At 36.3% G+C, this 138,110-nt stretch overlaps 20 protein-coding genes across 32 annotated transcripts in view; 16 read left to right on the forward strand and 4 right to left on the reverse strand.

The window, feature by feature from the left end:
- Nucleotides 1-4,071, forward strand: part of LOC111794690 (translocon-associated protein subunit alpha-like) — a 4,437-nt gene extending 366 nt beyond the window's left edge. Inside the window, exons 2-8 of the mRNA XM_023676799.1 lie at nt 421-585; nt 675-725; nt 1,189-1,277; nt 2,216-2,293; nt 2,437-2,640; nt 3,534-3,605; nt 3,704-4,071. Coding sequence (XP_023532567.1) covers nt 421-585; nt 675-725; nt 1,189-1,277; nt 2,216-2,293; nt 2,437-2,640; nt 3,534-3,605; nt 3,704-3,754 — 710 coding nt within the window. The 3' untranslated portion in view covers nt 3,755-4,071. The remainder of the gene's footprint in view (nt 1-420; nt 586-674; nt 726-1,188; nt 1,278-2,215; nt 2,294-2,436; nt 2,641-3,533; nt 3,606-3,703) is intronic.
- A 3,015-nt stretch (nt 4,072-7,086) lies between these two features.
- Nucleotides 7,087-9,216, forward strand: LOC111794812 (proline-rich protein 4-like). Its single transcript, XM_023676963.1, has 2 exons — nt 7,087-7,358; nt 8,037-9,216. Exons 1-2 carry the CDS (start codon nt 7,187-7,189, stop codon nt 8,903-8,905), a joined length of 1,041 nt encoding a protein of 346 aa, XP_023532731.1. The 5' UTR covers nt 7,087-7,186; the 3' UTR covers nt 8,906-9,216.
- Nucleotides 9,217-10,045: 829 nt separating this feature from the next.
- On the forward strand, nt 10,046-32,173 carry LOC111795266. Its single transcript, XM_023677575.1, has 32 exons — nt 10,046-10,281; nt 10,357-10,530; nt 10,970-11,065; nt 12,958-13,027; nt 13,186-13,316; nt 14,389-14,529; nt 14,697-14,854; nt 16,907-17,075; nt 17,164-17,262; nt 17,506-17,583; nt 18,493-18,552; nt 18,668-18,825; nt 19,900-20,101; nt 21,357-21,473; nt 21,773-21,858; nt 21,951-22,055; nt 22,150-22,221; nt 22,862-22,950; nt 23,226-23,374; nt 23,901-24,044; nt 24,125-24,232; nt 24,493-24,603; nt 25,505-25,609; nt 25,709-25,819; nt 26,501-26,679; nt 26,841-27,315; nt 27,566-27,673; nt 27,794-27,852; nt 28,002-28,386; nt 29,720-31,258; nt 31,350-31,554; nt 31,633-32,173. The coding sequence occupies exons 1-32, from the start codon at nt 10,171-10,173 to the stop codon at nt 31,728-31,730; spliced, it is 5,892 nt and encodes a 1,963-aa protein (XP_023533343.1). The 5' UTR covers nt 10,046-10,170; the 3' UTR covers nt 31,731-32,173.
- A 944-nt stretch (nt 32,174-33,117) lies between these two features.
- Nucleotides 33,118-35,420, forward strand: LOC111795891 (eukaryotic translation initiation factor 4B3-like). Its single transcript, XM_023678518.1, has 2 exons — nt 33,118-34,400; nt 34,979-35,420. Exons 1-2 carry the CDS (start codon nt 33,208-33,210, stop codon nt 35,016-35,018), a joined length of 1,233 nt encoding a protein of 410 aa, XP_023534286.1. The 5' UTR covers nt 33,118-33,207; the 3' UTR covers nt 35,019-35,420.
- A 1,298-nt stretch (nt 35,421-36,718) lies between these two features.
- LOC111795840 (dirigent protein 15) lies at nt 36,719-37,418 on the forward strand. The gene has a single exon (XM_023678445.1). The coding sequence runs from the start codon at nt 36,749-36,751 to the stop codon at nt 37,307-37,309; it is 561 nt and encodes a 186-aa protein (XP_023534213.1). The 5' UTR covers nt 36,719-36,748; the 3' UTR covers nt 37,310-37,418.
- A 1,833-nt stretch (nt 37,419-39,251) lies between these two features.
- Nucleotides 39,252-40,092, forward strand: LOC111795800 (dirigent protein 23-like). The gene has a single exon (XM_023678389.1). It carries the CDS (start codon nt 39,289-39,291, stop codon nt 39,841-39,843), a length of 555 nt encoding a protein of 184 aa, XP_023534157.1. The 5' UTR covers nt 39,252-39,288; the 3' UTR covers nt 39,844-40,092.
- Nucleotides 40,093-42,737: 2,645 nt separating this feature from the next.
- On the forward strand, nt 42,738-43,485 carry LOC111795890 (dirigent protein 23-like). The gene has a single exon (XM_023678517.1). It carries the CDS (start codon nt 42,788-42,790, stop codon nt 43,340-43,342), a length of 555 nt encoding a protein of 184 aa, XP_023534285.1. The 5' UTR covers nt 42,738-42,787; the 3' UTR covers nt 43,343-43,485.
- A 3,972-nt stretch (nt 43,486-47,457) lies between these two features.
- Nucleotides 47,458-48,147, forward strand: LOC111794696 (dirigent protein 23-like). Its single transcript, XM_023676805.1, has one exon. It carries the CDS (start codon nt 47,480-47,482, stop codon nt 47,993-47,995), a length of 516 nt encoding a protein of 171 aa, XP_023532573.1. The 5' UTR covers nt 47,458-47,479; the 3' UTR covers nt 47,996-48,147.
- A 2,136-nt stretch (nt 48,148-50,283) lies between these two features.
- Nucleotides 50,284-51,630, forward strand: LOC111795894 (PI-PLC X-box domain-containing protein DDB_G0293730-like). Its single transcript, XM_023678522.1, has one exon. The coding sequence runs from the start codon at nt 50,370-50,372 to the stop codon at nt 51,324-51,326; it is 957 nt and encodes a 318-aa protein (XP_023534290.1). The 5' UTR covers nt 50,284-50,369; the 3' UTR covers nt 51,327-51,630.
- Nucleotides 51,631-53,623: 1,993 nt separating this feature from the next.
- Nucleotides 53,624-55,674, forward strand: LOC111795882. Its single transcript, XM_023678508.1, has one exon. It carries the CDS (start codon nt 53,624-53,626, stop codon nt 55,574-55,576), a length of 1,953 nt encoding a protein of 650 aa, XP_023534276.1. The 3' UTR covers nt 55,577-55,674.
- Nucleotides 55,675-58,164: 2,490 nt separating this feature from the next.
- On the reverse strand, nt 58,165-62,770 carry LOC111795712 (auxin transporter-like protein 5). 2 transcript variants are annotated; one of them, XM_023678275.1, is made up of 8 exons: nt 62,632-62,770; nt 62,365-62,508; nt 61,889-62,001; nt 61,623-61,806; nt 61,399-61,496; nt 59,827-60,034; nt 58,715-58,972; nt 58,165-58,621 (listed from the first exon to the last, which is right to left on the reverse strand). In XM_023678275.1, the coding sequence occupies exons 1-8, from the start codon at nt 62,737-62,739 to the stop codon at nt 58,364-58,366; spliced, it is 1,371 nt and encodes a 456-aa protein (XP_023534043.1). In that variant the 5' UTR covers nt 62,740-62,770; the 3' UTR covers nt 58,165-58,363. The 2 variants fall into 2 exon arrangements, with proteins under 2 accessions (XP_023534043.1, XP_023534042.1); XM_023678274.1 differs by having other exon boundaries at nt 62,365-62,550.
- A 10,309-nt stretch (nt 62,771-73,079) lies between these two features.
- Nucleotides 73,080-80,367, forward strand: LOC111795782 (vacuolar cation/proton exchanger 3-like). Its single transcript, XM_023678365.1, has 13 exons — nt 73,080-73,756; nt 73,927-74,072; nt 74,161-74,424; nt 74,504-74,571; nt 75,054-75,082; nt 75,962-76,158; nt 76,261-76,473; nt 77,839-77,976; nt 78,121-78,237; nt 78,312-78,365; nt 79,415-79,531; nt 79,823-79,919; nt 80,009-80,367. The coding sequence occupies exons 3-13, from the start codon at nt 74,185-74,187 to the stop codon at nt 80,035-80,037; spliced, it is 1,299 nt and encodes a 432-aa protein (XP_023534133.1). The 5' UTR covers nt 73,080-73,756; nt 73,927-74,072; nt 74,161-74,184; the 3' UTR covers nt 80,038-80,367.
- A 1,637-nt stretch (nt 80,368-82,004) lies between these two features.
- On the forward strand, nt 82,005-92,149 carry LOC111795434 (flowering time control protein FPA-like). Of its 2 annotated transcripts, XM_023677866.1 has the most exons (5): nt 82,005-82,284; nt 82,425-82,748; nt 88,201-89,336; nt 90,440-90,904; nt 90,989-92,149. In XM_023677866.1, the coding sequence occupies exons 1-5, from the start codon at nt 82,282-82,284 to the stop codon at nt 91,680-91,682; spliced, it is 2,622 nt and encodes an 873-aa protein (XP_023533634.1). In that variant the 5' UTR covers nt 82,005-82,281; the 3' UTR covers nt 91,683-92,149. The 2 variants fall into 2 exon arrangements, with proteins under 2 accessions (XP_023533634.1, XP_023533633.1); XM_023677865.1 differs by having other exon boundaries at nt 90,440-92,149.
- A 1,211-nt stretch (nt 92,150-93,360) lies between these two features.
- On the reverse strand, nt 93,361-101,484 carry LOC111795139. The gene is made up of 21 exons (XM_023677397.1): nt 101,278-101,484; nt 100,624-101,190; nt 100,286-100,533; nt 100,114-100,194; nt 99,864-99,998; nt 99,625-99,749; nt 99,175-99,339; nt 98,802-98,907; nt 98,496-98,601; nt 98,290-98,400; nt 97,999-98,162; nt 97,765-97,882; nt 96,784-97,011; nt 96,462-96,652; nt 96,111-96,278; nt 95,920-96,025; nt 95,669-95,806; nt 94,755-94,988; nt 94,420-94,614; nt 94,254-94,325; nt 93,361-93,767 (listed from the first exon to the last, which is right to left on the reverse strand). Exons 1-21 carry the CDS (start codon nt 101,323-101,325, stop codon nt 93,609-93,611), a joined length of 3,465 nt encoding a protein of 1,154 aa, XP_023533165.1. The 5' UTR covers nt 101,326-101,484; the 3' UTR covers nt 93,361-93,608.
- Nucleotides 101,485-103,562: 2,078 nt separating this feature from the next.
- LOC111795390 (transmembrane 9 superfamily member 12-like) lies at nt 103,563-106,580 on the reverse strand. Its single transcript, XM_023677789.1, has 2 exons — nt 106,479-106,580; nt 103,563-106,036 (listed from the first exon to the last, which is right to left on the reverse strand). The coding sequence occupies exon 2, from the start codon at nt 106,028-106,030 to the stop codon at nt 104,051-104,053; it is 1,980 nt and encodes a 659-aa protein (XP_023533557.1). The 5' UTR covers nt 106,031-106,036; nt 106,479-106,580; the 3' UTR covers nt 103,563-104,050.
- A 1,871-nt stretch (nt 106,581-108,451) lies between these two features.
- On the forward strand, nt 108,452-113,828 carry LOC111794332 (ankyrin repeat domain-containing protein 2B-like). Of its 2 annotated transcripts, none has more exons than XM_023676284.1 (9): nt 108,452-108,602; nt 108,778-108,819; nt 109,603-109,781; nt 110,884-111,096; nt 111,204-111,352; nt 111,467-111,635; nt 112,652-112,744; nt 113,310-113,449; nt 113,536-113,828. In XM_023676284.1, the coding sequence occupies exons 2-9, from the start codon at nt 108,786-108,788 to the stop codon at nt 113,633-113,635; spliced, it is 1,077 nt and encodes a 358-aa protein (XP_023532052.1). In that variant the 5' UTR covers nt 108,452-108,602; nt 108,778-108,785; the 3' UTR covers nt 113,636-113,828. The 2 variants fall into 2 exon arrangements, with proteins under 2 accessions (XP_023532052.1, XP_023532053.1); XM_023676285.1 differs by having other exon boundaries at nt 108,505-108,629.
- A 91-nt stretch (nt 113,829-113,919) lies between these two features.
- Nucleotides 113,920-117,466, forward strand: LOC111794331 (UDP-rhamnose/UDP-galactose transporter 2-like). Of its 2 annotated transcripts, none has more exons than XM_023676282.1 (6): nt 113,920-114,677; nt 114,765-114,979; nt 115,812-115,996; nt 116,090-116,290; nt 116,703-116,864; nt 116,962-117,466. In XM_023676282.1, the coding sequence occupies exons 2-6, from the start codon at nt 114,778-114,780 to the stop codon at nt 117,322-117,324; spliced, it is 1,113 nt and encodes a 370-aa protein (XP_023532050.1). In that variant the 5' UTR covers nt 113,920-114,677; nt 114,765-114,777; the 3' UTR covers nt 117,325-117,466. The 2 variants fall into 2 exon arrangements, with proteins under 2 accessions (XP_023532050.1, XP_023532051.1); XM_023676283.1 differs by having other exon boundaries at nt 114,768-114,979.
- Nucleotides 117,467-117,559: 93 nt separating this feature from the next.
- Nucleotides 117,560-121,456, forward strand: LOC111794329 (chloride channel protein CLC-e). The gene is made up of 7 exons (XM_023676279.1): nt 117,560-118,400; nt 118,573-118,981; nt 119,075-119,275; nt 119,397-119,863; nt 119,961-120,521; nt 120,731-120,927; nt 121,014-121,456. Exons 1-7 carry the CDS (start codon nt 117,966-117,968, stop codon nt 121,042-121,044), a joined length of 2,301 nt encoding a protein of 766 aa, XP_023532047.1. The 5' UTR covers nt 117,560-117,965; the 3' UTR covers nt 121,045-121,456.
- Nucleotides 121,457-121,680: 224 nt separating this feature from the next.
- Nucleotides 121,681-125,843, reverse strand: LOC111794330 (histone deacetylase 19-like). Of its 2 annotated transcripts, XM_023676280.1 has the most exons (8): nt 125,744-125,843; nt 124,814-125,364; nt 124,016-124,456; nt 123,061-123,291; nt 122,657-122,727; nt 122,504-122,561; nt 122,300-122,365; nt 121,681-122,095 (listed from the first exon to the last, which is right to left on the reverse strand). In XM_023676280.1, the coding sequence occupies exons 2-8, from the start codon at nt 125,339-125,341 to the stop codon at nt 122,009-122,011; spliced, it is 1,482 nt and encodes a 493-aa protein (XP_023532048.1). In that variant the 5' UTR covers nt 125,342-125,364; nt 125,744-125,843; the 3' UTR covers nt 121,681-122,008. The 2 variants fall into 2 exon arrangements, with proteins under 2 accessions (XP_023532048.1, XP_023532049.1); XM_023676281.1 differs by lacking the exon at nt 122,300-122,365.
- Nucleotides 125,844-129,024: 3,181 nt separating this feature from the next.
- The window catches only part of LOC111796128 (phototropin-2-like), a 12,235-nt gene continuing 3,149 nt past the window's right edge, over nt 129,025-138,110 (forward strand). For 2 of the 8 annotated variants that reach the window (XM_023678830.1, XM_023678838.1), the window contains exons 1-17: nt 129,025-129,461; nt 130,127-130,641; nt 131,150-131,332; nt 132,014-132,105; nt 132,177-132,435; nt 132,636-132,849; nt 133,323-133,393; nt 133,706-133,812; nt 134,024-134,073; nt 134,161-134,265; nt 134,347-134,406; nt 134,868-134,957; nt 135,782-135,858; nt 135,940-136,024; nt 136,348-136,428; nt 137,205-137,308; nt 137,750-137,799. In XM_023678830.1, the coding sequence (XP_023534598.1) occupies nt 130,157-130,641; nt 131,150-131,332; nt 132,014-132,105; nt 132,177-132,435; nt 132,636-132,849; nt 133,323-133,393; nt 133,706-133,812; nt 134,024-134,073; nt 134,161-134,265; nt 134,347-134,406; nt 134,868-134,957; nt 135,782-135,858; nt 135,940-136,024; nt 136,348-136,428; nt 137,205-137,308; nt 137,750-137,799 (2,113 nt within the window). In that variant the 5' untranslated portion in view covers nt 129,025-129,461; nt 130,127-130,156. Of the gene's footprint in view, nt 129,528-129,553; nt 129,575-129,618; nt 129,760-129,783; nt 129,816-129,847; nt 129,862-130,126; nt 130,642-131,149; nt 131,333-132,013; nt 132,106-132,176; nt 132,436-132,635; nt 132,850-133,322; nt 133,394-133,705; nt 133,813-134,023; nt 134,074-134,160; nt 134,266-134,346; nt 134,407-134,867; nt 134,958-135,781; nt 135,859-135,939; nt 136,025-136,347; nt 136,429-137,204; nt 137,309-137,749; nt 137,800-138,110 lie in introns of those variants that run through there. The other 6 variants (XM_023678832.1, XM_023678836.1, XM_023678831.1 and 3 more) reach the window with 6 other exon arrangements.

The raw sequence follows: 138,110 nt of genomic DNA on the forward strand, positions 1-138,110 counted from the left end.
CATGTATATCAAGAGCCGATTTTCTGTTGGATTTGTGCGCGTTAGATTTTCTGAATTCCAGCTATAATTTTCGCGGTAATTTCTTTTTTTTCAACATTTATATGCTGTTCGATTGTCAATCTAGTGCTTTTCGACTCTCATTCTAGCTGATTTCAGTTTGATAACTTCCCCTTTGAACGGATGCACAAAATGGATTGGGTAGCGTTTTTAGCGTATCCATATTAACCGTATAAATTAAGCTCGATCTTTGGGTTCGTTTAGGGACTTTGACACGCGAGATTCAAACGTTTTCGTTCTGATTAAAAGCTGTTTTAGTTCTTTCGTTGAAAGTTGTTATCCATCTTCCACAATGTGATGAACTTTTATGTATAATTTTATTCTACTTAGGTTGTATATATTTCGTTTTTTCATTTCCTATAGTTGTTAGATGTCAATCGGGTGCGAGTGTGGAATCTGAAGAGGCCGTTAAAGATATCACTGACTTGGGGACTGTTGGGGAGGATGAGCAAGATTTTGGTGACGGGAGCTTTAGCCCGGCTCCAGGGGTTGATACCGTGTGTGTTTTCCCCAAAAATAGCGCACGTAGTGAGTATTCCATTTAAGTTGAACAGAAAAATATTATTCTGGATACGATGTAAAATAGTGTAAGCAATCTATAAGTTCCCCAATTGCAGTTGTGGTGGCAGGAGAAGAGGCCGAGCTATTAGCAGGAGTGAAAAATGATGGTAATTGACCCTTAATTATCAACTAATTATGCTATATTGTTAATATTTCTGTTTCTAATCAGCAATAGGTGGCATTTTTATAGTTCATTTGGTGCCTTATGTGGTTTTAATGATAGTTAATCCATGCTGTCTTGTCTCCTCAGCAATGCAAGGTTTCCAGTTTGAGTGTCTTTCTGTTTTTCCAATTTCTGCAGTGTTTAATCTTTTTATTTGTAATTGTGAGGCTTACTAGGGCTTGGGTGCACAAAAAACATTGAGGTTGCCGTTTTACCGCAAGCTGCAATTTAAGAACTTTTTCTTGAAAGGATTGTTTAAAATTTCCTTCACATATTCTCAATGGAGTTACTGCTGTTCTCCCATATATATATATATATATATATATATATATATATATTTTCCTTTTCCAATTGCTGCTAGTTGTTTGATATGTTTCTTACTTCATTTATTTTTTATGAAAAAACAGGGGACTCTAGCTTGAATGTCATTTCAATTAAAGCCAGTGTTCATTACACTTTTGATCACCGAGTACTAATTCAAAATCTTACCGCACAGGTAATGTGAAAGCATGGTTAATGTATATGTGCGCTTTTCATCAACTCACTGAATATTTATCTGGTCTGCTATCTGCAAGCATGATTTTGTGCCAATAAAATTCCAGAACTTTTACTCACTGGGCTTAAGTATTCGTGATATAGCAGTCATTTCACTTATGTTGTATATTAGGGGGGTGAATTCTTGATTGAGTTAAAGCTGTGAGATATGAACCAAATCTCTGGAAGCATGGCCTTTCTCATCTCTTGGAGCTTTGTGCCTGCTTTAGCTTATTAGAATCCATAATATAAATCACCTTTCTTGAGCCACAAGCTTAGGAGGAGATACTATTGCTGTTCGACCTTATTAACATACATTAACAGTAATTACCTGCCACATATACTCGATACAAGAAATGGCCACTAGATAAACTAAAAGAAGTGCATAGGTTAAGGCCAAGAAAAGAGGAGGCACTACAATCAGGTTAAGATACTGCATTGTAGTTGAACTTGTGTTGCATTCTTTTATGTAATCCTTTCTACGTAGATAATCACAGAAATAGTAGAAAATTTGTAATAGAGTTGTAGAGAACGTGTGGAATTTGAAGATATAATTTTCTGTTTCCTCTTGGATTTCTGTTAATTTCTTATTTTGTGATTATGAGCTCTTCATGATTTTTGCAAATTCTATTGTAGGTGTGTTTGGTCTCCTTAACATAGTTGTTAATTGTTTACAAAGGGATGCTTAATCTCACACTATATTTTTGGCTTTTTCGTGAAGTCCTTTTTCGCACATAACTTGAGTTCTTTATTCTAAAAAAAGTAAAAACGAAAGGTCTTATTTATTTTTTGTAAGCTTTCTTATGTGCCTGTATGTACATATTGCTTGCTACAGCGTTTTGATTTTAGTTGATTACCTTCTATTATTTTCTTACATTTATGTTCTTGTTTTGGTTGCAGCCTTTTAATAATGCATCAGTACCAGCATCCTCACAAGCAACTTTCCCATACTTTTTTGCTGTCAGCAAATATCTTCAGGTCTTTGTGTTGCTGTGATGGTCTTCTACATTGAAATTTGATGTGTTGTTTTCAAAATTATTTTTCTTTGGTCTGTGTGTTTTTGAACTTCAAGCACGCATACCATAAAAATAGCTAAAAGGGCATTTCTTCTCTTTGTGCAGCCTGGGAATTTTGATCTTGTTGGAACCATCATTTATGAGATGGATCAGCATCCATATCAGAGTACATTCTTCAATGGTACCATTGAAGTTGCTGAAGCCAGTGGTTTTCTCAGCATTGAATCTGTATTTCTCGTTACCCTTGGAATTGCACTAATCGTGTTGCTTGGCTTATGGATTCATGGTCAAATACAGAATCTTTCCAAGGTACACATCTGCTGAATCTAAATTTTAGGTTTTTTTTTTCTACTTTTGAGCAGCAAACTCTGAATATCAGTGTTGAAGATTCATATGCAGCGTTCCTGTGGATGAATTATGTTTAACCGTAAAAAAGGATTCATCTAGCTGAGTGTTTAATAAATCTGCTTAAAAATTTATAGATTGATTGGGTAATTCCCCTCGCTCAAGGGTCTATTTCTTATCATCTTTTTTCTGTATTGTTTTGATCAATCAAATCTTCTCAATTTCCTATCAAGGTTGATTTTTAACAGGTATATTTTCACTAAAATTATTGCATTTATTTTCCTCGGGAAAAATTTGCATCTATTTAGCAATAAGTTTATATAATAGATTTTGAGAAGAATCATTGGCTAACAAAAGACCATTGTCTCACACCATTGATTTCTTTCCTCTACAGCAAAAACTGGACGTGATTTTTGTACTTATGGGTTTTTTTTGTTTTAGCTCCTTGACTAATTGTAATTTCTGTCCTTTTTTTTAAAAGAAAACAGTTGTTGCAGATTGGAATGGATTTTTGTGATTTCGTTGGTTTAGGTTGCGAGGACTTCTCATCTCTTCACTTTGTAATTATTCCCTTTCATTGGTGAAAACGATCTTGTTAAAATCAAATAAATAGGAAAACTCTTGTATTTCTTTTTCTTTTCTTTTCTATTTTTTTAGTAAAACTGTTATATATATATATATATATATATNATTGGAAATTAGATTGGAATTCTGAATTTCTTACCCTCATGATCATGAGTTGATGGATATTGACTGTTCTATTGCTCCAACATTTAACATTCTCTATTTAGCTTCTTGACTTTACCCCGCGCGCCCATATTAAGAAGCTATCTTACAATGCTCTTTTATTTGGTTAGAAAACCAAGAGGGCTCCTAAGGTTGAAGTTGGAACCAAGGCTTCAGATGCATCATTAGACGAATGGCTTGAGGTAAATTCATCGGCTTGTAATTAAATTTGATTAGAATTTTAAAGTCGTTTCATCTCACTGCTGACTGAGACTGATATATTCCTCTCTTTGATATGCAGGGCACTGCATATTCTCAGTCATCGTCAAACAAATTAAAGAAAAAGAAGTAAATCACTCATCTTGTCTGCCTCTCCTTTTCTTCGCTAGACACGTACCACATAATACGCACTCTTGTCACTCACTTAGGCATCTGAATTGTATAAGAGGCGCATCGTGATACCAGTTTTTGGAAAATAGGCCAGTGTAGACTTTGGAGAAGAGTTATTCAAATTTGAACTGACGCAGATATGATATGAATAGCCACGATAGAGATTTTTTAATTTAATCCAATTTTTTTACCATATTCTTTTGTTTGACGGCATTATGGTGTGTGGAATTCGAATTTATGTACATATCTACTGAGCTATCCTCACCTTGACTTTCTTGACGTTACTTGTTGATATCTAATTTTCCTTTTGATAGGATTGCAAGGTCTGAGTACCTTCTAAAAATGCATTTTAGTGCTCCAATCATCACTAGTTTTATTTGTTCTTTTTATCCCTTTTTAGAAGAATTTACTTGTTATATTTTGTTGATATCCATTGTACCCAGCCAGCTTCCGAGAACCATTGGTTGTCAAGATAACTCATATTAGATTGATGACCACCCTAACTTGAATTCACTTATTTTATGTCTTTTATTAATTACAGAGTTATTTCTGACCATTATTATGCTTAATATAGGGCTTGATTATTCATTATAGGCTTTGAATTTTCAAGAAATAAACACCAAAAAGATGCACAGGTAAAGTGGTTGATTTCTAGCAATATTCATCCAATTGAACTCCCACTATACCTATTGAAGAATCATTGATAAACTTTTAGTTCCTAAAAGGTAGCATGTGGGATTTGACCTTTGTTGTATCTGTTATTAGCTTCTGGTGTTCCTTTTTAATTCTTTGAGCTGTCAAATCACATGAAACCAAACCAATTATGCAGTTGTAGGTAGGTCGGTTGTGCTGTTATTACCATAATTGTATTATTTTCTTCCCTTTTTCATGTGGGGTGGTGGTGGTTTCCTTTGGTTCACGTTTCTTGGTTTCCAAAATTTACTACACCAATCTGTCAAACATAGCAGTTGATGTGCAATTCATTAAAGTTCCTTTTTGCCTTCTGCCTTGCTTCAAACTTTGTTCTTATTCCAACCTCCTCGTTTGAATGCCAAAACTTTTTGCCTCTATTAGTAGTTAAAATCTAGGTGCTCTTTCCATTAAAGTTCTTGATTCCATGTGTTGTGGAGATGCAGTTGGATGATGCCAAATAATAATCAGTGATTGAGATTTTCTTTTTAATTATGTTCTACCCTCCCTGATATATTGTTTCTAATAATATATTTGCTATTATTGTTAATATTTATTTAAATGTTCATTGTCTACTTTCGACTTTATGGTCGAAAGCATATCTAGATAGATACTTGAAATTCTTTTACTGTTCGTGAATTTAATTGTATTTTTCTATTAAATGATGCATTATTTTTAAATGTTACTAATGTGGCAAGTAGCAAGTGAAGGAAGTACAATTATTTTCATATTACGGTAATATTAGAATTTTACTCGATGGGGACATTGAGTGCATGATTGTATGTTACGTACAACAATATCCACATGTCATGTCTGCGTACTTTTTATCATGCTTGAATGTCCTAGTGCATTGTTTGTATGCATGCTATACTGGAAATAGCAGGCTCATGATTGTAATATATCATAAATCGGCTTATGGTTTAACTACAAGTTCATAACGTAAATGAAGATCAAAGTTAGACCCAGTCAATAACCATATTTCCATTATAATCCAGAGGCCTTCTCCTTGTTGAACACAATCACACCAAAGCTGTAAACATCTTTCTCAATAGGAATACCCGAATAAAGATATTCAGGTGCAAGATATCTCATTATTCCTGTCGGTATAGTAGCTTCTCTTGTATTCAAACAGTGTTTATAAACTTCTGCCATATCCAAATCCCCAAGCTTAGCATTGAACTCCGCAGCTCAAACTCCGATAGCTAGCAATTCTACGTAAAATATCATATGTTTCAAATATTTTTTCTTCAAATTGATCATATGAAACTCATTAAATGTTCAGATCTCCACCCTCGCACTTGTATACTTGTAATACAATAAGAAGTTAACAGCTGGACTCCCACAAGTGTTGATAAGGTGTCACGTTGAAATTAAAATCCATTAGGAAAAGTGGCTTGAGATCCATCAAACCTCCAACTTTGGAGGCGTTTCATTAATAGAATAGCCTTTCATTTAAGCCTTGGTAGTAAATAGGGCTGAAAGTTAGCTAAGTCTGCACAAGCTTTGAACGTGCTTGAGGACTGCTATGCACCACAATTGGTTGATCTGAATGATTTTGTTCATTGATGAATGATGCTGTTAATGAAATGCCTCAAGTATTTGTTTGGGGTCGATCATGCCACGCAAAAAATGAATTACATAGAGTAATGTCAACGTTTGTAAATGTGAGATCCCACATTGATTGGAGAGGGGAACGAAACATCCTTATAAGGGTGTGGAAACATCTCCCTAGTAGATGCATTTTTAAATCGTGAGGCCAACGATGATACGTAATGAGCCAAAACAGACAATATCTACTAGTAGTGAGCTTGAGCTATTACAAATGATATCAGAACCAGACACTGAGTAGTGTGTCAACAAAGACACTGCCCCCAAGAGAAATAGTAAGATCCCACATTGATTGGAGCGATGAAAAAACATTTCTTATAAGGGTATGGAAACTTTTCCCTAATAGATGCGTTTTAAAGTCGTGAAGCCGACGATACATAATGAACCAAAGTGGACAATATGTGCTAGCAATGGGCTTGAACGGTTACAGTAAAGTTGTATGAAGTAGTTTGAGTACACAGTTAAGAGCAGTACCGGATTGATTGTCATAATCACGGAGATACAGTTCATCATTTCTATGCGATGTTATTAATTTAAGCTCAAATTAGAAGGATCGTAAGGTTGAAATTAATGAACCTTTCATTTTTCCAAGATGTGAGGTTAATAAACATGTCAACTTCCAACCATATTTTGAATATGTTTCCACTATCACTGTTCAATATGTTACCATCCTTTAGATTTCTTTTGTTTTTGACTTTGTTTTCCATTGGCTGTTCAAACAGTTACCATTTCCCTTTACTCTGAAAGGAAGCTTAATTATGTGATATTGGTTAGCAGTAGGTTCAGAAAGGTGTGGAAGCTGAGACCATTTTGATTGCTCAATAAATGAAAGAAAATGGCAGTTGAGTTGGTTTCTGGCTGGTGTGGCCAAGACTTCCTCATGCATTGCAAAGCCAGTCCTTATCATTTAAGGGCTCCCCCTCCTACCACATGTGACATGCCCTTAAGTCTCAAAACTCTGCTTTTTACTCACTTATCTGCAGCTATATAATGAGCTTCATCTGTTTCATTTCTTGTACACTGCCCCGAAGCTCATAGCTGCTGCTCGATCTCGGGAGAGTTGGTTTCGGGTCAGATTTGGCATTGTGGTTTCACCATGAGGAATCCTTCTCTGTTTGGAAGGACACCCTTGTTGTGCTTCTTCTTGGTGTCATTTGTATTTGCTGCAACCTTGTGCTATGCTGATGTGAAGACGGTCGAGGTCGTTGGCGTTGGCGAATGTGCTGGCTGCAAGGAGAGTAACATCAAAACTAGTCATGCCTTGTCAGGTATGTATGCCTGTTTTTGTGAGATCCCACATTGGTTAGAGAGGAGAACGAACATTCCTTATAAGAGTGTGGAGACCTCTTCTTAGTAGACACGTTTTAAAACGCGAGGTTGACGGCAATACGTAATGGGCCAAAGCGGACAATATGTACTAGCTATGGGTTTGAGCTATTACAAATGGTATCAAAGCTAGGCACCGAATGGTGTGCTAGTGAGGATGCTGGGCCTCCAAGACGGGTGGATTGCGAGATCCCACATTAGTTGGAGAAGGGAACGAAACATTCCTTATAAGGGTGTGGAAACCTCTCCTTAGCAAACACGTTTTAAAACTGTGAGTCTGACGGCAATACGTAACGGGCCAAAACAGACAATATCTACTGGCGGTGGATTTGAGCTATTACCAATGTCATCAGAGCTAGGCACCAAATGGTGTGCAAGCGAGGACGCTAGCCCCTTAAGGGGGGTGGATTGTGAGATCCCACATTGGCTGGAGAGGGGAACGAAACATTCCTTATAAGAGTGTGGAGACCTCTCCCTGTCATACGTGTCTTAGAACTGTGAGGTTCACGACGATACGTAACGGACCAAAACAGACAATATCTACTACCAGTGGACTTGGGCTGTTACAATTCTTAGACGTTTTTTTCGCAATAAAGTAACCAAAACATGTTTGGTTGCAGGACTAAAAGTAGCCATAGATTGCAAATCAACCGATGGCCACTTCAAAACAAGAGGAATTGGAGAGCTAAACGAAGAAGGAAAGTTCAAAGTATTGCTTCCAAATACCATTGTGAAAGATGAAAAATTAAAGGAAGAATGCTATGCACAGCTTTACAGTGCATCAGCCACCCCTTGCCCTGCCCATCATGACCTTCCCTCCTCTAAGCTCATTTTGGTGTCCAAATCAGACCAAACACACACCTTTGGGCTCTCAGGTAACCTCAAGTTTTCACCTCAAACTTGCACATCAGCCTTCTTGTGGCCATCTTTCAAGTACCCTCCCCTCCCAAACTTCCCTCACTTCCCTTTGCCTCTCCCTCTAATCCCCAAGTTTCACCATCCATACTTCAAACACTTTCTCCACCCATTCTACAAAAAACCAACTCCACCACCGGTTCCCATTTACAAGAAGCCTAGTCCTCCTCCTGTCTACAAAAAACCCCTCCCACCGTCGGTTCCTGTTTACAAAAAGCCTCTTCCACCACCGGTTCATGTGTATAAGAAACCACTTCCACCGCCGGTCCCTGCTTACAAAAAGCCTCTTCCTCCGGTTCCTGTGTATAAGAAACCACTTCCACCACCGGTTCCTATTTACAAGCCTCCCATCCCAAAGATCCTACCACCACCTAGTCCCATTCCATTTTTGAAGCCAAAACATCCCTTCTTCAAGCATCTACCTCCCATTCCAAAGATACCCCATCATCCTTTCCTTAAGAAGCCATGGCCTCCCATTCCTCACTTCCCTCCTCTTCCCAATTTCCCACCAAAGTACTTCTCCCACCACAAGTTTGGAGGTTTCCCTAAACACCCACCTCCTGCTCATCATTAGCCTATTATTGTCTTCAACATGGTATTGTGCAGTGGAGGTTTAGTCACTTTCAGCTGCTGCAAATAAAGCTCCAGTTTCTGGCATAGAAATGGATTCAAATCAGTGAGTGTTAATAGGAGCAGGACTGAACTGTTGTTTGTTTTGTTTTTACATTTAAACTTAGATTTGTGTGGATTGTTATGATTGTTGTGATTCTGTAAATTTATTGAACAATTTTTCGTTTAGAAAATTGTACTCTCAGATTCTTCTTGCATGTTATTGTTCTTTGTTTCAGAAATGGGAATGAATAGGCACAAATGCTTCAATACTTACATGTTTATAATATATTGTTTAATTCCTTTTTAACTTCAAATTTAGTTTTTTTTTTTACAAGTTTTAGGACAATTTTTATTTTTGGTCGAACGGGAAATGGGTCGAGCAGAAATTGAAATTCTAGAAATCCCACGTGCCGACTTAACCTCATTGTAGTGCTTAAAACCCGAGGCTGACCCAAGTCCAACTTAAGTTTGACGGTTGGCTAGGTCGATTCAATTCAACTGTTCCATGAGTATATAAATAAGGGAAATATCGTGAGTATATAAATAAGAAACAGTATTTCTATTGGTTTGAAGGCATAACATGGACAATATAAATCAATACATGGGTATTTCGAGGATCACTGTCTTGAACAAGTGGTATTAAATTCATGTCCTAACTTAACCATGATGGCAGAGTCCATTCCTCGAGTGTGTTGAACAAAGTTACAATTCTCGAAAACATAGTCATACATAGGTATCTCGAGGATCACCGTCTCAAACAAGTGGTATTAAATTCATGTCCTAACTTAACCATGATGGTAGAGTCCATTCCTCGAGTGTTGAACAAAGTTACAACTCCCGAAAGCATAGTGATGGAAATGACTCCAATAAAAGCTACGATTAGGGCGTACTTGAAAGTAATATTTATAAACTTAAAAACTAATTTTTTTTAATGTAAATTCGTCCCATAAAAAAAAAAAAAAAAAAAANAAAACATTTGAATTTATTTTAAAAATATTTATACTTAATTAAGTGGAATTACAATATTACCCTTCGACCTTTTCATCGTCGCTTAAAAACATAAAATAACCAAACGAGGAACTAATATTTACTTCGTCCCTGCCTGAGGCGCGCTCCGCCAATTGCTGGGGCCTCTGAAACGCAGAGGCGCGAAAAAGAGTGGAATCAAACGGGCATTTCTGTGTTCATTCTTGCTAGCTAGGGTTCAGCTTCCAAGCTCTCACTCCCATGGCCGCCTCCACTTCCGTCGACTCTTCTCTCTGGTGGGATCCTTTCTGTCTACTTCTTACTGAGCTCGAAAATGTCCCCCTCTCTTCTGCAGAACTTCCTCCAAAACTGGTGACAATTCCTCCCCTTTATATTTCAGGCGGGAGTGATTGAGTGGACATTAACCGTGGCAGTGTCTTTTTTCAGGTGAAAAAGTTGGACGACAACCGTGCTTGGTTCTTGGATACTGTTTCACTCTTCAAGAAACCGAATGAGAAATCGAGGGCGGCTTTAGATTCTCAGGGAATCAAAATAGGAGCACACACATTGTCTATACAATCTGAGCTTAAAGACAAGGCTCTCAAGCTCAGCTCCTATCTGGTATGCCTGTTTGCTTTGTATTCTGCAGTTGTTGTATTCGGATTTTGAATGTTTTCCACTGCATTTCAAATGTCACTTAGCTAATAATTCACTTCTTTCGTTAGTCTTGTTGTATGCACGAAAACATGAGAATTCTGTTCTTCTTACTATTTTATTTTAAAAAAATACGAACTTATCGTTGATTAATGAAAATGAACAAAATTGTTCGAAGGATATGAATTTCTATGATAAGTGAGAATGAACAAAGTAAAGGGTAAGAAAGAAAACCACAGAGGGATTATCATCCCAACTAAAACAAGAGAATAAAAGACTTGAAAGAATAGAGAGCATGAGAATTCTCATATTATATTTACTGGACATGTTACTTTTTTTTCCCCTCGATAAAATAATATATTATCGTTTTATTTATTGATGATATCCTTGTATCTGTCGGTTTCAGTGTCTGGACGAGGTGCAATCATACATTCTGGCTGAACGAACCACTGAACACGAAAATTTAGCTAGCAATTCCCCATTTCAGGAACTTCTTCACTTGGTTAGTAGCTTGTTCCATTTCTTCTCATATGTACCTTTAATAGACACCTTTCGAGCTAGGTGTTACATTTTTTTTTCCTCAATGGTGGAGATTCAATATTTAATCATATATTAAGTCAAGTCTATGATGATAACGAGTAGCAGTAACACTAGGTGGACTTTAATGAGTCAGTAGAGATGAGATATCCACTCTTAGTCAAATGAGATACAAATAATGGCAAGGCACTAGTTGAGTCTAAGATAAGAGCAAGAAGCATCAACTTGATAGACAACTCATCAATAGAAGGAAAAACAGTATGAGAAAGAGGAACTTAAAAGAGCTGAAAGGTATGGAAACCACAAACATATTACGAAAACAAGAAAACGCAGGTGAACACTTTTTGTACATTGGGTTTGCAAGATCTAGCTCACCCTTAAAAATGGAGAGTACCTTCCAACATTAGGCAAAGGAGGAAAAACACTTCAAATCACCTTTTAGGAGGACGACTTTTTCTTAACTTTTGTGACCACCTAAAAATGATAGGATTATGACACAGTGGGAGCATTATGAACAAGAATGATGATTGGGAAGGAAGCAACCTTGCAACTCGCTTGAAGATGCATTTCTGTCTATCAACCTTAAGCCCAAACAACAACTAGAACACATGGAAAATTTGTTGATGTTATTGAAAGAGCCCTTCCATACTATCATTTATAAACTGGAGTTGGAGTAGATGCATTCTTTCCTTCCCACCCAGAAACCTTTTATACGATCTCCCTCTAAATCCTTAAATTGCTGTTTGCCAAAATATCAATCACCATAACCATCATGGGTTGGAAGTGGTCATAGGGACCAATGGAAAAAGTAAAAGGTTTTTCCTTCTATTGATGAGTGATTCCCGTTTCTATTGATGAGTGATCACCATAACCATCACCATAACAATTTAAGGGACCAATGGAAGTGGTCATAGGGACCAATGCCAAAATATCAAACCATGGTAAAAATCTACCTCGAAAATTAATATTCTATGTGTTTTCTTCGCAACTAAATGTAGTAGTGTGTTAAGTATGTCTCGAGAGATTAGTAAAGCTGTGCCTAAGTTGGCCTTGATACTCAAATATATTTTAAAATTGTCAACTGCCACCATGAAGAGGAGAGGAAAGGGTTCTTTTCTTTATTTATTTTTGTTTTCAAGTTGGTGGGGCTGCTTGAAAGGTTGGGGCATGTGATATTTTGATCTTGTAAATCATCTAAAAAACTTATGAATGCTAGAAATTTTATGTAGGTTGTAGGACCAAAGTAGTGGCAATCATTTGAGCTGTGTTGTCAAGCAACACTTAGATTAAAACTCAAACAGTATTGTTCATTTGATTTTTTGTTAAATTTCCTGGTTAAGTTTAATAAGTTTTCTAGTTTAGTTAAGCTAGTGTTTTCCAAGATAGTGAAATCACTCTCAAGAAAAGGATGGCTAGACAACCACGAGTGGTGGGCATTGACCTAGTGGCCATAAGAGCCTCCTCCAAAGGCACCAAATGCAACTCACCAACCAAAACCTCATCCTTACCGATGGTAACTCAAACAAATTTCCGTTGGTGGAGTTTGAGAATTTTATCGTCTTTAATTAGGACTTGGCAAATTGAGTCCATAATGACTGTAAGATCTTGTAGTGAATTTGGGTTCTTCAATTGTGTTTTGATTTCTCTTTATGTTTCCCCATTGCAAGCAGTATCTAATAATCTGATTTTGGTTCAAATAGCTATGAAAACTGCAGGAGAATCCTAAATATAGAAATTTTAAAATTAATCCACTAGCATTCTACGTCATATTTAAGAACTCAAATGAATATGTTCTACATGTTTCATAATACTTTCTAAGTTATTGTTGTCTTATTTGGTTTTATTATTTTAATGAAGGTTCTACTTGAATATTACATTGAACGGCAGTGCTTGCTGAAATGTACAAGGCGCATACTCTTGCATGCTTGTAAGTTCATTTTGATGAGTGATTCCCGTTTCTGATTTGTTTTCTTCTTTTTCCTCTCTTTCTGTATATATGAACTTCTCTAATTTAGGACTGCTTATTTCCAATAGATATTAATGTTTGCTTATGCCTAATTGATTTTATTGATGTTCTCAATGTAGTATATGTTGGAAATGGTTCCAAAAATGGTGATATTTGTGACAAGGCACTAAGTCTGGTTACTGATGGATTGGAAAGCAAACTTATACTTGTCTTGGAGAGCCTTATGTCCTCCGCTCACCCTGAGCAGATGGTATGGTTAGAATGGATGATGCTTTCTCCTTTTCTCCTTTACTGTTGCATTATTGTAAAAGCATATGTCTTATTGCTACCTTTCTCAATCATGTTGTATTATATGTTCTTCTAATTTGAATATCCTGGACACCTTTTTGCTCTTTCCTCTTTTGATTCTAAATACTAGGCGATGATACTTGTTGCTTTTAGTTAGTCCTAGAGTTTACCCAACAATGCATATGATTTTCTTGCATCCATTTTTGTGGGACATTCATTCCATGGAGTGAAGAAGACTTTGTGGCTTGCTTTCAACAAAGTTTATTTATTTATTTATTTTATTTTTTATAATTTATTAGAAACGAGAGGAATAAAAATCTTTTGAGGGATTCTTTCTCTACGTTTGTTAGTTTTTTGGATTTAATAATTTTTCCTGCTATGTACTGGCTATGATTTATTCTTTTGGATTGGAGTATGTCTATCAGTAGTTGTGGAGGCCCTCTTTTTGGGCTGTCATTTTATTCCCTTGTAGTTGCTCATAAGAAAAACTAACATGGTATATTAAATAGATTGAGCTTCCACTAGTAACCAAATGTGTAAAACTAGTGGTTGTCTCTTGAGATTATAGGTTTTTTTTTTTTTTTTTTTTTTTCATCTGTGAATTTAGNAATGAACATAAAAGGGGCTTACAAAAACTACATCCCAGAAAAAGGTGCCCGAGCAACAATTAAAGTTCTAGCAGGATAAGAAAGGGCTCCAAAATAGGATCGAGAGGATAATTACAAACATCCTTCGAGGTAGATTCTCAAAGGGTAAAATTAAACTTAGCAAGAGCTCACGTCTCTGTCCGTGACCATGCCTTCTCTATTATCCCGTGTGATTAGTTGAGGTGATTGTTGCCTGGACACTCTCAAAATGCTAAAAGAAGAAGACAATTACCTTGAAATCAGAGCGTATAACCTATTTCTTGTTTATTCTGAAATTGTTGCTTTGAATATCACTTGGATGTTTACTTCTGTCCCTATAATACACCCACCCACCACCACATTTGTTGATGATTTTAACTGGATATTAACCGTTGGAATGCTATGTAGGACATTGACCTTTTCACATTTTGGGCTGAAGAGACTTTGACAGAAGATAATCTAATTTTGGACATTCTGTTTATTGCATACTATGAGTCATTTGTTAGATGTAATGGTGAGCGATGGAGGGCATTGTGCCTGCTTTATAAGGTACATCTGTTTCTTCTATTGCTATCTCTCTCTCTCTCTCTCTCTCTCTCTCTCTCTCTCTCTCTCTCTTTTGGATAACGTGTGTCCAGGCCAGTGTATCTCTTCCTTTGTTATACTTCTATAAGTATTCTACTATCCTATATATGCTAACGATGCAAGTGGTCCAGGGAATCATATCTGGATCTTATAACATTGAAATGCTTTCAATATCAAGTGCAGCAATACATTCTTCTTGTCAAGTTAAAGTTCGACTATTATTTATCCTTATGGAAACGTTGGACCTAGAAAGTCTTCTCCAGATGGTTCATGATCAAACAACTTTCAGGTTTTCATCTTGTTTGGTAACGTTTTTATATTTTAGGATTGCTAGGTGGCCAATTAATAAGGATGTTTTACCTTTTCTTTATGAACATATAGTTTCAATCACTGTTGAAATGTGAAAAGTGTAGAAGCGTGTAAAAGCGATTGTGAAAGTGTAAAACTGATTGAATGTTTCCGTTGATAGTCCTCATTCACTGGTTCAAGCGGAATCAAAGAATTCTTAAAGAAAAGAGTATGGTTTGGTTTGAATGTTTTGATCTATCTAGGCTAATGGCTTCTCATTAGTGTTCACTTTCAAACTTCTTTGATCACTATTCAAGTGTTGTTTCTTCAAATTGGGATCCTTTTATTCATTCTTCCTAATTGTTTTTTTTAATTTATTTTCCTATTTTCTGTCTTCATCCATTTATTTGTAACTTCTGATTTATGTTAGTTTTCCTAAGTAGGAGTCACAATGCCAGTAGAGATCATATACTATTTTTATATATGTGGATGTATGAATTTAAAGCTTGCTAGTAGGATACTTCTTGAGGCGTGTTTTTAAATACTTAACACCTTTAGTTCTAGGTAGTTGCTAGAAATTAGTCGGCTATCAATCGGTTGTGATTGTGTTTGTAAATCGTGCTGTTGTCTTTTAGAGATTGGGGAGCTTTTTGTTTAAGGAGGTTCCATCTATTGGCGTTAGCAAATTTCTCCCTGTTGATGAATATTCAATTATGTTTAACATCGGATAATAATATATGAAATCCATAATATGTAAAATAAAGATAAAATATTTATTAAATTTAAGTTCAGTCTAAAAAATTTTAAGCTTATTTTGAATGGGCTTTTGAAGTTTTAAAAGTGACGAACATTTTCTTGAACTTTCCCCAGATCTTTCTTCTTCGATCTTTTTAGGTTTCCAACTATTTTGGTTTGATAGAAAGACTTTGGACATGACAAGCCTTTTTTTTCTCTTCTTTGAGATCAACATGTGATCCCAGGGAGAAGGGATGTTAGAATTTGGTCCCCCAATCCTTCTAGGGGTTTCTCTTGCCATTCATTTTTTTTTTTAGTTTCGTCTTTCCTTTCTCTCTCCATTGTGTCCATTGTCTTTTCCTCTATCTGGGAGGTTTAAATTCAAACAAGATCCTAGTAGAGTATTAATGGGTTATGCTAGAAATGTTAATAGTGACATTATTATAATTACTTTGTATTTTTTAGGTTGAATCGATTTTAAATAGTGGGAGTAAGGGAGTTTAGATATTAGGGAAAGTATGGAGAATCTATCCATTGTGGATTGTGGGAGAATGATAATCCACTTAAAAAACTATTACCAATGTGATTTCTCTTTATATTGCAATACGTTTTCTTAATATCGGAATCTTGCCAGCTAGCCCTCTATGAATAGCAAATCATGGGTGCCTCTTTGCCTCCAAGTTTTGATGGAATTTGTTAAATATGTTTTTTTGCCCGTTTCCTCTTTTCCAGGAGTTCTCTTATGTGTTATTTTTGGTGGGCATTCAAAAAAAAAAAAAAATATATATATATATATATTTCCATGGTTAGACTTTGTGGCTTGATGCTATTAGGGGTATTATGTAGGACGTGTGGTGAGAGAGAAATTGAATACTGAGGCTTCTTTTGTTAATAGCATACAACATTTAGTCTCTTGGTGGAGTTCAAATCACAAAGATTTCTTTTGTAATTGTAGTCTTTCCATGATGGTTAGAAATTGGAAAGCCTTTTTGTGATAGTTTGTCTTTGGGAGAATTGGAACTATTTTTGAGGACAGGAGCATTTCGTTGGGACCATCTGAGAGATCAGTGTTTTCATCTCTTCCTTGTTGAGTTCCCTTGTGAAGGACTTGTGTAACTATGGCCTTAATTTTCTCATCGACTTTAGATGGCTTTGCCTTGTTTATTTCATTTTTTCGATGAAATGTTCCCCATAAGAGTAGGATTAGGGGCAACTACTTGTGTCTATTACTTATTAATTTGGTTTTTTAGCATTTTTTCCTAATAGGTCATGTCTCTCCTTCTTATCTCTCATTTTGAAGTACTTTTCCATTCCACAGGCAGGGTGCTTCAGTTTTTACCTCGTCTGATTTTCAAGAGATGGATGCAATAGTCTCTAGTTTGAATGCTTTCGAAATAAAAGAAGCAGGCCCTCTGTTACTAACATGGGCAGTTTTCTTGTGTCTAATATCATCACTTCCCGGAAAAGAGGAACACAATGGGCTGCTGGTATGTGGGTCTGCGAAAAGTGCTTGTTTGTTCGAGAATTTATGAATACTACATATTATTTCAATTTCAACTTTTTGTTCGTGACCAGGAGATTGATCATGTTGGCTATGTTCGTCAAGCTTTTGATTCGGCAGCATTCAATTATTTTCTTGATATACTTCACAGTGATTTACTGAAGGAATCGGAAGTATGCTGCCTTTACTTGGTTTTCTTATTCTTATCCAATCAATAAATGAATTTGACAGCTCTGATATCCCGTTCGTGCTTTGTGCATGATTCTGACTCATTTTAGTTTCTACTTTTTTTTTGTAAGGTTTGTTAATCTTTGCGTACTAAAATACATTGTATTTAGTATTTTTCACTTTATTTTTTTCTTATTAATTTTTCTTTATTCATGACATGTTAAGTAGTGATCATGAGCGGAGGNTAGGGACTCGTTGTTGGCTATCGAAGTGTCTTGAGAACCTTTATTTCTGCGTTTATTGCATCGTATGAAATTAATCTTCAGGTACACATTTCAATTTGATGCTTGCTTGGAATAGTTGATGCTTGGTGCAGTTGGATTAGAGGTTTTTTTTTTTTTTTTTTTTTTTTTTTTTTTTTTTTTTTTTTTTTTTTNTTTAAATTATTTTCTAATTTTTATAAGTAAAATTAAAATTTAATTTTTTAAAATGAAAATAAAAAACAGAATTTTTCATTGATGTACTGACGTATACAAATACAAAGGACATAAAAAACTTGTACTCAAAACTAAAATACAAAATTCTAAGCTTAACATGCTTGAGAAGGAACTAACCGCTTCTATAACTTCAAAAGCTACCCGTGCTTTACAGATAGCAAATGCCTAATTTTACGGATTTTCTAAAGCTTTGCGTCATGTACTTCTCCAAGAGAAACTATTACTTTCATCTTCAAATACACTCCAAAAAGACTAGAAAAACTTGAAGCACAAAAGAACCAATATCTTCATAGAGAGAAGCAGCAACACTAAGAGGACGAATGAAGACCATCCACCTCAAACCAGATCTTTCGAAATCCCAAGACCTTTGAAGTCCTAATCAGCAACCAGGAAAAGATCCCAAATCTTCACAACTAAAGAATAGCTGCAACAAACTGAGAAACTTCGGAAAGGCAAAAAAATATAAGATTCCCAAGTCTTCAAATTAGAGTTAACCTTGTACTTCTTGTTTGACCTCATTAGTTGTTTGGGTTTACTTGGGCCAAGTTGTTAATTGGCTTCTTTAGTTTGTTTGTTAGTAATTAGTTTAATTATTAGGTGAACCATCCTCCAATCTTTTGTACATGCCGAACTTTTTGATAATAGTTATGACTTTTGTTGAGTAGTGGTCGAGTCCAATCTCTTAGATGCTAGGATTCATTAATACCCTTCTCTTATTCAACTTTGTCTGTGTTGCAGGTGGAGGATGCTACCTTCCGGTCAATTTTGGATATTCTTTGCAATATATACCGTGGGGAGGTTTGGATGTATAATGATCATCAATTGTGATCATTCTGTACTTGTTGCTTCTTGTTCCTGCTACATCATTTGCTGATAATTTTCTGTCTTTATTTTGTTGCGCATGAAATTGCAGGAGTCACTTTGCATTCAGTTCTGGGACAAAGAGAGTTTCACTGATGGTCCTATTCGGTGTTTCCTTTGTGACCTAGAAGGTGAATTTCCTTTTAGGGTCGTAGAATTTGTTCGTTTTTTGTCATCTCTCTGTGAAGGAGCTTGGCCAGCAGAATGCGTGTAAGTAGTGTCTCTACTCTCTAGTTTTTGTTGGCCTTGAAATCGCAAGCAAAGCGCTCTTACCTTTGAAATCTGAAATTCTTAATCCTTGGGTGGAATATCATGTTGAATTACTACATTTTCAGCTGACTTGAAAAAATTGAAGTCAGGAAGCTTATGTTGAATAAGAAATTCTTAATTCTTTTTGTACGAAGAAAATACATATTTTTTTTAGTTGGATCTCCGTGATTAGAACATTTTTTATTGAGAAATTTCCTTTAAGTTTTCTTATCAAGTAACTTCATTGGTTTGTAAGTTCTGAAGCAGGCTGTCCTAAGTCTCTCTTGAAGCCTCTTGTTGGATCCTCCCTTCAAGATATATACCTAATTTGGATACTTTTTTTTATATCATTCACAGTTTCTTTTATGGCTTTCAGTTTTGTACTGTGGTTCTTAGCTTGGTTTGATCTGTTTTTTTAGTTCTTTTTTGTTGCTTCTTTTCACTCCCTTGTTGGAGTTTGTTTCTTTGTGCATTCGTCTTTTTTCATCTCTTAATGAAAAGTCTTGTTTAGTATTAAAAAAATGAAAAAGAGAGGAAAAAAAAAAAAAAAAAAAAAAAAACTATTGCAAACCAGTTAGTACAAGGCATCAAATATCTAATTGTCCAACATATCGTGAATTTGTGTGCATTTAGGTCCAGCTCACCGTTAGGGGTGTAAAATTATGTGATCATTTTATGTGGTTCTTTCAGTAGAAGCAGATACCTCTTTTTCTTATATTGTTGGTACCTTCTGCGACATTTGAAATCAAGAGAAACAGGAGTTTTAGAGGGGTGGTCGTCTTAGGGAGGTTTGAAGTACGGTTAGGTTCAGGTGTTTGGGGTCAAGTCCATAGGCTTTTTTTTGGGCTAATTTTTTTTATTGCAAGCTAGGACACCCCTTTCATTTCCTCTCCGAGTGTATAATTTATTTCTATTTGCTAGTGTTATCTTTACCTATGTTCCCACATTTGTCACCTCACCTTTATTTATTTATTTTTTCTATTTGTTCTTACTCACTTCTTTTCTTCCATCTGATATATTGATTAATATCAATAGGTTTAACTTCCTAGATAAGTCTGTGGGAATATCATCCTTGTTTGAGATTAATAGCAGTACCTCGGTGGATCGCATCCCTGAGTTTGTTGAGACCCAAGAGCCATTACTTGTGCCTGGAATGGAGGGACTTTTGATTCCCTGTAAGACACGTGGACAAGTTTTGAAAGTGGTTGGTGGAAATACTGTTCTTGTACGTTGGGAGGTAAGCAAATGAATTAATATTATTCTTCTACTTGTACCAGTTTTATCTTCTTTGGTGTTTGTGGTCTTTATCGCTTGCAAGACATCATTTTCAACATTTTTTTTTTGGACATGTAATTTTACGTCTTTTGCATTGCTACACAATACCTTGTCCATACAGTAACTATGGTCTTTGCTTTATTTCATTGTCACTACCCACAATTCCATCCGTATTTAGTTCTTCATTGTGCATGTACCATTGATTATATGCTTTGAATGCGGATAGAATTGGTGAAAGCTGGACTCTTTAGTTTGGAATATCTATGTACGACATAACTTTGACAATTCAACACACAAGACACATGTCTAACACTTATTGAACATATTAAATATATCTTGGGCACTTGTGAGCATTATTTTGAAATTTTTTTGTACACTTGAGGTAGTGTTAAAGTATTTTATTTATTTATTTATTTATATTTTTTAAAAGCATATTAGTCTAGGAACATGGTTAATTTTAAGTTACTCACCGGGTATTAACCCATTTAGAAAAATGTTTATTTGTTTTTTTTTAAACAGAGCTTAAGAGGTTGAAAAGTACAAGTAGAATCTAGGACTTTTATGATGCCGTCCAGTTGGTATGAAAATCAAAACAAGAGCAATCACAAAATTTATAGACTTTTTGGCACATAGATATGGATATTTATTTGGTCTTTACCTTTTTTAAATACTTTGTTATGAGAAATTGAATAGGTAGAGAATTAATCTCTTTTTGTTTCTTCAAAAGTTTCATTTCTCGTTTAAAAGAGGAATTCAATTGTTAATAGTCTGTAATTAATTTCTCCAACTTGAAGCATTTCATCACTTCTTTTCACATTGATTTTTTTAATGTGAATTTTTTTGAAGGTTAGTATATAATTTATTATAATTAAAAATGTAGTTTAGTTAGTGTGCCTTTACCATGTTTGTATTTTAGTTAAAAAAAAGATGATGCATCAAGTGGTGTGTTGTATCGGTGTCCTATTTTTCTGTTAGTGGTTCATTACGATTTGGTTTTTTGACTTTAACCATTTAATCTAACGTAATAGAAGTTTAGGAGGAGATGATTTATTTATCTTGAGTATATCTATTCAAGCATTAACTTAATATTGAAATCTTTCCGTTTACATTAGTCAAATTCTTTTATCAATTTATGTTGACCTTTTTTTTTTTTTTTTTTTTTTTTTTTTTTTTTTTTTTTTTTTTTTTTTTTTTTTTTTTTTTTTTTTTTTTTTTTTTTTTTNCTATCAGGGATACTCATATTGCTCATGCGTTTGGCCCAAGGAATGTATTTGAACAACAATGAACAAGTTGTTATACTTGACTTGTTCAGTCGGATGGTTTCCTTTAACACGGTATTTTGTGCTTCTCTTTTTATGTTGTTTTGTTATTTTAGTCTGCCTTTTGAACTCTCTATTACTATCCATGTGGTTTTAAAGTTTCATTATTTTAAAACTTCTCTATGAACTGTTGGCACCCGTGCTACATTTTGGATTTGTAGATCAAGGATCATAAGGGCATGTCGGGAAAAGAATTTTAACATGAGAGAAGCAAGTCACCCATCATTTTGGCCTTACTTTGGTTTATAAAGCATTCATACTGTCACAATTATGACTTTTCTTCTTACTTACCATTGGAATTTTTTTTTGTATAGGCTGTCTGTTCTGCTTTAATGGGTGCTACACAGTTTTTCAATCCTCAAGTAGCAGACACAGCTCATCCGATGGAAAAGAATATGTGGTGAATTAAAATCCCTTTCATTCGATTTAAAAGTTCCATTACTTGGAATGCTTATTTTTCATTCATCCATATAAATTAGTATTTTTCACCAGGGTGGTTGAGGTTATTTGCGTCTTGGTCAGAAATTTATCTCCTAATCCAAGTAATGCTGCAGCAATGTCCATGGGCCTGAATATTTTGTCAAAGATTTTGAAATGGTAATCTTATAATTCTTAAAATTCTTTTACACTTCGCAATGTTCTTTTTATGAATTCCTTTTATTTATTAAATTTTTTTTCATCTTGGTCCTAGTTTTCCTGCTACAGTCACTCCAGTGGCACTCAAGGCAAATATTTTCAATGTTTCTGGTCGTGATGCACTGAGGTGGAGCATTCCTTCATCTTCATTTTCTATTTTGTTTATTTTTGCTTGAAAATATTTATTATTCTGTTGCTAACTTGCACGTTTTCATCAACTTAATACTGCATTAATTCATATGGTTAGTTCTGTAAATCCTAATAATTGGATTCCAACAGCAGCACAAAATTTTCTTAGTCGATTACTATAGGTAAAATTATGAAACAGTTGGTTTCAATTTTGCCTCACAAACTTCAAATAATTTTACCTTAAAACATTTTAAATTGTTTCATGGAAATCCTTTGTTAGTAAGCTCCATTAAAAATTTCGAACAGAATAAAAGACTGAGGATAAAATTAAAATTTTCAAAACATTATATGAAAAATTGAAATCAACTACTAGGTTATGAGCAATATTGTTCCTGGGACATCCAAGACTGCCATTACTTTTGTATGGGTTGAAATTTTGGTATTTTAAGGTTTGATGTCCCATCCATAGTCTATGGATCCTTTTTATGAGGAAGATTCTTTTCTTCTTTCTTTATTCTTAAACAAATGTGTGGTTATTATACATGTATATCTACTCGTATGCATCATTAATTAACTTCACTGACTTTATTGAGTTCACAAATGATAATTTATTTCTTTCGTTCTTTATATTTTTTCAGTGAATCATGGCTTCAATTGGGAAAGCTCGCAAAGATGTTGCTTATTGACTCTGAGTATAATGATATTGACTCCCCACTGTCTATATCATGTATGTTTTGCTGTAGCTTTTAATAGTTTGTGGTTGATATGGTTTATTTCGTTTTGGCCTCCTCACTTTCTTGACTTCTTATAAAACTGGGTGTTGTAGTATTTTATTAATCTTTCTAGGATTCTTTTTCGTGGGTTCCTCTGTGAAATTTCAAGTGAGCTAGTGAAACTCAAACTAGTTCTTGTACTTGGCAACCTGTTGTTGTTGATGTCCTTACTTCAGTGCACGATGCATACTAGCATGGTCTCATTCTGGTGAACTGTTGAACTTTTCAGTATTGGACTTTACCATGCAGCTAGTGGAGACTGGATTAGAAAATGATGCTATCCTAGCTCTTATTGCTTTCTGCCTCCAGTATATTCTAGTAAATCATGAGTACTGGAAGTACAAAGTCAAGCATACTCGTTGGATTGTTACTTCGAAGGTATGTTCCCTTTTGTAATTCATATTTTCTCGGCCTAAGGTGTTGTTTTGTTACTCTGTAAAAGTCTCTGACAATAAAATCTTACAATTCTACCTTCAGTTGTGCGAACCAATTTTATTAATTGTTCTAGAAAATTTTTAAGTTTGGACATACTTTTTTGTAATCGTCTTTCAAATTGAATAATATATTTTAAATCGATTGCTATAAGTATCTTTTGTGCCTGACATGATCTTTCCAAAACTATTTTTCTCTAAGATTGCACTGATTTAAAATTTAGGAGGACACTTTTCTTCTTTTATCAGGAAACTAGCCTTATCTTTTAATGTCAAGGATCTACGTTAGCTTGTAGTTGGGAGGGTCTTTCTTTTTTTTTTTCGTTTTATTAAGTTTATTTAGGAACTTGACTGGTTGGAACTTTTTAAATTTGAATAGTTTACGTTTCATGTAAAAACAAAGAGGAGTGTCTTGGTAAATGCTTGGCTCAAATATTTGTTCAATTTCTGTGTCATTATCCATTCTGTTGCAGGTGCTTGAAGTGACGAGGAGATGCATTCTTTTAAGCTCAGGTACCGGAAAACTGGGCCCAGTTGTCCAGAATATGCTGCTTTCTGATTCTTCCATTCATAACACTCTTTTTCGAGTGGTTTGTACGACTAGACAAGCTCTTGAGGTCTGTCTAATGAAAGTAATTTGCGCATATTTTAAGCTTATTTGTCTTTTATTGCTGACATGGGGGATTATATTTATCAGAAACTATATGTTAGCCGTCTTTCTGATCCAAGGGAGATTGAGGGGTTAGAACATAGCATCTGTTCTGTGCTGGAAATTCTTTTCATCATGCTCTCTTCATTTTCAAAGGTATTTCATGATTGTATCACTTTTTTGTTTTTTAAATGCGATTGAATCTTAGTTACATTATACAAGCTTCGGATTGATATAATGGTTCCATCTTCTTCGTAGTCTTTATGCATTTCTAATCGAATATATTTAGGATTCTATTATTGTTTTTCATTATATTTTTAATATCTAGATAGATAAATTAATATCATGAATTTATTGTGTTTGATGAATTAGAAATTGGTGAGACTAGCTGTATGACTTTAATATGTCCATTTCAGGATTTGTCGGCAGCACCTACCGTCTTTCATCAAGCGTTGACGTCTTTGAAAACTAAACCAATGCCTATAGCAGCAGCCACCATTTCTTTGTTATCATATTTTCGAAATGTGGTATGAATATATTTACTTTTTGAAATTCCGTTTGAAAAATTATTTTCCAATAAATAACTGTCGTTCCAATAATTCATAAAATATCTTGAAATGAGTGAACTGCTCTGTAGTTTTTCTTTCCTTTGTTCTCTCTTCAGAAGTATATTAATAATGTTTTTATGTACTAAAATTTCTTTAATTGATGATATGATAAAAAAGAACATTAAAAGATTAAACTTCTTAGCAAAAGTTAAACAAATAAAATAATGTTAGGTGAGCTCCTCACTTCTTTGAAGCATGGTGTCCTAATGCCCCTAGAAAATCTGGGAGGATGTTGTTAAGGATGTGGGTGAACTGTTTAGTGAGTTCTACAAATGAAGTATTCAAAGTATTATTGATTTAGCGATGAATTAGATCTGTAGTATCTATGGATTATTATTTAGATTTATCTTATTTAGGAATTTATTTAGATTACCTAGTACCTAGGGAATTTTGATTAGAAATTTGGATTATCTATTAATTTAAATTTAGTCGGTCTTTCTCTATAAAAGCTGATGAGTTATAATAAATTTAAAATTAAACTTTTCAAAGTTTAGGGCATAGTTGAAATCTATCCCAAAGTTTAAAGATATTTGGTATAATTTAACCAAAAGTTTATACCAAATACCTTAAATATGCATTTCTTTGTACTATTTCATAACCTCTTGTGCTCTGCAATTCTGTTTAGTTTTCTACAAAAATAGTCCTTTAATCTGCTTATAGTCTACATTTTCCATTCCCCCCATATTTGCAGCTTTTGCTTTCATTAATGAAATAATGTATGGATATGACTGATTTGATTTATTTATTTATTTCTCTTTCATTTATTTTTATGATTATTATATTCTGTACCAAAGATTCATGGGTTGTGACATTTATGCAGAGAGTACAAGTCGGTGCGGCAAGGGTACTATCTATGTTATTGTTAATCACAGACGATTTGCAACCACATTTATCTAGTGCATGCTTTAGTCTCGACGATGAGCAGGTGTAATACTCTTTCTTGAGATATTTCCACATTGATGATTTCTTTTTCATTGGACTAATTATTTTCGTTTGTGATGTTTCTTTATTCTCATGATTTTAGATAACGGATTTGAGGCATTCAATTGGGTGCATACTTCTTAAGAAATCTGTGTGGGACGAAGACCTCTTTGTTGCCATAATTAACATGTTGACTTCAGCAGCACTTTATCAGGTTGGTTCTCAAATCTACTTTTTTTGTGGTTATTGAAAAGGAGGACGTACATGAATATAATCTTGGGCAAATGTTTGCATCCTTGAGTACCGGTTGATCAATAATTCACCTTATTTTTCTAGTTACGATCTATTTTTAAACTTTTGTACAAGAGTGCTCGAGTGGAACTACGAAGCTGTGTTTGGTCTTGTATGTCTCCTCTTGATTTCTTTTGGATAAAAAATTGTATAAAATGTCAAGGATTGCAAGGTTTTTCCTATTTTTCCCTGTAAATTTCCATGATTGAAAGAGTATAATTTAGAATACTCCTATTATTTATATATACCGCTGAACTTTGTCATTTGGTTCAAATACTCCTATTAGTTCAAAAGTTTTAATATTATTCTGGACTCTTCATAAATGTTTCAAATTTACCATGGTGATAGAAAACAGTTAATTTTTTTTAGAAAAAGTCATTGTGTCTAAATGTCGTTCTTTTGGACTTAATCCAAACAAGTATCCTATCACCACTAAGTTGTTTTAGGTTATCGGCACACTGCCTTGAGGGTAGTTTTGAAACCTTAACGAAAGGTCAAAGGTAATGTTGCAATTTTAGAAAGGTTGAGGGTAATATTAAAATTTTAGAAATAAATGTCATTATTCTGACTTGGTATTTGTTTTCTTCATTCTTCCTCTCTGCAGCCTTCTTTTCTTGTTGCTTTATTAGCTAGCAAGGAGAATTTGAATGTTCAGCTAAATTCCAGTGGTGGAGTGAATCATCAAAGTAAAGAATCTTTGCCGACTTCATCAGGGTTGGAGAAATCAAGTTTGATTGATGCGCTTGTACAATATCTAAAGGAGGCCAACAATCATGCCAAAAGGTTCATTGCCTAAAAGAATCCTTCCCGATTATTGAATGATTAATCCATTTGTTTGTACAATTTTATTGAGGTTCTATTTTCTTTTCGACGGGCGCTAGATTGCTTGTGTTATTTCATCTCTTGTCTTAACATTAGATATGTTTTCTATTTTTGATCTACAGCAACCTCCGGATACAGCTGAATATACTCAACTTTATGAAGGCACTTTGGCAGACAGCTGGTCCATTTATAATGATTTTGGATAGGATGAAAACCTCAGATAAGGTTTTGGAACAATTGACAGACAGTGTTTCACACTTTCTTTCTGGAGAAACTTGTGCCCCAAAAAATATTACTGAGATGCAGGCTCTAAACTCTGCTTACAAATTTCTCTCTCTCTCGTCCACGATGGAAATAATGTCGTATGACATATTTCTGCAAAAAAAGTTGCTACATGGTGAGTCAATTGCGAAACAACAGGCTGGATCGAAGGACAAAGCTACGGTTGTTGCGAGCAATGAAAATCCAAAATCATTGGCGAGTCTCTCTGATGTTAAGAATATGTTATCAACTGCTTGTGATGGCTCCCTTTTAGGCAAGCTGACCAGGCTGCTTGCTTCCTGTCAATTCGATAATGAAACATATTACCGTGCGAAGGTGGTTTTCATTCAGTTTATTTTTTCTTTCTTTCATCTCTCAGCTTTTAAAAAAAAACACTGTAATCTCTATCCTTCTGTACTCCTAAGTTTTGATTTCTGCTTTTTATTTTTATTTTTTATTATTATTATTATTATTATTTTTTTTTTTACTTCTGTACTCTAGAGCTACCTTGACAAGTTGATATATTTTCCAGAGCTGTTTGCTGTTTTTGTCTATTGAACTTAACAAGTCTTGTACTTACTAACAGGTTGCTTCCAGTCTATTCCTTGTGCATGTGATGTCAAAATCAGCAACTGGTGATGGGGGAAGCATGTCAGTTTCATTGCTTGGGAAAATCCATGAAATGTTGAAAAAGGTTGAATTCTTTCATTGTCATTCCTCAAATCAAGGCCTTCCAAGGGCTTCATTTGATAATTAATTTTTTATTGCAGTTTAATTTCATATAATTTTCTAATGGCAGTGATTTCTTTTGCAGCTTATCAGTTTGCCTGCCTTTGCAGAATTGTCAGCACAATATTTGCAGCGTGGTTACAGGTAGACTACTTTTTTTTTTTTTTTTAAAAGTAGACGTCTAAATCATTGTCCATTTCAATATTTGTGTATTCCGGTTTTATGTTGTTTATTTTATTTCCTTCTTTCATTTTCATTCCTTCTATTTATAATTTATTTACTGTCTTTTGCAGTGGAGGTGATGAATTGAACAGTTTGATATTGAGCGATCTTTATTATCATCTACAGGGAGAGCTTGAAGGCCGTAAAATTGGCTCTGGACCTTTTAGAGAGCTTTCCCTGTTTCTTATCGAGTCCGAAATTTTCCGTTCTTACCAACATAACTATGAAGATGACATTTTTGTGACCGCCAAAGATGCGTACTTGTTTGACCTCGTGCATATGCAGACAGATTTGGGATTAGATCTATGGGATTATTCAGAATGGAAAGAATCTAAGGCAATTGCAGCAAGAATGCTTAGTAGCATGGAGGATGTAAACTCAATGATGCTGGTCACCAGATCAAAACTTACTGCGTTGAAGGCATTGATAGCCATCTTGACTTTGATTCTCGATGACGTAAGTTTTGAGCATTCTAACAGATTGTTTTTTGTTCTCAATGATATTCTATCCTTATCAAAAGCATAAGTCATACCTAAACGAATACAAAGTGAAAACGAGAACAACTCTTAAAATAAATAATTCAAGATCGCCCTAACTTTGATCATAATTTACAACACTCCTCTCAAGGTTGGTTGTATCTATTATACAATCCTAACTTGCTATTCAAATCTTCAAGGTTAGATCTTGGCAAAGGCTTGGTAAGAATATCCACCAATTGTTGTTCGGTAAGCCCATAGTTGAGTTGAAGTACTCATTATTGTCTTTTTCTGTCGATTTCAACATGTTTTGTCCTACCATGATGAACTAGGTTCTTTATGAATCAACTCTCTCGATATAAATGCCTTCACAACAAGCAAGTGCTCTAAATTCAACTTTTGCACTACCATTGACCATGGAGTTCTTTTTGATCCTCCATGTAACAAAATTACCTCATACAAAGGAACAATAACTTCAGTTCGATCTTCGACGCTGTGTTGTCAACTGTCCAATCTACATCAGAATATATCTCGATGTTTCTCTTGTCAGTTTCTTTGAAAAAAAAAAAGGACCAGTTATTTCCCGAAGTTATGTTGAGATATTTGAGGATTTGATATACAAATTCTCAGGTTCTTCATTGAGACTATGCATAAACTGACCAACCATACTAACAATAAATCCAATATTTGGACGTGTATGAGAAAGATAGATGTTAGTATGCCCCATTTTGGGGTGTGCTTTCATGATGGGGTCCAATTTTCTTTTGAGAGTCCATAGAAGAGTTTGCTAGTTTACATCCTAAAATACCAGTTTCTTTACGAAACGACCGGATGAAGGAATGACCTTGATTTAAGTAGCCTTAAGTTGATCTCATTAATTTATTTGTATTGTTACCTAGTATCTAGGTATTTATTTGGTTTTATTATTACCTAGTATCTAAGGATTTATTTAGATGTATTGTTACTTAGCATATAAGGATTTAGTTAGCTTTTATGTATTATAAAAGAAACATGTACCTCTACGAAAATTAATATGAAATCAAGTAAGATAATTTACACTTATAACATGGTATCAAGTCATTCTATTTTGGGAAGCTGATTAATTGGCGTAGCCTTCATAGCTACCCATCTTCCTCCTTGACCAAAAGAATATAAAGCCTAAACTAAATAATCTCTAAGATTGCCTAACTTTGACCCAAATTTATAACACTTATTTATTTATTTATTTTTGTATTCTTCTTAATTCAAAGAAGTCTAAACAATGTTTACTTTGATGATTCGCTAATTTGTATGCCACATTTACGTTCTTGCAGACTTCGAAGAAAGGGGCTACAGTTAGAAAAAAGAACATCGATCAACTTGCTAAGCATTGCATTGCAGACGTATGTCATTATCTCCATGCGACTATTGAATCGTTAACATTCGGTTTGGGTATCTCCGATTGTGTCCTTGGTTTTCTTACAGCCCAATTGGAATTGCTAATTCTCCTCATCAGATCTGCAGATAAGACTGTGCCTCTGTCTGTATGTGCACTTATTGTAAAGACCTCAGGCTCCGGTCTTAAACAGTTAAGTTCCATCCAGCCAGCTGCTGGAGCTAATAAGACAATTAATCTCTTACTGAAGTTGCTTCTTTCTTCTGTGGAATATCATGATCTTAATTCATGTTCTAATGGAGAAAGTGACCCTTCGTACGTCAAAGACTTAGCTGAATTTTCTAATGTTATGTTGGGACTGCTACCTATATTATGTAGCTTCACAACAAATGCTGAGCACTGCACCCTGGCTTTGACTACTCTAGACTTGATACTAAGAAAGTTTTTGTCGTCGGAGACATGGCTTCCTGTCGTACAGAAGCATCTCCAGCTGCAACATATTTTCGTGAAGCTTCAAGATGAGAACAGTTTTTCTTCTGTTCCTATATTAATGAAGTTTTTCTTGACCCTTGCTCGTGTTCGGGGAGGTGCTAATATGCTTATAGCATCTGGTCTCTTGTCATATCTTAAGTTATTATTTACTCAATGTTTTGATGACAGTACGTGCTCACGGTTCGACTATGATAGAAATAACTTAATCTCTGGTGATAGGCCTCAAAATTACCACCAATTGATTTGGAAACTTGGATTAGCTGTTATCACAGCTGTAGTGCAATCTTTAGGAGATGGTTCTTATCTAGATGTTCTTGATAATGTGATGAACTACTTTTTCTCGGAGAAAATGTATATGATCTCCTACCATCTGAATGCACCAGACTTCTCCCCTGATGAACATGACAAGAAAAGGTCACGTTCTGGAAGAACCAAAACTTCTCTTAGTGCTCTTAGAGATACAGAGCAAACTCTCATGCTGATGTGTGTGCTAGCAAGACATAGGAACTCGTGGGCCAAGGCGACCAAAGAAATTGATTCGCAGCTGCGTGAGAAATGCATTCATATGTTGGCCTTTGTTAGTCGAGTGACTCAACGCCATGGAGAATCTCCTGTCAGGGTTGCTCCTTTCATATGTCCTCCAAACCTCAAAGAGGAGTTTGAAGATTGCAAGAAACCATCGTTTATACGCTGCAAAAGTGGATGGTTTGCTCTTTCTCCTCTCGCTTGCGGATCAAAACCCGAGTTCTCTGGTTCCTCAACATCTTTGATAGTCAGGGGTCAAACCACTGAAAGTGAAGATCCAGTTTGTCAAACATACTTCTCTGATACTCTGGCCGTACATATCTATACAATTACATTCCTTCTTTTGAAGTTTTTATGTATACAAGCCGAGGGAGCTGCTCGAAAGGCCGAGGATGTGGGTTATGTTGACCTCACAAATTTTCCAGAACTTCCAATGCCCGAAATTTTACACGGGTTGCAGGTATTTCTTGTAATTGCTGCAAAGCCTATTAGTATTACTTCGTTAGCCACTTGGAAAACTAAATAACTGTCTGTCCATGTTTGTTATACAGGATCAAGCAATGGCTATCATTTGCGAGCTCTGTGATACCGAAACAAAACATATTGATATCGATGCCCAGAATGTCTGCTGTTTGCTGCTGCAAATTATGGAGATGACCCTTTACTTGGAACACTGTGTTGTGCAGATTTGTGGCATAAGACCTGTATTAGGCCGAGTCGAGGGCTTCTCAAAGGACGTCAAGTTATTACTGAAAGGTAAGATCTATCGTTACTTCATGCAAGTAAGATCCAAATACTGTTTTCAAACCCTTCTCTTGACCCCATTAATTGTAGGTGTGAAGAGGCATGCATTCTTGAAGCAATCAATGAAATCCTTGAAGCAGATACTGTCGTTTGTCTATCCTGGATTGGTGCCAAGTGAGAATTTTTGAGTTCTGGACTCTACACGCGAATGTTTTTAAAGATTTAAAGTCTTCGTCAAAAGGTTCGTGATTCTCTTTTTAAGAAGGAATTAGAGAATTTTCAGTAGCTTTGTATATATTGCGGATTTTCCCACAGGCGTCGAGTTATATAGCTAGGATTGTAGTTCTAGTAAATATTATGAAGATGCAAGAGCCATATAATGCATTTTGGGAGCTTGTATGGGGTTGATAGGCCTTTGCAATTGCAAAGATGAACTATATGCGAGAAATGTACACTTTCGGCTCAATGGGAGGTGGTTGGCCCATAAATGTGATTTCTGAAGTCATTTTTTCTCCCCATTATGTAGCTTAGTAGGACTCAATTTCTTAACTATGATATGGAGATTCTTAAGTAGTGTGCACGAGTTGACTTGAGGATTTTTTTAGATCAATCCAAAATTTCGAGTTAGTTAGATTGGTGGCTGAGCAATTGAATAAAGTTCAACATCTCAATATGTTGTTTTTTAGTTGGGTTCGATTGGATTGTCGGGTTGTCTTTTCTTAATTATTTTTAAAAAAAATTATTTATCTATAGTACATGTTACATTATTAGCTAAAACTTTATAAAACTCATATTAAATATTAAAGTTACAATGCATGACTAGCATTTGTTACAAAGGTAAAATATTCTCAATTTTTCATGATAATGTTAAAAGTATGATAAGATAGAGTTAAATTGTACCTCTATTTTCGAATTGGTTTAGTTATCTTAACCAAATTATGTAAATCTGTATATAACTTGAATTTTGTCTTCCAAAAATTCAACAACAAAAAAAAAAAAATAAAATAAAATAAATAAATAAATAAATATATATATATATATATATATAATTTCTATTAAAANCTTATGTTAGAACGTAATAAACGATGATAACTTATAGGTGACAGGGTAGATTTAATAGTAAAAAATCTTAAAATAAATATCATATAACTATGTTAATAATTATGTTCTTTCCATTTCTTTTTAATAAGTTTAGTATTATTTGAATAATAATAATAATAAAAGAAGAAAATTACACAAATCATAATCAACAATGCAATTTTATTTATTAAATAAATGGGGTGATTTTATCAATAAGTATATATGAAATAACAAACAAATAAATTTTTGAGATTATATACTACAAAATAAAATTATTATTTTAGTTTTCAAACCCAACTAATTTTAAAAATAGATGTAAAATAGATAAATTAATTTAAAAGATAATTTAAAAAAAAAAAAAACTAAAAAATTATAAATAGTTTAAACTTGATAACATTCCGAAACGGATTGGGAAAAAGAATCTCAGCCGTCGGATGGTGTATCAGGCGTCTATAAAACTAGGAAGGAAATAGCATGAGAAGGGCGTTTATTACCGCTTATTCTCTCTGCTCCCCACCGTAACCCATTTACTCAAGAAACCGCAGCGGAGACGAAGAATCCCACGCGATTACTCACAGCGAAGGCATGGCGGCTACTATGTCACCGTGGGGCAAGCCTGGAGCTTGGGCTCTGGATGCGGAGGAGCATGAGGCCGAGCTTCTCAAGGATCAGCAGGAGCAATCCCGTTCGCAATCGGAGCCCAGTGCCGACTTTCCGTCTCTCGCCGCCGCGGCTGCCACCAAGCCTAAGAAGAAGAAAGGTCAGTCCATTCCTCTCTCGGAGTTTCATACCTATGGTGGTCCTAAGCCGTCGGCTCAATCCAGTGAGCCGAAGGGTCTTACGACCGAAGATCTAATGATGCTTCCGACGGGTCCGCGTCAGCGAACGGAGGAGGAACTGGACCGCAATCGGCTCGGAGGTGGTTTCAAGAGTTGGGGTCAGAATAGTTTGTATGACAGGGGGAATCGGTATTCTAATGGTGAAGATTCGTCGAATGCTCGACGCGGTTCTAGGGTTTTTGATGAGTCGAGGAGGAGTGGTGATGGATCCGATAGGGAGTTTGGAAGGGAGTCGTTGCCTTCTAGGGCTGATGAGATTGATGATTGGGGCGCTGGGAAGAAGCCTATGATGGGCAATGGCTTTGAGAGGAGAGACAGAGGAGGAGGAGGAGGCTTTTTCGATTCGCATTCATCGAAAGCGGACGAATCGGATAGTTGGGTGTCGAATAAAAGCTTTTCACCTTCTGATGGTCGGAGATCAGGCGGTAGAGGTGGTGGATTTGAGAGAGAGCGAAGAGTAGGCTTTCCCTCGAACGGTGGTGGCGCCGATTCAGACAATTGGGACCGAAAATCTGAAGGTTCCAGGGGTAGAATTGGTGAGAATGGTGGTGGGGCTGATTCAGATAGCTGGGGAAAAAGATCTGAAGCAGCCAGAGGTGGAATTAGTGAGCGGCCGAGGCTTAATCTACAGCCTCGTTCACTCCCTTTGAACAATGGGAATCAGGAGGCTTCTGGTGCCGCAGTGAAGCTAAAGGCTTCCAATCCTTTTGGAAATGCTAGACCAAGGGAACAAGTATTGGCTGACAAGGGACAGGACTGGAAGAAAATTGATGAGAAGCTCGAGTCAATGAAAATTAAGGACACGGTTGTGAGAGCTGAGAGATCTAGTGGGGCTTCCTTCGAGAGAAAAGGCTTTGGAAGTCGAAATGCTTGGTCTCCCCAAGATCGTTCAGGGAGCGCATGGAGGAGGTCAGAATCTGTGGAGTCTCGTCCCCAGAGGTTTGCATTATACTTTAAACTTTTTCTGCTTTGATTATATACGTATACTCTTGGCTGCCCTTTTGGGATATTGTTTAATTTGCTTCTTTCTTCTAGGATTCTTGTAGATTTAGTTCATGGTTTTAAGAGAAATCTTGGGCAAACTGAATAAGCAACTATGGAAATTAACTCAAGTTCTTGCATTTTGTACTAGATGATGATGATAAGTATTGTTTGAAAGTGAAGATAGCTGTGGCAACTTCAATTTTTTTGTCTAAATGATAGTTTTAGTGGCTTTTTGTTATCATTTGGATCAGAATGGGAAACTACTGTTCATATGACTTGCTTTCCAAGGATGCTTGTTTTGTTCATTCAAATTTGTTTGATCTTGAACTAGAAGTTATTGACCATATTAAATTCTGCTGGAACTTGGAAGCCTTTTCTTTTGGCAATTGAGATGTAATCATGTTCCTTTTGTAGTTTGTCTTTCTATGATAAGATTGGAGGGTGAGATCTTTAATTCTAGTTTCTTTTAAGCCTTTTTTGTGTAATTATCTTCTTGCATGTTGTTGAATCAATCATTTGATTCTGTGTTGCAGTGCTGAGGCGGTTGATGTTGGACCTGCTGAGGAAAACTGAAGAAGACGGTATTATAAGCAATTGATTGATACTGAAGTTGAAATAATTAAATTGCTGATGAAATTTTCTGATATTCATTATTGAAGGCTCTTGAATTATTCACTGTGTTCTTCCATGTGTTCTTCCCCCCACCCCCCTCCACAAAAAAGAAAAAAAAAACAAAAAAACAAAAAAGAAGTATACATATAAAATTTTGTTTCTGTGAGTGTTATTGATGGGGATCAAAGTACAGGACATTGTGCAATTTTGGTAGGGTTAAGGTAGCTTGGCTAGGCCATTTATGGATTCATTTGTACCTCTTGTTGATGATGTTCCTCAGAAATATTGTTCAAACTGTACTGTTGTTGTCACTGAAATCAGTATTGTGTTCTGTTGAGAAATTCCTATGAGTTTGATTGTGTTTGTGACCTGAATTATTGTCTGATCGAATTATGATTTGTTCATTATTGTTCAACTGTACAAATGATTGCCTAGGTTCTTATTTTAGTTCATTATTGTCTGAAAGTTGATTGTTTGCTGAATTGGAAACAGTGGTGCTCTTCTCTCTCTCACTATTAAGGCTGTGAGGGCGAGATCCCATATTAATTGGAGAGGAAAATGAGTACTAGTAAAGACGTTGGGCTCTAAAAAGGGTGGATTGTGAGATTTCACGTCGGTGGTTGGAGAAGGAGGGGAACGAAGTATTCTTTAAGGGTGTGAAAACCTTTTTCTAGCCGACCGTTTTAAAAGCTTTGTGGGGAAATCCGAAATGAAAAAAATTCAAGAGGGTGTGAAAGAAGACCATTTTAAAAGCCTTGAAGAGAAACCCAAAAAAAAAAAAAAAATTAAAAAAATGGATAAGATTGAACTGTTGATTCGATTTAGTATATACTTGCTGTCTTACCTTTGTTTGTACAAGATTTATAACCTTTGTTTGTACAAGATTTATAAATGAGGGATCCAAATATTGTTCTAAAATTAAGTTGATTAATCTTTCTATAACCTTTTCTTTAAAACTCATGTTTTAAAGCTTCTTAAAAAAACCATAAAAAAGAAGAAAAAAAAAAGAAATGATTAGTTGCATCGGTCCCTCCCTGCATGAGAGGGACTATCATGGATTCGGGAGGTACTCAGCACACCCCCAGGTAAGATACCATATAGTCTCGTTAGGTAAGATACTATATAGTCTCAGATAGCCATGCATGAGGTAGTACCTTGTAGAGAAACGTCATTATCGTTTTGAGTCACGACTCATAGTAAAATATTGGGTCGTGACACAATCGCTCTCATTCAGATGTGGTCCCATCCAAATCCTAAGCATTACAGTTCATTCAAATCCTGATCCTGATCCTAGGCACACGAATTCGACATCCCAATAAGTTCCAATCCATTCCATCCAAACCCTAAGCACACCAAAGTGGTAAGGATTAGAAACCATTCTAAAGATTTGAAATTCAATCCCAAGCCAAGCTTACATGAACAATCATCCACTAATAATTACAAAAACAAGGCTCGATTACTTACCATTTCTTGTTCATATACTTCAAAATTGCATTCCATTTAAACAAATTTGGGGTTGGTGAAATTAACATCAATGGTATATTCATAAATATTTCTCCATCAAACGTTACAAATCTCATTAACATTCCAAATTAGCATAAGAAATACACAAATTACAACAATCATTGTCTTCAATCACATACTATAAGAATCAAGAACCACCTCCCTAATCAACCATTGAAACAAACACCATGGCAATTCCCCGGCTACCTATCGTTCTCTCCGTCCTCTTCCTCGTCTCCATATCGGCCCGTTCCGAGTACTACTCCAGAACTTCCCGTCGGGTTCACCTAAAACCCAAGGTAACCCATCTCCGTTTCTTCCTTTTCGACATCCTAAGCGGCGATAAACCCACCGCTGTCAAAGTTGCGCATTCGAACGTCACCTTCGGCACGTCTGTGATCCCATTCGGCACCGTCTACGCCATCGACGACCCGCTTCGAGCGGGACCCGAATATAATTCGACATTGATCGGCAATGCAAGGGGGATGTATATGTCAGCAAGTAGAGGCTCAGATTTTTGCTTGGTGATGTACATTGACTACGCTTTCACTGCCGGCAAGTTCAAGGGCAGCTCCATCAGTGTGTTTTCGAGGAACCCGGTGACGGAGGCGAAACGGGAGGTGGCGGTTGTCGGCGGGCGAGGGAAGTTTAGGATGGCTCGAGGGTTTGCTAAGCTTAAGACACATTATTTGAATGTCAACAATGGTGATGCCATTATTGAATATGATGTTACTGTGTTTCATTATTGAGAGATTAGGAGAAGATGATAGCCGTTGGATTTTGTAATCATTTGGTCTTAAGGATTGATTAATTACCTAATTATCCTTTTACTAAATTAATAAAAATCTCTCTTTCTTATCTTTATAATTTATATCTCTAACATTTTTTTTTATCTTTTTTTTTTAAAATTTACAAATTTACAAATATTTTTAAAATAAAGTATTAACGGTTACCCGCTAAAAATAATTATCAGTATATATTTTCTAATATTTTTAATTTTTTTTAACATTTTCTTCTTATTATTATAAACCAATATTAAATAATTATTGATATAAAAAATGTGTTCACTAAACAATTATGATTACATTAGAGGTCGAATAAAAAAAAAAATTATAAGAATCTAACTGAGAACGAGAACGACTATCTTCATTTGTACCCGATGTTTTAAGGAAAATTAAAAACAAAACCGTGAGAGTTTTTAAAATGTTATCTTTACTTGTATATACTACCCGTTACAATCATATTTGTCCAAAGCGTGTTGTTAATGGCTATTAAAGAGGTATTATAGGGGATGAGTTTGGAGTTTAGGAGATGGCTACTGAAGGGCTATAAGGGATGTCCAAGGCGTGTCTCAAAATGTACTACAAGGGGATGTGACTAGTCGTCAATTCTTCCTACCTTGAGTTGTATGCTATTTAAGTCGTGTTTTTTTTTTCTTTACTTATAGTTATATAACGTTGTTTTCGATTCCTTTCAAACTTTCTTTCTAAAATCTCTCTGCCCCGTTTTATAAAACTTTTTCTAAAAGCAAGGTCAGAGGTTTGGGTATACGTCATCAAGTCAAAAGCGACACGATTTCGAGTTTGTTGACTCACTCGGTGGTTAGGGTGAGTGTCACACAATCACTTACAAACGATTGCACGTGTTAGGCTAATTAAGGATGTTCTGCTATACTGTTAATTTAAAAGAGGATTTGAACGTTATAACCTACCGTTCCTCTCGATTTGATATGAGTTTGAAACATGCATGCTTTCGTTCTCCTGCTTTAAAACGATGTCATCATTCCTATAATAACGAGCACGTATCAATCTATAATTTTAAAAAGTCGGATCGTTACAAATCAATTGAATTACACGTGTAAAAATTGTATTTTATAAAGAAATTAAATAATTACTCCTAATGCCACCTAAACATCCCTTATTTGGCTAACAAGAGATTATAGCATTAAAGTGAAAATTTTGTTTTAAAAAAAAAATTAAAAAAATTACCCCTAATGTGTACTAAACATCCCTAAATAGGTTTATTTTAAATTAAAATTCCTTAAAAAGGTTATATCATTAAATTCATTAATTTTTTTTTTATAACTTAAAACTTTTTTTAATTTAGAATAAAAAAATAAATAAAGAATTTGTTTGTTTGGTCTATAAATATTTTATATAATTCCTAAAATTTTAATTATTAATTTAGTTCATAAAATTTAAAAATATTTTTTTTTTCATTCTTTGTAAAATTTTAAAATATCAGAAAAATAGATATAAATGAAATTCAAATAATAATAATAATAATAATAATATATATATATATATATATGTTCACGTGGCCAGAAGGGAAAGATATCTCTATTCATTTAAATTTTCATCCCTATTAATTTTTTTTCCGAATCATATATATATTAAAAAATATTTCTTTAAAAAAAAATTAATTAATAATTTATCATTTTCTAATAAATTTTCTATAAAAGGAATCCTAATAAATTCAATAAATTCGATAATTTAATGGGTAGAATATTACAGATCATATTTTTCAAACTAAAGTGGGTCCCACATCCACGTGGTGTATTATTATTTTTCCACGTCAGTCATATTTATAAATTAAATTAAAAAAAATAAAAGAAAAACCGTCTCCTTTTCATTATAAAACCGCCTCGTCATCGTCTTCATCGCCACGACAAGCTCTGTTTTTACAGAGAAAAAACAGAGTAAAACAGAGAAAAACAGAGGAAAAGAAAATGGCGAATCTTTCTATTTCATTTTTCTTCCTTTTTCTCCTCGCAGCTCTCCCATGGACTCGAACCCTCGACGCGAAGAAAACCGTGATTTGTAGACGCCATTGCCGGAAGCAGACCGTCACCAAGATCCAATTCTACTTCCACGACACCATCACCGGGAAGAATCCCTCCGCCATTAAGGTCGCTGAGGCCCCTTCCTCCACCAATTCACCGACGCTCTTCGGCACCGTGTCCATCGCCGACGACCCATTGACGGAAACGCCTGACCCGAAATCGAAGGAGGTGGGCAGGGCACAGGGGCTGTATTCGTCGGCCGCGCAGCAGGAGGTGGGTCTGCTCATGACACTGACCTATGTATTCACCGCCGGTAAGTTCAACGGCAGCTCCGTTGTTATTGTCGGGAAGAATTCGATTATGAATAAAGTCCGAGAACTGCCGGTGGTCGGAGGGACGGGGGCTTTCCGGTTCGCTCGTGGGTATGCTCTGGCGAGTACTTATTGGGCCAACAACGTTGGAGATGCAATTGTGGGTTATAATTTAACGGTTATACACTAGGAAAAGTGACCGGGTGGTCCGGTTGTTGTCCGATGATTTTATGTTTCTTTCATTTGCTCTTCACATGGTTTCGTTCAAATATGAATAAAGGTTCGAGCTTACTATGACGTTTCGGTAGAATCATGTCTAGGCTCGATAGACCTAAGATGCCTCCTAATGTGATATAGAGAGATGCGACTAGTAGTCAATTCTCCGTATCCTCCGTTCTATGTTATTTAAGCTGTTAAATTTATTTCTTTGCTTATAGTCGTTGCTGATCGTACTTTCAAACACTCTTTTTAAAATTTGTCTCGCCCCATTTTCTAAATTGTTTTCTTAGTCGGGCTAGAGGTTTGGTTATGTCGTTAGGTCGAAGGCGACACGATTTTGAGTTGGCTGACTCACTTGGTGGATAGAGTGAGTGTCGCAAATGATATATCTAGAGACTGTGATTTTGTTCACTGCACCACCATTGCTAGGAGTGGAGACTGATGACAGAGCAGTAGGTGGAGCCGGTGGAGAAGTAGTCGGCGTCATATCAGGTTGTAATGTTCCAATGGACGAAGAGGGAGCCACGTCCCCTCAGAGCATGGGACGAAAACGATGTGGAAGTCGGAAGAGTCGCCACAGTGGGCGAAGGAGCCGATTTTGGCGAGGAGGCCGGCGACAACATGGTTGAGGCTAGTGTGGCTCCTGGATTCCGAAGGTAAATCTCTGTCGAAGGTCGATGGGCTTGTCGAGATTTCATATATTTTCAATGAGAACGCTGATGAGGATCCTAAGGTTAGGGTTTCTGTAAAGGATGAAGTATCAATTGGGAATAAAATGAAAGGAGCTATGTTGGCTGAGGGGAACCAATTGTGTTGGAGAATGTGAGGTTGTATGTACGAATATGACTGAGGGTGGGCCTGCAAAGGATGATTTGGAGGCCAAAAGGGTGGAGCCAAAGAGTAATTAATCGGCTCCACCCGCGTCAGCTATGGAGATTGCCCATGTGGCATCAAAGCTAGCAGTGGTGGTGGAGAAGAAGATGAGTAGAGAATTCAGAAGCCATTGAAAATAAAGGATCGGGGTTGCTAAACCGAAATTGCTCTGATAGCATGAGAATATTTGCTGAAATCACCCCACCTAAATGGTGGTGAAATTCTCTGTCTATAATCATCAAATAAGTTACAAAAAAAAAATTGAAAGGATAATAAATGAATACACGATAATTGCCTAATAAAAGATCAAATATGATACGAATTGGTAAACTGTAACGAAATATATTTGTCTTTAATAAAAGGTCAAATATGGTATCTATAGTAAACCATAATGGAAGGCTAAATATACTTAACCGATCGTACGATATGTGAATGATATGATATATGTTATGATATGATGCGTCTGATGATATAATCGAGGTATGATACGTGAAGATAAGATATGATTATGATAAATTACGCAAATGTTATGACGTATGTTATGATATACTATGTGAATGATATGATATAAGTGCTATGGTACGATGCATTTGACGACATATTTAAGATATGATACGTGAACAATATGATATGATGCGTTTGATGATATGATGCATACGGTGATATGCTTTATGACATGATATGTGCATGGTATGACACGATAACACATATGACATGTTAAGATATATTGTATGAATAACATGCAATAAGATATTTTTGGCATGAGATACAGCCCCGATACACCCATGGAAGATATGATAAAAATGCTATGATATAAAGGAAGACGCTCGCGGAGTTGTAGTACATGATAATGAAATAGAAAAATGTTGAGTCCTCATGCATTATTGTGTGTTCATGTTTCGGCAAAATCATGTCTACGTCTAATAGATCTAAAATGTCTCAAAATGTACGGTAGGGAATGCGACTAGCCATTGTGTTTATTTCTATACTTATAGTCATATAGCGTTGCTTTCAAACTCTTTTTCTAAAATCTCTCTGCCCTTATTTTCTATAGTTTTTTTCTCAAAACGAGATCAGAGATTTGGGTATACGTCGTTAGGTTGAAGGCTACACAATTTCGAGTTGGCTAACTCACTCGGTGGTTAGGCTACAATCGTTTCGTAAGAGTGCGATTGTAACGCTACCCATTACCCATTTCTAGAACTACTATATATTTAATAAAGTAATTATATTATAGTTTATCATGTAACACCTAATATTTATTGAAAGTATTTATTTCTTCAAATATGTTATTTAATTAATTTTTTATAACGAAGGGTTGGACCAACAACCCTACCTACTTTTTCAAAGCATGGAATAATAGGTCACTAACCCAATATTCAAATTGAAACTCGAGCCTAGTTTAGTTGATTTGTTGTACTCACGCTTCTAATTTTTGTCACATAAGCTCGATTTTTTAATTTTAGGTCATGCTAGCTTAACTCATGAACCGAGAATACATTCTTAGTGTCCGGTTTAAAAAATAAGGTTAAATAAATAAAAATACCTCAGATTAAAAGATGCATCTCAACTTTCAAAATTTTCAAAAATACCCCTAAATTAAAAAGAAATGCTGTTACAGCTAGTACTTTCTTTTGAAAATACCCTTAAACTTTTAATAATATTTCAAAAATACCCTCCAACTTTTTAAAAATGTTTAAAAATACCATTTCAGTAAATACTGTGTTTAAAAAATACTCATGAAATTTTAAAAGTAACATTAACATCATTTACCTTATAAAATAACATTAAATTTTTTTTTACCATCGGATAAATTATCTCTAAATTTTTTAATGGGTTTCTTTGAATTTTTTTTTAAAGAGTAAAAGAAATAAAAATAAATCTTAAATAAAAATAAAAACTCATCCTTTTTCCACGTCAGTTATATTTTATAAATAAATTAAAAATTAAAAACTAAGAAAACCGTCTCGTTTCCATTATAAAACCGCCTCGTCATCGAGGTCTGTTCTTCCACGAAACAGAGAGAAACAGAGTAAACGAAAATGGCGACTCTTTCAAATTCATTATTCCTCGTCCTTCTCCTCGCCGCTCTCCGATGGACTCCAACTCTCAACGCAAAGAAACCCCTAATTTCCCGACACGATTCCCAGAAGCAAACCGTCACCAACATCCAATTCTACTTCCACGACACCCCCAGCGGCAACACCCCCTCCGCCATTAAGGTGGCAGAGGCCCCCTCCTCCACCAACTCACCGACCCTCTTCGGCAACGTCTTCATCGCCGACGACCCATTGACCGAAACGCCGGACCCAAAATCCAAGGAGGTCGGCAGGGCACAGGGGCTGTATGCGATGGCCTCGCAGCAGGAGCTGGCCCTGCTCATGACACTGACCTATCAATTCACCGCCGGCGAGTTCAACGGCAGCTCCATTGTCATTGTCGGGAAGAATTCCGTGATGCATAAAGTCCGTGAGCTGCCGGTGGTCGGAGGGACGGGCGTTTTCCGGTTCGCTCGCGGGTATGCTCTGGCCAGCACTTATTCGTTCAACACCGTTGGAGATGCCATTGTGGGTTATAATGTAACCGTTATACACTAAGAAAAGTGACCGGGTGGGCCGGTTGTTGCCCAATAATTGTGTGTGTCTTTCATTTGCTCTATACATGTAGTCCTATCACTATATATGTTTGGTTCAAATATCGAACGCTACACCCTTTTGAGCGATTCGTTCGAGTTTACGATTTAAACCCTAAATTTTTCGAAAGAACGAATAATTAGGTTTTTACCTTAAAAAATTATGTTCGTGTGATATTTGATTTATAAATTAATATACTTTTTAATCGATTAAATTGAGTTCTTTTTTATTAGTTCTAACCAATCTTCTTGGTCAACTGTGGTTGGTGGCCAACTTCACTAGCTTCTACCAACTCGTTAGTGACCTGGTAAATTCTTCAAGATCAATACGAGTTCTTCTAGCATGTTTTGTCTTCGTTTTAGGAGATTTCCCACGCTTAATTATGAAGTTTCTATGATTGATCTATCGAAAAGAGAAGTGCACCTTGTTGGTATAAGTAGTAAGTTTCATTAATTTTGAGTCTGATTTAGTTATCTTATCTTCATGATTACTCTCATTTAGATATGGTCTCGATTCATTCATGTACCACTCTTTTACTCGGGTGTCACAATTTTTTAATCTCTACTGTATTAATATTCATGAAGGGAATGAACTCTTCATCCACGTAGTAGAAGTATTGGGAACCGTTTTGATTTTTATTATGAATTAAAATAAAGTAATAAATTCGAGAGTAAGAACTCTACCTTTGTAGAAATTCTAGCTTACAAGACTCTTTGAAGTATTCCAACCATGTGAAAGTTCTTTCACATTCCACAAGATCTTCCTTACTCTGACTCGAACATAAGGTCAAAGTTTGTAGGAGCCTCTTAAAAGAAAATCCCAAAATGATCGGAGAATGAGAATTTCGAAAGAATTTCATGTAGAGGTAAGATGAAATGGGAGATTCGTATGTCTTTGGTTTAACCTCTTAGTTTTAGGAACTCTCTAATAATTTTGTCAAATAATATATTTGCATATCTAATATATTAGGATATAACGTCTTATACAAATCATATTTAAATATTATATGATATCCTAATATATATTTAACTAATTTGAATCTCATTCAAATTTCAAATATATTCTTATTTAATATATTAAAATATATTTATTAATTAATTTAATATTTAATTGTATCAAATACAAAAAAAAAATATTTTTTTTCTTTAATATATATAATATATTAAATATTAATTTCAACTTTCAAATTAATATATTTTTTCTCTATTTATATTTATTATTAAATATTAAATTCAACGCTTCAAATTAAATTTATTTTTTTTTCTTTATATTTAATATATCTAAAATATTAAATATCAATTTCAACCTTTCAAATTTTCTTTTAAATAAATTGAAACTTTAGCATTGATATTTTGCAAAAGGACCGTGTAGACCTACAGATCATAAGCTCTAATGATATAAAATTAATTAATTAATCAATTTCCTTTCATTAACTATAGATTACGCTACGACTAGAGTTTCACTCTTGTAGACAAGTTATGTTAATTAATATAATCATTACAAACGAGTGGATTCTTCACAAGTTGTTCATAAGTATAGATGGGTCAAAAGTCTGTTATACCCCTGTAATTACATCTTTCCCCTTAAGTACCACTGATTCTCTAATGAACAATTTTTTTATGATACAATCATAAACCAATCCCTCTCGGACGAATGAGAGGGTAGGGCCCTATTGTTCAAGTCCTAAAATCAATACTTAAGAGAACAACTCATCTACTTTTCTTATATGGAAAAGAGTGAATTCCATCTCATGATATTATGTTCCCAACTCTTTATTGGGTGAAGTTCCCAAAATGGTAGACATATTGAATCGGCTAAAAGAGTCATTCTCACCCATGTAAATCAAAGGACAAGCCCTTAGGAGTTCATAACTCACTCAAGATTAAGATCGAGTCACATATGATCATCATGTAAAATATTAAGCTTCTCAATTAACGGATTTATAAAGAGTGATTAAATATTTTTTGGTCCAGTCATGTACAAACTCATTGTATATGATACCCCCACTTACATGTCTCCACATGAACGATTTAAATCAAATCATTTATAACGATTACAAAGTGGGTCGTGTCAATAATGTTACCAGAATAAGACACCTACCTCATCCATATACTATAACTCTATAGGTTATTACTTGAACACGATCGTCTTGTATGTCAACGACATACGGTTCAAAATTACATTAATAACCTTGGACTTTCATACCATGGATAATAATTAGATTACAAATAAAACAATAAAAATTATTGTTATAAACTAAATAATTAATTAAGAGAGTTTAGGGCATAAATCCCAACAATTCAATCGGGTGATCTTCATTAGTCAAACTTTGACTTCCAAACGAAAACCGAATCCATCACACGGATACAAATTCTCAATCTCGATCTCAATTTATATTTATTTAAAGTAATCTTCACCCTTAAAAATAATTCGAAACAAATAGACGACGAAATCGGAGATAAAAGTGAAATACCGAACACTATCATATGTTGTATCCAAAATGGGTATGATGAAAATGAATACTCATGATGATGGGTTGGTACTTGGCTTAGAAGACACACACATGAAGTGGGATGCTCATGGCATCGGGACAATGCGCACAAGTGGCGAGTGGCATGCGCATTTCAAAGCGTAAGTGGGACGAAAATGGTTCAAAATTTTTTAATCTCGAAGCACGGAGAGATCAGACATCTGAACAATCTGTTCCTCTAACCCAAACTATACTAATGTGAATTCTGAACGGTATTTCAAAATGTTGCGATCAATCAAGCCGAGTAGAGAAACTAAGATCAATCAGGCCGGATAGCAGAGGTGTTGAAAAAGTGAATACTACGGTGACAAGTACATTACTTATATTTGGTGACCATGTTCTTATTTTATTTGCGTTAGGGTCTACAAACTCTTATATTTGCCACATTTGTGAGACAATTAAAATAGGAACTCGAGCCGTTAGGGTTTAGTTTGACACTGTATATTTTGACTCGAATTATATTATTGGCTAGGGAGAGGTGTTGAGACAATAAACCGGCATGATCCTAATAAGTCGAGGAACATAGAGGCGGGTATGCTAGTATAGTCGACATCAACAATATAAAGATTGATATAACACCAATACAGGTAGTATTGACGTTTCAGATTTCTTTCCTAATGTTTTGTCACGATCTGCCTCCCGGAAAAACCCTAATTCTAAAACATCGTATACAATCACCCCAGTAGAATCAAAGGAACTAAAAATACAATTACGAGAGTCAACGAACAAGAAATTTATACGTCCAGTCGTGTCATCCAGTAGACCACCATACTATTAATGAAAACGAAAGATCGATCTTTGTGATTATACACAGATTACAGATAATTGAACAAAGTAACAACGAAGAACACGCATCATATCCCACGAATCGATGAATTATTGAATTGTTTTTAAAAAACGATAAATAATTACAACTAATGTGCCAACATCCCTTAAAAGAATCACCTTTTACTCGAAAAAGTTTAACCTTTAACTCGTTATTTGTTCTTTTCATCCAATTTTATTGCTTAAAAGCTAACTTTTTTCCTTTTACACGTCACTCATATTCTAGAAACAAAGACAAGAACAACAACAACAAAAAAAACACTCCCCTTTTATTGGAATATATTTTATACAGCTGTAATTAGTTTTATGTTCGGGTCAGTAGAAGATTTTCTCTTTAGATTCTACAGGTACTTTTGATCCCATCTATGTTTATTGGACTTTTAATTTCACTTATGTTTCTCATTTTTAACATGACATCAGAGCATCGTCAACTTCTTCCTAACCAAGATTATATACTGTGTGTCGTTGTTATTTCTCTCTTGCTTGCTTATATAACGTCTCTTTCAAAAATCTCTCTTTGCCCTCGTTTTCTAAAACCTTCTCTTAGAACTGAGGCCAGAGGCTCGAGCATACGTCGCTTGGCCGTAGGCGACGCAAGAACGAATTGACTTAGTTCACTTGTTGTTGGAAAGTGAGTGTCGCACAATCGTAAGTCCGCTGCCATCAAAAGTGTGATTGTGACAAGTGGTATCAAACACTTTTTCAATATAAAACCTTCTCGTCTTCTTGTCCATTCCACAAACAAAATGGCGAATCATTCTCTTTCATTCTCCTTCATTCTTCTCCTCGCCGCTCTCCCATGGACTCGAACCCTCCACGCAAAGAAAACCAACGTCCAATTCTACTTCCACGACACCGTCACCGGGAAAACCCCCTCCGCCATTAAGGTGGCGGAGGCCCCAACCTCCGCCAAATCAACGACACTCTTCGGCGTCGTGTTCATTATCGACGACCCATTAACGGAAAAGCCGGACCCGAAATCGAAGGAGGTGGGCAGGGCACAGGGGCTGTATGCGTCGGCGGCACAGCAGGAGGTGGGTCTGCTCATGACACTAACCTATCAATTCACCGCCGGCGAGTTCAACGGCAGCTCCATTGTTATTGTGGGGAAGAATTCGGTGTTTCATAAAGTCCGTGAGCTGCCGGTGGTCGGAGGGACGGGGGCTTTCCGGTTCGCTCGTGGGTATGCTCTGGCGAGGACTTATTGGTTTAACGCTGCCGGAGATGCGATTGTGGGTTATAATGTGACGGTTTTACACTAAGAAAAGCCACCGGACGGCGGCGGTTGTTGGCGAATGATTCTATGTTGTTGTCTTATTTTATGTATGTTCCGTTCAAATATAAAGAACACGACAAGCTTTTGTCGTACGATGTTTCGCTAAAAATGAGGGGTGAAGTGTGGGAAGTTTAAACCTTTTCAACCACAACATTAAAAAAAGGCTCATCGACCCGTCAGACTGGAACTGTTCTTTAACCTATCGGTAGATTTCTAAAGAAATATTCTCCCGACACGAAAAAATTATATGTTACTTAAGCTGTTGTGTTGCCCTTTACTTATACGCCATATAACATCGCTTTCAAATTCTCTTTGCCCCCGTTTTCTAAAACCTTCTTCTCCAATCGAGATCAGAGGCTTGAGCATACACTGCTTGGCTGTACGCGCACGAATACAATTTGGATTGACTTGCTGTTAAGAAAGTGAGTGTTGCACAATCGCAAAGTCCGCTGCTAAGAAAAGTGCGATTGTGACAAGTGGTACTACAAATCTAAACCGATGAACCACTCCATTCTAAACGAGCAGACCAGTAGTCAAGAGGCTGTTTACTATTGTATTTTTTTTTCTTTTGATTCAGTATACTATTGTGACGCTCGAGTAAATGAAGAGTACATGAATAAACCAAAACCACAACTGAGAAGGGTTTAAAAGAAATGATAGTTACTACTTCTACCAACAAAATACACATACCCTTTTGGTTACTCGATCATAGGAACGTTAAAGCTAAGCGTATTTGACTCGAGCAATTCTATGTTCGGTGATCTCTTAAAATTTTTAGTTTCTAAAAATTGAAAATATGAGTATCAAAATAAATTATAGAAACAAAAGAAATAAAAAGTTAAAAAAATCTCCATTACCTCTACGGTCGATTCACATTAGGCTATGACTGCATCCCTCTCTCGAGCAAAGGTCGTGGGTGGAAATCGTTAGTTCAAAGACATGTTGTGTTACAGCAAAGGTCGAACTAGCCTCGTTAGTTTTGCTCAGCTCGATCAATACTAGCATCGTTAGACCTAGATTAGTCATTTGGCCACAATCGGCTCTATCGAGTGAGCTCTAACCCTTATTCTATTTGGGACAGGTCCTTAAAAAACCGTGACTCTACAAGTTAAACATGGGACCTGGTCCTGCAAAGTAAATGAACATTTGTCGGCTTATATTTGTATCGGTTCGATCGGATCCAACAATGAGACACGTGGCAAGATCTCGACCATCCAAAATTACTTCAAATTTTGTCATTTTCTTTTGGATGGAGTTGACAGTTGTCACATAAATAGTATAACGTGTTTAAATTTGTGTATATTCCTAACACAAAAGGCCAGCCAACTCAACCACTTTGATTGCTATATTTTATGATGATTGGATGGAATATTTTATAATATTTATTACACTATTTTCAAATAAAATATTAAACCAAAAAAATCTTCATTTTAATAACAAGCTAATATATTTTTTTTTAAGAAATAAAAAAAAAATATTTTGCTTTTGTGGCCAAAATCTCTCTCCTTTCTCTATTGTAATTTCATTTTATAATTATTTTTACTAAATAATAAATTAATATTTCAAAAAAATTACCTTAAAAATTTGAAAACGAATTTTAGTTAATTTTGGATGAAAATATTTTACTTAAAAAATATTATTTAACTTTTAAAAGTTTAAAAAATACCCTTAATTTTTTTAAAAAAAAAAATTATTAACATTGTAATTATATAAACTAAAATTTGTAATAATTTAGGGTTTATTCTAAAAAAAAAATATTATTAATATTAAATGAGATTTTTACCTATTTATTGGTGGTAAAGTATAAATAGTATTTTAGATAATAAAAATCTAACTTAATTTTGACAAATTTTTATTAAAAAAAAAAAAAAAATCTGATCGACCCAACCCAATATTTTATGGTTGAATTGGGTTAAATTTATAAAATTCTTCAACCCGATCTAACTCGAGCTACGAACACCTCTATAAGTCAGTCTCGAATGTAAATTGTATTTATGATTATTTATTAAAATTAAATCACCAATCACAAAAAAAGTCAAAAAAATATCCAATAATTCAACCAACAAACTTTTAGGATAATTTCCACAAAACGACGTCGTTTAAGAGAAAATGTCGCCAAATAAAACATGACAGCTAAACAAGTGGGCCCAACCGAACAAAGCCCACGACATTGACTCTCCACCAATAATACAAACAATAAATAAATAAAAAAGAAAAAAACCGAATAAATTATCATTAAACAATTATCTTTATTAAAAATTTAAAAAAATAAAAATAAAAATAAAAAACAGCTCCGACCAAAATGGCTGGTCTTAAAAAACATCACAACTACAATCAAGGCTTCATCGATCATTCCGGAGATGGGTGCTCAGTTTTCGAAGCAGGTCGAACGGCGGAAGACTCTCCGTATAGAGAAGAACGTTCTGGCGGAGCTTAAGGTCACCGCCGGCGAGGATTTCCCCGGCTCCGATTACCGGCCACCGGACAGAAAAAACTGGATGGCAAATCTCGGTTCTGAACGGACGCGTATTCACCAAATCATATGGCCAGGAACTCACGATTCCGCCACCAACGATATCGGAATTCCCTTCATCACGCGACCTTTTGCGCAGTGTCAATCACTCTCCATTTACCAACAGCTCGTGTTAGGCACGCGCTTATTGGATATCCGGATTCAAGAAAATCGCTTGGTCTGCCATGGAATCCTCTCGACGTATAGCGTCGACGTCGTTTTTTCTGACATAAAGAAATTCCTCGCCGAAACGCAATCCGAGATTCTGATTCTCGAGATCCGAACCGAATTTGGACACAACGATCCACCCGATTTTGAGAATTATGTCGTGGAACAACTCGGCGAGTTTTTGATTCATAATGATGATTGGGTGTTTGAGAAGACGATTGCTGATTTGTTGCCGAGGAGGGTGATTTGTATTTGGAAACCGAGGAAATCGCCGCCGCCGAAGGGCGGAGATCCGCTTTGGGGAGGTGGGTATTTGAGGGATAATTGGATCGATACGGATTTGCCGTCGACGAAATTTGATAGCAATATAAAGCACTTGTCGGAGCAGCCGCCGGTGACGAAGAGGAAGTACTTTTACAGAGTGGAGAACACGGTGACGCCGAAGGCCGACAACCCGGTTTTGTGTGTGAAACCGGTGACCAAAAGGATCCATAAATTTGCTCGGTTGTTCATTAATCAAAGCTTTGCTAAGGGCGTTGCTGATAAGTTGCAGGTTTTGTCCACTGATTTCATTGATGGGGATTTTGTGGATGCTTGTGTTGGGCTTACGAGTGCGAGAATCGATGGGAGGGCTTGAGAATTCGGGGTCGAACTTCTTCCCGTCAAGGGTCGTGTTGCTCTCGTGCTGCTGCTCGTGTTATTGGTTTGAGCTATGTTTAGATTGACGTCTGTTTGAAGATTCGATCATCTGGGTTTGTGTGTTTTTGTGTCGTAGGGTGGGTGAGGAAGTTTATTTTTTTGTATAATGATTTGTAATTAGGTTGGATTAAGTGTACGATGATCGAGAAACGTTCTTGTCTGTTTTTTGAGAGCATATATTTTGTTGGATATTACTTTATCTCATGCACGGTGATATATATTGATATATCCTTTTATTATACCGATAACAGTAAAAGTCCTATAGTATGGAAAATTACTTGTTGAAACAGTTGGAATATAGTTGCCAGTTTTACCTCGTTAAATGTAGGAAATAGAAAGATAAAAGGTAAAAATTTTAGGTATATATTTTACCGTTATTAAAAGACAGATGAATTGTGACAGTCTCGAATATGAGCGGAATTTTAGGTATATATTTTACCGTAAAGAATAAACTATAAAAAAAAAAACACGATTAGAACCAAGACAAAATGAGCGGAATAGAGGAGCCTAGGCAAACAAAAAAAAGACTCGACCCAGTTTCTGTTCGTGGCCTTGAAAGAGAAAACCATCTTGTAGGAGGCATGAATCATGTCACAATCGCACTCTTGTGGCAGTGTGACAGTGATTGTTCAACACTTGTTCTAGTCCAACAAACAAGTCAACCATGAGAATTTCGAACGTCGCGAACAACAGAGCCGCCCTGAGCTACTTCCTTCACTCCTACACCTGTCCCTTCACCGTAAACTAAGCATATGAAATGAATGGACTCTGCCTTCACCTTTAATGAGACTGAACAGGAAGGCAAGACTCAACAAGAATGATCCTTGCACTCCGGAACAGGAACAAAGAAAGAAGGGAGACAAGACAAAGACTCCTGATCCTCCTTCTCCTACTGATGGAACTCCGGAACCGATATGATATGCCCTTCGCTACTGAACCTGACGAGTTTTAGAATCAATGAATTAGCTTAGCAGCTTTACGGGGGAGTCAAATCAAAGAAAAGAGATGAATGAGACCCGAAACCCTTTCCCTTCACTTTCCAGTCAAGTAAAGAAAAGAAGAATCAACCGAAACCAACCCTTTTCCTTACAGTTCTTGAATCAAAGGAAAGAAAGCAGCTTAGAGTTAGAGTTTACCTTTCTCAAAGAAAAGAAGGAAGGAACCTTCCCTGGAACCTATTTCCCTTATGAATGACGAAAGGAAAGAAGAAGGTCAAGCTCAATCACTATGTCCCCGGCTCCTTCACCTATCGGTTTCATTGCTTCGCTCCTTCACTCTGGAACCTATGGATTCTGGCACAGTAAAGTCCTGGACTATTACTTCTTGAACTTGGTAAACAGGAGGATGATTCTTTCACTCGGGTTTCACTAGGTAAGCTGGATGAGAAGATGGACTCTCCCTATTTATTCTTGAAGGAGGTAAATAGGTTCATTCATCTTCCGTCCTGTCCTGTCCTTTACTTGACAACGTCAGCATATACTCAAGCCTCGAGTCACGTTTACGAGAAATATTTTAGCAAACGTGAGCGAGAAAATACATTTGAAAACGAATTGAAAGAATTGAAGAAAAACAACGTTATATGACTATAAGTAAAAAAAAAAATAAAAAAAAAAAAACCACAACTTGTCGACTTAAATATCATATAACTCGAATATAAAGAATTGACAATTAGTCACATCTCTCTACAGTACATTTTGAGACATTTTAGTCCTAACAGGTGTAGACATGATTTTGGTAAACCGTCTACACCCTCGTATTGACACAACATGAAATGGTAAAGACCTATCTAAGATTAAAGCATGTAAAAAGAACAATACGTTCTGGACAAGCATGAATCGGGATATTCGACATGCAGCCATAAACAACACGCCTTAGACAAGCATGACCATGACACATTGTACACGCTCCCAATTCGTGGTATTACGTGTATAAATATCAGCTCAAACTCTTTCTCGTACTCGAAAATCATACTATAACGGGACTTTCTCTTTTGCATATTTTTTAGTTAATTATTTTTTTTTCAAAAAAAAAAAAATACAAATAATTACTTTTACAAGAAAAGTAATATAAATTAGAGCGAAAATTAGGGGGGCCGTCCGCTCTCGATCCACCATTTTTAATAATTTTTAATAATTTTAAATAATTTCCCAAAACAAAAAAGAACTAAAAAATAAAAATTTAAAATAAAAATAAAAATAAAAAGAACTCTCCGCCAAAAACCACCCCCTTCCCGCCATGGCCGGCATTGTCAAGGAGATCCTGGCAAGGCCCATCCAACTCGCCGACCAGGTGACTAAAAACGCCGATTTCGCCCAATCCTTCAAACAAGAATGCATCGAACTCAAAACCAAGACCGAAAAACTCGCCGCCCTCCTCCGCCAAGCCGCCCGCGCCAGCAACGACCTCTACGAGCGTCCCACTCGCCGCATCATCGACGACACCGAGCAAGTTCTCGACAAGGCTCTCATTCTCGTCCTCAAATGCCGTGCCAATGGCATCATGAAACGCATGTTCACCATAATACCCGCCGCCGCATTCAAAAAAACCTCCACACAACTCGAAAACTCCATTGGCGATGTCTCTTGGCTCCTCCGTGTCTCCGCCCCTGCCGAGGATCGCGATGATGAATACCTCGGTCTCCCTCCGATCGCCTCCAACGAACCGATTTTAGGTTTAATTTGGGAACAGGTAGCGATTCTTCACACGAGTACCTTAGAGGAACGATCCGATGCTGCGGCTTCTCTGGCTTCATTGGCGCGCGACAATGATCGGTATGGGAAATTGATTATTGAAGAAGGAGGCGTTCCGCCGCTGCTGAAATTAGCCAAGGAAGGGCGGCTGGAAGGCCAGGAACACGCCGCGAGGGCCATCGGACTATTAGGTCGAGATTCCGAAAGCGTCGAACACATTGTGAATTGCGGCGTTTGTTCGGTGTTCGCGAAAATTCTCAAAGATGGACATATGAAGGTTCAATGCGTTGTAGCTTGGGCCGTTTCAGAAATGGCTACTCATCATCGCAAATGTCAAGATCATTTCGCGCAGAACAATGTGATTCGGCTACTCGTCAGCCATCTCGCGTTCGAAACGATTCAAGAACACAGCAGGTACGCCATTCCTACCAAACAGCAAATGTCGATTCATTCGGTGTTGATGGCTAATGGTAGTAATAGTTCTGATCATAATGTGAAATCTGGACATGAAGAAGATGATAAACATACGAATAGTTGTATGAATCATCCAACTGGGAATCAATTATCTAGCCAAATGCATAATGTAGTTACCGATACATTGGCTATGAAGAATCCTGTAAAGGGTCAGCACAATGCGCAGGAACTGCAAAACTCGCACAAGGCGGGGAATCATCACGCGGTGGGGCGGCCGCATCACGCGGCATTGTCAGGGGCAAGCATAAAGGGAAGGGAATATGAAGACCCTGCAACAAAAGCTCAAATGAAAGCCATGGCTGCAAAAGCTTTATGGCATCTCTGCAAAGGGAATGTCAACATTTGCCGTAACATTACAGAATCAAGAGCTCTGTTATGCTTTGCAGTTCTATTAGAGAAGGGCCCTGAAGATGTGAAGTACTATTCAGCTATGGCATTGATGGAAATCACAGCAGTAGCCGAGCAGAATGCCGAGCTGCGTCGATCTGGGTTCAAGCCTACTTCACCAGCAGCCAAGGCTGTTGTTGAACAGCTACTGAAAATCGTCGAGAAGGAGACTTACGATCTGCTTATTCCTTCAATCATAGCCATTGGTAACTTGGCTAGGACGTTCAGAGCAACCGAAACAAGGATGATCGGACCGCTCGTGAAGCTGCTCGACGAAAGGGAAACGGAGGTTTCAATGGAGGCAGTGATTGCACTTAACAAATTCGCCTGTCCTGAAAACTTTCTCCACGACAATCATTGCAAAGCCATCATAGAAGCAGGAGGAACAAAGCACTTGATCCAACTTGTTTATTTTGGTGAACAAATGGTTCAAATCCCTTCATTGATTCTTCTGTGCCACATAGCTTTACATGTCCCTGATAGTGAGACGCTAGCTCAAGAAGATGTACTGATTGTGCTGGAATGGTCTTCAAAACAGGGCCACTTAGTGGAAGAACAAAACATAGAAACTATACTGCCGGAAGCCAAAAGTAGATTGGAACTGTATCAGTCCAGAGTTTCAAGAGGATATCATTGATTCTTTTTCTTACCTCTTCTTACAAATTCTGAATTGTTTAAACAATTTTGGGTTCAATTTGTTATCATCTTTGATCGAAGTGTATGTAAACAAAACTAGGTTGCTGTGATTACATTACTGGAAATGGATTAGAAAAGCCTTCTAACAGTCCATTTTGCGTTCTTAGCTCTTCATTTCCCTCTGTTTTTCACATAAACTTTTGATCTTAATCTTGTGTTCTTCTGTTTTCTTTGCTGTTCATCATTATGATTCATGAGGGAACCCTTTTTTTGAAGCTACATGATGCTTGTTTATGTATAAATTTTGAATGAAATTGAAGTTGTTTATGTGTAGATTTACTGAGAAATCCACTGCCCTTCAATGGTTCTCCAACATAGTGTTTGTGGATACTAAGCTTCATGGATGCATACTATTATTATCGTTCGAGGACTTTATAGCTACAGTGTAACAGCCCAAGCCCACTGCTAACAGATATTGTTCGCTTTGGCCCGTTATGTATCGTCGTCAGTCTTACAGTTTTAAAACGCGTCTATTACGGAGAGATTTTCACGCCCTTATAAGAAATGCTTCGTTCTCCTCTCCAACCAATATGAGATTTCACAATTCACCACCTCTTGGGGGCCTAATGTCCTCATTGGCACATCACTTGATGTCTGGCTCTAATATCATTTGAAACAGTCCATGCTCACCGCTACTAAATATTGTCCGCTTTGGCTCGTACGTATCGTCGTCAGTCTCACGGTTTTAAAACGCGTCTACTAGAGAGAGGTTTCCACACTCTTATAATCGATGTTTTGTTCCCCCCTCCAACCAAGGTAGGATCTTACAATCCACCCCCTTTGAGGCCCAACGTCCTCATGACACACTGCTCGGTGTCTGGCTCTAATACCATTTGTAACAGTCCAAGCTCACCGCTAGTAGATATTCTCTGCTTTAGTCTACGTATCGTCGTCAGTCTCACGGTTCTAAAACGCGTCTACTAGGGAGAGGTTTCTACATTGAATGTTTCGTTCCCCTCTCCAACAGCATCCTCATTGGCACACCGCTCAATGTCGGGCTCTAATACCATTTGTAACAGCTCAAACTCATCGCTAGTATATATTATCTACTTTAGTCTGTTATGTATCACCGTCAGCCTCACGGCATGACATATGAAAGGATAGGATGGTCATTAAGTTATTCACTCAGCATAGTAATAGAAATATGGAATTATACGTTGACGTGAAAAGCAAGAAAGTCGACCAACATGACGTGGCTCTAGCTAAAACCTCCAACAGTTCGAAATAACGGAAAACGGAAAACTTTTCACTTTCCATGACCATGTGGGCCTGGGCTTTAATGTTTACGGGCCCAACGGTTTGGACTCAAGCTTTACATGACCATGTGGGCCTGGGCTTTAATGTTTACGGGCCCAACGGTTTGGACTCAAGCTTTACATGACCATGTGGGCCTGGGCTTTAATGTTTACGGGCCCAACGGTTTGGACTCAAGCTTTATTGACTTTGGGCCTAGCCTTTTAATTTTAGGATTTACCAATTTTTTTCTTTAAATATATTATATTAATTAAATGATCATTTTAGATTAATTTATTTTATTATTAATATTATTATACTCGGGTAGTTTTGTCTAAAAAATAATTCTAATTTTTTTTAGAAATTTTAATAATATTCCTAATCTATAAAAAAAAAAAAATTTAAAAATACATTCTTAAAATTTTCAAAAAAATTCAAAAATACCTTTTACCGTTAATTAATAATTTGATTAATATCCTAAACTTTTTAAAAAATTTCCAAAATATTTTTAATATTTTTTAAAAGATTTAAAGTATATTTATTTATAGTACCACATTTCAAAAATATTAATGGACTTTTAAAAGTTAACGTTAAAAAGTTTAAAAATAATCTACGACTTACCCATAAACGGTTTTCGTCGTATACTCTTAGTTAGATTTTATTTATTTATTTATTTATTTATTTATTTATTATTATTATTATTATTATTATTTGTAAAAGTAAAAATATTGATGCTACTCTTAAATAAAACGTGTGACAAAAAATATAAGGAAAAAAACAAAGTAAAAAGTCTGATGTCTTACTTTCTTTTTTACTGTCTTTTTTAACAGTCTGGTGGCAGATTTACTTTTGATTTTTCATCTTACCAGCTTCCATTTTTAACCTCCCTTTCTTTACGTCATGTCTTGTCGCTTCATTCTTGCTTTTGGTTCTTCTGTTTTCAGTACTTTCCTTTTCTGTCTATTTTATTTTATTATTATTATTTTTTTTTTTCATCCCACTATCTATTTATTTTTTACTTGTGGTAAGAGTGAATATTATTTTTACAGATTAACATGCATTTTTAACGTGTTTTATTATTACTCACATAAAAAAAAATTCACGAGACCCACCTCGGTTGAGAAGAAGAACGAAACATTTTTTTAGAAATGCGTGGAAACCTCTCCCTAACATACATACGCATTTTAAAATCATGAAGCTAACAGCGATACGAGCCAAAAGAAACAATATCTGTTAGCACTAGGCTTGGATCGTTACAAAAACTTACCTCACTCTCCTATCATTTTTATTTTATTGTTTTTATATTTTAAAACACAACAATTGACCCCGAGCCTTCTATAAATCGAAACTACATGTCGAACATAGAAGAACCAAAGTGGGGGTTGGTCAAAGACGAACGAAAACGAAAACGAATCCTATCGATTATCTATTTTGGCTGTGAAAGTAGCTCGCAAAAAAAACGTCACAAAATCTAGCCAAGGAGTTGAGAAGACGGTTAGTGGTGGTGATGGTGGTGGAGTGGAGGCGGCGCAGCCACCGTAAAGTTACGCATTTGCGTTGGCGGAGGAGGAGGTGGGCACTGATAACATTTGGCAAAGAAACCAAAATTGTCGATTTGTCGTATAAAGTTGGTCATGCTAGCCCATCCACCGAACCCGAACCCAACTACAAAAACCCATACCACTACGAACACATTAATAGTAAAGGCTCCCACCCACCTGCCCACGAATTTAGGTGGCTTCTCTACGGCATTCTGCATTAAATTTATCATAACCCATCAACTTAAACAATTTTAAATTTGACATGAACAATAAATACAATGTAAACTTGGAGGTACAAGACTAACCTCTCTAGCGGTAGCGGATTTGAAGGTGAACATGTGAGCGAGGGCGGGGATGATATAGACGGTGAAGCTAACGAGAAGCGAACCGACCGCGGAGTTGATGGGACCGAAGAAAGGAAAGACGATGGCCAAAAACCAAATGGGTACAACCACAGGTAATCTCGCTGCTGCCCTCTTGCATAGACTCTTGCACTTGTGCATCCCTATGGCTTTCTCCCATACGAAATATAATGGCGTGCATGCAAATCCAAATGTTATGAACTGCGCCAATTAAATCCGAGCTAAGTTGGATCGTGAATTCTCTTAAAACTAGTTCAGTAAGCCGAACCGACCAAATTCTAAATTTCAAGAATTGATAATAAATTGTAACAACCCAAGTCCACTGTTAGCAAAACGTATCGTCATCAGCCTCATGATTTTAAAACGTGTCTACTAGGGAGAAGTTTTCACACCCTTACAAAGGATGTTTCGTTCCCCTCTCCAACTTATGTGGGATCTCACAATCCACCCTCTCTTAAGGGCCGAGCATCCTTGCTAGCACATCGCCCAGTGTCTAGCTCTGATACCATTTGTAACAGCCCAAGCCCACTGCTAGCCGATATTATCCACTTTGGCCCGTTACGTATCGTCGTCAGTCTCACGATTTGAAAACGTGTCTACTAGGGAGAAGTTTCCACACCCTTATAAAGGATGTTTCGTTCCCCTCTCCAACTGATATGGGATCTCACAATCCACCCTCTTAGGGGCCGAGCGTCCTCGCTGGCACACCACCCAATGTCTGACTCTGATACCATTTATAACAGCTCAAGCCCACTACGATAAGATATTATCCGTTTTTGCCCGTTACGCATTGTCGTTAGTCTTACGATTTTAAAACGTGTCTACTAGGGAGAAGTTTCCACACCCTCATAAGGGATGCTTTGTTCCCCTCTCCAACCGATATGAGATATCACAATCCACCCCCTTTGGGGGTCAGCGTCCTTGCAGGCACACTGCTAGTTGTCTGGCTCTGATACCATTTATAACAGCCTAAACCCACTGCTAGCAAATATTATCCGCTTTAGCTCGTTACATATTACCGTTAGCCTCACAATTTTAAAACGTGTCAAAATTACCTGGTGGATGAGCATTAGAACAACAGCCAGATCTCTAAAGGGAGATTTAGGGAGAAGAGCAAAGGCATTAGAATGGCTTAGAAGCAAATCTCCAAACGCCCAATAAACCGCCGCCGCCGATGGAAGTGTCAATGTAAGCACATACACCGTCGCCACCAAGTATATGGCCTTAAATTTCTCCGGCTTCCACATTGCATGCATAATCTCCCTATAACCCAAACGATCCATATTCAGCATTCAGATAACAATTCCGACATCACATGCTTTCTAAAAAACGCTCCAACATAAAATTATTTCAAACCAAATATATCTAAACCTTCGAGTTCTTATGATCGAGTCCCCGAAAAGATCAGTATTAATGATAACTCTCGTTCATGGTATCCGTTCATACTATAAACGAATTAATTAATAAATAAATAAAATTAAAATATTCACTCATTAAATGGGGATTGGAACAGTACCTGTTCCATTCAATGATGCTAGAGCACTGTACTGTTACATTTATAAGTTGAATTTACTTTTCATTTAATTTTTTTTAATTTTAATTTTATTTTTAATAATTAAAAAAAATATATTAATTTAATATATCTGTGCTACCAAAGTATCTTTGCCGTCCATTTTCATTAACGGTTGGGTCCCTTCCATATTATTGGTATTTAAGACCACGTGTCATTCATTCAGAATAATAAATAAATGATATTATTACTAGATATTAATTAAAGTATTTTACAAAATAAAAATATTTTTTTTGTGTATCATTTTATGGCTTATTATCACGTGTTGAATTGTAAAATAAAAATAAATAAAATATTAAAATTATATTTTTAATAATATATATATATATATATATTTTTTTTTTATAGATAAATATAAAAGGTATCAAAACTTTAAGACTTTTTTAAATAAATAAATTATTTTTAAATAAATTTAAATAAATAAATAAAATTAAAAAGGAATACAGAGAAAGTAGAAGAGATTCCAAAAAATTAAAGACTTTTTTTCACCACGCCTGAAAAAGACAAATACTTTAATAATACAAACATAATTTTTATTTCTTTTTTATTTTTTAAAAATTCTTGGTTCGGGTATTCAAAAAATTCAATGATTCGAGGCCAGCGTCCTCGGTGGCACTCGTTCCTTTCTCCAATCGATGTGGGACCCCACCAAATCTACCCCTTTGGGGCTAGTGTCCTTGCTGACACATCGCCTCGTGTCTACTCCTTCGGAGAACAACAAGAAGGCTAACCCATCGTCCGGTGTTTGACTCTAATACTATTTGTAACGACCCAAGTCTACTGTTAGCAAATATTGTCATCTTTAGGCTTTAAAACGTGTATGTTAAGAGAAGGTTTTCACACCCTGATAAATGGTGTTTTGTTCTCCTCCCAGACCAATGTAGGACATCACATATATGCTACATTTATTCTCGGGACGTCGCAAAGAAAGGTATTTTCTGCTCCGTCTTTTATCTTTTTCATATGGGTATGTCTCAAAGTTGACCAAAACTTTATAAAATGAAATAAATAAATAAATAAATATATTATAAAAACAAGGAATTAATAATGTTCTTACACTGTGACAGCATGTCCCCCAAATGTGTACAGAATGTTGGTGGCTCCTGTGAAATACAAGACCAACTTGGTCGGCCCCGAGTGTTTCACTCCTTCAACCTAAAAAACATCAAAATAATAATAATAATAATAATAATAATAATAAAAATCAAATAATTTATTTTTCTTGGATTTATTAATATTATTATTTGAATTTTCTGGTTATTTTTTAATTATTTTTTTTACCTGGCCATGAAGGAAGGAAGCCATGGTGAGATACCAAGCAGTGTAAGTGGTCATTGCAAGACCTAAAAATGACCAAATTCTATAGTTATGGAACGAAGGAATGAACACTGTGGTCGCACAACAAGCTCCGAATATGTACGTCCATGTCCTCTTGTCGAGTTTCTCGTTTATGTAGTATATGTTGCTGCATAGTTAACCCAACTCAAAAACGTCACGATTTGATGCATCAGATAAACGAAACACTGGATTATACTAAACCATCTTACCTGGCACATGCTATCAGTTGAATCACTGACCCGAATAATAGAAACGTGCAATTGAATGCTAAACCCACGTTCCTCCATCGCTTTCCTAGTAACCCGTCCAAAACCTCGAACCACTATCAAAACCGATAAACGAGTCTTAACACGATGAAGAAAGTTCGATGGTGATCATATGAGATAGAGTGTTGAAAGGAAGAAGATGATAAGAGAATTCCGAAGCTACAAAGAAGAAAGGATCAGAGTTACTAAACCGAGAAAACTCTGATACCATGATATCTATGTAAGCGGTAATGGAAGGCAAGTATCTAGATATTTTACTGTAAACAATAATTCAAGACTAAATAATTCGAAATTTGCACGAGACCCAGCAGGTGATTATCGATATTAAACGAAGGAATTCACGTCGTTCTCCGTTTGATGATGATTTTGATTATTATTAAAAAGTAAGAGACGGGTAGTTCGAGTTTAAGGGTCGAGACCTGAATGACGTGGTTTCGAAACTCGGCTTTTTGTCTCTCCTTCCGGAGGCGATATTCGAGATAAAGAGAAGTAATGAGATAAGCCGTCCAGCTTCCCATCAAGCCATAGAAGAGCTGAAGCAGAATTCCAGACACCATTCCAAGCTGAGAGAATGAATATGGCAGCGTAAGAAGAACTTGAGCCACCTGGGTTTGTCAAGAAAAAGCCATTAAAACAAGCCAGCCAGCTAGCCAGCCAACCCAAAATTAGCCGACTAAAAACTGAACCTGGTTTGAAGCACAGCTGAACCAAGCATCATAAGCCGAGCCGCCATGCCAGAACAGCTTCGAGAGCTTCGTTTTCACGTCGTTTGACTCGCTGCTATTCTCCGCCATATCCACCGTCGTCTCCGCCGCCGCCACCGCCGCCGCCGCCGCCGCCATATCTATTTTTGTGAGGTGACCGACGAGTATGGAGATTTTTGAAGTGGGGTTTTGGAGGAGAGCTTAGAATGTTCTTTTATAGAAAAAAATTTGGTTTTGGTTTTAGGGTTTTTGAAGAAATCCAATGTTTATCTGTCTCTTTTCTTTCTGTTTCTGTCAGTTTATGTTTTTTTTTTTTCAAGATAATTATTTTAACGTCAAATTATCGTAGTAATGTTCATATAACACAAGAATCGGACTAATCTCGACTACCTAACCTGAACCGTAAAAGTTGGGTTAAGTTTGGTTGATCAGTCAGAGAAAGGAACGAAATAGTGTAAAAATCTCTCCATTCCAGACGCGTTTTAAAACCAAGGCTAACGATTATACTTAACAGGCCAAAGCAAATAATATTTATTAATAGTCGGCTTTGGCAGGTACAATTGACTTTTTTTTATCGGGTCAACATGAAAATAGAGTTACAACTTAATTCTACCCTCTTAGGAAAATTAGAAGTATTTAACATCTGTAACAGACCGGTAAATATTTGATATTTGAGGTTTATGAGATTTAAATTATTAATATAACGTAATAATTATGATTTTTTTAGATAATTAAAAGAATAACTCTACGACCCAATTTAACCCGATTTGATAATAGAGAGCTGGGTTGTGAACTATATGAGTGTTTTGGTCATCAACACGACAAACTCGAACTTTTTGGGTTAGTCCAAAAACTTTCCTCAACTCAACTCATGTAGATCCCTAGTTTATTAGATGAAAAAAAAAAAAAAAAACGACAATCTTCACTCCTCTGGAGAATTGTAAAATCAACGGGTTGAAGAGGGGAACGAAACATTCTTTGTAAGGGTGTGGAAACTTCTCCCTAGCACTCCCTAGCACACGCATTTTAAAACTGTGAGACTGATGACGATACATAATGAGCCAAAGCGGACAACATTTACTAACGGTGGGATTGAGCTATTACAAATGGTATCAGAGCCATACATCGAGTGGTGTGCCAGTAAAGACGTTGGCCCTAAGTGAAGGTGGATTATGAGATCCCACGTCGGTTTCAGAGGGAAATGAAACATTTCTTATAAGGGTGTAGAAACTTCTCCCTAGCAAACACGTTCTAAAAACACGAGGTAGACGGCCATACAAAATAAATATTATTTAAAAAAATATTACTTTGTTTATTTTCAAGAAAAATCATATATATAACTCATAAGTAGAATCGAAAAAGAACATATTTTTTTAAGAAAATTGAATTTTTTTACAAGTATTTAAAAAATTAATAATTTAAATTGTATTTAATATAATTGATGGAGTGATGGTAGGATGATAATTTTTCAAAAAAAGAAATAAATAAATCATTTTTAAAATTTAAATTAAATTATTTTTTCTCTTCAAAATACTTAATAAAAAAATTAAAAAAAGGAAAGAAAAAGGAAATTATGACAATGTCGACCACATGATTGCAATTAAAACGGGGCGTGATGGATTTATAATGACAAATAATAATAATTATTAAAATAAAACAAAACCTACTTTTTTTTTTTTAATCTTAATTTTAAAAATAATTAAAACTAAATTTATAAGCCATATATAAATATTTAATTTTTTAAAATTTTTTTTTTCAATTATATCATATTTTGTATTTATTTATATTTCTCAATAAGATAAATAATAATTGAATTTAATCGTAAATATTCTTCTAATAAATTTTGTTTTAAATATAGGAATTAACGTAAATTAAAAACAAATATTAGACACTAAAGTTTTTAATAATATGAACGTTTTTTTAGTCACGTGACCATTAATATAATTTAAAATGTGAGTAATTGTCTTAATCAAACAATTATTTAAAACATGTTTTGTCTTGAGATGTGTTTTGTTTTGAAATGTCGTTCTCATAAGGTAGCATAAATGTAACAGCCCAGATCCTCCCTTTCGGACTTTCAACTAATGTGGGACATTGACCCTCGTTCCTTTCTCCAATTGACGTGGGACCCTTGCCAAATCTACCCCCCTTTGGGGCCCAACGGGTGTTTTGTTCTCCTCCCCAACCAATGTGGGACGTCATAATCCACCCCTTTAGAGCCCAGCGTCTTTACTGGCAACTGTCTCGTGTCTACCCCTTTGAGAAACAGTGGGACCTCACAATCCACCCCTTCAGGGTCCACCAAACGGGTGTTTCGTTCTCCTCCCCAACCAATGTGGGATATCATAATCCACCTCTTCAAGGCCCAGTGTCTTTACTGGCAACTGTCTCGTGTCTACCCCTTTGAGAAACAGTGAGACATCACAATCCACCCCCTTCAGGGTCCACCCAACGAGTGTTTCGTTCTCCTCCCCAACCAATGTGGGAAGTCATAATCCACCCCTTCAGGGCCCAGCGTCTTTACTAGCACATTGTCTCGTGTCTACCCCTTTTGAGAAACAGTGGGACATCACAATCCACCCCCTTCAGGGACCAGCGTCTTTATTGGCACACTGTCTCGTGATTACCCCCTTTGAGGAACAGTCTCCTCATTGACACATAGTCCAGTGTCTGGCTTTGATACCATTAGTAACGGTCCAGATCCACCGCTAGCAGATATTGTCATCTTTGGGCTTTCCTCTTAAGTCTTTAAAACGCGTCTGCTAGGGAAAGATTTCCACGCCCTTATAAGAATGTTTCGCTCTCCTCTCCAACCAATGCGGGACATCGCAATAAATATATGTAATTTAGTTGGCCCATAAGGAACAGTTCAAAAACCATAGTACATACATTAATTAATTGTAACAAAATTAAAATAACACATAATTAAGTAATAACGTACATCCTTTATTAATATCATAATTTATAAGCTTGTATGGACATTAATTACTGTAAGAAAAATAATATTATTACGGTTATTTTCTTTTATTTTGTCGATCTTTTAAATTTTAACTTAGATCCTCCAAATCTTTCCTCCAAATTTTTATTTTTATTTAAAAAAAAAAGATATTGTTCGGGTTAGAAATCTCGAGCATATGTTATAGCAAAATGAAAGTGTGATGATAAAAAACAGGTCTCTAGATAGGCGAGAAACTGAAGACTTGTTCTTTTGTCATTACGATAAAAGATGACGTTTTTCAAACCCTTTGTGCTTCGCCATTTAACCGAACACTAACTCGAACCAGTGAAGTTTGTTGTGGAAACTTCATATTCCTCGAAATATCAAAATTTTCATGTGGGTGGCATCGAATGGATGAAACCACCGACTTATAGTAAGTAAAAGAAATTCATATCGAACTCCTATTCTCGAGGCTATCAGCTATATGACACAATTGGATGGAAATAATAATAAGGAAACGATGCATCTTGTTGCTTTTGGGCCAGGTCTCGGTCATAGACGTGAAACGTCATGACCTAACAATGGATTACGAAAGAAAATATTGTCATTTCTCGTTTGCCATCAAAATATTCTATTTTTTCATTTTCTTCAAATAATTGCAATTTTGTTCTCGTCGAGATGCCTATGGGACTGACATAGACCGTGTATATATGAAAACATAAAAATTATGTGTTGTTTTACTTGTAATATCGCTTTGGCATGTTACGTATCGTCGTCAGCTCCATAATTTAAAAACACGTCTGTTAGTTAGAAGTTTTCACACCATTACAAAGAATGTTTCGTTCCCTCTCCAATCTACGTGGGATCTCACAATCCATCCATTAGGATCAGCGTCCTCGCTAGCACACCGTAAAAGAAACGTGGTCAGTTCTGACCCGTTATGTAATGATCTAAGCCCGCCACTAATAAACGTGGTTAGGTTTGACCCGTTATGTATAGCTATGGGATAAATTAGAATTAAATTTAATTTTTATTGCTACATTTAAAATATAAAAGAAAATGACAAATTTGAATTAATTGTTTCTTTTGAGCCCCACGTTCGTGAGTTTCGATGTTTCTGCCAATTTTGAGGGACAATGTATGAATTAGATACTGTGAAATCTTTTAAAATTTAATGACGATGTAAATAAATTTACGGTTTGTATAAATTAGAAAGAGAATTTTGTGTTGGATTAAAATTTTTTTAAAAATTTTAATCTCCGTTCAAACTTTTTTCACCGAGTCAACCCGACCAACGGGACAATAGAGTTCACGAAGAATTTGATAAAGATATTAGTTATATGTTGTGACGTGTAAATGTTTGATATTTTAGTTATTAATAGAATATGTGTCATGGATAAGTAGGATTTTTTTAAAAATAATTTTAAAAAATGACAACCCGACAACTCAACTCAACCCGAAGATATGGGTTTGGGTCGAGTTGAATTGGATTGTTAACGTTATTCGAGTTGAATTGGGTTTGGGTTTATAAAAGAAAATTTTAACTCAAACAGTACTGGTGTGTTGTGTATTGTAGCAACTCAAGTTCACTGCTAGCAGATATTATCCACTTTGACCTGTTACATATAGTCGTCAACCTTACGGTAAACGCGTCTACTAGGGAGAAGTTTCCACACCCTTATGAGAAATGTGGGATCTCAGAACGCTGACACACCCCCAGTGTCGGGCTCTGATACCATTTGTAACAACTCAAGCTCACTACTAGCAGATAAGGTCCGTTTTGACCCGTTACGTATCGCCGTCAGCCTCACGATTTTAAAATGCGTCTACTAGGGAGAGATGTCCACACCCTTATCAGGAATGTGGGATCTCACAACGCTAACACACCCCAGCGTCTGCCTCTAATACCATTTGCAACAACTCTAGCTCACCACTAACAGATAATGTCCATTTTGGCCCGTTACATATCGCCATCAACCTCACGATTTTAAAATGCGTCTACTAAGGAGAGGTTCCTACACCCTTATGAGGAATGTGGGATCTCACAACGGTGACACACCCCAACATCTACCTCTAATACCATTTGTAACAACTCAACTAGCAGATATTGTCCGTTTTGGCCCGACCATTAGCCTCACGGTTCTAAAATACGTCTATTGGACAGAGGTTTCCACATCCTTACGAGAAATGTTTCCTTCCCATCTTCAACCGACGCGAGATCTCACATATATGTGTATATATATAACATAATTCTCTCGATTTCTTTAATCTAAAGATTTTGAACACAAATTTGCATGGAATTGCAACTCACCCATATTCTTCGTTCAACTAAAAGATCATAAATTCAAATCTCTCAACACTACAACACGTTAAATGGAGAATCTAAAGTTTATAACGTTTCCCAATATCTTTAGAAGATCGAAAGGGATATCCCAACGCACACCGAAACAATTATCAATACATAAAAGCCATATGAGAAATTATTGAGCATTGCTGAAATTTAGAAGCCTAAGTTTTAAATTTGGAGGCGCAAAATGTCTGACTTCAGCAATGGCAATACAAAAAGAGCACAGAAATGTATGATTTCTTTGAATAATGAACATTTATTGATAGCAAAGATTGAATATGAAGAAGATGATAGGGTCTTGTAATTGCAGCGCAGTGAATTAATGGGCCTTTCGTGTACGCTTTGGTTGAGAATTCATGTAAGATTTAATAGTGTGTGGGACTCATACAACGATGCCCTGCCTATGTTCATTAATACATTCATAAATCCTTCTTTATCTATGGTTGCCTGCCTACTCATCTATTGTTCTTTCTATAGTTTTAAAGTTTGGAATAAATTTATGCTTGAATTATAACGCAACGGAGTTTGATTGGATTGGGAGATTCTACGTCCGTTGGAGAGGGGAATGAAACATTCCTTGTAAGCGTCTAGAAACCTCTCCCTACCGTGAGACTGACGGGGTGATATGTAATGGGCTGAAATGGACAATATCTACACGCGGTGAGTTTGGGCTGTTACGAATGGTATCAGAGGCATCATACATTGGATTGTGTGTCAGCGAGGACGTTGGGCCCCCAAGGGGGTGGAATTGTGAGATCCTACATCGGTTGGAGAGGGGAACGAAATATTCCTTGTAAGCGTATGGAAACCTCTCCCTACCGTGAGACTGACAGGGTGATATGTAACGGGTCAAAACAGACGATTGGAGAGGGGAATGAAACATTCCTTGTAAGCGTCTAGAAACCTCTCTCTACCGTGAGACTGACAGGGTGATATGTAAAGGGTCAAAACATATCATATCTATTAGCGGTGGACTTAGGCTGTTACGAATGGCATCAGAGTCATACATTGGACAGTGTGATAGCGAGGACGCTGGCCCCCAATGAGGTGGAATTGTGAGATCTCACATCAATTGGAGAGGGGAATGAAACATTCCTTGTAAGCGCCTGGAAACCTCTCCCTACTGTGAGATTGACGACGATATGAAACGGGCCAAAACGGACAATATCTACTAGCGGTGGGTTTGGACTGTTACGAATAGTATGAGTCATACATTGGGCAGTGTGCCAGCTAGGATGTTGGGCCTCAAATGGGATGGAATTGTGAGATCTCACATCGGTTGGAGAGGGGAACGAAACATTTCTTGTAAGGGTATGGAAACCTCTCCCTCCTGTGAGACTGATGACGATATGTAACGGGGCAAAACAGACAATATCTACTAGCGGTGGACTTGGGCTGTTATGAATGGTATCAGAGTCATACATTGGGTAGTGTGCACGCTGGCCCTTGGGTGGAATTGTGAGACCCCACATCGGTTGGAGAGGGGAACGAAACATTCCTTATAAGGGTGTGGAAATCTCTCCCTAATAGACGCGTTTTAAAAAAGTGAGACTAACAGGGATACGTAACAGATTAAAGCGGACAATATCTGCTAGCTATGAGTTTTGGCTTATTACAAGATATAGGATTTTATGTTTGTTTCGTTTTAAATTTCGTACTACTTATATTTATAAAGCCAATGGAACGTGTTATTATTGTGGTGTGCGTATTAAATGAAAAGGTATTAAAAGGATAAAACTGTCCGTTGTAGGTGAAATTAGACCATATAGACATGTAAGAAGGAAAGAGGTTGGGTCGAAGCTTAAGTTCATTGGTTGGTCTCATATGAGGTATGTACCTAATAACCCTCGATCCGTGTGATTCTGATCTAGCTAAGTTCTATTTCTCTTTTCTTCTAACCCTAAAAAGAATCAACGAAACCCTAAATTCTCTTTCTCTTATGTTCTAACCCTAAACCCTAAGTACGGAGTCAGTGTGATAAGTGTCACAACCTCACTAAGAAAACAGTAGGCTGTGATCTCCACACTCGAATAGATCAAGTGGCAACCTTTAAGCGGTGCCCATCTGACCATGTAAGTCCAAGATAGATAAGTGTCATAATACAACCGAGGAGCACGGTGCCAATGTACTGGTTTTCTCCGACCATGTAAGTCCAAGATAGATAAGTGTCATGATACAACTGAGGAGCACGGTGCCAATGTACAGGTTTTCTTTTTAGAAAATCTAAATACAAATGTATGTGACGTAAACCCTACGTCGGATTGACGTAATCAAACACTTAGAATCATTCTTAATCAAAGGAATGCCTTTTGTTTTTACCTTTTGGCTCTCTCAATCATTTAATAAAAGCATCAAAGTACAAAGTGGCTCAATGAATTGGTATTGCATTTCTTAAACAAACTCATTACTTGTGGGTCTTAGGTTAAAAATGTCTATCCAACACTAGCTACCTTAAAACACTTCATTATTGTATCTACCGACATCGGTCAAACTTCGAGACAAGACTTTTATCTTACAAGTTATCGTGTCGACTTTTCTCTTTTTGACCCATCGAAAAATTCATCTCGATAATGTTGACTAATCATGTCAATAATGACTTCACCCTAAACGTCGTTAACTTCACGGGTCATATGAAAGTAGTGCTGATATACTTAATTTTCATACACGAAAACACAAAAACTAAGGTCCCATTTAGTACCCATTTGATTTTCGATTGTTTTCTGATCACTTCTCTGTAATAAATTCTTGGGTTTATAAGTAACGAATACATCTCCATCGGTATGAACCCTTTTGAGAAAACCAAAAGTAAAACCACATTTTGTTCGTGAAGATTCATGATTCCTAACATGGTATCAGAGTCATGTCAAGTGTCGAACAAAGAAGTCGTGAGTCTCGAAAGTGTAGTAAAAGGTGACACATTTTGTTCTCGAGGACTCTAGAGAAAGAGTCGGGTCTCGACTAAGGGGGACCATAAGTGACATTTGTGGGTCGATTTTCAAACCCGAGAAAATTTAATTTTTTTTAATGAACCACTATAAATTTTTCTGAATTTGTGTGGTCCTTTAAACTCGAAAAAAAGAAGAAAAAAGCTGATTATGATGCAAAGAAGTTGCTTTTTGGCTTCCTTTCTTTATGAAGAGCAAATAAAGTTATAGAACCAAAAAGAAAAGCCCTTAGTTCTAAGGGACCAAATTTCATACACAAATGTTGGAACTTTATGACTTTTCTTTGCTTTAAAGGCTACTTTAATTTATTATATAAAAAAATTCATTATCCGTACCGTGACATGTGATTGATGTATGAGAGGATCGTGTTCGAGAAATAACCTAAATGATCTATAGTATATGAGTAACACAGTGTTCATTATCCTGATAACACTGATATGACCCACTAGTAATTATTACAAATGATTTGATCCAGATCGTTTACATGCAGATATGTGAGTAGAAGTATCCTATACAATGAGTTTGTTAATTAAGAAAGGTAATATTTTACACGATGATCATATGCAACTCGATCTTAATTCTGTGTGAATTATGAACTTACGCGGGTGAGAGCTTGTCCTTTGATTTGCATGAGTAAAAGGTGACTTTTGCAGCCGATTCAATAAATCTCCCATTTTAGAAACTTGACCAAACATAATTTTTTAATTTTTCCCCACCCTCTCACCCGTTCCAGAGAGACTTATTTCATAGTTGAATCATAGATTTAAAAAAAAAAATGTAATTACAAGACCTTTAACCTATCAAAATTATGAACAACTCGTAAATGATTGACTTGCACGTATATGAAAAGGGCAGCTAGAATATATTTTTGACATTAAATTGGGTATACAATTCATTTAATATGGTCCAAACTATTGTCTTTTTTTTTTTTTAAGGACAATTTTGCCATTTGGAGCAAACATGTTTTATAGCTCAACATTTAGTATGTTGCAACTATATATTTATTTATTTATTTATTAATAATAGTTTTTCAAAATTCTTTTTGAGAATTGTAATTAAATAATACCCATAAAAATTAATTTCATAATCTAGAAAAATAATAATTTACATTTTTAAAGCTAATTTTGAGTACATTTTTAAGTATTTATGGATTATTCATTTAAATTTTATTCACGTATTTTAAATTTCAGATTTTTAAATTTATTTGGTAACTAATCTGAATAATTATTCTCAAATAAATAATTTTAATAAAATTATATAAAATTTTAATTATAAATATTTATTAAAACTCATATTCAATAAAACTAGATATACTTATAAATTTTATACCATAATAATAAATTTTGTTCAACCATCGTTATTAATAATTGTTTTTAAATAAATTATTTAATTGTAACTTATTATTATTATTATTATTATTATTATATTAATTAACCAACAATCTAAGTATTATTATTATTATTATTATTATGGGCTAAGGGGTGTGGGCCAACTTAATTCTATGATGATAAGAAAGAACCTTGTAAGGCCCATTAGAGAGGCCCAATTCTAGTGATATTTTTTTGCCAGGAGAAACAGAAATAATATAAATTTTAGTCATATCTCCGATTCAAGGTTATAGCGTGACCGTTGTTGTTACTCTCTACTTGCTTATATAAGGTCTATTTCAAAATCTCTATTTCGAAAATTTCTTTGTCCTCGTTTTTGAGGACCTTCTCTTAAGGCCAGAGGCTCGATGACCTTCTCTTAAGGCCAGAGGCTCGATGACCTTCTCTTAAAACCAAGAGGCTCGAGCATACGTTGCTCGGCCGTAAACAATGCAAGAACGAATTGGCTTAGCTCACCTGCGGTTGGAAGATGGGTCGAGCGACACAAGAACGAATTGGCTTAGCTCACTTGTAGCTGGAAAGTGGGTGCCGCACAATCCGCGACACAAGAACGAATTGGCTTAGCTCACTTGTAGCTGGAAAGTGGGTGCCGCACAATCCGCACAATCGCAAGTCCGGTGTGATAAAGGGTGCGATTGTGATGTGGTATATATATATAAATAAGTAAAATACTTCAAAAATCTACAATTATCCACTTAATTAGGTTTGAAATTGTAAAATTATAAGTTAAACCTAATTCAATTCTTCAAAAGAATCATGTTTATGTTCCCAACAACCTTTAAAAATGGATTTTTTTTTTTTTTTTTCCTTAAATTTTACGTAAAGGGGGAACGGGGAATTACGCAACGGCGAAATTTCAAAATCCCAAAACCCATTTACGGTTTTGGAATTTGTGGGTATGATGCGATCTGTGAGAGAGAATTGAAAACTGTAATGTAAAAATGGAAAAAGTCAGCCGTTGCGGCGGCGATGGTGGTGGGGCTGCAGCTCAACGAAAGTCGTCTCCGATTGAAACGGAGGAAGCCAAGAGAAAGTGACCAGCTCTGACCCTTCACTTATTATTTCTTTCTTTCTCCAATGCCATTTTCAATCCCAACGTTTCCAGGAAGATCTGTTTTTCCTTTTCATTTGAGCTTTAATGGCGTTTCTCTGTCAAATAATAGAAACCCTCTTTCTCTTCCCTCAAAATAGGAACAAAAATAGCGACAATGGCGGTATAGGCTGCGATGTGGCCGAGTGAGGAACGTGTGCGCCTTTCAACCTTCATTATTTTTCTTATCATTCATCAATTAATAACCAACATATTCAACTTTCCTCCACCGCCCCTCTTTCAATTATCAAACCACAATATCTCATGTATTGACCAAAAACTCTCTCTCTCTCTCTTCGTGTTCTTCGTACGTTTATGAACAAATTTTGTCCCCTTTTTGTGCAATTTACTCAACCCTTTGAAGATTGGCGAACCATTTCCCGACCCATCTTTCCAAAGGTCAGTTCTCTTCCGTTTTGGGTTCATCTGTTGGTATTGTGTTTTATTTCTTGAGATTTCTTCAAATTTCAATGTCATTGATGAAAATGTATGTGGGTCATGATGATTTTGCGATTTCTTTTGCTTAAAATGTACCCTTCTGAATTTGAGTTCGTGGATTGCTTGGGCAGATTTGAATTGAAGAAACTATTTACTGCGCTGTAGTTTTCATATCTGGTGATGGAAATTTGGCTGCCGTTGTTCCCTAATGTCTTTGATGGAGGGATTTAGAAGTAAAGGGATCAAGCAAAGCGTTGAAAGGCATTCTCATGCTTAGGTCTTTGTTTCTGTTCTCTTGGGAATGATCCTATAGGCTTCTTTGTTTATAACCTTGTTGATTTAAATATGTTGATTTGGTGTAACAGATGAGATTATAAGGCTAGGAAATCATGGGGGAATTTGAAGATGAGAGCCTTGTTAGTCCTTCATCATTAACTAGAAAGAACTTTTCTATTGAGGGTCCTTCGCATTCTTCTTCATTGGCTGGTAGTACGCAGAAATTTTGTTATAGTAACATGAAGAACAGGGTGTTTCGCAGCATTAAGATCGTCGTTTTCTCGGCTAAAATCAACTGTCTCATGCCTTTTGGGCCTTTAGCAATAGTAGTCAGCAATTTATCTGGTCACCATGTGAGTTATCTTTTTAATTCAATTTGAGGGGTTATCTTAATTCCATTTTGGATTCATTGCTTATGTATGTGCATTTCAGGGTTGGGTCTTCCTTTTAAGCTTGTTGGGGATCATACCTCTCGCCGAGCGTTTGGGTTATGCAACCGAGTAAGGTTTCTTCAATTTTAGTTTTCTTGTTGTAGTTGTGAATTTGTAGAACTTTGATGGTATGTTTGGATAAATAAGTAGTTTTCTGGACTCTCGATTCCGTTTTATATCCTAGATAGAGTGCAATACTATATTTGAGAATTCTTCTAAGTAGGTCCGATCTTGCTTTGCGCCTCATTCTGTCTCAAGGAGTGTCTGTGCATTAAGAACACTCGGTTGGGTATAATTGCTAATCCAGGCTGCATCCCTGACAATGTATGTCTACGAGATTTAACAAATAGGTCCTAGGTCCGACCGCTTGTTTGATATGTCAAAAGTTTCTCGACGATCAACTACGTAACTGTTAATCCCCCCACAGTTCCTCACCAAGTTAATTTAGAAAGGTCTGATCATTCTTGGGTATTTGAATGAAATGAGCCTGTATCACTTTTGCCTGTGAATTTATTGATGTCTCATACTATCTGTTTTCTCTTTTTATGCAGACAACTGGCATGCTATACTGGAGCCACAGGTATTACGATTTGAAGTTGGGATCTAATTCATATATGGAATAGAAATCTTCTTAAACTTATAGAGATATTAACTTAACTTTGTGCAATCGATTAAACTAGTTGGTGGCTTATATTACATATGGTGTACAATCTGGAATGAATGTGGAAACCATCATAGTATGAAGCCCCCATTCCCTTTGTCTTTCCCCACCCAGCCATGAGATTCCACGTCGATTGGAGAGGGGAACGAACCATTCCTTATAAGGGCATGGAAACCCCTCCCTAACAGACGCGTTTTAAAACCTTGAAGAGAAACCCGAAAGGGAAAGCCCAAAGAAGACAATATCTATTAGCGGTGGACTTAAGCTGGTATCAGAGCCAGGCACTGAACGGCGTGCCAGTGAGGACGCTGGGCCCTCAAGGGGGGTGGATTGTGAGATCCCAAATCGGTTGGAGAGGAAAATGAAGCATTTCTTATGAGGGCGTGGAAACCTCTCCCTAACAGACCGTTTTAAAACCTTGAGGAGAAACCCGAAAGGGACAGCCCAAAGAGGACAATATCTGCTAGAGGTGGGTTTGGGCTGTTACAAATGATATCAGAGCCAGACATTGGGCAGTGTGCCAGCGAGGACGCTGGGCCTCTAAGGGGAGTAGATTGTAAGATCCCACATCGGTTGGAGAGGGAACAAAACATTCCTTATAAGGGCAAACCTCTCCCTAACGGACACGCTTTAAAACCTTGAGGGGAAGGCCTAAAGAGGACAATATCCTCTAGCGGTGGGCTTTGGTTGTTACACCAGCCGAAAAGAGAGGAAAGAAATGGAGGAAAGTTTCCTCTTGTAATGTTTTATTTCTCTGTCTCATATTTAACACAAGTACCTTCAATTTTAATTTTGCAGTTGGAGGTCTTCTGAATGCTACTTTTGGAAATGCCACAGAATTGATAATATCAATATACGCATTGCGAAGAGGAATGATACGGGTTGTTCAACAGTCATTGTTAGGTTCAATTTTGTCAAATATGTTGTTAGTACTTGGATGTGCCTTCTTTGCTGGTGGAGTTGTGGTTTCGAAGAGGGAGCAGGTCTTCAATAAGGTTTGTTTGTACCTTGATGGGATTCTTCTTTGACATTAAGTGTATTATCCACTGTTTGTTCATCAAGCATGCATCATTGGTATGATGTTTTCTTATGTTTAGGCAGCTGCTACAGTGAATTCTGGATTGCTATTAATGGCAGTAATGGGACTTCTATTTCCTGCTGTCCTTCGTTCCACACATACAGAGTTGCACTCTGGAAAGTCCGAGTTAGCTCTTTCGAGATTTAGTAGCGGCATTATGTTGGTGGCGTATGCTGCCTATCTTGTTTTTCAGCTGAAAAGCGACAAGAACTTATATCTACCGGTTGATGAGGTTAACAGCATGAACTATCTTACATTCTTTTTTCTAGTCTTTTTGTTTAAATCTTAGTACCTTTATTTTTATAGCATAATCTGAGGGAAAAGTCTTTAAATAAGGTTCAATTTGTACTGTTGTAGCAGTTCACTGAAGACTCATTTTGCCATCTTGTATATTTTGTGGGATCTAATGGCATTTTTTATGTGAATTTTGCTAGACATTGTAGTTTTCAAGTATCTGATAGGATTCGGGAATCTTTTTAATTTGTAGTTTTGGTTCGTACTCGATTGGCATTCTTCTATTAAAGGTTTACTTGTTGAGGATTGTTGGGAGAGGAGTCCCACATCGGCTAATTATGGGGTTAATCGTGGGTTTATAAGTAAGGAACGCTATCTTCATTGGTATGAGGCCTTTCGAGAAAACCAAAAGCAAAGCCATGAGAGCCTATGATCAAAGTTGACAATATCATACTACTGTGGAGGTTCGTGATTTCTAACATGGTATCAGAGTCATGTCCTTAACTTTGTCATGTCAATAGAATCCTCAAATGTCGAACAAAGCGTGTACTTTGTTCGAGGGGTCTAGAGGAGTCGAACCTTGATTCATGGGAGGCTGTTCGAGGGCTCCATAGGCCTCAAGGGGGGCTCTATGGTGTAATTTGTTCAAGGGGAGGATTGTTGAGGATTGTTGGGAGAAGAGTCCCACATCGGCTAATTAAGGGGTTAATCATGGTTTTATAAGTAAGGAACACTATCTTCATTGGTATGAGGCCTTTTGGGGAAACCAAAACCAAAACCAAAGCCATAAGAGCTTATGCTCAAAGTGGACAATATCATACCATTATGGAGGTTCGTGATTTCTAACATTACTCCCCCCGCTATTATACAATTATCCCTAATATTCTTCTCCTCATTTCTTTTCTCATGCTCCTTAGCTACCCAGTATAGAGTCAGCCAGTCAGCTAGTCAGGAAGGGTACGAACACGAACCTTGACCCCTAAAGAACTATCATATTTCCTCCCCCAAGTAGCAAACTCTTAACTACTTGTCTTCGTGCTGGTTGTTGTATTTCTCCTTGTGTACGCAAACGCAGAACGAGATTATCAATTTCGTCCTTCTGCTGTTTATACTTGAAAGTTTCTGTGTCTTTGCTGACTTATTCAGTATCTGTTATGCGGAAAAGTATCGATGCTGAGAAACGTATTTCAAAGTTCTCTAGAATCTTGCAGGAACAACTTTTGCCATGAATAAATTTTCTTTTATCGTGAATGATACTCGATATATTGTTTTTTGTTGGATGTATAATACAACGCTTACATGATTAGTGCGAATAATTGGATCCATTTTTGGTGGTTTGATGCGAATTATTGGCATACAATAGGCGGTTACTGATGAAAATTATGATGATGATGATGATGAAGAAGCTCCTGAGATTTCTATGTGGGAATCCATTACTTGGCTGTCTATCTTGACCATTTGGATCTCTGTCCTCTCTGAATACTTGGTTAATGCAATAGAGGTATTGTTGACTTGTTAATACATCCTATTACGAATCTTCCTTTTCGTTTGCGTCGTAGTGTAGCCTGTTTTTCTCTGTGAAGATAATTCTCGCATTAATGCAACAATCTTTTAAATTATTTGGTATATTTGATAACAATCTCAGGGGGCGTCGGTTGCCATGAACATACCGGTAGCGTTCATTAGTGTTATCCTACTACCCATTGTTGGGAACGCTGCAGAGCATGCAGGAGCCATCATGTTTGCCATGAAAGACAAGCTTGTAAGTGCTTGCTCTTTTATGTATCTTAACAAAATGATTTGTAAGGTCTTTTTGTCTAATCGTGTGTCGTGTAGGACATTTCTTTGGGAGTCGCGATAGGATCGTCTACACAGATATCGATGTTCGGGGTGAGTTCCACACAGTGTTTTGGTTTTAGTTTCTTGAATGATTTACTTTTGCTGGTGCTGCTCTAGTTGCATTTTTCTGGCTACTTCCCTGAATAAGCTGTTTGTTTTTATTGTTATTATTATGTCATTTTTTTGGCATAATGTTTTTTTATTCGTAGTCTAGAATGCTTCACCCTTTCGAGGCGAATCTCCTTTTTGTGTTGAATCTTTATTTTAGTACTCGAGTGAAGCATTGCATCCGTCCAAGTTGTCAGTTATCGAACAATTAGAAGCAAACCCTTTTGCGCTCCCCCGAGATTTTGATGTTTTTTGTAACAGTCCAAGCCCACATCTAGCAAATATTATCTTTTTTAAGCTTTGTCTTCCGGGGCTTCCCCTCCAGGTTTTAAAACGTGTTCGCTAGGGAGAGGTTTTCACACCCTTATAAGGAATATTCCGTTCCCTTCTTCAACTAATGTGGGATCTCACAATCCACACCCCCTTGGGGCCTAGCGTCCTTGCTAGCATACCGCCGGTAATTGGCTCTGATACACCATTTGTAATAGCTCAAACCTACTGTTAGCAGATATTGTTCACTTTGGGGTTTCCCGTCAAGGTTTTAAATGCGTTTGCTAGTGTGAGGTTTCCACACCCTTATAAGGAATACTTCGTTCCCCTCTCCAACCGACGTGGGATCTCACATTTTTCATCGATCATCTACAAAGTATTCAATATTTGTGATTCTTAATGGTATATCATAATTTGTGATTCTTAATGGTATATCATCAAGTTCTAGCCCTTGAAAACAAGTGAGCTGCACATGAGCTATTTTAAACAACAGCCTTGTGCTTAGTTCTGCAGTTTAAGATGTATTTCCTCGAGCTTAGTTCAACTAGTTAAAATGTTCTTCAACTAAAAGGTTAGAGGTTTGAATCTCCAACCTTACATATGGTTAAACGGTTTTTGTCTGTTAACATTGTATATATATGTATAGTACGTTGAACCGTATATATTCGAATGCCCAATTCTGCAATCTGGCATAAGCGACAACAAATTTTATGTGACTGCAGATTCCTTTTTGTGTGGTCATTGGTTGGATCATGGGTTGCCCTATGGACTTGAATTTTCAACTCTTCGAGACTGCCACGCTTTTCATCACGGTCATTGTCGTAGCCTTCATGTTACAGGTATGCTGCTTCACCCTTCTCTTATTTAACGCGTTTACGCATAAAAGTACTCAAAAAGTTCTTTCGGAATCTGTAAATACCCTTGCTTAGTTTTGATTGTCCATCGTTTAAACCCAATCCCACTGCCATTTTGCGTACGAGCCCCTGTATAGGTACCTCGTATCCTTCTCGGGTCGAAAGATCACCAATAGTCGGTAGTACTTTTGAAGTAGTAGCAACAAGGACGTGCACGTTCGCACAAACGATGATTTGAAACATTTTCTTAACGAAACTTCAACGTTGAGCCTGCAGGACGGAACATCTAATTACCTCAAAGGACTTATGCTTATTCTCTGCTACCTGATAGTAGCTGCGAGTTTCTTTGTACATATTGATCCAGCTTCAGTTGGTAAGCTCTCACTCCCTTTACAGCAGCCATTGGAGGCACCACAAAACTGTTGAACTTGTAACATAAAAAGTTGAAACTTGTCTATGCAGAAGATAAACCCCGAAAACATCGTGGATGATAGGCAAGGGACGACTCGGAGTCGTGAATGTGCTTGCAGAGGGGCCTCAACCTAGCACTCTTCTAAAGACGGGATCGAGTGAAGCTCGAGGTTCACTCCGTTGCTATATATAGTGTTCTGAACTTGGGCTGCTACCATGTTCAGAAAGCATTTTTTTCATGTTGTTCCTGTCCTTGGTACTGATCTTGTTTATCATTGCAAGCTGTGGTAATCTGTTCAGAAACTTAGCCAATAGGAATACTAGAAATCAAATGTAAGAAAATGCAAATTATCATATTTCTTGTTGATATTTTGAGCTCTTGATATCAATGTTGCTATCGACTTTGAACCCGTTGTACGTGCACTATAGTAGTGTTTTCGATAGGGACGTAAGAGAAGAAAAAACATATCTCCTTCTAGTCGACAGAAGAATTCTTTTTTTTTTTTTTTTTTTTTGGGTAAGAAAAAGAACTTTTTGTTGATAAACTGAAACGAAATTGAAGTTCGAAGAATACAAACTCCCACGAAATGCGTTTTAAAATCTTGAGGGGAAGCCCTGAAAGGAGGAAGCCTTGAAAGAATCTCTGCTTGGAAAGGAAAGCCCGACAATATCTGCTTGAACAGGACAATATCTGCTTGAATAGGAAAACATCTGGGACAGAACAATACTTGCAATACTTGCTTGAACGGACAATGGGACATGACAATATCTGCTTGAACAGGACACCGACAATACCTGCTTGAACAGGACAATACTTGCTTGAACGGACAATGGGACATGACAATATCTGCTTGAACAGGACAACGACAATACTTGCTTGAACAGGACAATATCTGGGACAGTACCTGCTTGAACAGGACAGACATATATATATATATATATATGTATATATTTCTTTTTTCTTTCTACAAACTATCGCCTCATTAGAATGATAACTGATATCTAGTTATACTCGAATTGATATTATTTTTTTAGGTAAACCAAATAACATGTCCTTGTATTTTTATTAGTATTTACGACAAATATTAAACATTTCATTATTTTAAAGGTATATTTAAAAAATATAAGAAAAATAAAAGAGGAAAAGTATCTTTAAAAAACATGTGATGGAGAATTATTATCATAGACACATTTAGTGAACCATCATCAATATTTGTTATAAATAATAATAATAATAATATGTTTTATTTTATTGATGGTCCCAAATAGCATTAATGCCAATTAGTGGTCGCTTTTATTAGAAGGCAAGGTACTCATGTGTGATGGTAGATTCTATGGTAGCTCCTGTTCTAGCTCGACATTAAGAGCACGGGGCTCGAGATATCTAAAGGAGGTACATAACCCTCCCATTGTCTCGTATGATGCCGTTGAACCCTATACCTATTTACCCTCTTTCGAGATATCCCAATTCTAGACATAAACTTTTTTTCCTCCTCTTCATATTGATCAGAAGCATCCAACGTCACGTGAGCCGAAAAGAGTTGAGGTACCAAGCTACGTGCTAGGGAACTCGATAGAAGCTATTCGCCACTTCCGCCTTTGACCGCTTCAGAAATGAGTATTTTCCCTTTCACGAGAAGAAATTCAAAATGCTCCTCCTTGTTCTCCCGTTTACGGGGTTTAAGGCAAGTATTGGTCTTGGGATGAATCGATCTCTTGAGCGTGATGCAGTTTTCTGAGGTATTGATCTACATATATTTTTTTTTTTTTGGAGGATTAAGAATTGTCTACTGATTCGGAGAGGTTTGTGGTTTAAATTACCATTATGCCCCCATTCACTTACTAAATTATATTGTTAATAGCAATCCGTATTATTAAAGTAATTAATTTAATTTACCCTTAATCTATTCCAATTGCCAACTAGATAAATGAAGACGAAAATTCCACATTTTCATTGTGGCTGAGCTGGCACTACCATTGGACAAGAAAATTCCACGTTCAAAGCGACTGCAAAAGAATTAAATAAATAAATAAATAAATAAATAAATAGTGGATTGTAATAAAAGATTCTGAATTATGAACCCTAACGACGATGAAGACGAGATTTTGCTCGAGCGAGCATTGATGAAGAAACTCAGCCTTCAAGGGCTTTGTAAGCTGCTATTCTCTCGATTTTGTTTATGAATTGAAACGGAGTTCCACTTCGAGTGAATTTTTGTTTGATATTACTACTTTCAAGTTTCATTCAATTTCTTTTGGGCGATTCTGAATATCCCTGCGGATTCTTGCTGTTTTCTGCTTGGAATTCAGAAACCAACGTTGAAATGGTGAGTTTCTTTCGTTTCTTTTTGACCTCTTAGTATTAGTTGAGTTCTTCAAGCCATCTTCTTTCTGATTATTGCCTTTATGTGTGTTCGATAATGGGATTGTTTCTCTGATTTGATTTCTGGTTTTCTTTTATGGTTAGTCGGGGCGGGCTGATGGGGGAAGGGATCGATACCGGAAAGATTATTCGTCGAGATATGACGAGAAGTCGCAGTCTGGGCATAGCAATAGCAGTAATCCTCCGTCGAGACATCTCTGGATCGGCAATTTGTCTCATGTTGTGGTGGAGCGGGATATCAACCGCTGTTTTTCACAGTTTGGAGAGCTTGACAGTATTGCTTTCCAGCCCAGTCGTAGCTATGCTTTCATCAATTTCAGAAGGGATGAAGATGCAATTGCAGCCATGAGAGAGCTTCAAGGTTTTGCTCTTGCTGGGAATCCCCTTAGAATTGAGTTTGCCAAGGCGGTTAGTCTTGCCCGAACTTCCTCTATCTGTTATTTTCTTCAAATTCTCTCCATGTTTCCTTTTTGTACGTCTTTGATAAAATATAAAACTTCCTTTTGGAAAATAACTACAGTAAGAGAAATGATCACTCCATTCAAATCACTTGTATACTCTTAATCCAAGTGCTCTCGTAACTCCGTTCAAGACAATGCTGACCTCCACTGATATTCTTGGCTCTAAGTCAACCCAAAACTCACTGAACTACATGAATTTAACCACTTCTCCAGAGTTCTCAGTATAACAATAGCAAAGTTCTAATGGTTTATATAGTTCAATCAGGTCTTAACTGGTATTACCGAAAATGTTAATGGAAATCTGCTCGAGGTCATACGTAATGCCTTCCACTCGTCTGCCTTGACAGTTTCTATGATTCTCAGTTGACCCATAAGGACTATGATAAAATACAAGTCAAGTGGTATTACATTCTTCAATCAAAAGGACGAATACTCAACAAACGCAACAATTTCATCACAAACATGCTTAATTTAATACCCCCAGGTAAAAAAGAAGAAGAAAAGGCTAGGCCAAGGAGTAGTTTGATTTATGTATGGTTAGAAAAGATAGAAACACTTGAAGTGTGGTTTCAATAACATGGGATGTGACAGCTTACGATCAAGGAGCTTATGATTTATATTAGCTACAAAAAATAGACGTACATTTGTAGTTGAACAATCCTTTAAGTCCTGGATCTTGCACATTCTTTTAGTGATCATTTCATGTCATTGCGATCTAATCAATCCTCCTTCACACATCCTAAACTAAAGGGTTAGACATGCTTCACAGGTGTAATAATAAATATCAATGACTTGTCAATCTCGAAAATTAAGGCATGGTAATTACTTGTCATTCCCTTATGTCGAAGGCTATTGTTAAATTGATAAATCTCAAGTAGACCAATGATGCTACTTACACAGGGTTTTTGCAGTTCCAGAAACAACCCTTTCAACTATTTACAATGCAAAAAGTTATTAATTTTATGAGTTAATGTCCAAAGAAAGAAATGTACTTCATCTTCTTTCACATAAAATCAGCATAAGCATCTACTTAATCAACCGTTGAGACAGTTCAAACCAGATTTGCATGGTTGTAGAGGGTTGCCTCATAGTGTATCATTGAAGTGTGTGTGTTTGCTTCTGTGCATGTTTATATCAATTAAATGGTAGAACTGCGTGCCATATGGAAGATTGGAGTTTGTTCTTGAAGGAAGGATCTCTAAAAAAGTTTCAGATACTGCTAGGTTGTACTGAAGGTCTTCATGATATACCAACAATTAGGCAGGCACTTCATATCCAAACTCCAATTTAAACTTTCAAGTATGGTATGATCCCCCTTATTATAGAAACCTCAATGTTACTTGACTATGAGTTATGGAATGTATTGGTACCACTCAGGGAGAAGGTCATGGATGAAAGGAAAATATCTTGACCAACTTATAAGTATCCATCATCTCTAACTTTGCTGCCCTATACATATTTCACCTAATTTAAATGGTACCACTCAGGAAGAAGGTCATAGATGAAAGGAAACTATCTTGACCAACTTATAATTATCCATAATCTCTAACTTTGCTGCACTATGCTTATTTCACCTAATGAAAATGGTACCACTCAGGGAGAAGGTCATAGATGAAAGGAAACTATCTTGACCAACTTATAATTATTCATAATCTCTAACTTCGCTGCACTATACTTATTTCACCTAATGAAAATGGTACCACTCAGGGAGAAGGTCATAGATGAAAGGAAACTATCTTGACCAACTTATAATTATCCATAATCTCTAACTTCGCTGCACTATACTTATTTCACCTAATGAAAATGGTACCACTCAGGGAGAAGGTCATAGATGAAAGGAAACTATCTTGACCAACTTATAATTATCCATAATCTCTAACTTCGCTGCACTATACTTATTTCACCTAATGAAAATAGTACCACTCACGGAGAAGGTCATAGATGAAAGGAAACTATCTTGACCAACTTATAAGTATCCATGATCTCTAACTTTGCTGCACTATACTTCACCTAATGAAAATGGATATATTGGGATAATCTGATGATGTAAATTCTGCAATGAACAAAGTTATAGATGGTAATGGAAGCCGACCATATCTTCCATCATCATATGGGAGGATATTTCTGATGCAACAAAAGTTAACACTCTCAGCTAAGCAATATGTATAAAATACCTCTAAAGATGGCCATACATCAAGAGTTTGTCATAGAACTACTTGGGTTCAACTTCATGTAAGCAATGGAGAGTTTATATTTGAGTTCTTTTTCTCATCGTCCTTTTTCCTCTTTACCTAGTTAGTGCTGCTCTATTATTTTTCTTCTGATGCATCTTTAGGTTTCAGTGTAGCAAATAACAATGAAACAGGTTTTAGCATGGGAAAAATGGTGGTATTACAGTGGAAAATTGAAATTATTGTTGAAGCTTACTTTTTCTTCTAGTGGATAATGTCCATTGTTTGCAGCTTCTCATCATTGAATAGAAGCCTTGCATAATTTAAATGTTCGCAATTTGACATGATCACTCAATGTAACATAAGGCAGCAAAACTCATAAGACGTAGCTCATAAGACTTTTTACTGCTTTGATTTTTGTATGCTGTGATCAATACCCAATAGTAAAAAGACATTCAAAGAATGCACAATATCCATCAATAAATAGACACTGACTATTCAATTTTGAGTGAATTTCTCTTTCCACGTGCCATTGTTGCGACTCTTCAAAATATGTTGAAAAGGCAGAGGCTATTCTCAAAACATGTTGAGAACCCTAGGTTACATTATTGAAATTGAATAGGGAATGGAGATTCATTTCACTATTCATCTAATCTTGTTAAACAGCACAGAGGATTCTCTTATTCTCACCAGGTAGACATCAATAAACACAGTCAAATTCTAATGTAATTGAGAAATGCATTTTATGTTTAATCTTGTTAAACATCACAGAGGAATCTCTTATTTTCACCGGGTAGACTAAAATAAACACACTAATTTAATGGAGAAATACTTTTATATGGTGCATAAACTTTCCAGTGGAGCCTAAGTGAGTATATTGTGCTCAAAGCAATTCTAAGGACACACACTTACATCTTATATAACCTGTGAGATGCACTGGTGATGTACCTAATATGCATGAGTTGAGAAGAGTATTGTTTGGCATCATACCTGAGCTGTATTAGTTTGTTTACACTTCTTTATATATGAGATTGAATGAAAGAATGTAAGGGATGTGTAACTTCCCTTGATCAGAAGCAGCTTCTAAGTTCTAATTGAGAACTTTAAAACATTTTACTGAGATCTCTGGTTAACAAAACATGATAAACTCTTTTATATATATATATATATATATATATATATATATATATATATAAAGTTGTATAAAGGAATACAGAGCAAACTATCTAGTTATATAGCTTATATTCCTAATTAATGCATTTTCACTGCCTTGGTTGTTTGTAGCATCTAGGTGCAAACATTTCCGTGTAGGCTGGGTTTATAGTGCTGAGGAAAGCATGGCCTTCGATGAAGAATGGAGTGAGGCAAAAGGATATGTAGAATATCCTCATTTTATCCTAACTATAAAAACACAGAAGTCTAATGCTCAATTAATCACAAAACTTGAAAAGAACTCAAGAATGTTAAATGGTCAGCATGTCATACAATAGATACCACACACCAAACCAACAGTCTTATGGTTGAGGAGGCTTGCATTATGTGAAAGGAGCGGTCGTTTCGTGCCTGATTTGTGCAAGTCCAGCTCATATAATATTGAGCCTGAACAGCTAGTATGGTGTACTTGATTAAGTCTGTGGTCCACATGAATGTTTGGTTACACGTATCTGTACTTGTTCATTTTCTCAGTGGTTTCCAGACAACCTCTGATTTCATTATGAGAATGAAAGGTGTATCAGTTGAACATCGTGAATAGTAATTCCAAGGGTTGAGCACAGGGTACACCGATAAAGAGTTGGTTCCAAACCCATGTTTGGGTCATTGATTTAGGTATTAAATAGTTAGACTGGATAATTATTTAACTTAGTTTGGAGGTCTTTTGCGTGACTCCTTGTCCCTATGGCCTTTTGGTTGTTTTTCTGAGCCGTTGAGATTGTCTCCAGTATACAGCCTCAAATTTTTACAAACCCCTTCCTTCTTTTTAGCTTAGGGAGGCCTTCTGTGGGACTACTCATCCCCCTTTGACATAGGGACTCCTTTCATGGCTTTAGGGTGTGTTTTGGGAGTTGGTTTAATATTGCATTTTATGTCTCATAATAATAATAATACTAATGAAGCAAGAGTTATATTTATAAAATTTGTTGAATGTGAGCTGATGAAGGTTCGGTTTTGTGTGGTGATGGCTACCTTTTGGAAAATCTTGTTAGAGGATTTTTGTTTAAAAATGGTTTACAGATTATTGAGGAAACAATCTTCTCCCTTGTAGCTAGATTGTGCAACTATTCCTTTTTGGTATCTGCCAATTGGAGAGCTTTTTGTAATCTCTGTTGGTTTGACTTGATTTAAGTTGGGACAAACTGTCCTCTCTCTTTTCCTCATTCCAAACAACTGAAAAGGTTGGAGAAGTTTTCCGTTTACACATCAAAAAGTGATATAGATTATTCATACACATAGGAAATGCTGTGTATGTGTCTCTATGTATGTAAATAGTGTACATCTTTTCTTTTCTTTTCTTTTTTTTAGTTTTGTACAGAGATTGCTAAGTTGGATCATTTCCACCATATATAATCTTTGGCAGCTCTATAAATCTCACGGAATAGTGGGAACTGGGAAAACTCCTGAAGTACTCGAGGCTTTGTTATTTTTTGTTTAGTCATCATATTCTTTACAATGGTGGACTGGGAAAACTACTAGTGAACATTGAAATGTTCCTCAAAGCCGTTATAAAGTATTAATGTTTGAACCACTTCTTACTTTATATCAAGATCAACCCATTTTCCACCATTCGTGAGGTTCATAAAGCATTCAACCGTCTTGTGTCTATTTTGTATTGGCTCTGTGAATAGGATCATTCTCTTTTTAGATTCTAAGTGAGACTCATTCTCTAAAGGTTCAAACTCATGAATCCTCTCCTTTTTGCTTAAGGTTTTGGCATAATAAGATGACAAGCATATCTCAGTCAGTTTCCGTTTCCATTTCACTGTGAAAAGAAAAACTGTCACTTATTCACAACACAACATGGGAGACAACCAAAGCAATCAAGTGTCTGAGTGTGTGAAGGCGAAGGGGTTTAGAGTTATTGTTTCCTATTCTTCTAAAAAAAAAATTCCATTCCCTATCTTCGTCATCCTTAGCTCTTTTCCTTTCTCTTATTAACTTTGAAAATTTAAAATTCAGAGCATTTTATTCAGTCATAGGCTGTTGTGCCATTAATAAGAATTTTACTCTCAGGATAAGCCATCTGCATCATCACGTGATGAAGCCTATTCTCAACACCGAGAGGATAAATATCTTGGAGCGAAGGGTTCCTTCTCACAGGGACGACATGCTAGTCCTGACGAATTTTATCCTGAAAAGTCCAAAATGAATGATAAAAATGCAGAGCCTAGTGAAGTGTTATGGATAGGATTTCCAGCTTTGTTAAAAGTGGATGAAGTGATATTAAGGAGGGCCTTTTCACCATTTGGGGAAATTGATAAGATTACAACGTTCCCTGGTCGGACGTATGCTTTTGTTCGTTTTCGGGGTGTGACATCAGCTTGGAGGGCGAAAGAAACACTACAGGGGAAACTATTTGGAAATCCCCGAGTACATATTTGTTTTGCAAAAAGTGATTCTGGATCATCAAACAGTGGAAGGAACACAATGAATGTACCTCTTTCTCCAAGATCTCCTCACCTTTTCTCAAACTTCGATTCTGGAGAATTTGATTCCCGTGGTTTTAATAGGAAAAGCAATTTATTGACCAGTGGAAACAATGCATTTGAAATGAAGAGGTCTGGAGAATTCTCATCCAAATTAGGTCCATCCGAAGATAGGTATGAACATTATGGTAGCCCGACAAAAGAGAGAGGTCTTCATTTAAATAACTTCCCTCAAAGATTTTCTCAACCTAGTCCATTTTATGACGATCCATGGGACTTGCCAGAGGATACGAACGTATATCCCGGGTCCAAGAAATTGAAGACTGGACCCTTTCCCCAGGATAAAGAGCTCCCTGAGTATCCTATATCTGATTTGGAACAAGATAAACGTATTATTCCAAAGTTATACCCTGATTTTCCCCGATCAGAGGCCTTTGATCATAAGATGAAGTCTGGGCCGCCTCTGGGGTATAAACAGCCTGATCAGCCTATGACAATGCCTGACCTTTATGGAGAAAAGAGTGAACACTGGAGGGAACCGTATGATAATTTTCAGGGTCCTGATTCTCTGCCATCGAATGCTGTTGCAAGGAAAAGGCTCTCACCTGATCCAGAACAGTCGTCTATAAAAGAGTGGAAATGGGAAGGAACTATTGCAAAGGGAGGAACACCTGTTTGTCGTGCCCGTTGTTTTCCTGTGGGAAAGGTTCTGGATATGCTTTTGTAAGTATTTGATATTCCTTTTAATTTTTGTTCCCATTAAAATCATTTTTAATCAAGTGCTGAAAAAATTATAATGCTGATTTTACCTGTTCTCATTTAACCTCAAGGCCATTAACAAGAATTTGATCCACATCCCTTCCTCTTCCTGTAACTTGATGCACTTCTTTCCACTTTAATCCTATCTTAATTTTGCTTTTCATCGGGCAGTGTTGTTTTTCCATGAAAGGTATATTTAGGGAGTGGCATGGCAATGGAAGATTTCATTTTCTTTCTGTTTATGATATTTTTGTTTGAGACAGGTTTTAATGTTTCATTTGACTTTAAAAAATGCTTTATTTGAGCTGGGAGATGAAGCATGTAGGAAACTGTTAATTTTTGTTCCCATTAAAATCATTTTTAATCAAGTGCTGAAAAAATTATAATGCTGATTTTACCTGTTCTCATTTAACCTCAAGGCCATTAACAAGAATTTGATCCACATCCCTTCCTCTTCCTGTAACTTGATGCACTTCTTTCCACTTTAATCCTATCTTAATTTTGCTTTTCATCGGGCAGTGTTGTTTTTCCATGAAAGGTATATTTAGGGAGTGGCATGGCAATGGAAGATTTCATTTTCTTTCTGTTTATGATATTTTTGTTTGAGACAGGTTTTAATGTTTCATTTGACTTTAAAAAATGCTTTATTTGAGCTGGGAGATGAAGCATGTAGGAAACTGTTAATTTTTGTTATTCTGGCCTCTATTATTAGTGAAGATCTGGTTAAATGATTTAATTACCTTGCAATAATTTGTCCTTTCACGGTAGTTGTAGTTTTGAAGTCTCCAAGTTTTTTCTCACTGACAAGAGGAAACTTTTCAGAAGATTTTCTTCTTCAAAAAAAGTATTCTGATGATTTCTTTCAAAAATTTCCTTCAGTTTTATGCTATCAGATTTGGTTCTGCTGGTATTTGGTTCTTGTCCTCTCTTTAAGTTTCATGGAATTCTGGATTGTTCATTGTAAATTGTGTGCGAATGATTGGAAGGGAAAACTTTCTCTCGCCTTCTAAAAAAGTTCTATTAAAACCCATATAGATCACTGGTGAAACTGAACTCGTATTCTGCAGGCCAGAGTTCTTAGACTGTACGGCAAGAACTGGTTTAGACATGCTTTCAAAGCATTACTATGAAGCAGCTAGTGCTTGGGTTGTTTTCTTTGTACCTGAAAGCGATTCTGATATCGTGTTCTACAATGAATTCATGAACTATCTCGGTGAAAAGCAACGAGCGGCTGTTTCGAAGTTGGATGACAGAACCACCTTGTTTCTTGTACCACCATCTGAGTTCTCAGAAAAAGTGCTCAAAGTACCAGGTAAATTGAGCATTTCAGGGGTAATTCTGAGGTTAGAGCGTCCTGGTACCAGTGCAAGGCCTCCACCTTATCAAAACGAAACAAAAGACACAAATTTTTTACCTTTACATAGTGAAACATCATATACAAAATTACCGCCGTCTCCAGCTGTTTTTACCCCAATACCACCATCTTTATCTGATCGCAGTAAATCAGGAATCAATAATGCATCATTCCCCAGGAACGTTGCTACTTCTGCTTCTCCTGTGTTATTTCATGGTTCATCACATGTTGGAAATTTGTCTGACCCATATGTTGAGTGCAGGCCTGATTATCCAATTCAAGAACAGCTAAATGCCATGGGACCGAGCTCGTCTTCTCACCATCTACAGAATTCAATGGTCGATTTTCGAAATTTTCAGTCACAAGCTTCCAACAAGGATCCTGTTATTCAGGAACGCCCTTTGTTCATTCCAAGGGAAATTCAGGAAACAGGGTACAGTAATTACGCAGTTGGGATTTCTAGTGTTACAACTCAACAAGAAACAAAACCAGCAGCTTCTTTAGCAACTACTCTTTCCTCCCTGCCGCCCGACCAACTGGCGCAATTAGCATCCTCTCTCCTTGGACATCAAAGGCAGTCGGGGAGCACGCCGAATGCAGCATTGCATGAAGAATTAAGGCAGCGAAACCAGGTGAATGAATCTGTTGTACAATTGGCAAGGTCCCAAAATGGTTCTTTTCAGAATAATCTGATGAACTCTGAGCCTCAGACATCTCAGTTTGTTCAAGTTCCACAGATGCATCATGTACAACAACACCAGATGTCGAATCAGATGTCGAACGTGCCAGCTGGGCAAAGAGAGATTCAGACAACAGGGGCTTTAGGCAATAATCAACAGGTTCAAAACTCTGATGTAGGTGGAGAATCAGAACCAGATCCACAGAAACGCCTGCAAGCGACGCTTCAGCTTGCAGCTGCTCTTCTCCAGCAAATTCATCAAGGAAAAGGAAGTTGATCTGGCTCGTTTGATCGTGTAAAACAAACTAATATGGAGTTCAGCAAGTATGGGATGGATAGCCATCCTACAGATGGTGTGAAGAAATTAACAGATTCTAAGGGAGAGATAAGCATCATCGGCCACTTGCCAGAAGTAATATTTGTTATCCTAAGTAACAAGTCCTTTTATTAAGCCTGTTTATAAGATGTTGATTAGCTAGCTAGTTAGTATCCACAGCTGCTACTGCTTTAATCCTATTAGAAACAGGAGCCATTTGTGGTAGTAATGCCGTTTTGGTTTCAAGTCTTGACATTTTGTTGGTCCTTATCTTGTTGTACCTTAGTTATTACTACTTGGGATAAGAGTTCCATTTCCTTGCTTCTGCTGGAATCCATGCCAAGATTGCCACAGTTAATAGATGAGAAGTGGAAGTTCCAGGGAGAGTTGGAATTTCGAAGTAATAATAATCATCTTGTGCCAGGCGAGTACTCTGAGTATGCAGGTTGAGTTGGGTTGGGTTGAAAAATTCTTTTAGACTAGTCCAAAATTTTGGGTTGGTGACTCGTCGTCAAGTCTAAATTTCCTTTGGAACCTCAACTTTCGAGGTTAAGACTTGAGACTCTGCTGGGCCCTTCAACAAGTCTATTTGTGATGCTCGTGTCTACTCGTTATCCATATCTTGCTTATGCCTCATTTCCTCTTCAATGCATATGTTATATAGTGTGTTGGATAATGCACATCTTCTTCAACTGTATCATGACATCCTTCTATATTGGCCCTTGCGTAGTCGAATGGGCGTCTCTTGAGGGTCGTCGTTTTGTTTGACTCAATGTGAGGGTCTTCGCTTTGTTCGACTCAACGTGAGGGTCATCGCTTTGTTCGACTCAACGTGAGGGTCATCGCTTTGTTCGACCCAACGTAAGGGTCACAACCTACTCGGTTCATAATATGGTTGTGACATTTTCCCCCACTTAAATTAGACCTCATTTTCAATGACTTTCTTAGGGCACAATCTCATTGTGACAATCCACAATTCAAATAGAATTCACTCCTCTCCCCAAGCTATACATGTTATATTAAAAAAAAATCATATTTATTTGACTGTTCTTTTCTTTAATAATTTAAAAAAGTCATAGTTGTTGAATTGGTTGAGTTGTCAAATAGTTTTTTTTTTAAATTATTTAATAACAATTGTACTTATGTTACATTCATAACTAAAATCTAATAAAATTTGACATTCAAACATATATAACTCACCGCCCATCACCATGGGGTTGTAATTGTTAAATATTTTTTTTATTCTTTTTAAAAGTATGGTTGAATTGTAACCCTATTTTTGAGTCAGGTCAAATTGGATAGGTTGACATGGCCAAAAAAATGTCAACATGCAAACTGAACATTTTCAATTGTCCAAAGATTCAACCTAATCCGAAAAAAAAAAAAATGGTAAAAGAGAATAATATAATCAATATAGTCACAATATCTGAGAATAATATAATCAATATAGTCACAATATCTTCCGAGATAAAGGAAAACAAGAGCAATTATAAAAACGTTAAAATTGAAAAAAAAAAAAAAAAGAAGAAGAAGAAGAATAATTGAAACATTGATTCTTGAGAAGGCGGATGCGATGGTTATCGCAAGCAACAAATATGCATCATCAAGTAAGAGAAATAAACTCTCACTCAACTGGAAGAAAATCAAGAAGCTGCCCTTGTTGAATAATAATGATGTACAGGAAGAACAATGATCCTTTGAATAATAAATAATACATCAATATAACCTATCAACATAGATTGAATAAACAAAACAACGAATTTCTAAAAAGTAAATAGCGCCCCCATATGAATTATACTATTACACCTAATCTATGTATATGAATAATAATATTACACCTGATCTATGTATATGAATGAATTGAAGAAGCCATACCAGTTAAAACAATCAGAGATATAAATAAGTTGCAGTGTCAGTGGCATTTGCCGAGTCCCTGCTGAGAATTGATCGAGCTTCAACGACTGAACGAGGAGGCTCAATATCTTTTTCTTGCACTGCATTTCCTTGTAATCGCTGCATTTGGGAAGCAAATGTATCATCCAATATCTACATAGTAAAGGATCGAACCATTGTGAGCTCATGATGATGAATTATCACAGGCAGAATATAACCGTTCAAGCCCACCGCTAGCAGATATTGTCCTTTTTGGACTTTCCCTTTCAGACTTCGCCTCAAGGTTTTAAAAACGTGTCTGTTAGGGAGAGGTTTCTACACCCTTATAAGGAATGTTTCGTTCTCCTCTCCAACCAACTTGGGATCTCACAATCCACCCTCCTTGGGGTCCCAGCATCCATGCTGACCGTTTGGTGTCTGGCTCTAATACCATTTGTAACCGCCCAAGCCTACTAGATATTTTACTCTTTGGGCTTTACTTTCGAGCTTCCCTCAAGGTTTTTAAAAAGGAGAGATTTCCAATCCTGAATGTTTCGCTCTTCTCTCCAACCAACATGGGATCTCACAATAAAAATCCTCGAGAAAAGAAATTTCTTTTGCTTAAAGAATAAAGAATCATGTGGGTGCATTGAAATTTACCCCAAGAGCGTAATATGATCCATTGTACCATACTCTGTTTTCTTTCCTGCCTTCGAGAAATTTCAAGACGATCTGTTCCAGAATAGCGTGGTTGCCTGTTAGAATGATCGAAATGGGCGGTGGATGGAGGACTATGAGGAAAATTAATGTATTCTCTTGAGTTTACCTGTCCCATACTGTCCCAGAACCCCCGACATATTGCAACAAATATAGGACCTGTAAAGACTTCGTGCAAGTTCGATATGGAATCAATGAGTTGTGCACTTAGCATTTGCATTCTTTCACGAACTTCGTGCTCCCCTTCTTCTTCCCTCGTTCCCTCCAAAATCCTTTTCAGCCGTGTATTACGGTTGGCTTGCATCTGATGGTAAATTCAAAATCATTAACTTTGCAGAATTAAAGATTGTTCCTTCGAACTTAGCTCAAAATGCCAAGGAAGAAAGTTGAAAAATCAGAATAAAATGTATATCATGAGAGAATTATGAAGTGATGTAAGCTTACATTGCACATGAGCTTCCCTACAATTGCTTGCAAGTAGTTTTTGTACTTCGTCCTCAAAAGAACCGTGATTCCATTCATCTGCTCTCCGAACAGTGACCTCTTGTCTCCCACAACAGGCGTATAGGATGCCCACGACTTCAAGATACCTTCAACTCTAATGTGTAAGACATCTAGAATTCTCTTGATGGTATTGAGGAACATTCCCAGCTGTTCAACAATCGTTTCCAAATCGTGAAACATGGAAATATTAAAAATAAGAAAGAAAGGTTAAATTACAAATTTAGTTCCTATCATCTTGATTTTGAGATAGAATTTATTCCTTGTAGTTTTAAAGGCTAGAAACTAGTTCCTGTAGTTTTAAATGCTAATCAGTTATTATGGTTTGATAAAACTTTCATAACTAGTCTCTCTCTACCCCAAGTATTATATAGAGTTTTATTAGTTTTAAAATCAAAACAAGAAAAAAGCCAAAAAATAGGAAAACCAACCCAAAAAACAGACAAACGATAAAAATCAAAGCAAAGAACAAAAAGTCATATATACAAATCTTCGGGACAAGTAGAAGCTCAAAGATACACCCATTCCTAAAAACCTTCTGACTAGGCAACAATGAAAACGACTTGAGAAGTCTGAGGATGTGATACATTGTCACAAAGCTTACATATCCTTGAAGTTCGAGAACACGTTCAAACCAACTTCACAGCTCAAAACAAAATACGTAAAAGTATTTATGATTAAATTGGATAAGAGTAAGCTATTCCCCACCAGTAACATTTAGGACACGTCAGAATCGATTTTCTAAGTGTAAAAGTAGGTGATTTTAATCACTTNATTATCAGCAAGCGTAGATTACATATGAAATGGCAGAACGATGGTGACCTCTGATGTGATAACAACGATATTTAGATTCTTACATGTTCTAAAATCAATGAATATTGAGGCCATCGATTGATCACTACTTCATATTGAACGAGGGAGTCCTTTATTTTCTCGTACATCTCCTCAGCGAAGGGTGAAGTGGAATAATTTGTTGTTACACCAGACCACGGCATCTGTGTTTGTTCAATCGAGCAAATTCGCTTAGAGGCTGATCAACAACTTTTTAGAAAGAATGAATGAGCTGCAATTCTGCTTCATAAAGAGATGGTAGTGATAGAGATCGAACCTTTTCTGCTTTACATATATCCAGCAAAGTTATTTGCATATCCTGTACCCACACCATTATATAGTTATGGAAAAGATTTCTCGAGTCTACGCTACCCTGCACAGAACTGAAGGATTCCTAATGTCAGGAAAAAATCAAATTTCTAACACAATCATCTCATTTTTCAAGTTGTAAAATGATTTTTCAAAGACCTGATATTCCATGATTCAAGGCTTCTTTCAAAATCAGCAGTAGCTACTAAAAGCTCATTTACGAAAGGCAATGGACCAGATGGAGGCCATGCAGAGAGGAATCCTCTAAGCCTGTTGAACAACTCGGTGCTGTAAACGGCGGCGGTGATGTTTGACAGGTCAATCGAACTGAGACAAAATGGTAGCATGAGTCAAGAGCTATTCTAAGCACATCCAATCCAAAAATTGTATTTCAATTCTCTATATCCATACTACTGAAAGTACAGTAACAACCGTCCTGGTGAAGTTCGTTCAACTTCGTAAAACCTGTGGATTTCATTAATAACTTCTCTAGCTCGGATATAAACATACCTTGGTAGTATATGTTGATTATGAATTTTGATATCAGCCTGAATTTCACCACCTATATTTTTGCATAGCTGTTTCATCTTCAAATATGCCGTGGAGATGGTAATTGGATCCATGGAAAGACCTTCAGCGTTTCCCGAGACAAACTCATCAGTCTCAACCATATGCTTTCGACACCGCTTTTTCGCCGCTCTCTGCAATCATCATAGGAGTGCAATATTTGGCTTACTCATGTAATCAGATAGATCAGAGTAGGAAAATCATCGCTTATCCAAAATCTCAAGAAAATATAGTTCTGTGAGCCCAAAAACGGATGATGGCTTACCTGAAAATAGTTTCTCAGCATATTCTGGGCATCTTGAGAAAGTATATCGTGGAGCTGAGTGTAGATTTTCACGGCTGGAGTTAGAGCAGATGCTGGAGAGTCTTCTGTGGGATGACCAAGTAAATCTGCCAATCCCGTAGGGGAGTTTTCATCTAATGACTTGTAGTTCTCAAAAAGATTTGCCAACAGGTTCTCAATTTGAGTTTCACAATCCAGTAATATACTTCTCTGGCAAAGAGAATATACTAATTAGAACCAAAGATACATCATTGGAGCCCCAAATAAGTTTTAATGGCTATTCCTCAAAAGAATTAAAGAATTTATGGAGCCTCTAGAGAATATACCATATTGGAGAAGAAAATAGAAAATGGTTGTGTTTGCTTAGTAAGAGATTGTGAAGCCTGTCTATAGGTGAGAATCTATTTCTCTCAAGCTACATTTTGACTAATTTTATGATCTTCTTTAATACATTTTACTAGCTACACATCTACAAATTACAAACCAAGCTATGCAAAAATAGTCTCAAGTAATCTATTCCTTAAAATTTTCAATTTTCACAAATTCATACAAATTCACCCCAAAATTCACACTCATTTTTCTACGAGCTAGAGACGCGTCTACTAGGGAGAGGTTTCCACACCCAAGAAATGTTTCGTTCCCCTCTCGAACCAATGTGGGATCTCACAATCCACCCCTTGAGGCCCAGCGTCCTCACTAGCACATCGTCCGGTGTCTGGATCTGATACCATTTGTAAAGCCCAAGCTCACCGTTAGTTGATATTATCTCATTTGGCTCATTACGTATCGCCATCAGCCTCACAGTTTTAAAACGTGTCTACTATGGAGAGGTTTCCGCACTTTTATAAGGAATACTTCGTTTCCTCTCCAACCAACGTGGGATCTCACAGTAACCCTCATTTTCAGGAGACTCTGGCTATCGTGATTACTCTTATTTGGGTAGGGATATATGGATAAACGTACCTCTTGCCGAGTCAAACTTTTCTCGTTTTTGGCCTTCATTATGGGATCAAGTAATTCATTTACAAGCTCTAAGCAATCTTTAGTTGGAGTAGCCACACTCATGACATGAGAAAGATATCTGATCATAGGGAAGAACTAAAGCAAGTCAAAACACAACAAATGGATTTGCAAGAATATGAATCATTGATGTTCTTCAACTCGCTACACTCTACATATCCATAATGTCTGTAATACCTGATTCTTGTATATGAGTCAGAAACTCCATAATAGTCTGCAAATTCAGTCAACAACCACTTCCAAAGTCCATCAATCCTTAGATTTCTGGAAGAAAAGTGTTGTGCACGCATTGCAGCCTCTAGCACTAAATCATAGGCAAGAGTTTCCACAACAGGTCCACTCTGTTACGTACGGAACACAAAGGATCAATTAAACCAGCCACCATCTATCTTTTTATCCAAAAACAAATCCCATAATGTAAGGATACGTCCATTAATTTGATACAGAAAAATAATGACTTAAAAATACCTTCATATGATTAGTCTCGTCACTTGTCATTGTATGGACGATAGAAAGCTGAATTTTCCCAACACATTCCTGGTCATCATGGTATATCGGCCACCACCGAATCCTATCATTCTGCAAATAAGGGGGGGAAAACTCACTTCAACTATTGATTGGTAACATGCAAAAAATAAAAAATAAAATAATCTTAACGAAAATATAATACTTACGGTGTTACCGATCAAAGATGAAACTGAAATCGTAGTTCGACCTTGGGTAGTTTTTTTGACATCCTGGATTTCTAGTAAAAGGGTATCTCCTGGAGCCTCTGGGAAACTGAAGTCACAAATGCATCATATTCGTGTTCATAACTTACATCTACTAGAAAGAGTAGAATCCTCTCCTTAAGTGGATTGATCTAATGTTAATTCAGAGAAAAGAACATAATATCTTGAGAGCGATGGTTCATACGTGCTCTCTTACATAACAGGTTATGGGTAAAAAATAAATAGTAAAAAGCAAAGATCAGAACTTACAAGACATGGTAGTCTCCACTGCCAGGGTGCAAGCAAACAGCAGAATCAGACTCCAGGTCAGAGCCTTCTGTAGCACTCTTCAATTGAAATAAGCACGATAATTGTTCTGCAAAGCATAAAAATGTCACTTTTCCACTATTGAACTGCAAAATGTTCGAAACGCTTTTTCTTGTTTTTGCTTGCATGTTATGTTATCTGAAAGGCACGTATTTTATTTTATCTTTCGGAAATATATGAACACACATAGATCCAAGCATCACCCGAAAATACTTGGTGCATATATTTAATAGAACCTATCATTTCTTTAACTTGGTGAAAGATTAATCATGTGTCGCGATTACAAGGAGCAAAAATAAAATCGGTACGAACTTACCTTCTGATGTAATTGAGAATGAAGCGTCTTTTAGAGAGTTTATGCCATTTTTCACGACAGTAGAAATATTTCGAATATACTCCACTCCTGTTTGCATATAGATTGAGCCTCTTTGCGAATAGGTATTTATCACTTTCCTCTTTGGAATCAGTCTAAGCTTTTTCACTGCCATCAAAAAATATATCTTGGTCAATCAATGTCACAACAAAATCTGAAAAGGAGAGAAGTTGTCTCAGTTCTAAGACTAGAGAGAGAGAACCGGCATAGAATTGGTTGTCCTGTGAATTGGAATATGGAAAGAAGAATCCTCACATGGAAGCAGATTGTTCATTTTAATAGAATGTTTGACAATGGACATACTCAAGTAACCCCCTAGGAAGCTCCTTTGGACAGGGAATTGAACCGAATATATTGTTCAAATAATGGTGAAATCTTCTGAAGAATCTGTACCTTCCACTCTTATCTTTCCGACAACTTTCTTCTGGTTCGAAGTTACTACTTGTGCTGAATGCTCAGTGTTTCTCCCCCTTTCGGTCGGTTGTGCGAGCCGAGGTTGCAATAAAAATTTGTGTAGTCTACATAATGGTCAATTCATAGAGAGAACCCATAAGAGATCCAATCAAATCTACCATAAACTTTAAATATGAACAATGTTTTAGTCAAAAAGCACAAGAAAAGAGGATCTGTACCCAAAAGCATTTCGAAGAATCAAGCACCCATTGCGTAAAAATTCAGGTGAGTATGTGCAGCCTCTTTCCCATGCTTGTAGGCACAACCGAATACAAGCATCATATGCAAGTAGAGTTTGCCAGGCTTGTTGACCACTGCAATTACGAAGCTCAAAATGGACAAGAATGGTAAAGATCAGTAATAACCAAAAGTACCTTGAAGCAAAATTATAGAAACAACTAATAAATAACTACTTAATTCAATAAAAACCTTGTGTTGTAACAGGATGAAGGTTCTGGATAGTTTGCTTGCAGATGAGAGATATAAGAATCTTTAGTTCCTGTTGAAGTTCTGTTCACCCAAAGAATATAAATTAAGAAGATCAAAAGAAAAAATTCAAAGCTTCTTTCATGTTAAAGCAGTCCACTGAAAACCACTGAACCTTTCAAAATTTTGGGTGGTTCCCGGAGAATAAGCTTTCCAATCTGCATTACATCCATCAAAACCCTCTGTCGCCGGCAATGGGCATCCATTGTCAGTTTCATCAACTTCACTTGAACCTTCAGAATCTGGTCTAGTTTGACTTCCACATTCTGTGCTCGTGGTTTCACCCCCTCCAACATCACCAATGGGAGGTGCACTGGGGGTTCCGGCCAAATCCTCAAAAAACCTTCCATGGACACCGGGACCCTGCAACAATCAACTCAGTTCAGCTTGAAAATGATAACAGAGAAAATTTGCAGCATATAATGAGAATTATAAAGGGTTTGAATGTCTTACACGAGCACTGTGAAAGTAGACTTCAGTCTGGCGCTGATTGCCATAATTAGGAGTAGAAGATTTTTGGGGCAAATTTCTTACGCCCAACTTCACATCAGGAAATCTACTTAAATTAACAGGCACTTCGACCCTGAGATCTTCCTTCAAGTACCGTCGATTAATAGAAGATATACATCGAGTTCCAGATACGGTATTAACCCTAGACTGGTAGCTAAATACATCTTCCTCAATACCCTGCACGACAGGCTTCTCCAAGAAATCCGAATCATGAAATTCCATACCATCATCATCAGAATAATCTCCATCCTCTTCAAACGGAACCGAAGCAATACTTTCATTAACGTCAAAATCTCCATCATCATCATCATCATCGTCATCCAGGCATGGAGATGCCAAACTATGAGGAGAAAGCAATCCAGAATGGAATTTCAAAGGAGGCAAAACATGAGAAGACATGAATCCAGTGCCATTAAACGCCAACGGAGATTTCGGAAATAGATCGGAGCCGGTTTTCTCGGCAAGAGGAGATCGAATTCGAGTTTCGTCTTCCACAATTTTATCCGTCCCCTAAGGGGAAACAGCGACGAGATACAAAAATGAATCGAATACTACAAATGAAAAACAGAATGAACTGAATCAAACTGGAGAGAATACCTTTTTTACCCAGGAAATTGCAGTTTCATCGAGGCCATCTGTGAACATCTTGCTCGATGATGAATCCTCAAGCGGGAAGAAGCTTCTGGTACACAAGAGTGAGAGAAGGTGAAAGAGCTGCAAGGGAAGAAGCTAGAAGAGATGAAATGGAGAAGCTCGAAGGTACAGAACAGAGTGGAAGAAAATGATGGTGAAGAAGAAGAAGAAGAAGACGAAGAAGAAGAAGGAACGCGACAGGGCGGTTAGTTCAGTGCGCCTTTTTTTGCCAACGGCTAGTTTCTGGAGTTCATTTAATATATTTTTTTAATATTACAAAAATTCTTTCTTTTTTTATTTATTTTATTTTAAATATCATATTGGTTACTGTGCCTTCAATTTTGTCAAGTATTTATACTTTCAATTAATTTAACGGTTAATAAAAAATGGGTTAAGAATAATAATAATTTTTTAGAAATAAAATATATAATTTCAAATTTGTAAAAAAAAATAATAATAAATAAATAATAATATAACTAAATTTAAACATTTAAAAATACTCACTAAATTATAACATTAATAATCTTATAATTATTTATTCAAATTGAAATTATACTATATAGCCCAATAAATATAAAGGATATATTTATTTCATATGTTGGGTGGACTTTGGTATATTTATTTCATACTTTAGGTATATTAATATGTCGTACGGTCACATAGTTTTGGACTATATTATTGTGTATGTATATACATTTAAACCTACATCATATGCTAGATTTTATTAATTTAATAATATCATTAATATTGAATACAGATTTGAAATAATTAAATCATATGCTAGATTTTATTAATTTAATAATATCATTAATATTGAATACAGATTTGAAATAATTAAATCATATGCTAGATTTTATTAATTTAATAATATCATTAATATTGAATACAGATTTGAAATAATTAAATCATATGCTAGATTTTATTAATTTAATAATATCATTAATATTGAATACAGATTTGAAATAATTAAATCATATGCTAGATTTTATTAATTTAATAATATCATTAATATTGAATACAGATTTGAAATAATTAAATCATATGCTAGATTTTATTAATTTAATAATATCATTAATATTGAATACAGATTTGAAATAATTAAATCATATGCTAGATTTTATTAATTTAATAATATCATTAATATTGAATACAGATTTGAAATAATTAAATCATATGCTAGATTTTATTAATTTAATAATATCATTAATATTGAATACAGATTTGAAATAATTAAATATACAAAGTGTACATGAAATAAATAAGATATACAAAACATAGTATGTATGTTTATTATGATTAATTATATTAATTTAATAATATCAGTTAAATTATTTATTATATGTTCTCAATGTACTATTTTGAGGCAACATAAAATATGAAAATTTTGGGATTTGTATATTTAATGTAATTTCAAATTATAGAGTTGTAGCATATTTTGAATTAATTAAAATATTGATTTGTAATTATTACTAAAATCATTTACTTTTAATGAATAATCTCATTATACGAAAAAAGAAAAAAAAATGAAATGCAATAACTTCTCCAAATAAATTAAAATATAATATAAATATAGTTTAAAGTCAGTAATAAAATTGACAAAGATAATAATTTAATTCTTCCATTTCTAAATAATTATACAAAGTAAATTAAAATTATCTAATTTTCATAAAATTTGAAAAAAGATTGACTATATTAAAAAGATTCAAAGACTACAAGAGCTCGATGACTTGCATGTATCGGTATACAAGCCTTCACTGCATTTTTTTTAGATGTCATATATGAACTTTAATAATATAATACTACATTTTCTCTGAACTTAACGATATAATATGCAAGCCTTTACTGCATTTTCTCAGATGTCATATACGAACATAACGATATAATATCCATATCCAAGCCTTCACTGCATTTTCTCAGACGTCATATACGAACTTAACGATATAACAAGCAAGCATTCACTGCAATTTCTCAGATGTCATATACGAACTTAATGATATAATATGCTAAGCCTTTACTGCATTCTCTCAGATGTCATATACGAACATAACGATATAACATCCATATCCAAGCCTTCACTGCATTTTCTCAAACGTCATATACGAACTTAACGATATAACAAGCAAGCATTCACTGCAATTTCTCAAACATCATATACGAACTTAATGATATAACAAGCAAGCGTTCACTACAATTTCTCAGATGTCATATACGAACTTAAAGATATAATATGCAATCCTTCATTGCATTTTCTCAAATGTCATATACGAACTTAACGACTTGCACGTATAGATAAGAAATCAATAATGTCAAAAATATCAAAGGAGAAAGCAAATACAATGAAATGGTATACAAGAATGGAAAAGGTAAAACAATGGTAACAACTTTCAAGTTTCTACTAACAATTTGGTTGGATAGAAGCACTCCATCAAAAATAGATCAATAGCATTAAAAACCCAAGAACATCCCATTTTTTTGGATTTGGTATTGGTGGAGGGCAGATCTTTGCATTCTAAACATAGGTTGGGATTCATAAAACTAGAAATAACTATCCCATCATCTCACTTCACTTCATATAATGTAATGGCTCCAAAGACAAAAAAAAAAAAAAAAAAAAAAANAATGCCTAAGAAACTTGCTAGGCTGAAGGGAAAAAGAAAGTATTAGACGGTTCGCCAAGAGCTGAAATGTTACCGTAATCGTCCACTGGCCAGGCGAGCAAGGGCGGTGTAGGCCGTTTCTAATCTATCTTTACTGAAGAAAATAGGTAGTGAACAAAGTAGAAAGACGTCAGGAAGCCGATGGTGCCAGTTGATAACATAATTGCTGTTGCCATGATCAATGAATAACCAAGATAAAGAATAGCAGACACCGGGCCGCTCAAACTCTGCAGCTCAAAGACCAAGTAGTGGATGGAATATAGGAACACGTAAAGAGCAACTGAACCAGAAGCAAAGAACGCCTTCCACCACCATCGCCAATCCTCCACACAGAGATGCATGTAGGTAAGGACGACTGATACTTCAGCACACACAATAACCAGAAGAGATAAAACTATCAGTAGAAAACCGAAAACGTAATAGAACCTTCCAAGCCAGATGCTAGAAAGGATAAAGAAGAGTTCGATGAAAAGGGTTCCGAAGGGAAGGGTCCCAGCTCCAAGAATGAGAAGCCAAGATGGGTACTTCCGTGAAGGAATTTCCCTCGGAATCTGGTTGGTTCTCACGGGAAACTGAATTTCTGCAGCTCGTGTGGCAAAGAAACCTCCCAGCAGGGTGAGTGGCACAGATATGCAAAACCAGAGAGCTAAGAGTTCAAAATATAATGAGATGGGAATGGCACCACTACTCTTGCTGCTCCAGAGAATGAAGTTCAGTACCGTAAGAATGACGAAGACGATCCCAGGAAAGAAGCAAGCAACTGACCAGGAAACTGATCTCCACCCTTCTGACGTTGCCTTAATGGTTCTCCATGCACGTACACCAACATAACCTGCAATAATTCCAAGGAAAAGATAAAGAATAATCATCCCTGTCAGTAGCATTCCTCTAGAAGCTGGTGACATGAAGCCAAATGCTGTACAAACAACAGTGACAACTGCCATCCCCAAGATTTGAACCCCATCACCAACCATCACGCAGAGAAGCTTCGAACATTCGGGTTCTCTGAACACATCTCCAACTACAAGTTTCCATCCTGAGAGCTCTTCGTTCATTTGCGCTTGAGATTCTTTGTCCAATTCCTCATACCTTGTCAAGTCTCTTCTCACAGTCCTTAAGAATATAACGAAAACTATACCCGCTAAGAAGAAGATTACCATTAGTGAATTTAGAATTGAGAACCAGTGTACTTTGGAACCCTCCATCCTCAAATAAGCATCCCATCTTGATGGCCACCTTATATCACTTTTGACAAACTGCACCTCATAAGTGAATGACACTTCCTCTTTCTCCCTGATGATCTGGGACTTCTCAAGTTCTTTTGGACAGTCTACATGCGTGATATTCTGTAGCATATCATACTTTTTCATCGTTTCAGGATCATATTTAACACTACAAGGTGTAACCTGAAATCCAACAATTTCGTATCCGGAAGCCTTCTTCTGTTCAGCTTGTGAAATCACACCCATACCTTCTTCCCCAGTACCAATTATTTCCACACCAGTCCCCTCGTACTCATGAACCAAGACGGTGAACTTTAGGTGGTTAATGATATAATCATCCTCACTGTTAGATGGCGTGTACCCAACTGGAAACCCAGTCCACTGGATTTTAATCCCATTTTGTTCGGTAAATCTCATGGCAGGTAAATTATCCAGTATCATGTTTACCTGATAGAGATCACGAGTTCTCTGTTTCAAAAGCTTCACTTGAACCTCACTCAAAGGCTCAGTGGTACAAAGGTAGACTGTTTCATTTACATTCATGCGAAAACGATATGGAGAGTTGTCGATCTGATCACCCATAAGCAACTCCCCAAGATTCTCTGCACTTTTCTTGACACCACCCGGTGGCTTGCAATAGGGGAGAGTATAATAGTTGAAAGGAAGCTCAGTTTCAATGGAAGTCAAGGAATTAACCTTAGCAAATATGGGATCCTCAGAGGAGTAAACATTCATGTAGCTGCCGGGGAGATAGAATGCATCGCAACCATAGGCAAGAACCAGAAACACAAGGAAAACCCGACAAATTGAGGGCTTCCTCGAACAGGAGGAGGCCATTGGAAACTGAAAGAAATGCGGCAATCTAATTACAAATCCAACCGGACTTAAAAGATCCATTCGCTAGCAAAAGTAACGACAATTCAAATCATAAAACAAAAACAAGACAGCGACAAGATCTACAAGAAAAAAAAAAAAAGTTATCTTTATCTTTAACCACTAAACTGAAAATCTGCTAGATTAATTAGAGAATGCATTAGATCCGAGTGATTAAACTGTTGCACGGAAGAAACGAAATACATTCCAAGCAAATCATTCTCAAACAAAAGAACAAAAACAATCTTAAGATCAAACTGGAAAAGGAGGAAATCCGACTCAATTCAATTTACACAAGCAACGATGAAATGAAAATCAAATCAAACACAGAGAAACATATTCCTTAGTTCCATAACTCGAAATCATACACCAAGAAATGGGGGAAATCTTGAGATCTAGGTCAAGAACTTACCACCGACACGGTGAGAGATACTCACGACGAGCAACGGACGATACAGAATGCGTATATTGTTGGGGGTTCTTGAAATTGCGTTGCGCTGGGAATTAATATTCCTCTCTCAAAATCTTTTAAAAAAATAATAATAAATATATCTTGTTTAATTAAATAAAAATAATAATAAATATATAATGGTATAGGCGAAAGCTCGAACCCATCACCTTCAAAATGAAGTCGTCTAGGTCTCAATGTCCCATTAATATTTTTTACTATAAAGACAAAATAATTACCAACGTTATAAGATGAATTATTATTTATCAAAATTCCGATACCAAAAATTAATAATTTATAGCTGATTTTAATTAGGAATATGACGGTAAAATAAAAATATAATATATTAAATTATAGAGATGTCTATTTAACTTGGAAATCTCTGCTTAAATAATGAATGAAAAGGAAGTGGAGAGAGATTTCTCCCTATTAGCTGAACGGGGTCGAGGATGGAAAGACACAAAGCTAACCGATGTCCATTTTTTTCTTCTCGTGAGATATTTGATCTAACCCGAATCTTTAACATTTTTATATTATTTCTTGTTTTTTAAAAATTTAAAATTTCGTTCTCTCTTTTGAAATATTCGAAAAATAAATAAATAAACAATGTTTTTAATTAAAATTCATTTTTATTTCAAAGAAATTTTTTTTTATCAGCTTAAAAATTAAAAATAAATGGAAACTAATGCAAGAATTTAAATATTAAACTTTTATTTTTATCCAAATGTTTCCGTGTACATCACTTTCATGTATACCAAACTCTCGAGTCGAGCATCACTTTCATACTTCTAAGCTTCAATAGAACATGTGGGATCTCACAATCTACCTCGTTGGAAGCCAACGTTCTCGTGTCTAGCTCTGAACCATATATAACAGTTCAAGCCAATCGTAAGCAGACATTGTCTTTTTTGGATTTTCTCTTTTACACTTCCTCTCGGGATTTTATAAGAAATGATTCATTCTCTTCTCCAACCAACATGGGATCTCACAGTATCACTTTGATATACACCGACCCTAGACCTTATATATATCACATTCATGCACATAAAAGCTCCTACACGTGCATCTCTATCATGAAGTTATAAATCACTAAAAAAAAATTACGATTCATATTTCGTGATCTTTACGAGCACACAAATGAACGAGCTCTCACATATAAGAAAATATAAATTCGTTCATGCCACGTCATTACAACCACAAATTCTTGCCCCTAAAAGGAAATAAAATAAAATAAAAAGAATTTCCGTCGTCGAAAAATGGCCATTGGTTGGGAAGAGATTAGGATTGCGGTGGCCCACTGAAACTCTGGCAACGCCTTGCCTTGTTTGTTTGCTTGCGTGTAAATCCAATAAATTAATTAAAAAAAATGTGGCAAAAATAAATTTTAAATAATTATGAAGAATTATTTTTTCTTTGCAAAAAAAATAAAAATAAATAAATAAATAAATTTTCCATTCTCTAGGATGAAAAATTAAATGCCCGATCTACCCTCGACCTTTGGATCATTATTAATATTTATTATTTACGAGAGTGAATGAAAAAGGAAATAAATTATAAAAAATAAGGTCTCGTTGCCTAACTTTATAATAATTAAGTCTACGATGTTATTTTTATCTGTGAATTTTCTTTATTATATTTAGTTCGAAAAAAATTAAAATTTTATTTATTTTTAAAATTAGTCCAAAAAATAAACATAATTTTAAAAAATAAAAAATAAAATAGTTATTAAAATAGTCTCAAATTTAATTATAATGAAATTATAATTTTTTTAAAATTTATACCAATTTTATATAAAAAGAAAATTGGAAGATTATGAGAATTTATTTAATTTTAAAAGCTAAACAAAGAAAAAAAATATTAATAAAGAATTTTTTAATATATATATATATATATATATAATTTTAATTTTTAATTTAAAATAATAATTAAAAAAAAAGTGTTTGGAGAGATTGGGATGGGTGATATAATAGAGTGAGAGTAATTTATTATCTGAACATCTACAAAGTTCTGACCGCGCTCTACTTTTCTTGGATTGAGTTACTCTGATCGGCGTCTGGTTGAGGTTCAATCTCGGAATCTCCATTGCAGGTTGTGTTCGAAGCTTAATCTAGAAAGGTTTTTGGATTGGGTTTGGAATAATCTTTTCTTTTTCGTTTTTGATTCTTTTCTTCTGCTCCATTTTTTGTATTCAATTCCGTCATCATAGTGTCCGGATTGTTCTTGTTTCACCGTTCTGATATTTTGTTCTTTCAATTGACCTCAGTTACTCTCATGGCTTCCAATTCGACGAAGGATGTTGCTGCTGGTAAGTTCCTTTATCGTAGATTGTGGTCGGTAATTTGTGGATCTTTTTTCCTCTTTTAAGATGAAACAGGGGTTTTTCTGTTTAAGTTCCTGTTTAATTTTGGACTTTGTTATAAATGAGGACATTGGATGGTTTCTAGGAGTGTGTTTTCTGGTTAATTAGATTCTGATTTGGAAGATTTGACTGGAATTAGCTTATGGTGGTTTAAGTTGTAATACTGCTTGTTCTATAGAGGTTATGGATCTTTCGATTGACACAATGCGATCTGGATTCAACTCCCTGTAGAACATCATCTCTTTTAGCGTGCAGAAAACAAAGACATTTGCTGATTTGTCCACCCTTTTTGACTCTAGAGAGGACTCTTGGCGGCAGAATATGGAGATAAGCCTAGAGTCAAAAGAGCACAAGGGTGTTGATGAGTGGAAAGAGAGAGTCAAATAAATCAGAGTGTAGGGGAGATTTTCAATTGTTGTAATCGAGTATATACTTCAATAAGTAGAAATTGGAATAAATTCATCTTCATAATACCAATAATCCTATTTCAAAAAAGAAAAATTTGTGGCCTGAGCTATGTGATTTTTAAGCTACTAGAATAGAATTGATGGAGCTCATCACAAGGGCAATATGCCTGGAAATTAAAGAAATAACGGATACAACATATCATAAATATAAGGATGTAAAACAATTTTATTTTTCATTTATTCTTCCTTTTAAATAATTATAATTTCTTCTGAACTTCTTTCCCTTTCAGTTTCTTTCTGTTAATGTGTTATCCATTTGCAGATGAGAAGACAGCTTTGTCAGATAACAAAAGTGCCATAAGTGAAACCAAAAGTGAAACAACCAAAAGCGAAACATCCTCTGCAGAGCAGCAGCCAGATAAACCAAAGGCTCCCTCAGCCTCACTTCCTGAATTTCCTCCAAATCCTTTTGATTTCTCAGCAATGACTGGTTTGCTTAACGTATGCCAACTTCTTTCATGTCTAAAATATATTCAATTTCTGAATGACTACCATCTACTTAGTTTTCACTCATTAAAATTTTAAGTACTTTGGTCTACAGCTGATTTGTGACACTACATATGATCATTTAATTGATTTTTTTTTTTTTTCCTTTATCAAATGTGACTTAGAAATGACGTTCGAGGTGAGTAGGAATCAGTCTTTAGAATTTAATCTGCATGCAAACCTGAATGTGGTGGACACCTAAGAGATCCATGAAAGTTTATTTAGCCCATAATTGAGCTGATAGGATATAATATTTTTGGTAGATTGGATGAACTGTTTCATTTTAGTTTCTCCTGAGTTTTTGATGAGGAAACTAATTTTCTCCGGTTGTAATCATGAATGAGGTGGATGCCTAAAACATCTTAGAGAAATTTTAGTTCATAATCTAGCTGACAGTATAAAATAATGATTGATTGGGTAAACTGTTCAGTTTTAGTTTTTTTCTGAATTTCTGTTGAGGAAACTATTGAAAGGCGCCCAGCTAGACCCTCAAGGAAAAATGACCACTAGTTGTTACAATTGTAGTTAAAAGATCAAATAAGATTATAAAGAAAATATTTACTAATTTTGCTATCTTGTATTTCATTGGTATAATGGTTGAATTTGATTGTCCTACACAAGTGTTAGTTTTGGGGATAACCAAATTGAAAAAGTTACCAAGTCTATTCCATGCTTAAGAACATTATAAGCTGGCTACACTGATTTGTGTTAGGATATTATATGTGTCATGAGTTACCCAACTATCAAAATTTCAATGTTTTGGTAACCTAATGTTGCATAGGAAAATTAGGATGTCTTTAATATTGCAGAAAGTTAAGCTTCATTGATATTGGATTGACTTCTCAGTGGGATGTGGAATCCATGCCAGAAAATACTTTTGGATTTTGATACTTCATTATGATTTTTATGGCTGAAAACTTCTGAAATATGATAGTGGAAGTTGTTGACATCGAGGACATTTTGTTTCCTAGGGAAAAAGAAGATTAAACTCATACTGAATGTTTTCTTTTCATGCTTAGAAATGTAAAAACATGAGAACCATTTCTTTTCCTTGCAGGATCCTAGCATTCAAGAATTAGCTTCTCAAATAGCAGAAGATCCTGCATTCACTCAGATGGCATCAGAACTTCAGAAGAATTTTCAAGGTGCTTCTGCTCAGCAGGGTATTCCGCAGTTTGATACGCAACAATACTATTCTACCATGCAGCAGGTCATGCAGAATCCTCAATTTATGACAATGGCTGAACGCCTTGGCAATACATTAATGCAGGTTCTTCTTGTTGATTGGATTTAAATACTCTTCTGTTGTTGTTCTCCATTCTCTATTTACAATAGCATGTCAATTGAATGATATGATTCGATATTACAATTTTCCAGGATCCATCCATGTCTAGCATGCTGGAAACTTTTGCAAACCCATCCAATAAAGAGCAGCTTGAGGAACGTATGACACAAATCAAGCAAGATCCAACTTTGAAGCCTATTTTAGATGAAATAGAGACTGGTGGTCCAGCTGCCATGATGAGGTTATGGTTTCTATAATCATTTATTTCCAATCCTGCATCAATTTTTGGGGAAAAAAAAAAAAGTCGACTAAGTTACAGACCATTTTGTTAAAGAGAGAAAGTTTGCTTTCTTAGGTACTGGAATGACAGAGATGTCTTGAAAAAGTTGGGCGAAGCAATGGGTTTTGCAGTTAATGGAGAAGATGGAGCCAATGCTGAAAGTTCTGTTGCAGATGATTCAGAAGAAGTAGGAAATGATGACGAATCTATAGTTCATCAAACTGCTAGTGTTGGTGATGTCGAGGTACAACATGATGATTCATCACAATTTGTTTTTCCTCAAGGTCCTTTCATTATTGATATGAAAGAAATATTGCAATCCAACAATCAGATGCAGACTCATTTATAGGGCATATCATACTTGAATTGGTCTTAATTAATTTGACATTACATTGCATTTTTTTGTTTCATTGTCATGTTCCTCTCTGCTGTCTTTATGTTGTTGAATCTTAATCAACTACTAAAATAAATTTTTACTTTGTATTTGATTCAAATAATACAAATATCTTTTAATTCTAATGGTAGTTTCATACGAATAATTGAGTTGCATGGAAGTGTGTGCATGTGTGGTGGGGAGTGGGTGGGTTCTTCTAAAAGGAATTTATTTTGTCAAATTGGTAGACTGCTTCTTTACCTGTAGCTAGTTAGACCTTGACATTCTTATTCTATCGAGATTAAAAGCAAATATAGGGTGATATCTATAGGATGGCTGAATGCTGTTAAGAGACGTAATGTAGTAGGCCCATGGAAAGCTATTTCTTCCTACCATAATTTGATGGAACCCATCATTGCTTTCAAATGGGCAAAAGGACAGATTTTTATTTTAGCTGTAAGTTTAAAAAGATACTGGAGAGTTTGTGAGGATTCTTTCACCATGGTATAAAAGATTTTTGATAAAGCTCACTTTTGGGAAGCTAGATGGTGTATTTCTTCTCAAAAATATTTGGAGTTATTTTGATTTTCAAGTCAATTTGGAGAGTTCGTTTGCTTCTTGTTGTTCTTTGATTTTTCTATTTTTACTATGTTGCCTAGTGGGGAAGGTTCCCTTGTTTATCATTTTTCTATTCACCTTAGATCAATTTATATCAATAAATTAAGAAAATATTTTTATCATTGTTGATTTCCTTCACCCTATTTGCCTGTTTATAAATACTTGAATTAAATAGTTGGGAGTTTGTTTCGTGAAGAAGAATATTAGACGAGAACGGGGTATCAGAAATAAGTTGTCTAATCCAGGTCTTCATTTTGTTTTTGTTTTAGGGCTTAAAAAATGCACTAGCAGCCGGTGAGAACAAGGATGAAGAAGATTCAGAGGGAAGGACCGCTTTGCATTTTGCATGTGGGTATGGTGAGGTACGATAGCTTCTTCTGGGAAATTTCTTCCCAAACCTTTCTGTTGTTTTCATTACGTTTCAAATACATTTGAGCATCCTTGTGGCTTCTTATTAGAGTGATAAATTGATAATGAGAATTACGAAATCTGTCTTCTTGGAAAATGCTATGATCTTGAGTAACATAAAAATATGTAATAGTCCAAGCCCACTACTAGCAGATATTGTCATCTTTAAGCTTTCTTTTTGGGCTTCCCTTCAAGGTTTTTAAAACGTGTCTACTAGGGAGAGGTTTCCACTTTTTTATAAGGAAAATCTTCATTCTCCTCCCCAACCGATGTGGGATCTCACACAGAGATGTTTGCTAATGCTTTTATTTATTCATTGTGCTTGATTCTAGCCCGGTTCGACTTCTGGTATGGGTGAATTCTTAGTTACATGTGCTATCAATGAGTTTCCTATAGTGGAAGTTTTTCTTTTTGGCCATGAATTTGCCTTGTTTTTGTATTTGCAACAATCTGGAAATTTTGCCTACTGAGACATGACCAATTTCCAACACTCCTCCCTTCCATAACATAAATAAACAGGCGAAATGCGCTCAGATCCTTCTTGAAGCTGGAGTGAAGGTGGATGCACTGGATAAGAACAAGAACACTGCACTTCATTATGCAGCTGGTTATGGCAGGAAGGAGTGTGTTGCACTGTTACTCGAGAATGGCGCTGCAGTGTAAAAACAAACAGCCTTCACAATGACATTACTTAATGGCTCTTTTCCTTCAATATTTCACCATTTTCTCCGTTTTTTGCCTGCAGCACTCTCCAAAACTTGGATGGAAAGACCCCCATAGATGTTGCCAAGCTAAACAACCAACACGAGGTGCTCAAATTGCTCGAGAAGGACGTTTTCCTGTAACTTTTGAAGCCATGGGAAAGATTTTGTGCCATAACTCAAGCACGCACGCCACGGGCACAGGCATTTCTATGATTCTAGCTTTATCTACTTTTGAAAACGCTACTGCTTACTTCAAGTGATGTGATTTTCATTAGAATGATATATATATATATATATATATATATATATAATCAGTGAGACTAAATCCGTTCTATTATTTGGTGTGCTGTGTGAGCCTTTTGGGATTCTGTTCTGTCTTGCTATACTTGACCAAGAGTATCCATTGTTCTATTCTTTCTCCTCTTTTCATCCCATGAACCAATTTCTTGTTACTCTCTCTCTCTCTCTCTCACTCTCTCTCTCTCTCTCACTCTCTCTCCATAACAGTGAAAGTTTTTACCTTTCTCTAAAGAAAAAAAATGGGGTTCCAATGTTAGTCAATTGCATGATCAATACAAATACTTCTATTTTTGTTAGATCCATATGTAGCAAGGATCTAAAATGTTAGGCAAGTGCATGTCCTAAAAGTTAAGGTATAATATACATTAATAAGAAATTAAATTATTTTAATACAATACTAAACACGCCCATCTTCGATGTCTAATTTGTTTCTATCATTTTAAACAAAATCTTCAAACAAATGACCTTAAATGCTTTCAAATTTAATGTCAAATTAGAAAGGCGACCGGCTTGATAATTTTGTGAGTATAAAAAATTTAGACAACCATATAAGTTCATACATTTTTATGTCTTAAACAAAATGGGATCTTAGAATACAACCAAAATTTTGATAAAGTCGAGAACCACAGAAGTGTAAAGGTTGAAAGGCAAAACAGCTTGTTTCCTTCTACACTCCATCTTTAAAAAAAGCTTTAATTATTTCTTGAAACTCGAAATCTTCCATGGGGATCGGTGGGATTGTTTAGTTGTAAACGTGCTGGTTGCCCCAAACGGCAGCAAAACCCAACTGAAGAAGCCGAGGGGAGCGGCTTCCATTGAGAGTGGACTTTGCAGCAACAATTTTGGGGTCAAAAGGTTCAAACTTTGAGGATTTAAGAACATTGTAAGCTGACCCAGAAGAGTATTTAATGAAATTAAGTTCTCATTCTTCTACCATTCAATTCTCATTTGATCTAGATTTTGTGTTCAGCAGCTGCAGTTTAATGAATTTGGGAGCAATATCTTTGAGCAAATGTTTTGATCTGTATTTGAAGAAGAAGAAGAAGAAGAAGATGCTGATGGAGGAGAGGAAGTCGTCCTCTGTCTCAGATGTTGGAGCTTGGGGTATGAACATAATCAGCTCAGTGGGCATCATCATGGCCAACAAGCAGCTCATGTCCCAAACTGGCTTTGCCTTTTCCTTTGGTTTGTACCTCTCTTCTCTTTTAAGTTTCAAATTTCGTTACCAGAACTCTTTTTTAAGAATACATTTGAATTCTGAGCTAATTCTTTGTTAGCTACTATACTCCCATTGACTGAATGAAGCGGCTTTAATTCAAGCTCTCGATAAATGATGAAGGACCAACATGAAAATGATAATCCCATCGAGGGTGTTCAAGAGAAAACAGAAATACATAACATATATGTGTGAGATCCTGCCTTGAGGGAGGAAAACAAAGCATTCTTTTCTTTGTAAGGGTGTGGAAACTTCTCCCTAACGTATGCGTTTTAAAACTTTGAAGGAAAGCTCAAAGAGGACAATATCTGCTAGTGGTGGGCTTGGGTTATTACAAATATTATCAGAGCCATGCACCAGGCGAGGTGCCAGCGAGGAGGCTGAGCCCAGAAGGGGGTGGACACAAGGCGGTATGCCAGCAAGGACGCTGAGCCCCAAAAGGGAGTGGACACGAGATGGTGTGCCAACAAGGACGCTGAGCCCAAAAGGAGGTGGATTAGGGAGGTCTCACATCAATTGGAGAGGAAACGAGTGTCAGCGAGGACGCTGGGTCCCGAAGGGGGATAGATTGTGAGATCTCACATAGGTTGGGGAGGAGAACGAAACATTCTTTATAAGGAAGGGTGTGGAAACCTCTCTCTAGAAGACGATTTTAAAACCTTAAGGGGAAGCTCGGAAGAGAAAGTCCAAAAAAGACAATATTGGCTAGCGATGAGCTTAGATGAGCTTAGGTTATTAGAGTATCTCTTTCATTTCACCAACTACTTAGTTCTGATCCAAGGCTTTCCTTTTGTGTTTCAGCTACAACCTTAACTGGATTTCACTTTTCTGCAACTGCAATGGTTGGCTGGATTTCAAATGCCACTGGCTATTCTGAATCCAAATCTGTTCCCTTATGGGAGCTTCTTTGGTTCTCGATTATCGCCAACACGTCGATAGCAGCCATGAACTTCAGCCTCATGTTAAACTCCGTTGGATTCTATCAGGTTCAATCTTCTCCCCGTTACCCTTACTTGTCATGTCACTCGTGATCGTCATCGACAATAACCGAACGCTGTCACTGCTCCATATGCTTGTAGATATCAAAGCTAAGCATGATACCAGTGGTTTGTGTCATGGAATGGATTCTTCATGGAAAACAATACTCAAGGGAAGTGAAGATGGCCGTCGCCGTGGTCGTTGTCGGTGTCGGGGTCTGTACGGTGACTGATGTGAAGGTTAATGCCAAAGGGTTCATTTGTGCCTTGGTAGCAGTCTTGTGCACATCACTGCAACAAATTGTAAGCACTTTCTTTTTGTGAGAATCCCACGTTGGTTGGTTGGGGACAGTCCCACATTGGTTAGGGAGGAAAACGAAATACCCTTTATAAGGGTGTGGAAACCTTTCTCTAGCATACACGTTTTAAAGCCTTGAGGGGAAACCCGTAAGGGAAAGTCCAAAGAGGACAATATCTGCTAGCGTGAGCCTGAGCTGTTACAAATGGTATCAGAGCTAGACACCGGACTATGTGCTAGTGTGGAGGCTCTTTCCCGAAAGGGGTAGACACAAGGCAGTGTGCTAGTGAAGACACTAGGGGTGGATTTGGTGGGGTCCCACATCGATGAGGATAATATCTGTTAGTGGTGGGCTTGGGCCGTTACACTTTTCTTCTTGCTAAATCTGAAGCTCAACGCTTTTGCATTGATTAACAGTCTATAGGTTCATTACAAAAGAAGTACTCAATAGGATCCTTTGAATTACTCAGCAAGACAGCTCCCATACAAGCACTTTCTCTTCTAACAGTTGGCCCATTCATTGACTACTGCCTCACAAGCAAATCTATACAGAATTACAGCTACACTTTCAACGCGTTTGTGAGTCGTTCTTTCGATCTCTCTTTTGAATCCCGTAAATGTTTCGCTTTTGCTTTTGAAGGTTCCAATCAATATGAAACCTTGATGAATGTTGCAGAGTTTCATAGTACTGTCATGCTCCCTTGCTGTGTTCTGCAACATCAGTCAATATCTGTGCATCGGGCGCTTCTCAGCCGTGTCGTTCCAGGTGTTAGGCCATATGAAGACGGTATGTGTGTTGACATTGGGGTGGCTGCTCTTTGATTCAGAGATGACATTGAAGAACATATCAGGAATGGTTCTTGCTGTTGTTGGGATGGTGGTTTATAGCTGGGCAGTTGAGATTGAGAAGCAAGGCAATGCAATGGTTATCCCTCAAACAAAGAGCCCACTTTCAGATGAGGAGTTGATGCTGTTGAAGGAGGGAATTGAGGAGAGTGGCTTGAGAGATGAAGAGCTTGCTCATGTTCAAAAATCATAAAATCTGTGTTTTTCTTCCTTTTTGCACACCAAATTTCTCCACCAATGTGGATTTTAAGTCCTCCAAGGTCGACTACTTATATATTCAAAGATTGTAACATTCATATCCGAATAAAAGAAAGTATTTGAAATTGTTATGGCAACCCACGAGGCTAAAGTGATAATATGATTAACGATATGATACTGTCTAATTTGGGTCCAGTCAAAGCTCCTTACCAGATTCGAAAACGAGGCTAAGCGGTCTACTGAAGCTGTGGGATGTAAAAATGCATCAGTAGGGAAGCGTTCTACCTTAGAGGAAAGCACCCGCCACCCGTTGTCGACCGTACTCGGCCCTTCCTCGAGTTGTTGTGTAACACTACTTGATTGAAATTCACCACTTTTGTTAAGTGGTCAACCCATAAAGTTGTGGTTTCAATGGTTCCATGGAGCCATGATAGTGAGAGAGAGAGAGAGAGAGAGAGAGAGAGAGAAATGGAAGCAAATCAACGCCTCTTCAGAAGCCACGGAGTCGTTACTTAGTTGGGGGTCAGGCGCTGCTTTGTCAAACTCATCCACTCAAATCTGTGTAGATAGAGCTATATTTCATCTTCATCATAACATACTCACACACACAGTTAGCAGGAGAAGAACTGTGTGCCAATGACTGTATACACAATGGGGGCTATCGATTCCATAGGCATAAGGCTCAACAACAATGCCCATCATTACCCTCTTTCTTCTTCAATTTCTGCCCCAAATGACTGTTGCAGCAGCTATGGCCGTTTCTTGGGTCTTCGTTTTTCTCTTCGCCCAAAACAAACTGGGTTTCGTTTTAGGTCATTTTGCTCTCTGCCCGGCAGCGGAGAATCTGAATCCCCTGTTCCTGGTAGCAGCGACGGCCGGTTTAGCAGAGGCGAAGGTTCGCCGTCGGCGACGGGTATAAAATGGAGGAAAGAAGAGGAGGAAGAAGAAGACAATACAGAAGAAGACGAAGAAGAAGAAGGTATCCCCTCTGGAATTGGGAGTTCAACAATAATCTCATCGTGTTTCGTTGGTGTTCTTACGGGCATCGGCGTCGTGCTCTTCAATAACGCAGTACTTCGTAGACTCCATTTTTCTTCACCTTCTTTGTTTCTTCTATGAACCATTTTTCTTCACCTTCTTTGTTTCTTCTATGAACTTAGCACATATAATCAGTCAAGAACTTTGAAAATACTTCTCTGTTGATTCCTTGGTGTTCTTACTGTGATGTTTTGAATGATTGAAGGTGCATGAGCTACGTGATTTTTTCTGGGATGGAATTCCTAATAGAGGAGCTTCTTGGTTAAGAGAAATGCCTGTTGAAGAAACATGGAAACGAGTTATATTGGTTCCTGCTTGTGGGGGATTTCTTGTTAGCTTTCTAAATCTGCTTAGAGAGGCTACAGACAATGATCCTTCCACGAAACTTGGAGTTCCAGTTTCCATTTCTAATCAATTCAGGGCTGCACTGCAACCTTTCCTTAAGGCTGTAGCTGCTTCTGTAACCCTTGGCACAGGTAACTCTTTGGGGCCGGAGGGTCCGAGTGTCGACATCGGTACTTCTGTTGGCAAGGGTGTTTCTACTGTGTTTGACAGGAACTCTAGAACAAAGCTTTCTCTGATAGCTGCAGGATCAGCTGCTGGCATCTCATCTGGTTGGTCTCTATTAAAATGAGGCATTGGTTTCCTCATGTTCTTGAGTTGATCCTCCAACAGGGTCTCTTATGAATTCTCTTCTGTTTTGACAGGGTTTAATGCTGCAGTTGCTGGCTGTTTCTTTGCTGTTGAGTCAGTCCTGTGGCCATCTCCTGCAGATTCAACTTTTTCTCTCACAAACACTACTTCAATGGTTATCTTAAGTGCTGTAATAGCTTCTGCTGTTTCACAAGTTGGTCTTGGGGTTGAACCAGCATTCAAGGTTCCCGAGTACGATTTTCGCTCGCCGAGTGGTAAACTAATAGTCTAAGTTTGAAATCAATGCTAACACACAAGATAATTGATCCATCTTTTTGTCTTAGGGTTTATATTTGGCAAGCAAGTAGTCTATAAGAGCTATTTAACTCGTTTCAGAGCTTCCACTGTATCTGTTGTTGGGTGCACTCTGTGGCTTGGTTTCATTGAGCTTTTCTAAATGCACATCTTATATGCTTGCAACCGTCGACAAAGTTCATAAGGACTTCGGTGTGTCGAGGGCTTTGTTTCCTATTCTAGGTGGCTTCTCTACTGGACTGATAGCCTTGGCATACCCTGAAATTCTGTACTGGGGGTTTGAGAATGTTGATCTTTTGTTGGAATCTCGGCCATTTGTGAAACCCCTCTCAGCTGAATTGTTGGCCCAGCTTGTTGTTGTCAAGATTTTGGCGACCTCTTTGTGTAGAGCATCTGGACTAGTAGGAGGGTACTATGCGCCATCTCTGTTTATTGGCGCTGCAACTGGAATGGCATATGGGAAATTCATTGGCATTGCACTTTCTGAGCCCAACACAGCGATCGACTTCTCCATTTTCGAAGTGGCGTCGCCTCAAGCTTATGGATTGGTACTGTTCTATGTCGTTGTATTCCTTAAATCTCATCGTTTTACTGCCATTTTTGTGGAAGAACATGAACACAACTTGCATTGGCTTGGTTTTGCAGGTTGGAATGGCTGCTACTCTTGCTGGGGTTTGTCAGGTGCCTCTTACTGCTGTTTTGTTGCTTTTTGAGCTGACACAGGACTACCGAATTGTTCTTCCTTTACTCGGAGCTGTCGGGGTGTCGTCGTGGTTAACATCCGGGCAGAAAAGGAAAAGGAGTTCCCAGAAGACAAAGAAACTCCCTCTAGGGAAAGTTCTTAGTACTCAACAATCTACAACATATGACAGTAATGCAAATGACCAATCTTCCAATTATGCAGATGATGGAAAGGAAACTTACCCAAATGATCTCTGTGAAATTGAAAGCTCACTTTGTGCATATGATTCTGATAGCGAAATTGTAGAGTTAGAAAGGAAGATATGTGTGTCTGAAGCCATGACAACAAGATACGTTACTGTCTTCATGGACACTTTCCTTATAGAAGCAGTAGATCTCATGCTTGCAGAGAAGCAGTCCTATGCATTGATTGTGGATGAAGAGAATACTTTGATTGGCATATTGGCCCTTCAAGACATTCAAAAGTTAAGCAAAAATGTAATATCAAGAACTGAGCAACTAAAGGTAAGCTTCTACTATACTATGGTTGGTCATTCTTTTCTCCACAATTTTGTAAGATCGTCTAATTCAATGGGGTAAATCTAGTCCAAAGCTATCGAAACAAATTGCTCGTCCCAATTTCAAACCTCACAGTATAGCAGAGAGATATTTTTACTTCTATGACTCATCAATTCTGTAAATATCCAAACTTAACCACTTATTATGTTGGACAGGGGCTAGTAGTTTCTGAGGTTTGCTCACTGGATGGCGAGATATGTCGAGTACCATGGACAGCAACTCCGAGTATGGACATTCTTACAGCTAAAACGGTTATGAAGAATCTTGGTGTGAGCCAAGTTCCAGTGGTGAAAGATCAGATGGGTTACCTTGTGGGTGTTCTAGACTTGGAGTGTATTGATCTCACTTGCAGGTACGTTTAAAACTATAAGAGTGGAACTTCATCTATACTTGGAGTTTCTTATGATATTCCACCATTTCCTTTGTTGGTTGATGCAGAATTCTTGCAACAAGAGAATCCCTCGGCTGATGATAGCTAAGACAAAGTGGAGCATGAAAGCTTAGGCACACAGAGAATATAAATCACAGCACAACACAATGCAACTACTGAGGCTGCTATTCAGTGCAGCAGAAATAAGCACCAGCAGGTCAAAATCCTTCATTCTTTGTGCAGTAACTTCATTGTTTACTTTGGAAGACAAGCTACAATACACACACATGGCATTAACCTTTTCAGATAGGCTTGAAAATCCTCACTACCACAGCTCACACACCATTGCGTTGTGGTTTTGATTAATATCCTACTCTCAAACAAACCCTTTCTCCTCTTTGTAACCTCATGAACACATTTACAAGAGTGAAGGTAGAGTTGGATTGTAGATACCTCTAGTTTCTTTACAGTTTTTTTTTTTTCATAATAAAATTTTGTTTTCAGCTCGTTATTTATTTAGCACGAGAATTTGAACATTTGATCTTAAAAGGAAGGAATGTTGAGCCACGCTCATGTTAGGGTATGGGGATATGAGAACTTTTTTTTTTAACTCATTATTTGTCAATACAATTATATCTTGATCTCATTTAATATAATTTTGTTCTTTGGACTATATATACACATATATGTCACCAACTTTTAGTATTATATGAATTAAAAACACATCAATCAGTGAGGTAAAAAATTAATTAGCTCCAAGTCACATGAAAACCTCTATTCTGATTCATGGTGATTCACGAGGAAACCTCAATACACATAACATGTCAAGATTTGCCAATGCCACCATGACATTTAGCAAATTATCCATACCTGGTCTAAATAGTAAGATTATCCATCTTAACTCAGTTTATACACAAATACTCGAGGCACGGCACGATTTTTACGACTATACCAAGAGTACAAGTCTACATAAATCTACGCAACAAAGGTCAAAAGTCACCTCTATTTGCTTGGAGTAAGTCGTTCAATGATTCCCTCCCTTTTCTCCACCCCTTTTCAAAGATTAGGGTAACATTTGGTCATTCTGCTTGCTGGTTTCTTCAAGCTTTACGCCTGGGTCTTCGATTTTGAGAGAACCGATGTCTAAAGCCTGCAAGTGCAATGTAAACATATAAACAAATGAGTACTCAAAACATTCTAGACAAATCATTTTAATTTGAAAAGCCCCCTTGAGAGTAATCTTTCCAATTCCAAACATTATAGACAAATCATTTTAATGGAAAGTGATAGCCTCCTATTTCAAAACTTGAAAAAGAGAATATTTCATTGCTTCCACTTTCCAGAGATTTTTCACCTTTGCGCTTGTAGCCTCGGCTGCTGCTGCTTTTTCTAAACCTCTAGTACTATCGACATTAACTTCCTAAAAAATTTTAGACAACCCATAAAAGAATCAAAAATCATGCAGAAAAAATATGTCATCAATGATAGCTTGAATCATGAAATGTAACAAGGCATGGACATGAATAAAAATAGGACATTATATTCAATTAGAGCATACCGGATCTTTGATTTCAGACTCAACCGTTTCTCTTTTAACTCTGCTTGGGATGGGTTTTCTGTTCAAACAGCAAGTGAAAAAAAGCAGCCGAAGTTAAGATACTAAGGATTGAAAAAATAAAATAAAACAGAAATCAAGTACAAAACGAAATACCTCTCATCATCAACTTCCATATCTGAATCTGGATCCCGTCTCTCATCCTTGTCCTCCCGATCTTCATCCGCCTGAAGATTATATTTAACAGTCAGTAATCAGGAGACAATTACCAATGACATTATTGGTCAAGTAGGTAGATTCCCAGGTTAAATTTGATTCCAATTTCCTAATTACAACAAATAGAATGGGGAAAAAGGAATGGATTGTGTATCTCAAGTATAAAGTTCTCACACAAAACCTGGATTACCATTTTATATCTTTCAACAAATTATTGTCATCGTGCCGAAGACAAGCAACACAACACAGAGACATTGAATCTATTTGCATATGGATCAAAAAATCATGGCGTTAATGCATGCAGGTTGAAAACTAATAAAACAAATTATATTATATTAACCTACCTCTGGGAGTTCGGTATCAGGAGGTCTTTCTTGAAACTGAACACTGGGTGCATGCTGAAGCCTTGAGAGGTAATCAAGCAGCTTCCCCTGTATTTCTTCCAACATTTGGTGTGTATTTTTGTTCTCCATATTACTGGGAGCAACATGCAGAGTGTAATCAGGACCGAAATACTCGTAATATTCATGTTGTGGCATTTTGTCATCAACCTCCATCCCAAGTGCAACTCCTGTCTGTTTTACATGTGACAGTTTATTGCCAAACAGAGTAAAAAAAAAATGATACAGATATGAGAAAGAACTTTAGAGCAACAATCTAGCATCAAGGACAACATGACTTCGTACAAAATCTTAACACCCCATGATGAAAAGAGTAAAACGTACTATTGTTATGAAGTCACAAAGTTTATCAACTCTCTCCACATGAACTTTTGTACTAATTTGGAACACACAGACATGTTAAAACATAAAAGAAATGGTACGGATCAAAAGGAATGTCTGATGTCTCCTCTGGTCAGAAACTTCAGTATATGAGCTCCCGAATTTCAGTCAATCATAATCTTTATTATTGTTCTTTTTTTTTTTTTTATAAGAGAATTTCATTGATTTTGAAATTTACAAAAGGAATGTGTCATCCATGATGCTTACCATCTTTGCAGAATATAGATTTTCTTGGGGTCATATTACTAAAGAGAACCTTTAAATTATAAAAACTTGAGACACATTAGTCATTAGTTGAGTTGTTATGACCATGTAAGATGCATCTATTCCACTGCCCTTCCTATTTTAAAATGACACAAGCACAATCTTAAATGCAATTGATCAAGTTATATCATTCACCTCACTCATTATGAGCTCATAAGATCAAGTGCTGCACTTTCCAAAACTTCATAACACAATACACAAGAAGGAATCAACACTTATACAAAAAATCGTTCTTCGAAAGCAATACTTGTACCTCATAGCACCAGCATCGAGCAACATTACGGATGGTGTAGCCACCCCCACCAAGTAACAATAGAGGCACATTGAATGATCTCATATATCTAACACACTCTGCATGACCTTTTATTGACAAGTTAAAGCATCCAAGCCTATCTCCAGAAAGAGAGTCAGCCCCACATTGGAGAACAACAGCTCCAGGTTTAAAAACTTCCATAACTTTTCCCATTATAGGTTTGAACAAGAAATGATAGCTCTCGTCATCAATTCCATCGTCCAAAGGAACATTAAGGGAGTAGTACTTTCCTTTTCCATAACCAACGTCTCTTATATCACCTGTACCAGGAAAATAATCTCCAAATTTGTGGAATGATACAGTCATGACCCTGTCGGTTGTGTAAAAAGCCTCCTCCACACCATCTCCATGGTGGATATCGATGTCAACATATAAAACACGCTGCACAAAAAGAAGTTTCAGAATTACAAGATCAACATGCAGAGAATCATAACATCACAAATTGTCAAGATCACATCCCAGTATGGTTTATTAAAACCCAAACCATACTACATGAAGTGATACTGGTTAAAGATTACAAAAACAGCAAGTTGTATATCTTGAGTCTTTCCCGCTAATCAGTGGTGCACTAAGTTAAGATGACACGATATTACAGGACATGCTTCCAACAGAGCTTTACGTTATTCCAAATCAAGATTTAACAATAGTTAATAGTTAAGCAAGCCTCAAGATTGAATAGAAAGAATTATCTAACAAGCATTGATTGTTAATGGTTAATACTTATGTGACTACACGAACCTCATAATGTTTAAGAAGCTCCAGTATCGCCAGAACAATATCATTGACATAACAAAATCCAGATGCTTCGCACTTCTTCGCATGGTGTAGCCCACCAGACCAATTGACAGCAATATCACAAACCTTATGGTTTAACTTAACAGCACCACCAACAGATCCACCAGCATAAGTTTGACAGAAAGAGTAGAGGCCATCAAAGACCGGACAGTCCTCACCGACATTGAAGCGCTTAAGCTGTCTCAGCTGGTCTTGCTGCGTTTCAGGGGTAATACTTTTAAGAAACGCCACATAATCATCAGCGTGAAATCTGCAAAGGACTTTATCCCGAGCAGGAACAGGCTTGAAAACCTGCATATGCTGGAGTAAGCCATAATGAGCGAGAAGGGCATGCGTCATTCGGATGCGATGCGGCTTCATTGGGTGACCTTGCCCATAATAGTAATTCCCAACCTCAGGGTCGTAGAAATAGCTGACTTTCCTCTTCACGCCATCAGGCCCAGATGGTAATGAATTGCCTCCAGTCTCCATATCCCCCACGAGGTGCAAGAATTCTAGGGCAAAAACAACCAAGACATAACCTAACTTAAGTTCCGTCACCAAAATACTCGCTAAAAATCGTCAGAAATCACTGAAATCAATCAGATTCTACACCAAAACTGAATTCAGAGAATGAAAATCAAAAGGCAGACAACGAACAAGTCCGAATAAAGCAAATCATAGTCTCTAACTTCACGTCGACATCCCGATTCAGGCAAAAACAATGGTTATTGAAACTACTATCTCGTAATCAAAGTGAACAAACTAAAACTTCGCTGATAGCGAGTAATGCAATACAGTAAAGAAAGCTTAGATAAATTGACATCGTCTCCGAAGAACAAGTAAACAAACAAAAACAAAGACAGGAAACCTTAAACTGGAGAGAGAACGCACCTCGATAATGGCTACAGAAGCGGCCCGAATCCCTTCTTCCTCACTGTGATCAACAACGAGAAGATCCAGCTAAACTTCTTCGACCGACTGAAAATCTAAATCCTTTCCTTATTAACTGTTTAATAAATTTTGTCCTTAATATATTTTTTAATTTTATCCACTTATTCAACACTTTTCTAAATTAATGATCAAATAAATACAAAATAAAGTTAAAGCACCCTTTAATTTAAAATAAATATATATATATATATATATATATATATATACAAACCTATTCAACAAAATATTATTTATTTATTTATTTATTTATTTAACATAATACAATCTTAATAATATATTATATACAAAATTAAAAACTCAATAAAAATTAACTTTTTATTCAAATTTAATTTTAATATAATATGTAATGCTCGAATTTTATGTTTTAAATTTTATCACAAAATTTAATTTTGTTGTTTTAAACTACGTCGTTTTTAAATATTAAATTTATCAAATATTGATTTAATTTATATCCCAACTGATTTTATTTAAAGGAAAGATGAGACACAATTATTTTAAAAATTAAGTAATCTCAAACTAAGACAAAGTTTTAATTTAACCAATTTTTATGGTTTTTTTTATTTATTTATTATTATTATATTTCTCCTAAACTCACCTATTAATGGTAGAAAGTAAATATATTTAAAAATTCACTAATTTCAAATAAATTAAGGCTTATTTTAAAAAAAAATACGCTCAATTATTACAGGATGGTCGGGATTGTTAAAAAAATCTCGATCAATCCAACTCAATTAATACTGCTATGATTAGGTTATTAGCTTATTTGAATTTGTTAAGAATGAGAAATAGAATTGGGATCGAAAGTACAACAAACATAGGTGGGACCTAATATTTGCAATGAATAGAATACAAGTTATCAACTAATATTTAAAAATAAAGAAAATATAAACTAACTAAATATTGAAAATAAAATAAAATATATTACAAATTAAATTATAAAGAAAAAAATATTAACTGATTACGAATATCTAAAATATATTATATAGCTAAAGATATATTTCACAATTAATTATCGTAATATATTCCAAATAAAATATAAAATTTATGAATTGGATTAGGGGTTAAATTTTTCTTTGTCATATATATTTATTTTAATTTTATTTAATTTTTAAAATATTTATTTGATTATGCACCATTCTTAAAAGTTGATTTATTTATTTATTTATTATTTATAGAGGTGGAATCTAAATAAATAAATATTTTACGTATTAAGTTTTAATTTTAGATTGGATTATCATTTAAATTTTATACTCAATCCAACTCAACCAAACTATATCTTTTCAAATTCAATCAACCGTAAATTATTATAAATTTGATCTATAATTTTATTTATACGATCTTAAAACTATATATTAAACTATGTATCCCTTATTTATTATAATTATTATTATTATTATTTTGGCAACATTATGAATCTTCTTTTACGTAAAAGGAGTAATTTAATTTGATTGATAGAATATTTCACACATGATTGATTAGAGGGTATTTTCGTCACCGAGTTTATAATTTAATTTTTGATAGGAGAGTAATTCAAACCTAAAATTTTTTTAGTTGAAAATGTACGGTTTTAACTACTACTTTGAGATATCCATCTATTATCAATAATTAAAAAAATTATTAAGGAAACTCTAAATGATATGGTTTTAGACCGAGCATAGAAGAGGCTAGGGTCGAGCCCATGAAGCTAGTCCCCTCACTTAGTTATGCTCGTTGATTTGATTTCACGATAGTTCAACTGAAAAACTCAAAAGTTCAGAGACTCGTGACAGACCATCAAAAACTTTAGATCAGATTCAAATAGATAGAAAGAACAGAATCACTAAACTAATAGCAATTAATAACGATTAACAAATGTAATAAAATTGTAAGTGTAACACGTGATAGCCCTTGATTCACGCATTCAATTCTTAAGTATTGTGTTCCGTTCTTCACGTGCGTAAAATTCTATCGAATATTCTCACAACGACACGACGCACCTAGACGAGACGCGGGTCATAGGTTAGATCAGACGGATGGATCAAGTCATGGGTGCTGAACTGGGTCATATGCAGGTCGACGAGTCGAGCAAAGCAGGTCAAACTCCCAAAATGTATATCTGTACAGAATGGTTGATGTGAGACTCTCTCTCCTTGTGACACGTGCTCGCTCGGGAGAAATCTCTCACCACTCTCGATAGAAAATTAACCACCCTAACCGTCCAAGTAAACTCGAACTTATTAAAACTACGAGCGAAAAAAGCAAAAAGATAGCGGGGTAGAAAGGTTCAACATCTAGGTAGTTAGGGTTGGCATTGTCATGGGGGCAATTTAAGAGACAGAAATAAGAACATGAAAGCCCCATTGTCACACCCACCATAAAAAAATTCACAAAAATACGTGGAGGCTTTGCCACCGTAATCCGGCCATGTGGCTACAATATTTTTACGTGTCATTTAAAAAAAATAAATAAATAAAAAATAATTAAGGAATGAAATTTAAATATTTATTTATTTTTTTTACTCTCTTGAGTTTTAAATATTTAAATAAAAATACTTGATGAAGTCGAGTATTCAATAATGTATAAATTAGAGAAATTTAAAATATTAATATTTTGATTTATAATATATATTTATTTATTTTTTAGGCTCGAGTTTCAAATATTTAAATAAAAATACTTAGATGCGAGGTCGAATATTCAATAATGTATAAATTAGAGAAATTCAAAATATTAATATTTTGATTTATAATATATATTTATTTATTTTTTAGGCTCGAGTTTTAAATATTTAAATAAAAATACTTGGATGCGAGGTCGAATATTCAATAATGTATAAACTAGAGAAATTCAAAATATTAATATTTTGATTTATAAACATATTTATTTATTTATTTTTTAGGCTCGAGTTTTAAATATTTTAATAAAAATATTTGGATAAATTCAAAATATTAATATTTTGATTTATAATATATATTTTAATCTATTGAACTAGTTGGATTTTTTATTTTTTAATTTCATGGTGTGAATTATATTTTAATTAAATTTTTAAATAATATTAACAATAAATTATTAATAATAAATTAACTATAGGTACTAATTATAAACTTATTTACCTTTTCTCAAATAATAATAATAATTATTATTATTTTTGTTTTATTTGAAAGTAATAATTATAAGAATTATAAGAATAATTGTTTTTGTTTTATTTGATAAGCAACATCAAGAGCCATAAGCATAACTAAAACGTTATCCAAGCAACCAAGAGCGAAGCAAAGGTGGTAGCTTTATGGCATTGAAAGTGCTGGGGAGTTCAATTTTCAACGCTAGGACGTGGAGAAACTTGTTTCATGCGATTCTGCAGCCACTGTGGCCTCATATATCTTCCTTCCAAACATTTCCCTTAATTTTGTTTGTTTTCTCTTGATGCGAAATCTGAAAAAGGGACAAGATTATGGATAAACTGAGCCCAAATCAACGGCCGCGTGGAGTTTGCTCTATTTTACATGGGTATGCAATGCGGTTGGGTGGGGGGCATGTTTATTGGCAAGTGGGGACTTTATCTTCAACCGTCACCCGTTGTGCACACTACCTGTTTGATCAAAGTCCTCACAGAGTTTTTGGGTCTGAAACTTCACTTTCTAAGCCAGACATGGTTTCTGGTTTGCCAGAATTCTGTTGAAAGGTTGTGAATTGTACGAATTTCCAATTTGTGGAAGCTTTTGCTTCTGCTTACTTCACTTACTTCCAAGTGGGTTCACTCTGTTTTTTTTTTCTTTGTATAATTGGATCAGGCTGGTACTTGTCTTTTTCTTCTTGTTTGTCAGCTGCTTTCTTTTGCATTTTCAGTATTTTTGTTGAGTTTTTCTTTGTGGGGAAGATGGCTTCTTCTCTCTGTTTTCATTTCCTGATCTCTTGAACTTCACTTTCTAAGCCAGGCATGGTTTCTGGGTTGCCAGAATTCAGTTGAAAGGTTGTGAATTGTATGAATTTCCCATTTGTGGAAGCTTTTTCTTCTGCTTACTTCACTTACTTCCAAGTGGATTCACTCTGTTTTTTTTTCTTTGTATAATTGGATCATGCTGGTACTTGTCTTTTTCTTCTTGTTTGTCAGCTGTTCTCTTTTGCACTGTCTGTACCTTTTTTGAGTTTTGGTTTGTGGGGAAGATGGTTTTTTTTCTCTCTGTTTTCATTTCATGATCTCTTTTGTAGTTGGGTTTCCTTTTTCCTTTTCACTGTCAAGCTCTGTTTTTGACGTCTAAGATTGACTCAGTTTTCTCAGCTGTTTTGAGTATTTACAACTTTGAAATCTTGGTGAAGTCCCAATTCTAATTTGAAATCACTTGGTAGGCTGTTCTCTTCACAAATTAAAGAGAGACAATGGCAATGGAGGATAAGCGAGGTATAAGCAGTAACGGGCCTCTTGACAAGTGGATGGCATCTGATGGAGAATCAAATGCATCAAACGCTCAGGAAAATGTAGCAAAAGAAGACAGAAAAAGCTGGCAATCCTCTTCTAAAGGGGTAATATCAACAGAAGCAAACATAGCAGAAAGGGCGGCTGAGTGGGGACTGGTGGTAGAAACAGATGCGGAGGATGGCAGTTTCAAGGCCATCGTGGGAAGATCATCAGGGGAGGGAGGCGGCAGCAAAAGTTCATCAGAGAAAATTAGTGGCGCGGGAAAAACTGAAAGCTCTGGAGTTTTTCCAAGGGTATCACAAGAGTTGAAGGATGCTTTGGCTTCTTTGGAACAGACATTTGTAGTCTCTGATGCCACCCGACCAGACTGCCCCATCGTGTATGCGAGCAGTGGGTTCTTTGGCATGACTGGTTATGGTTCAGATGAGGTCATTGGAAAAAACTGGTAAGATCATTTATGTACTGATTAATCACTGTGCAAATTGAAAAGAAAAGAAAAGAAAAGAAAAGAAATGGAAAACCTCAGAAATAGACTAACAAAGTTACGATCCAAATGAGGTCTCATATGTAGTTCAGACCCCAGAAAGAGTCTTCCTGAAAATACAGTTTAAAATTTATACAATCATGTCATGGAGTCATTAGAAAGAAAACTTGGACAGAGTTGTAGATCTTCGACTAAACCTCCACAATTGGGGGCGTAATTTGGAATACCCTGATGGCTCTTGCTTGGATATACTGCATTGCTGTTTCTGAATTTTTGATAGAGCAGCAGCTAACCAGTTTTCCAAATCTTGGGTGTGATGCTAAATGCTTGCTTGTCCAAGATGATTGCATTTCAAAGGGGGCAAAGTAAAATGAAAGTTGACTTGCAACTAAGCTTTACTGAACTGAAAATTGTATACTTGGGTGCTGAGGGAGGTTTTGTTGGTGTTTGTTTTCCTTTTGGGTGGCAGCCGTTTTCTTCAGGGACCAGAGACGGACCAGAAAGAAGTTGACAAAATTCGATATGCAGTGAAGAACGGCAAAAGCTACTGTGGGAGGCTCTTGAACTACAAGAAGAATGGCACTCCTTTCTGGAATCTTCTGACAATCACGCCTATCAAGGATGACAATGGCAACACTATCAAATTTATTGGGTTCGATTTCTTCTTCTTTTGACTGACCTTTTGCTAATGTGGATACTTTTGCATGAACATATGACTTTGATGGTTGATACTAGAACATGATCAGGCCTTTTTTGGTTGTATTGTGTTCTTCGTCAGTTAAATGGTGCTGTGTATTTTTCATGAGGATTATCTTTCAAAAATAAACTGACTTAGTGTTTTACTGCCAAAAAAAAAAAAAAAAAAAAAAAAAAANCGTTTTTTTGAAGCTTTCTTGGTTACCGGTATTCTTAAGTTACTGCTCCTATGCCGTTATACCATGGAGTATATTGTCTCAAACCCTAAACATTTTATTGAATAATCAGAATAATAAAACTTGGAGATACTAATATGCAAAGAGAATAGAGAAAGTTATGCAAGATCCAAGATTCTTAGTGCAAAAAGTTGTGAAACTAAGAAATTGAAGAAGCATAACACACCATGTCAAATTTGAGGATGAGATTTTTTCTCTACACTCGGTGTAGTGTGATTCTTAATCTTTGTAGAGCAATCTCGAGTTAAGGATCTTCTGACTATTAGTCACATGCAAGAAATTAAGATTTCTCTCCCTATTTGTCTGAAGTTTGTTGGAGCTTTGGTCTTAGTATTATTATGTTTTTTTGTTGGTAACTATAAACTCCATCTCATTTCAAAGAACGGTATTTTCTTTGGCAGAATGCAGGTAGAAGTAAGCAAGTACACAGAAGGCAAAGTTGATAGAGCATTACGACCGAATGGGTTACCGAAGTCATTAATCCGCTATGATGGTAACTGGTCTTCCAAATTTCTCTGGAATGGGATGCTACCTTCACCTCTAATTTTCACTTTTGATGTTCAGCTCGCCAGAAGGAAAAGGCATTGGGTTCCATCACAGAGGTTGTTCAGACTGTGAAGAACCCTCGATCTAATAATCGAGCTATGAGTCACGACATTACCAGGAAAAAAGAAGAGTTGGAGAAGTTTAATTTTGACTCTGTTCTTCCCAAGTCAGTTGCAGCTGCAAATTATTCACCGGGTAGACAGACTCCTCAACAGGACCTCACAGATGATGGCTTAGGCAAGAAATCTAGGTTATCAAGTCGAGTTTCTTTAACGGGGTGAGTTTTTCCTACTTGAAGTGTTGATTGTTTCACTTTGTTGATGTCAATCATGGCTGTTGAAGATTTATTCCTTCATAAATCATGCAATTAATTCTTCATTTCATAACTACACGGACTAAATGGTTGGTTAATATAATTTGTAATCATCACTATGTAGTGCTTGATTTCAGGATATTCTTTGTTTTACTATCTTGCAGGCAAAAAGGGAAATCTATTAGCAGTTCAAGAAATCTTGAAGTAACAGCCCTTGAACCAGAAATTTTGATGACCGATGAAATAGAACGGACTGATAGTTTGGACCGTGCTGAAAGAGAAAGGGATATTCGCCAGGGAATTGATTTAGCTACCACATTGGAGCGCATTGAGAAAAACTTCGTCATTTCTGATCCAAGGCTTCCTGATAATCCAATTGTAAGACCACTTTCTCTTACTGTATGAGAGGTTATAGTTAAATTGGACCTGATAGCATTTAGTGAACATGAGTTTATTAATCATAGATGTGGAATAATTTTCAAGTGCTCATAAAAAAGTAAAATTTTAATATATTTCTACTTTTTTGTGATTCCCTTTGGCGCAATTGTTTGCATTTTAGTTCCTTCTGAACTTAAATCATTGAGGAAAATTACTCTGACAGATCTTGTATAACTTTCCCTTATTGCCTAGAAATCGTATCATTGTTCGTACTTATGATAATCAATTAATCTTCTGCTAACATACTGCATCGTCGACTAACCGAATCATGCCTCATTATCTTTCTCAGTCAATATATTAGCAAGTTTTGCATAATCTTTGGTCGAGTTTAAATTGCATATATAATAAAGATTGCAAATAAGGAGTCTCATGTTTACGCTTAGTGCTGTCGATGATGATATTTTTGTATGCAGATATTTGCATCCGACAGCTTTCTCGAGTTGACAGAATATACACGTGAAGAAATTTTGGGACGGAACTGCCGGTAGGGATGTCATCACATATTTGAATTTTTTTGTTGATAAAAATATCTCTCTTTCCCCTTCTTTAAGAGTGTTCAGAAAGTTTAGCTTCTGTACCTTGCTGGGCATGAATATATAAACCTTCATAATTGTCAAGAAGAATAATATGGTTAAACATATAGCCAGCTGAGAATTTAACTACATCATATATAGTCAATTGGTTCTTACCATAATATTCTGGTCTGATTAACTTACGCCAAAATTTCATCTGAATTTTAGCAGAAAAGTTTTCTTTCTTAATAAATGATGTAGTGCATTTCCCATTCATCACACAGGTTTCTTCAAGGACCTGAAACAGATCAAGATACCGTCTCGAAGATTAGGGATGCAATTAGGGAACAAAGAGAAATAACTGTTCAGTTGATCAACTATACCAAGACGGGTAAGAAGATGCTGTGATGTTATGATGGTGAACACGATCAACTTTAATGAGTTTTACTTGTCAATGTTGCTTCAGATCTTGGGATTTAGTTTTAATGATCATTTTTAACGTACAGTGTTTTTGAAGTTTATATTAGATTTGAACTTTGAAACATTTTGCACTACATCATTTAGCAGCAGCGCATAACATAACTTGATTTTACGACTGATAGGTAAAAAGTTCTGGAATTTATTCCACTTGCAACCGATGCGTGATGAAACGGTATCTATGAAAACTTTCTTGTAAACCATCATTTGCAAATTCTATCCCATTTAACCTTTTCTTCTAAGTCTCATTTTATTTTTATAGGGAGAGCTTCAGTATTTTATCGGTGTACAACTAGATGGAAGTGGTCGTGTGGAACCTTTGCAAAACCGTCTTTCTGAGACAGCAGAGCAGCAGAGTGCCATGCTGGTATAACTTTTTGCCTGTTTACTTTAAAGGCTGATTATCAGCATTTGGTTTATAATCAGTATACGTTTGTCCTTTTATTAGGTTAGAGCCACTGCAGAGAATGTTGATGAGGCTGTCCGTGAACTTCCTGATGCCAACTTGGTAAGGTATTCCTTTTGCTCTATGTTCGAATTTGACAGAACTAACTAATATCTTTATTGCCATAAATAAACTTTTTCCTTGATTTTTCTTTTTAAAAAATGAAATATGATAAACTAATGTGTAACATTTAGTTTTATGATATTTATAATACAATCATTCTAGAGTTGAGTGTTCCAAAAAATCCACGAATCATTCTAGAGTTCGTGTTATTGCCTAACAAAAGCATAGCTCTCAGCGTATAAGATTTGAAGACGAAAGAATGAATGAAATCATCATATTAAATCATTAATCATTTCTGCGGCATCGACTTCGTAGCTGAATGTTTACTCAAGGTTGAGCTGATATATGTGATACAGGGAATAAAAACATATAACCTTTCACATTGATCTATACATTGTTGGGTTTCAAATTTCGATTGCTGTAGATGTTGTGATTTGATTATCCAAATATTACTGTTTCAGAGACCAGAAGATTTGTGGGCAATTTATTCTCAACCAGTCTTCCCAAGGCCTCACAAAAAGCATAGTTTTTCTTGGACTGCTATACAAAAGGTAACTTATGTACTCCATTATTTATTTATTTATTTTCTTTGCAAAATTGCTGATTGTTTCCACTGCTCTTTTTTTTGTTTTGTTATGATGACTCTGAACTTTTTCTGCAAAAAAAAATAATTGTCGAGTTGCCTCATATGAGATCTCACATCAATTGGAGAGGGGAACGAAACATTCATTATAAGGGTGTGGAAACCTCTCCCTAGTAGACGCGTTTTAAAAACCTGAGGCTAACGGTGATATATAACGGGCCAAAACGGACAATATTTGCTAGTGGTGGGCTTGGGCTATTACAAATGATATCAGAGCTAGACACCAGACGATGTGCTAGCAAGGACACTGAGCTCCCAAGGGGGGTGGATTATGAGATCTTACATCGGTTGGAGAGGGGAACAAAGCATCCCTTATAAGGGTGTGGAAACCTCTCCCTAGCATACGTGTTTTAAAACCGTGAGGCTGATGGCGATTCGTAATGGGCCAAAGCGGACAATATTTGCTAGCAGTGGGTTTGGGCTGTTACACCTCCCAATTCTTCTCGACTTCGCACTTGTGTTATAAGCTTCCAAATCTTGTCAAGTAATAGCCCTGAATCACCAGAAAATATGTTGCTCCCAGCTTCCAGATTCTTCCTAATTCTTACCTCGGACAAGTTGTACGTTCATCCATATATTTTAACAACTATCTGTGGAGATTCCCTTTTCCATTAAGGAGGGAGTAATAGCACAAAAGTTGATTAGGGAATTGCAAATTCATTTGCACATCATGTTGTTTCTAGAAATATTTTTACTGGTTTCCTTCATGATAATTAATTTTTCTTTTTTTAGATTACTCAACGTCGTGAAAAAATTGGACTCCAACATTTTAAGCCAATCAAACCACTGGGTTATGGAGACACTGGCAGGTAATGTAGTTTATTACCACATGCATTCAACATTATTATTTATTTTGTACACGATCGGTTAACGCAGCATATTTGCTGCAGTGTTCATCTGGTGGAACTTCTAGGTACAAGCGAACTTTATGCCTTGAAAGCAATGGAGAAATCAACACTTTTGAATCGAAACAAGGTCTTATAAGAAAACCATGGTTTGATTTTCTAGCATAGCCCCCAGATTTCTGCTTCATACACTTGTTTGCAATCGTAGAGCGGATTAGTAAAAATCAACTTTTCTTAGCTTCTGCTTTCTTGAAAGCTCTGTATAGTTCATGATTGCATCAAGAAGACTTCATGCCTACAAGTATGTTAGAATAAATTTTTGAAAATTGGACAGGGTTGCAGATCTTCAGTATAACATCACAGGGTTTTGAATGAACCACCAGCTAGTTTTGCAGATACTTCATCTTATCACCTTGTTTGAAGAGTAATTTGTGATTAATTGTTTCTCTGAAGGTCCACAGAGCATGCATTGAAAGGCAAGTCGTTGCGCTTCTGGATCATCCTTTTCTTCCAACACTATACACTTCATTTGAGGTGCAAACATATCCTATCCCATATCTGTTTTCCAAATTAATTCCATGCACATTTTAGAACAATCCTACTTTTTATAAATATGGAATGTTTATTGTGAGATTCCACATCGGTTGGGGAGGAGAACGAAGCATTCTTTATAAGGGTATGGAAACCTCTCCCCAGCAGACGCATTTTAAAAACTTTGAGGGGAAGCCCGAAAGGGAAACCCCAAATAGGACAATACCTGCTAACGGTGGGCTTGGATCGTTACGAAGACTAGAACTCTAACCGGAAGTGCACCACAATAATGCATGCCTTGACACCTACTAAAAGGCTTTGGTTCAAAATCACACAGATCATTATAATGTTAAGAGCCATTTCCATAAGGAAATATTCTGCATCTCATGTGTTATCTGACTCATGAGACAGATTTTATGGATGACCAAATCCTACCTCAGCTAGGGCGCAACTATGACATATGCCTTGCTTCAATAAATAACATGAAAACTTGATATTAGCTGTAGTTGATCACTACTTTTCTTTCCTGCTACTCTACTAGGTTTAGTTATTTTTTATGCGAGGTCATCATTGTTGATTGCAGCAAGTTGTAGATATACGGTTGAGCAAAGTTTGATGATCAATAGATTATAATTATGAACTGAAAATACAGCCTTGAGAGACTGGCTAGTCTAGTTTCGTTGTTCAAATGTGTTTCATTCTGATTATTCCTCGTTTAACCATGTACACGATACAAAAGACATCTGCTTAGTGATACCTATATCTATGTGTTTCTCCAGACCCCTACACACGTTTGTTTGATATCAGACTTTTGCCCTGGTGGGGAGTTATTTGCATTGCTTGATAAGCAGCCAATGAAATTGTTTAAAGAGGATTCTGCTAGGTACGCTACTTTTGTTAACAGCAAAAATACCTAAAATTTTTGGTTTAGCAAGTTAGGAATTGGGATTATTACTCGTGTGATGTATCTTACTCTTCGTATATGGTGAAAGGAATTGTGAACATCCATTATGATTTTAGCCTAATTGCTTGTAGGAGCACTTTTGCTTTAGAAATAGGGAAACAAAGCAAAATAAAGTATTGAACGAATAGCACATCATTTTCATTCTTTCTTCCTGCTGGAGTCTAAATTAGTTGTGAATATGATGAACACCAAGTTGATGAGGTCCTAACTTTAACAAAAGTTGTATAAAAGGATAAATTAGTTTATCTTTTTATCGTTGAAAAATATTTTCCGTTATATCACGTTAACAATATATGTTTACTTCTTTCATCCAAGCCATGATCACACTCTTGACTTGTTATGCCCCATTCGCTTCTTCAGATTCTACGCTGCAGAGGTCGTCATTGGCTTGGAATATCTTCACTGTCTAGGTAACAATGACCTTTCGGCTTCTTCGATTTCATCCAATATACATACAATATTTCTTCCTATTCATCTGATGCTTTGAGTGCAATTGTCTGAGAATATTATCAACTTCTAGTAGGATTTTCTGAATAACTAGAATTATTGCTTCCTTCAAGAACGTTTTGACTTCATTTATAAAGATGATACAGATTTGAAGATTCATTGATTTCACTCTAAATCTAGGAGAGAAATTGGACCTAAGATACTTCTTCCGAATTTTTTTCAATAGCTTGTACCATTTTGAGCAATTTAGAACTCCAAAAAGATTTGGTAAAAG

Source organism: Cucurbita pepo, chromosome LG05 (genome assembly GCF_002806865.2).
Source record: "Cucurbita pepo subsp. pepo cultivar mu-cu-16 chromosome LG05, ASM280686v2, whole genome shotgun sequence".
In the NCBI taxonomy this organism is placed as follows: Eukaryota; Viridiplantae; Streptophyta; class Magnoliopsida; order Cucurbitales; family Cucurbitaceae; genus Cucurbita; species Cucurbita pepo.

What these genes read in the sequence shown, in the direction of transcription:
- LOC111795894 (XM_023678522.1), top strand. Translation starts at nt 50,370, where the DNA reads ATGGGTGCTCAGTTTTCGAAGCAGGTCGAACGGCGGAAGACTCTCCGT.
- LOC111794329 (XM_023676279.1), top strand. Translation starts at nt 117,966, where the DNA reads ATGACTGTATACACAATGGGGGCTATCGATTCCATAGGCATAAGGCTC. An exon ending in CGATTTTCGCTCGCCGAGTG is followed by an intron (nt 119,276 to 119,396) that starts GTAAACTAATAG and finishes AACTCGTTTCAG; the next exon opens with AGCTTCCACTGTATCTGTTG. An exon ending in TGTATTGATCTCACTTGCAG is followed by an intron (nt 120,928 to 121,013) that starts GTACGTTTAAAA and finishes TGGTTGATGCAG; the next exon opens with AATTCTTGCAACAAGAGAAT.
- LOC111794812 (XM_023676963.1), top strand. Translation starts at nt 7,187, where the DNA reads ATGAGGAATCCTTCTCTGTTTGGAAGGACACCCTTGTTGTGCTTCTTC. An exon ending in AACTAGTCATGCCTTGTCAG is followed by an intron (nt 7,359 to 8,036) that starts GTATGTATGCCT and finishes GTTTGGTTGCAG; the next exon opens with GACTAAAAGTAGCCATAGAT.
- LOC111795840 (XM_023678445.1), top strand. Translation starts at nt 36,749, where the DNA reads ATGGCAATTCCCCGGCTACCTATCGTTCTCTCCGTCCTCTTCCTCGTC.
- LOC111794332 (XM_023676284.1), top strand. Translation starts at nt 108,786, where the DNA reads ATGGCTTCCAATTCGACGAAGGATGTTGCTGCTG. An exon ending in GACGAAGGATGTTGCTGCTG is followed by an intron (nt 108,820 to 109,602) that starts GTAAGTTCCTTT and finishes ATCCATTTGCAG; the next exon opens with ATGAGAAGACAGCTTTGTCA. An exon ending in CAATGACTGGTTTGCTTAAC is followed by an intron (nt 109,782 to 110,883) that starts GTATGCCAACTT and finishes TTTTCCTTGCAG; the next exon opens with GATCCTAGCATTCAAGAATT.
- LOC111795890 (XM_023678517.1), top strand. Translation starts at nt 42,788, where the DNA reads ATGGCGACTCTTTCAAATTCATTATTCCTCGTCCTTCTCCTCGCCGCT.
- LOC111794696 (XM_023676805.1), top strand. Translation starts at nt 47,480, where the DNA reads ATGGCGAATCATTCTCTTTCATTCTCCTTCATTCTTCTCCTCGCCGCT.
- LOC111795891 (XM_023678518.1), top strand. Translation starts at nt 33,208, where the DNA reads ATGGCGGCTACTATGTCACCGTGGGGCAAGCCTGGAGCTTGGGCTCTG. An exon ending in GTGGAGTCTCGTCCCCAGAG is followed by an intron (nt 34,401 to 34,978) that starts GTTTGCATTATA and finishes TCTGTGTTGCAG; the next exon opens with TGCTGAGGCGGTTGATGTTG.
- LOC111795800 (XM_023678389.1), top strand. Translation starts at nt 39,289, where the DNA reads ATGGCGAATCTTTCTATTTCATTTTTCTTCCTTTTTCTCCTCGCAGCT.
- LOC111795882 (XM_023678508.1), top strand. Translation starts at nt 53,624, where the DNA reads ATGGCCGGCATTGTCAAGGAGATCCTGGCAAGGCCCATCCAACTCGCC.
- LOC111795712 (XM_023678274.1), bottom strand. Translation starts at nt 62,739, where the DNA reads ATGGCGGAGAATAGCAGCGAGTCAAACGACGTGAAAACGAAGCTCTCG. An exon ending in CAACTGATAGCATGTGCCAG is followed by an intron (nt 61,807 to 61,888) that starts GTAAGATGGTTT and finishes TTAACTATGCAG; the next exon opens with CAACATATACTACATAAACG. An exon ending in GGGGGACATGCTGTCACAGT is followed by an intron (nt 60,035 to 61,398) that starts GTAAGAACATTA and finishes TTTGGGTTATAG; the next exon opens with GGAGATTATGCATGCAATGT.
- LOC111794330 (XM_023676280.1), bottom strand. Translation starts at nt 125,341, where the DNA reads ATGGAGACTGGAGGCAATTCATTACCATCTGGGCCTGATGGCGTGAAG. An exon ending in CTGATACCGAACTCCCAGAG is followed by an intron (nt 122,728 to 123,060) that starts GTAGGTTAATAT and finishes TATAATCTTCAG; the next exon opens with GCGGATGAAGATCGGGAGGA. An exon ending in CCGAGGCTACAAGCGCAAAG is followed by an intron (nt 122,096 to 122,299) that starts GTGAAAAATCTC and finishes TTGCACTTGCAG; the next exon opens with GCTTTAGACATCGGTTCTCT.
- LOC111795434 (XM_023677865.1), top strand. An exon ending in GAATTGAGTTTGCCAAGGCG is followed by an intron (nt 82,749 to 88,200) that starts GTTAGTCTTGCC and finishes TTTTACTCTCAG; the next exon opens with GATAAGCCATCTGCATCATC. An exon ending in AAGGTTCTGGATATGCTTTT is followed by an intron (nt 89,337 to 90,439) that starts GTAAGTATTTGA and finishes CGTATTCTGCAG; the next exon opens with GCCAGAGTTCTTAGACTGTA.
- LOC111795390 (XM_023677789.1), bottom strand. Translation starts at nt 106,030, where the DNA reads ATGGCCTCCTCCTGTTCGAGGAAGCCCTCAATTTGTCGGGTTTTCCTT.
- LOC111795782 (XM_023678365.1), top strand. Translation starts at nt 74,185, where the DNA reads ATGGGGGAATTTGAAGATGAGAGCCTTGTTAGTCCTTCATCATTAACT. An exon ending in GCAATTTATCTGGTCACCAT is followed by an intron (nt 74,425 to 74,503) that starts GTGAGTTATCTT and finishes TGTGCATTTCAG; the next exon opens with GGTTGGGTCTTCCTTTTAAG. An exon ending in GGGAGCAGGTCTTCAATAAG is followed by an intron (nt 76,159 to 76,260) that starts GTTTGTTTGTAC and finishes TCTTATGTTTAG; the next exon opens with GCAGCTGCTACAGTGAATTC.
- LOC111794331 (XM_023676282.1), top strand. Translation starts at nt 114,778, where the DNA reads ATGAATTTGGGAGCAATATCTTTGAGCAAATGTTTTGATCTGTATTTG. An exon ending in TGGCTTTGCCTTTTCCTTTG is followed by an intron (nt 114,980 to 115,811) that starts GTTTGTACCTCT and finishes TTTGTGTTTCAG; the next exon opens with CTACAACCTTAACTGGATTT. An exon ending in ACTCCGTTGGATTCTATCAG is followed by an intron (nt 115,997 to 116,089) that starts GTTCAATCTTCT and finishes ATATGCTTGTAG; the next exon opens with ATATCAAAGCTAAGCATGAT.
- LOC111795139 (XM_023677397.1), bottom strand. Translation starts at nt 101,325, where the DNA reads ATGTTCACAGATGGCCTCGATGAAACTGCAATTTCCTGGGTAAAAAAG. An exon ending in CAATTTCCTGGGTAAAAAAG is followed by an intron (nt 101,191 to 101,277) that starts GTATTCTCTCCA and finishes GTTTCCCCTTAG; the next exon opens with GGGACGGATAAAATTGTGGA. An exon ending in ATATATGTAAAGCAGAAAAG is followed by an intron (nt 95,807 to 95,919) that starts GTTCGATCTCTA and finishes GAACAAACACAG; the next exon opens with ATGCCGTGGTCTGGTGTAAC.